Here is a 144,179-nt window from a genome sequence, read left to right as displayed (position 1 = left end):
AAGCCGGAATGGACTGGTAGCTAGGAGCACCTATCTCGTAGCGTGCGTTGACTGGAGACTTACTTGGTTGATGCGGCAGCTTAGACAGTTCACTGTCAAGGGTTGGTTCTCGCTGCTGAGTGACCCTGCCAAGAAGGACGATTTGAACTTGGGGGCTCTACTTTATAGTCCCCAGGGGCTTCGCGCCATTCGGGGCGAACCCTGTATCTGGTTCCAAGTGATTGAACTACGTTCCGATCACTTGGATCGATTTCTCCAATACTGGGGTTGTTCCCTGATCGCTGGGCGGTCCCTAAGTGTCCGTTGGCCTTCCTGTGTCTTGGCTCCTGTTGGCGCCGAGGAGTCTGGCTTGGCCTTATTCACCTTAAATGTTTTCTTTGTTCCCGGGGATCGCTCATTAGTATGCAGATGGCTGTGAGTTTCAGTGCTGTCTGGACTTTTGCAAGTTCTGATACACAGGATTTCTGCACTTGCTAGTTTTTGCCTTGTGTTGGCTGAATTTCCCTGTAGTCTTTGCGGACCTCCATTTTAAGTCGGGAAATGGCCAACCCAGGTGGCTACACCACACACAACCGTTGGGTACCATCCGGTTTTGGTACAATCACTATGGGTGAGCTCCATTGGCTGCAACCCACTTCAATTATGCCATTTTTAAGCATACTTTCAATATCTTTGTTAACCTGTGCCAATTTTAAAGGGTTATGTCTACATGGATGTTGTTTGATTGGAACAGCATTTCCCACATCTACATCATGGATACCCATTTTAGTGCTTCCCAATTTATCTCCACAAACTTGCTCATGTGATATCAATAACTCTTTCAGGTCAGTCCGTTTTTCCTCTGGAAGGTAACTCAACGAGTTATCCCAATTTTTAAGAACATCATTATTTTCCAATTTGAGGTATGTCAAATTCAAAATCATCTGGATTTGGTTTGTCACTTTGAGTTAGAATCATTAAAACCTCCCCCTTTTGCTCTCCTTCCCTTTCAAAGTACCCTGTAACCATATTCACATGACACACTCGGTGAATTTTCCTTCTATCTGGCGTTCTTACCACATAATTCACCTCACTTAATTTCCTTTCAATCTGATAAGGTCCACAAAACCTTGCTGTTAAAAGTTCACCGACCACTGGTAACAACACTAAAACTTTATCTCCACTGGCAAAACTACGAACTTTGGATTTCTTGTCCGCTACCCGTTTCACATTTTGTGCAACTTTTAAATGTTGTCCAGCCAATTCCCCTGCTCTATTTAATTATTCCATAAAATTTGACACGTAATCCAATAATGTAATTTCTGATTTCTTACTCACCAATTTTTCCTTATTCAATTTAAGTGGTCCTCTTACCTCATGACCAAAAACTAGTTCAAAAGGACTGAATTTGGTTGACTCATTAGGTGCATCCCTAATTGCAAACAGTACGACTGGAATTCATTTATCCCAATCCTCTGGATAATCGTGACAATAAGCCCTCAACATTATCTTTAATGTCTGATGCCACCTTTCTAATGCTCCCCGCGATTCTGGATTGTACGCAGTTGATTTAAATTGTTTTATTCCTAAGCTATCCATAACTTCTTTGAATAACCTTGAGGTAAAATTTGATTCTTGATCCGATTGTATTTCTGTGGGTAGTTCATATATAGTAAAGAATTTAAGTGACTCCTTCACAATCTTTTTAGCTGTAATATTACATACTGGAATGGCCTCTGGAAACCTAGTCGACACATCCATTATAGTCAAAAGATGTTGATTCCCACTTTTCGCTTTAGGAAGCGGTCCTACGCAATCAATTCGGACCCTTGTAAATGGTTCCTCAGTGCTGGAATAGGTATTAAGGATGCTGGTTTTATCACTGCTTGTGGTTTCCCTATCACTTGACATGATTGACAAAATTTAATTACATCTTTATGTAGTCCAGGCCAATAAAAATGTTTTTGTATTTTAGCTTGAGTTTTCCTTACTCCTAAATGACCTCCCACTGGTACCTCATGTGTTACTCGCAACACCTCCTTTCTATACCCTACCGGCAATACTACTTGATGAACCTCTGCCCACTTATCATCCGCCTGCATATGTAAATGTCTCCATTTTCTCATCAAGACATAATTTTTACGGTAATAACACTCCGGTATACACTCAGATTCCTCTTCCGTGTATGCTTTCTGATACATCCGCTTTATTTTTATATCTTTCTGTTGTAACTCCGCCAATGTTCCTGAACTAAAAATATCCACCTCATTCTCCGCCTGTTCTTGTTCTTTTTCAACCATCTGATCAAAAATCGTTTCTGATAATTGAACTTCCACTTCATCTTCACTCTTTGATTTCTCCTTTTGTCTTAACCAGTGACTTTGTGACCTTGTTACTACACAATCCGGAAAAATCCCAGGATATTCGTCCTTCAACACTTCAGTTGTCTGATTTTCCACTGGCCTATCAACCACAGTAAGCATCACTCCCACCTGCGATCCAGCTATATCATTACCCAAGATAAACTGTACTCCTGGACAAGATAGTTTCTCTATTACTCCTACTACTTCTTCACCACTCTTCACTGGACTTTCCAACCTTACCTTATATAATGGAATACTACTCTTCTCACCCTGAATTCCAGATATTACCACCTTTTCTGGCAACATTCTTCCCAAACTACATAACTCCTCATCTCTTACCATTAAAGATTGACTCGCTCCCGTAGCTCTTAAAATTGTGACTTCTTTACCTGCTCCCTCTGGTACACATGTGTAAACTTTACCCACACAAGTAAATTCTTTAAAGATATCTGGCACCTTCCTATCAATCACCTCGTGATCAGGCTGTTCAATCTTTTGCACCTCCTTTGCTTCACTTGGGCTTTTCTTCACCACTTTAACAAACCCCACTGTCTTATCCTGTTTTACCACATCAGCCTTCCCAGTGCTTTTCTTCAACCACCAACACTGTGACTTTACATGGCCTAGTTTATTACAGTGAAAACATTTGAAACTTTTCATTTCTTTTCCACCCTCCTGGATTTCTTTTCTAATCTGAGTTGCACCCTCCTTATTATCTCCCATTAGATCTCCTTTACGTCTACCATTTGAGTATTTCTCTTTTCCCCAGTTTCTATCCCTCACAGGCTAAAACTGATGTCGGAAACCAAGCTTTGATTTATGATTTATGAACTAATTTCTCTGAGAGCTTCATACGTTTGGTCCATTTTCAAAGCCCTTAGCCACCTATCAAAATTACTCTGTTTGATCCTTTCAAACTCCATGTATGTTTGACCAAATTCTTTCCTTAAATTTCTAAACCTTTGTCTGTAAGCTTCAGCCACTAGTTCATATGCACCTACGATTAATATTTTCATCTCCTCATACGACCCAGATTATCATAGAATTTACAGTGCAGAAGGAGGCCATTCGGCCCATTGAGTCTGCACCAGCTCTTGGAAGAGCACCCTACCCAAGGTCAACACCTCCACCCAACACTAAGGGCAATTTTGGACACTAAGGGAAATTTATCATGGCCAATCCACCTAACCTGCACATCTTTGGACTGTGGGAGGAAACCGGAGCACCCGGAGGAAACCCACGCACACACGGGGAGGATGTGCAGACTCCGCACAGACAGTGACCCAAGCCGGAATCGAACCTGGGACCCTGGAGCTGTGAAGCAATTGTGCTATCCACAATGCTACTGTGCTGCCCCTAGATACCTCCTCTGGTAGTGATGCAAACACTTCACTAGCCCTACCTACCAGCTTTGTTTGAATCAGTAATACCCATGTGTCCTGTGGCCATTTCATTTGTTTAGCCATCTTCTCAAATGAAATTAAAAAGGCTTCTACCTCCTTCGTGTCAAACCTTGGCAATGCTTGGACATATTTAAATAGATCCCCACCAAGCCTTCAACTAGGACGCTCTTTCTCACTATCCACATCACTATCATCCAACTGTTTGTTTCCCTTTATGTCCGCCAAGTTTAACTGACTGGCATGTTTCATGGGCATTTTCTGAAATTCAAATGCTCGCTCTTTACCTTTTTCCCTGATCTGTATCTCCCTTTCTCTTTCTTTTTGTTCTGCTGGAGCTATTCTTTCTTTTTCTCTCATTGTGTATTCAAGCTGCTTTAATTCTTTTTCATGTTCAAGTTGCTGAATCTGCAACTGGATCTTTGTCATTTCCAATGAGTCAGATTGTATCTCAGGCAATTATAAAGGCTCAGTTACTCAGTAAATACCTCGGGCGGGATTCTCCGACCCCCCCCGCCGGGCCGGAGAATCAGCCGGGGGCAGCGTGAATCCGCCCTCGCCGGCCGCCGAATTATCAAGCACCAGGGTTTTGGCGGAGCCGGGAATTGCGCCGCGCCGGTCAGCGGCCGCTATCAGCGGCCCCCCTGCCAATTCACTGGCCCGCGATTGGCCGGGTGGCCACCCGTTTTCGGCCGGTCCCGCCAGCGTAAATCAGAACCTGGCACGGAGAAGAACCCCCCCGCGCATGCACTGGGATGACGCCAGCACATGCCCGCTCTCCCGCGCATGCGCCAACTCATGACAGCTGGCGGAGGCCCTTCGGCGCCGGTTGGCGTGACGCCAAGTCCTCCCACACCGGCTGGCTTGGCGCTAACCCCGCCCGTGCCGGCCTAGCTCCTGAAGGTGGGGAGGATTCCGCACATTCCGGGCAGCCCAATGCTGGAGTGGTTCACGCCACTCCTTGGCGCCTGTACGGCCCGCCACACCGGGTAGGGGAGAATCCCGCCCCTCATCTTTTCACATTTTGTCAGGTAATGTTAACTGCAATGTTTTTGCCAACTCTAAAAGCCTGTTTTTAGTCTCTGTCCCTAAGGTACTTCGTGTGACAATCTCCACCCCCAAAAACTTCAGAGCCTCTGAAAGAGTCATTGTCCACAACACATCCCTACTTAAACTAGAATACCACACCTGAAAAGCAACCATAATATGCTCACCCCTCACTGTCTTTAGTTCACAAAACCAGCCCAATAGATCGACTTTTAGCGCCCTCGAGCCCCCAATTTGTTATGGGCTAGGGTTTAGAGAACCCAAAAGTGTATCATGGAGTTCACCTGACCCACAACTTTGAATAGATTGTGGTTCTGGGGAGCACACAGCCTACCTTATTGGTGTGATGTAAAGAGATTTACAGTACTTTTAAATTAAAACAATGTTTATTTATGAAACCAGTTAACACTTTGTAAGCCCACAGTAAACATCTGAACAATTATCAACACCAATAAATCTCCCAAAGAATACAGTACCCTATAAGTAACTCTTAATCTTTCCTTGCAACATCCATAAGACAAAAAAGAACCCTTTCACAGAAAGACATCAGGTTCAACTTCTCTACTGAGACATGTACCATTTTGAAATCCTCAAATGAGCTGAAGTCAATCTGTAGTTTGCAGAGAGAGATCCTTACAGCTGCTTGCTTTGTCTGCAGCCATCCAGCTCTCCAAAACGAAACTAAAACACACCCTGTAGCTGCAAGTCCAAAGCGAAAGTAAAAGCTGACAGACAGCCCAGCTCCAACCACACTCTGACATCTCTGCAGTAATAAACACCCATTTCTTAAAGGTACACCCACTACAGTTATTCTACAGAAACACCCATATCTTAAAGGTACTCTCACATGACACACCGAGTAAGACTAACCCATTACTCAGCTGCCGGCTGCCATTATTGAACAAAATTTACTTACTCCTCCGCACCAGAACTGACAGTGCAGCTCCACAACACTACAATCAGCTTCTCAATGTGAGGGGAAATGTTTAGAATTTCTAAAGTGGTGCGATGATAAAAGCTAATCCGAAGTGACATGGTGTGCTGGGTAATAGCGAGTTAGCAGCCCATTTTGATAGCGAGTTAGCAGCCCATTTTATATGCTCTCCATTTTTATTTCCATGGACGTCTTGAGAGATGTAAAATGGGTTGCTGACTCTCTATTAGCCGTTTTACACACTTGCACAAATTCTATATCTAACAGGTATTATTTCTCACTTAAGCTAGTATTCTTATGGATACAAATTATAAAGGATTTTCCATTTAAATTGAAGTGCATATAATATTTGAATGTCGGTGTTAGATTGCTGGGTTTTATTGCTGCGAGTAAATTATTGTGTTTTGCGTACTCTGGTGTACCAGAAATTAATCTTTGCCCAAACCAAAGCAATAATAAATGTATCTTAGAGGAGTAGTGAAATAGAGTAGGACTTCAAGCATATTGAGCCTGTGTATATCGAGTTCAGTTTATCCAATTAAGACAGAGTTTATAGCAATTGTGCTTTGGTGAATGCATGTTTATTTATTCTTAAACCAGGCGGCATGGTGGCACAGTAGTTAGCATTGCTGCCTCACCGCGCTGAGGACCCAGGAACGATCCCAGTCCCGGGTCACTGTGTGCAGTTTGCAAATTCTCCCCGCGTTTGCGTGGATCTCACCCCCACAACCCAAAAAGATGTGCAGGCAAGGTGGATTGGCCACGCTAAATTGCCCCTTAATTGGAAAAAATAATTGGGTACTCTAAATTTATATTAAAAATATATACTTGAAACCATGTAAATGTTAATACCCAGGCAAAGTTTTGATCCTATGACAGTTGAAATGGATTCTAAAATCCGCTCCAATGTCTGATAATATTTTCAGCCAAAGATGTGTGTTAACTTTGGGCGGGATTTTTCTGTCGCGCCCAACCCGAGACCGGGAATTCCTGAGGCCAAGTGACCTGGAAATGGCCTGTCAAATTTTCTGTCCCGCCCACGTCAATTTCCACTGTGGGAGGGACCAGAATATCCACCCCTATATTTCTGTATAATCTACCATAAAATGCACTTCATTACAAAGTGCAATTAAAAACTCTTGCATGGATCAATACATTTAAAACCAGCACACTATGTCCCTTTGGACAAGTCTTCATCACTGCACCTCTTTAGAAATTGTGAACAATTTTGACTCATATTGAGAAACTAGTTGGAGTATATTGTTGTTTTGCCCTCTCTGCTCAGTAGAAAAGATGTCAATAAAGTTAGTTCAATAATGGCTACCTGCTAGTGAGTTTGTGTTACTTTTGCTCAGTGCAATACACAACAGAAAGGTGATGACAGAGCTGGGATGGAATTTTCTGTCATATTTCATTTGTGAAATTAAGGAATACAACTCTTGTTCGTGGAGGATATTAAGTGTGGCGGGTTGCCACAAAAAAGCGAAAGAGCTATTTTTAAAAAAATTATGGGATGTGAACGTTGCTGGCTAGGTCAGCATTTATTGCCCATCCCTAACTGCCTTCGTAAAGGTGGTGATTAGCTGCCTTCTTCAATCACTGCAGTTCTTGTGGTGCAGGTATACCTGCAGTGCTATTAGAAAGGGAGTTGCAAGGTTTTGACCCAGCAACAGTGAAGGAACGGCAATATACTTACAAGCCAGGGTGGTGAATACCATGGAAGGGAACTTCCAGGTGGTGGTGTTCCATAAGTCTGCAATTGTATATGGTTTAACGGTGTACTGGACCTCAAAGAACTTGGTGGGACCCATCCCTTCTATTTGCTGGATTGATCAAGTTTAATGTACCTTTTATGCTGCATCCATCTTACTACTGTGCTGTTGAATAGCCCTGCCTCTGTTCATTGATGGTATTAATTCAAGGATGGTTACCACGCAACAATCAGCCATATTTCCTGTTTTTCCCATCACTGATCGAAGTCAAGATCAGGGGGGAAACATTTGACAGGACCTATTATTGGGATTAGGGGTCATGGTGCACAATTACCCCGTGCCTGGTCTCTCTCAGGCAGGCAGCGCATGAATATCATGCTGCATCCTCATCTAAATGATTTCAGTGTGCAGTGCTACTTGGAACATGCTGCCGATTGGCTGCAAAGGGGTATGCCAAGCAACATGTGTGACAAGCACATGTTTCAGCCAGTCTGAACATGAACACAGCCTGCCGCTCTGAAAGAGAGGCTGGACCCTTTGCACTGAAATTAAAACAATTGCAGTTGTGTTATGCTTCTTCATGTAGCATAAGCTGCTTCCTTGATGTGTACTCTGACAAAGGAAGGTCCAGACTTGGAGATAGGTTTAACACATTTATTGAACAGTTAACAATTCTCCTACTTGGGTTTGGCTCTCCTGCTAATCTTACTACAGTAACTCAATCTAACTAACAAGCTTGCTCTAATCCATGCGGTGGGTGTGATGCTTCCTGATCTGCCCCTGTGTCTCTGAGTGTCGCTTATGGAAAGAGAAAGAGCATGTGTGCCCTGTCTTTTTGTATGGGTAGCCCCCTTGTGGTAGTGTCACCTCTGGGTGTGTCGTGACAGCCCATTGGTTATGTCCTATCTTACTGGCCTATTGGTTGAATGTCTGTGTGCCATGACGTCTCTGGTGCTCCCTCTAGTGTTTATTTAGTTCTAGAGTATTTACATTAACCACTTGTGTATTTACAGTGCCCTAGTGTATCTACATTAACCCCTTGTGTTTTACAGTGATACATATCACCACATCTTTTTTTGTGTTACATATTTTCTGTACATGGTTAAAGAAAATTGAACAAAATAGGCAGATAAGTGATGACATGTACAAATCATGATGAGTGATGATTCCACAATAAGTCCAAATCATATGTATGAGTGCAAAGTTAATTAATCAATATGGTCGAGTGGCTTTCTGGCATGTCCTTGTGAATGCCATCAGTGTCCCAGTGCTTAAGGAACCAAGAAGTGGTCAAATCACTTTGTTGTCCGATTTGGACTCTTTTTTTCTTTTGATGCTTGTGGTAGCGATGTATGCAATCTGTGTCATCCTGCCATGGTATGTCATTGTACTGAGCTGAGCAGTAACAGTGTCCCGCATTTGCAGTGTTGTACCATGTCGTACCAGTTGTTGTTCCATTGTTGTGGTTTTTGTCGTGCTTGTTGTTGACGTTGTTGCCTCTGGTACGCTTCTTGTTGTTGTCTTTGTTGTTGTGCTGATAGGTTTTGTTGTCATGTTTGCTGCGCTCAACAACCGCCCTCTGTGGATAATATGAGTCCTTCACACAGTTACTCGTGTCAGCGTCCTTTTTGGCATCTGCTGTTTCCTTGAGCGTACCATCACTGAGTCCGCAGCGCTCCCCGTCTGGAGTCATGTCCGGCTTACTTGAATCAGCTTTGGCTTGTGGATGCTCCCCGTCTGGAGCCCTTTCTGGTTCACCTGTGTTAGCGGAGGTTTCTTGATGCTCCCCGTCGGGAGTCATTTCAGGTTCACTTGAATCTTCTGAGGTTTCGTGATACTCCCCATCCGGTGTCAAAACGTTCAGGAATGCATTTGCTTATGGAGAGGCTCAAGCGGATGAAGTTTGAATTAATGTGGTGTCTCCGGAGTCACCAGTAATCTCACTGTGATTGTCGAGTGCCTCTGTACACACTCGATGAGGTCTGTCACGTTGCACATCTGGTATGGGAAGTGGGATGTTGTCGTCACTTGTTGCACATACAGTGGGTAGACCTTCTGTGCCTTCTTGTCGGTTAATTGAACTGGGTAGACTGTCAGAGTCTTCTTCTGGTGGCTCAAATAGCCTGGGTGGACTGTCACAGTCGCTTTGTTGTCCATGTGAGCATGGTAGACTGTCATAGCCTTCTTGCTGTGCACTTGAGCATGGTAGACTATCATAGTCTTCTTGCTGTGCACTTGAGCATGGTAGACTGTCATAGTCTGCTTGCTGTTCACTTGAGGTTGCTAGACCTTCAAGGCCTTGTTCATGCAATGACTGCGCTCTGGAGTCTTGCGTTGCTTCCATCGTGGAGTCTGTCCACGAGCTCGCTGTGGAGGCTTGTGGCACTCTCTCTGTGGAGTCTTGCAGCATTCCCTGTGTGCAATTGTGCATTGGTGGCACTGTGGAAACTGTCATCACTTCTTGTTCATGCATTGGTCTCACTGTGGAGACTGTCGTCGCTTTCTGTGTGGAGGCTGGGACCCTTTGTGGTGCGTGGACCACTCTCTGTGTGGAGTGGGGACTCATTGTGATGCGTGGACCACTCTCTGTGTGGCAGCAGGCCGCTCTCTGTGGGCTTATACCATTCTCTGTCCCCTGGTGTCAGGCCACAGCATAATCCTGCACTCATGAGTCGGAATGTCATATATGCTGGGCTGAAGATTCCCCAATTCGAAGAACTCATCGTCGGAGTCTTCAATGTACAACACCTCTAGTTGCGGTTCGGATTTGGTACTGGGTTTGCCACGTCCAATGATGAAATCTTCATCTGTGTCACAGTCTTCAAGGACCATATCTTCACTTTTTGTGTCGGAGCAGTCATTGAGCTTGCGATGTCCACAGAAGTAATCAACGTCTGTGTCGTAGTCGTCAAGGACTAAATCATTACCTTGGGTGGTGCTAACTGCTTCTTGCAGGGTTCTGCGGAGGTTACCTTCAGCTACTGGTCGAAGTTCAGGCATTATGCTGTCGTTCCAGGTGAAGGAATGGTGTTTTACGGCTTTAAAACTTTTTTTCACTGTTTTGGGACATTTCCCCTTTAAGTGGCCGTGGTCCGGGGCCTCTGACGCCATGATGCATGTGACGTAGAGCGTAGGGATGGACTGGGCATGTGCAGATTGCTATTCCTTTACTTGGTGCCTTTTTTGCAACTGCGCATGTGCGGCTACTTTCCCAAGATGGCTGCCATTCAAAACTGCCGTTTACTGCATTTGCAGGCCTACCTTCACCTCGTGGTTAGTATTGGTGCCTCTTTACCGTTCTCTCTTGTGTGTTCCTCGCAGTATTCTTGAAACTTTTCCAGGACTGTCTGGAAGTCTCTTTTCTTGCCCTCTGGAGTACTTGAAGGTCTCGAAGATTTCTGCTGCTCTTGGACCTGCGATGGTGAGTAGCAGCTTTATTTTCTCTGCATCCTCCATGCCATCTAGGTCAGACGCTACCAGGTAGATCTCGAATCTCTGCCTGAACGCACACCAATTTGCACTGAGATTGCCGTGGTACCTAAGCTGCTGTGGAACCGGAATCTCGAACATCTTGCCTGGGTGCTGTTGCTGGTGTCACGGATTTGTTTAGTTGAACTATAGGGATTCAACAGGTCACTCACTGGTACCATGTTGTGTTATGCTTCTTTACGTAGCATAGGCTGCTTCCTTGATGTATACTCTGACAAAGGAAGGTTCAGACTTGGAGATAGGTTTAACACATTTCTTGAACAGTTAACAATTCCCCTACTTGGGTTCGACTCTCCTGCTAATCTTACTATAGTAACTCAATCTAACTAACCATGCAGTGGGTGTGATGTTCCCTGATCTGCTCCTGTGTCTCTGAGTGTCGCCTATGGAAAGAGAAAGAGCGTGTGTGCCCTGTCCCTTTATATGGGTAGCCCCCTTGTGGTAGTGTCACCTCTGGGTGTGTCTTGACTGTCCATTGGTCGTGTCCTATCTTACTGGCTTATTGGTTGAATGCCTGTGTGTCATGATGTCTCTGGTGCTCCCTCTAGTGTTTATTTAGTTCTAGTGTATTTACAGTGATGCATATCACCACAATTGCTTCAGGCTGTCGAGTTGGAGGAAAGCAGAAGCACAGAAAAGGAAGCAACAAGCAAATGAGAGGGATCTCAGATCGCCTGAGGTGGTGCTGTAAGTGGAAGTTCAGAATGTGGAAAGGAACAGCAATGCCGATGGTGGGGGGGAGGGCAACATCCTGAGAAGGAAGAAAGTTCCCTAATCGCCATTATTTCACTTTGGAACTAGTACCGGCATCAGTGGCATTCCGAAGTCCAATTTTAATGCCCGGAGGTCCAAACTCCCCTTAAATGGAAGGGAGAGAATCAATTTCTGCACTCTCAGGTGTCACAAAATTCTGGGCTCCACGCCACATTTAAGATCATGACACAAACCAATCAACGTGAGCACAATCTTTATTCCGTGTTCAACTCCAAGCTTGTTCTCTCTTTCAGTTTTCAATGTCAGGAAATATTTGGAGTGAGATATATGGTGATATAGAATGAGACAGATTGCAAGCCCATGGAAGCATGTGAAAGCTGTGTTTATCCTTCCCAGTGAGATGCACACAAGAAAGATTAATTACATCTTTAAAACAAAATGAACGAGGTGCCTGAGATTAAGCTAAACATTCTTCCATGCGTTACATTAACCCCTGAAGCAAAGTTATGATAGCTTCATGAGCTGGCCTATGGGATGTATAATGTATGTAGAAACCACAAACAATGTGTACAGGTAGAGCAGGAGTCCTGTTCCTAGTTGCATTCAATAAATCTCTATTGCGGCAGGAAGTAACTTTCATCCAATAAATGTCGGAAGCTTCAGGTTATGAACCTGAAATGCAGTTGATCTGATTGATTTGACCATTCTTTAGCAATCTGGTTAAATGGAACCTACCCAGGAAAGCCCAGATGTACATTTGCTTCAGTGCATTTCTTGCACATGGAGGTCAAACTTGTCTTCACCACCAACTTGTTTCTATATCTCAAGATGTTTTTGCTTCACTCATCCCTTGCCCATAAAAATCTAGGAAGGAAAAGGAAATCTAGGAAGGAAAAGGGTTTGCAATTTACACTGCAAGTTTTGGGCAAGTGAGAGGCGAATGCCAATAACACAATAGCATACGGTAACATTACAGTTTTATTACCAACTAGTAATTCGGAGATCCAGGCGAATGATCCAGAGAGACATGAGTTCAAATACCTCCACAGTAGCTGGGCAATTTAAATTTAGTTATTAAATAAATCTGGATTTTGAAAGAAAATGCTAGTAATTAGTAATGGTGACCACGGGTTGTAGTTAGAATCTGGTTCACTAATGTCCTTTAGAGAAGGAAACCTGATATCCTTATCGGATCTGGCCTGTAGATTACTCCAAACCTGCAGCAATATGATTAACTTTTAACTGCTGTCTGAAATGGCGCAGAACCTATGTAGTTTTCAAGGAGATGACTCACCAGCACATTCTCATGCACGCTCAGGATAGGCAATAAATGTTGGCCTAGGCTGCAACATCCACATCCCGCGAATAACAAAAAAAGGTCCAATAATCCAATTAACATCATGTTGGCTGGGGAAGTGGGGGGATGGAAGGTGGCGTTCAGACGGATAGGTCAGTGTGTTAAGCGGGTAATCAGGATCCAATGTGTACATGCACCTTGATCCAGCGGTCCTTGCCTCCCTAGCTGCCAGGGTTAAATGTAGAATGATTGTTAACTCAGAGGTGTGTAGCCTAATAATAATATTTAAATGACCAACCCACTTCCTGCGAGTGGATTGGCTGGGCAACTGCCATCGTCATCTCATTTCGGTTATGACCGGAAGTGGACAATCTGGATCTGGGTTTCGAGTTGGGTTTACGATTTTTGGCATTTTACATATCACACAACCAAAACGTACACGTTCTTGGATGTTCGACTAATGACTGTTTTGACAACAAATGAGGTCTTGGTACCTCTGCTGAAAGTTCCCCAGCCTCCTGAACCCTGCGAGAGATATCTTAGCACCAGAACTCTCACAGAGAATGATGCATTGGGCCATTTTTGTTCTTAGGTTTTTAATTATATATTGAATCACTCTAAATGTACTTTATTAAGCATTTATAGGTATCCCCACATTAGAAACATGAATAGATCAATTGGAGAATAATTGGAATGGAGGTGAATTACCAGAAGCAGAAGATCTACCCATTTGGGGCACTGATCTCAGTGATGATTTTAGCATTCCAATGTTAAGAAGGGAAAGAAACAAATCAATTTGGATTTTTATGCCTAATGCCTGCCAGAACGTGGGTCTATCTAGAATTTGTCTTGATATTTAGCATTCCCTTTCAAACTCAATCTAAATACGCCAGCACATATGGCAGACTGATATTTCTCTGCAGTACTGAATGATGTCTGTATTATTGAGGGCTGCCATTTTTTTGAATTATACATCAGTTCAAGACCCTGTCTAACTATTCAAGTGAATGTTCAGGTTCTCATGATAATATTTCTCCTCCAACCACCAGCACTGAACACAGGTTAACTGGCCATCATTCTCCTTTATTGCTTGTGGGGCCTTGCTGTGCACAGCTGGCTACTCCACTTGAATATATATAAGTGGCAGCTGACCTTCAAAAGTAATTCATTGGCTGTGAAAAGCTCTGAGACATCCCAAGGGTTACAGTACTATATAAATGCCTTGTCACAAGGCTGTGCCACTTTAGTTTGGAATAGGCGTTGTTGGAATCTAGATGATTTGAATTGGAACATGGTTTGATCCAATTTTGATCAGTTTTTTGAATGTATGTTTAAAGACAATGATGATCTGTACACACTGAAGAGAATCACCATTTTATTTATTGGGCGGGTGTTCACTTCAGCGGCAGAGGGCGGCTCGCCAATGGCCAGCAGCAGGATCTTCTGGTCCCGCCATCGTCAACAGGTTTCCTATTGAACGCACCCCTTGCCGCCGCTGGTTGGGTGCGCTGTCGGCGGGATCGTAAGAGCCCGCCAGCGTAAACGGCCAGAAAATCCCACCCCACGTACCTATCCAGTACAAAGATGTAGCTGAACCTATTTAAACTCATAGAAATTAAGCTTTTCTGTCCTGTCTTTGCCAGTATCTTAAAATTGGGCTATGAGCATTTGAATTTGGGACCTTCCAAGGTTTTTATTAAGATGTCTTAATTCCTAAGTATAATATAAAGATATAGCATTGTAAATAAAATGTCCTTAGTGCATTATGCAGTGATATTCAATGAAATACAATTCACTCAAGTCACATTTTTGATCAATATAAATGTGTGTTATATTTTAGTTCATGAACTACAGCTGAATTGACTTTTGGTAATTTCATTCTTAAGTGAAGAATCGCACCACACATTCCTTCTGTTCTGATCATGCATTGTGTTATGCTGTGCGTCCTGATGTACCAGCAACCCTCATGTGATCATTTGCCGAATGTGAGCCCAGAGTGAGTCAAGCATTTGGCCCTCAGGCTGTAATTCGGTCAGGGACACGCACACACAGCCACACGCGCACGCACACATACACACGCGCATACACACGCACAACTATCACAGATAAGGGAAACTGTAATCCAATAAAAAAAGTTAAAAGAGTATACGGTCAGGTACCTTTGACTGTCCTTGAAATGTCATTTGGACTGGCTGGTTTTATGTATGCGGTCACACATAAAAAACACATTACAATTATTATGAGATCTCAGTTTGCTTGTAGATTTCTAGTAACGTTGGCTCCTGAACTAGGGTAACACACTTGTTCCGAAAAAGAATGGAAGAGGGAGAGTGAGAGCGTGCCCAGCTCTCAGCCTGTTTTGTCTGGACGGGGATTTTGAATTGTTAAATAGTTTGTCTAATTTCAAACTGCAAAAATTTCCAGTCCGTCGAAAGTTGAAAAATGTGGGGTGGGATTCTGCATCCCGCCGCTCCGGTTTTCTGATGCAGCGCTCCCTCGCTGGCAGCATGATTCTCCCTCCCGCCAACCTGTCAATGGGGTTTCCCATTGTGGGCAGCCCCACGCCATTGGCAAATCCCCCGGTGTGGGTGCACTGCCCCTGTTAGACTGGGGGGCAGTCTAACTTCCAGGAACATAAGGCAGAATGTTCCTGGAGATCCATCTTGCGGTCTCCAAGTGCTCCCTGAGATCTACCTTAATTTTTCGTATCATCACCTTCTTTCTTCAACAGTGGGTCAGTGATGTTGAACACCTCTTCAATATGGCCCCCCGATGTGCCAGCGGACTACACGCCATCCAGGCCTGCCCCGCCACTGAATACGCATAAAATACCGGCATGGATTATGAATGATATCAATGGCGGAGGATTTGGTGCATTTCCCTGCCGACCTCCACAGCGAGAAACACTCCACATACCCTTTCCCGCCACGGTACTTAGATTCAAGATGGGAGGATTAAATCTTGGGGTAATCGGGCCTAATTTGTAACAAATGTGATGGACTTACCACTGAAATGATCTCTGTGTTCCATTAGGTCTTAACGTATCAATTTTCAAGGAAGAGTTAATAGCAGAAATGAAACAGTTAAATGCCACTTTTGAATGACACGACCAGAATATACGCAGTGCATCATCAACCACTGAGTGTATGGGTTAATATAAACTGAACAAGAGTCAGCATTTGTAGTAATCATATCAAAAAAAATAATCAAACCACTTGTTTTGTGCATAATTCCTAACAAAAGAAAAGAAAGAGCACAGAACTGAATTGTTCATCCATCACAATTCTATATAACGTTACAATCGTCTATTTTCTAACTATAAAATTTGAATTTAGAAATGGAACTGTGAGCTAAAGATTGTAAAAGTGGAATTTATATGGCGTTTGATACATAAAGTCAAACAGCAATTTTTCCTTGCCACCTGTAATTGATTGCAGTTCATATTCTGGCTCCTAATAGGAACTTGTTACAATTGATGCTTGACAGCTCTTGTGAAGATTTATAACTGCAGTCATCGCCAACCCAACTGATTAAAGGCTGGGACTTATTTGAAGAGGATGACAGAAGTAGAAAGGAAGAGACTGAGGTGAAAGAGGATAGATTATCTCCTTATAATTGTATATGACTTCATTGCTTGACCTGGAAAAAGGAAAGGACAATTAACTTAATTCCATCCGGTCGAGGAACAATATTGTTCTGTTCCACATGTGGGTGGTTGTGAGCCCACTCTCAGGTTTGCCATAGAACTGTAGAATTCCTACAGTGCAGAGCAGCTCATTTCAGATCATTGAGTCGACACCGACCCTCTGAAAGAGCACCCTATCACGGCTCACTGCCAGGTCTGTGATTGACACTCAGGAGGCTGACAAGCTTCAGCTGCATATAAACAATTCACTCCCCACGCACACCATCCCAGCCAACAAGTTGGCAGCAAGACATATGGCACCACGGTTCACGGACGCCGAATTGGAGATCCTGCTGGGTGCCATGGAGGAAAGACGGGCGATCATGTACCCGGGCCCCGGAAGTAAACTTCCAGCTGGCACCGTTCGCCATGCCTGGGCATTGGTGGCAGAGGCTGCCAGCGCCATGGGTAACACCACTCGGACCAGCCTGCAGTGCAGGAATAGACTGCACGACCTCCTCAGGGTGGCCAGGGTGAGTAGGCAGCACTATACCCCTTGCACCAACCCCCAGCCCACAAACTCGAAACCCCACCCCCCTCAACATGGAGGACGGCCAAACCCCCACCCTGCAGCACATGCCAGCACCCACACTGGGTGCCCTGGCCACTGAGGCCCCCCAGCTACCCATCTCACAGGCTGCAGGTGTCGTCGGACTGTCGAACACTGTGCGGTTCTGTTTTCCACACCCCACCACAGGAGAAGGTCGGCCATAAGTGCTGGGAGCAGAAGAAAACAGGAGGGGGAACGCCGGACCTGAGGCTCCTCACTGTGGCTGAACAGAGGGCCCTGGACGTGGTCGGCTGGCCCGAGGAGAGGGAGGTCGTCGGGTGGAGGTCGCCGGGGTGGAGGTTTGCGTTTGGTGAGGAAATGAGACACCGCTGAGTTGCGGACCCCCCCCAACACCACCTACACCATCCTCACCCCCACCCTCACTCCCCCAACACCACCCCCACTCTCACCCCCACCCTCACCCCAACCTCACCCCCAACGTCGCCATCGCCCTCACCCACATCCTCACCCTCACCCCCCCAACACCACCTACATCACCCTCACCACTACCCTCACCCTCATCCTCACCCCCACCCTCACCCCCTCCAACCTCACCCCCCACCCTCACCCCCCGACCCTCACCCCCCCAACACCACCTCTCCCCCACCCTCACCATCACCCCCACCCTCACCCCCACCCTCACCCCCCCAACACCACCCCCACCCCCACTCTCACCCCCACCATCACCCTCACCCCACCCTCACCCCCACCCTCACCCCCCATCCCTCACCCCCCAACACCACCCCCACCCTCACTCCCACCCTCACCCCCGCTCACCTCCACCCCACCCCTCCCAACACCACCTACATCACCCTCACCCCCATCCTCCGGCTGTGGCCCCAGTGCCACAGCCGGAGCCCCCCGTGAGCCAAGCAGTGACAAAGAGAGCAGCCCTCGACGCAAAACCCAGGGCACCCCGGAGCTCAGTTCCGGACATGACACAGATTTCCCATCACAGCTGTCTCCAACACCCTCCACCATCCCAGGGAAGCTCACCTCGGTTGGGCACTTTAGTGAAGAGGCTCCTGGGATATTTTCTGGTGCGCACCACACAGCTGCTCCGGTACAGCAGGTGGAGGTAGGAACTCCTGAGGGGGCGGATGGTCGGAGGGTGGGAGGACCCCAGGAACTAGCTACATCCAGGCGGAGTTCGGGCTTCTGGAACGGACAGTCCAATCGATAGCGGAGATGGCGTCGCAGACCATAGACTACATGAGGGGTTGTCAGTGAACATCCAGCACCTGCAGGTGCAGCTGGAGGAGTCGAACCATGTGCAGGAGCAGGAGGTGGTGCTGCCCATGTGTGCCACCCAGGCTAACACTGCATGGGTGGTGTCCACGGTGGAGGTATTGGGGTCGAGGGTTCTGGCTGTGGATCAGCATGCCCGAGGCCTGGGGAATTCTGTGCAGGCACTGGCCGAGGCCCAGGCTTACTCACAGGCATCCATGTGCCAGAGCCACCTGGAAATTGCAGCGGCGCTTTTGAGCGTGGCCCTGTCACAGCAGGCCATGGCTGGGAACGTCAGCGGCATTGCCCAGGCGCTGGCTGACGTGGCGCAGATACAGAGGAAGGTGACCCAGTCCCAGAGGGAACTGGTGCAGTCACTGGCTGATATGACACAAACCCAGAAGGTGGTGGCACAGTCAATGGGTGATGTGGCGCAATCCCAGATGGCGATGGCCCACTCCCTATGCTCCAGGGCAGCGAGCATGCAGACACTGGTCGAGACCAGAGCGGGCCACCAGAACTGGCAGCACCAGGTGTTGGGGGAGCCTCAGGAGTTAGCTCCCCTCACATTTTCGTCCCATGGTGTAGCCCAGGGGCACCCCATTGGAAGAGGAGGTGATGGGGCCCGTGCCGGTGATTCCCGCAGGGGAGGTGCCAGATCACCGCAGCACCTTGGACTTCCCCCCTTCCTGTCCCTGCTGCATCTGGTGGGCAGCAGGCAGAACAGGGTGGCACCACCCCCCTGGAACACCGGAGCAAAAGCAGGGCCCATCCAGGCTCAGTCGCCCCAGAAGGCAGCCGCCAAGGGGACCCAGGTCGCAGGGTGGGAATCAGAGTAGGCCGCCTCCACTCCTGCTGTACCTTCTGGGGATCCACCAAGATGTAGCGTTAGGGCCCATGAGGTCAGGAAGCTAGACACCAGTTAACTTGGCATGAGTGCAGATACACAGTTTAGTTATAGGGGCTAGGGCACAAATCTGTATACACGTATTCACATGACACTGCCTTGGTGCGCTGTCAGATGGGTGTGAGGATTGGGCTGGTCTGGGCTGGCCAGAGAGGGGGTGCGGAGGTCGGGGGGGAAGGGGGTTGGGAATGGGTGGACTTTGTGGGTGGCCTGGACTCCCCACTCTCCTGCCAACTGTCCCCCCCACCGTCACCCCAGGGATCTGATGGCACCATGTGATGGAATGGCCAACTCACATGCAGGAATGAATCAGATGGATGGTGGGAAGTGCTACCATGGGCAGGAGTCAGACATTGTCATATGATGCGACCCATCAGAGATCATCACAGAGCGGGTTGTCATCATCGTCCATCCCATGATGCACTGTTACTGCCAACCCAGGGCCCGCACTCCATAGTGCGCTGGTTCTCCAGAGTGGTCCAGGCACCTGAACCGCATACTCAGGATGCCGAAGCACCGCTCGATCACTCCCTGGTTGCTGCATGGGGATCGTTGTACCGGATCTCTGTGTTTTTCTTGTGGGATATCATGGTTGTGTTGTAATTAACCGACTGACCACGAGGCGTCTCATTAGTATCTATGCAAATGTTAGAATCAGGTGACCTCAGACTGACTATGGAGCTGGAAGGGAGAGGTTGCTTGAGCATGTTAATACTGTCACTCATTTGTTGTTTTGCACCTGGAAGGACCCATGGTATAATCGTTCAGGGCGACCATCACCTTGATGGCCCCGGGGAGCGGGTGTCCTCCTCCATTCCCCCGCAGTGCCTGGTGCGCCATGATATGCACTGTCCCCCTGCTCAGCCAGAGCCTTCAATGGCATGCCCGGTCTGGCAGGTCCTCGGTGACAGATGCTGTTGGCACACACAAAGCCTCATGCGGCTCCTCCTTGACACCTCCTCCTCCTCTGCCTGTTGGGCGATCGGCTCTCCATCCTGGGCAGCTGACTCCTGTTCCTCTGGGGCAGGCTCTGCTGCTGCAGCTTCCTCCTCCTCGAGCAGAGCCAGCTCGTATAACTGCAAAGCATCCCCCAGGACTGCAGCGACTAGGAAGAAGGCCACCATTACTGGTTGAATTCCAATATCCATTGTCTGTAGGGGTGAAAGGCAAACATGTTGGCATTGTGCATATCCCTGTGCCCAACCAGGTCCAATGGGCTACTACATGGTGCCCCCGGATGACACTGCGGACCCTGCCCACTCATGTCCCCTCCCATCAATCCCGCACCACTGGCCCCATCGGTACCTGTAACTGTGGGGATTCTGGCCCTGGCACCCATTGCTGTTGCCAGGGTTACAATCAGTTGGTGCTGCCCTTGCCAGCGGTCCCCTCAGCAGCCTCCGTCCTGCATTCCCGTAGGGGCTACAGTGGGAATTGCCCATGAGTGGACCACCTAATGCCCCGCCAGCGGGCGGCGGCCGGTTGGGTGTTGGGGATATGGTGGAGGGTGGGCTGCGGGTATGGGGAGGTGGGAGCACACATACGGCCGGTGCCACTCTGTAGAACCAGGGGCCAAGCTGGGTGGTCAGTGGGTACGCAGAAAGATGGCTGCCTTGCAGTCTGCGATAATGGCAGTCTGAGGCTTGACATACCCCAGTCCCTTGGGGGGTCACCCTGGCCCGATGGCCTATTCCCCTGACACCCCCTGGTCCTGGCAGGGACCCCCTCACCCCAGCCAGCCCTGTCTGTGTCCGGTATGGCAGGTCACGGTTGCGGCTCTCCCTGTCCTACCTCCTGTCACTCCCTCATCAGCCACGATGCTGGTTTCACGCTTTTTAAAAGCACAAGTGAACCACGCCATCAGAAATTTGGCCAATCGGAGGCGGAGAATCGCAGAGGCCCGAAGAATACCGGGTCAGGTCCACTAATGATATGCAAATGGTGTTTACTGTCCGTGCGTTCCAGAATGCATTAACGCCGCTGCGGAGGCGATGGAGCATTACGAATTGGCGTCAAATCGGCACCTGCCGCGATTTCGCCGTCGATGCTGTTTCTCCATCCAATCGCGTTTCCCGATTTTCGTGTCAGCCGACGGAAAATCCTGCCCCTCATCTTTGTTCTTATACTCGAACCTTAATATAAATCTAACGATACGGACCTCTTGAAAACATTAATTCAGTCGATATCCACACGTTTTGGGAAGTTTCTGTGGAAATATGCTGCCTGATTTGATTCCTGAAAGGCTTTCAATCCAATTTTCAGGTTCTTCCATTTTATTTCGGACTCCCTAACCAGAGGAAATAGTTTCTGCACATCTGCCCTGGCAAAGCCATTATCATTTTAAATCTCTTCATCCATTCACCTCTATACCCTTTTAAGATCCAGGAAATCTGGATTTGGTAATCTGTACTCACAGTTGAACCTTTTTAAGTCCTGGTTTCACTCTGATGGATCTGCGTAATATCCGTTTCAAAGCCAGGATAGCAATAGTGCTGGTGGAAATATGATTCTCTCCAACTGTTTAGTAAACAATTGTCTAGCAACGTTCAGCCAAACAGTCCTGGCAGTGATTCCACCTGAATGATGTTTCATCTCTTATTTTAATTGAACCAACTTTTCAAATGTAGGCAAATTCTACTGCATTAGCACGTATATTGTAAAGGACAAAGGATAAAGTTTATAGCCCCTCTTTCGAACTTCAATATGGATAGAATTAACCAACAAACAATTAAAGCCTTGGTTTAGAGAATTGACATTCTCTTTGCTACGACACTGATGGCCAGCCCTGTAAGTAAACCAAACAGCTTATAGAACATAGAGCATACAGAGCAGAAGGAGGCCATTCGGCCCATCGAGTCTGCACCGACCCATTTAAGCCCTCACTTCCACCCTATCCCCATAACGCAATAACCCCTCCAAACCTTTTTTGGACACTAAGGGCAATTTATCATGGCCAATCCACCTAACCTGCACGTCTTTGGACTGTGGGAGGGAACTGGAGCACCCGGAGGAAACCCACGCAGACATGGGGAGAACGTGCAGACTCCGCACAGACAGTGACCCAGCCGGGAATCGAACCTGGGACCCTGGCGCTGTGAAGCCGCAGTGCTATCCACTGTGCTACCGTGCTGCCCGTTGTGTCCATTCCAGAGTGTCAATACTTCCCAACACAGCCTAACTTGGGGGTCTGGATTCTCGATTTTCAGGCTATGTCTTGATGCCGGCATGGGAACGGTGGTGTTTTACGACTGAAAATTCAGCACAAAACGGCCACCGATCGTCCGTTTGGTTGGCGGTTAGTGGGAAGGCAGTGTAGAGCTTCCGGCATTACCGGGTCTGTGGACACTCATGCGCACGGCGGCGGCATGCAGCAGCCGTGCCTTGCAACGTGGCGCTGGCCGTGCGCAAACCCGGCCTACAAAATAGCGCCCCCCCTTTGGCCAGCTGGCGAGCCCTGGACCACCCCCCACCAGTGCTCCCAGCCCCTACCAAAGTCTCCCCTGCCAGCGGATCGGCTCTCCCCCGAGTGTGGCGCCGCTGGACTGAGTCGCAGCCGCCACGCCGAGTTCCCGACAAGCCCATAGAAAGCCCATAACACTTGAAAATATTTGAAATGCCCTGCAATCCTTTGAAATGCTTAACACTCATTCAATTTCACAGAACAGTACCTCTAACTAGCCTTTGATTGACAGCTAATGGTTTAAAAACAGCAGGCAGTAAGTTTGGATATTTATCTTTCCCTTCATTCATCCTCCTCCCCACCACAGGAATAATGGGTCTCCCCCCCCCCCCCCCCCCCCCAAACCCTTCTGCCCACCAGCCCACACAAGCATTAGGGTGACCCGACCCTCCTCACCCTGATCACTTCAACAATGCTATTTGTGGTGAGAAAAGTGGAAGTGAAAGCACTTAGCTTTTTTGAAGTGGCCAGCAACTGCCAATCTGAACAAGGATTTTTATAAACATTGTGCTTAGGATCAATGGGGGTACTTCAGATGCATTCATGAATCATAGAATGGCAATCTCTATGTCAACAGAGGGTCAACATTTACATTGTGGACAGAGGGGGGGCCTGTCTCTGGGCACTGGGATTGGGACACCCAATCAAAATGGTGGCCCGAGACTGGTTAGTGCAAGGAGAGCGGCGTGCTTACAGCTATGAATACTTTAGCATAGCAAATGATGCTTGCAGCACCAACAGGACACAATCCTGATTCTCTACTGGTAGGAGGACTTAGTTTTGTAAGCAAAGAATCCCATCTTAAGAGTAACTACTACCTATATACGGCATAATATTTAAATCTGGAGCTGTCCCTATGCTTGCCTCAACACACATCACTGTCCAGTACAAGACTATTCTCTAGACGAAACCTATGTTCATTTACATCACAGTGTGCACAGTACTGTACCCAGTCCCACATTAACCCTGCCTATGCCGGACTCTGATACAACACCTTCCCACAAGTCTTTATGCAACATATTTACAATACGTTCCTGTTTACGCAATGCACTTGCGTTTTGTCTACTAGCGCTTCTCCCCCGGCCCTCCCCCACTCCACCCCTCTCAAGTCTCTGGGCGCAATCCTACGGCCGGACTGCACCGGAAAAACAGCTCGCCACAGCGCAACGTGGCCTTTGAAAGCCGGGAGACCCCTCTCTCTGGATCTACCTGACTCGCAGCGCCTTGCGTGGATCCCGCCGAGCTTTTAGCAAATCTGCATATTAGAGCGAGGCCTTACTCTAATGGCACTTATCTTTGCCTCAGCGATAAGTGCCATTTGGTACTGGTCCCCGCAAAGAGGAACCAGATGGAATGGCACTCATGGGGGATCGCCAAGGGAATCGTAGGCCTCCAGCTGCATGCCCTTTGGGAAGGGTAGTGTCCGGCACTGCTGGTGCCACCTGTGTACCCTGGCAGTGCCAGCATGACACTCTGGAAGTGCCACCTAGGTGCCAACCTGGCACTGCCAAGGTGCCCAGGTAGCACTGCCAAGGTGCCCAGGTAGCACTGCCAAGGTGCCCAGGTAGCACTGGCAGGTGCACTTCCAGGTCAGCGGTGCTAAGCTGGCATCTTTTGTGCATGTGTGATTGGGCTGGAGTTTCCCGGCTTTGGTGTTGGGGGGTCGGGGATCCTCCCATATTGCGTTTGGGGGGGGGAGGTCAGGGATTCTTTCAGAGGTCTTGGAAATCAGGACGCCATTTAAAAATGGCTTCCCGATCTCTCACTACAATGGGGAGCTCCACTCGCCGGAACTCCCCAGCCTTCAATACGGGGCTATGCGCAGCCTTGGCCACGCATTCCCCATTTAGGCCCCTTATCCAACGCACGTCAATTGCCAAGAAACATGCGACTAAATGCACTCACTCGGGGACTTTGTTCCCTTTTGGGAGAATCACGCCCACAGTGTTTACAGGTTCAGGCAGTCTGAAGGCTTTACAATTTTTCCAGATCTTGGGCTGAATTCTCCGCCAGCAGGATTCTCTGTTCTGCTGGCAACGCATCCCTGCATGCGGGTTTCCCGGTGGCGTGGGATGGCCACAATGGGAAACCCCATTGGCCAGTGGCGGGAACGGAGATTCCTACTGCTGGTGATGGCATGGCAATGAGGAACATACTGCTGGGGTGGTGGAGAATTCAGCCCCTTGTCTTTACAACAGTTGGAGTAGCTGTGGACTCTGTTGTACAGGGCAAAACTTGATGAAGAGAAGATTGCTTTGGATGCGGTCATTTTAGCGTTTGGTTGATTCTCTTTTTTAATTCTTTGATGTTGAACCATTCCTTCTCGACTCAGCAGTTGGTATCACTGATGTATCCCATCCCTTTCAGGGAGAATGGCAGCTTGTCCATAGAGCTCAGTCTGATTGTCTTCCTAGGTGTGGTTCACCGTGATGCATATTGGGATGGATGATGTCACTTCCTATTATGTGTGTTGACTGGTCAATGGGCTCACCTTGCAGTTTAGAGTCAGAGAGTCATAGAATCATTTAGCACAGCGAAGGTCCTTCGGCGCATTGCCTCTGAGCCGGTCTAAAACAACCACCTAATCTTTCTAATCCCATTTTCCAGCACTTGGCCCATAGCCTTTTATGCCCTGGGATCATGCAAGTGCACATCTAAATACTTATTTAAAAAAAATAAATTTAGTGTACCCAATTCATTTTTTTTCCAATTAAGGGGCAATTTAGTGGGGCCAATCCACCTAGCCTGCACATTTTTGGGTTGTGGGGGCGAAACCCACGCAAACGCGGGGAGAATGTGCAAACTCCACACAGACAGTGACCCAGAGCCGGGATCGAACCTGGGACCTCGGCGCCGTGAGGCTGCAGGGGTAACCCACTGCACCATCGTGCTGCCCCTAAATACTTCTTAAATGTTGTGAGGGTCTCTGCTTCCACCACTCTTTCAGGCAGTGAGCAGACTCCCATGACCCTCTGGGTAAAAAGATGTTTCCTCACATCCCTTCTAAACCTCTGCCCCTTACCTTAAATTTGTGCCTCCTGGTCATTGAGCCTTCCACCAAGGGGAAAAGTTTGTTCCTGTCTACTCTATCTATGCTCCTCATAATTTTTATACATCTCAATCATGTCCCCCCTCAATCTCCTCTGCTCGAAGGAAAACCATCCAAGTGTATCCAATCATAATTAAAACTCAGGCAACACCCTGGTAAATCTCCTCTGCACCCTTTCCAGTGCTATCACATCCCTCCTATAATGTGGATTCCAGTACTGCACACAATACTCTGGCCGTGGCCTGACCTACATTTTATACAGTTAAGCTTTCTCTACAATGGTGTTCTCATTGATTTGCTTCCTCCCTTCACTGAAGTGTGCTGCAGTTGGTGATTGGCTGCTTCTCTGTTCCAGCATCATCCAGCTGATGATCACATTTTAAAAATTATTTTTTTCCAGGATGTGTGGTTCACTGGTTCGGCCAACATTTGTTGCCCATCCCTAATTGCCCTTGGCAAGATGGTGGTCAGCTGCTTTCTTGAACTGCTGCAGCCCATGTCATGTAGATACACCCACTGTGGTGATAGGGAGGGAGTTCCAGGATGATAAAGGGCAGCACGGTAGCATAGTGGTAAGCACAATTGCTTCACAGCTCCAGGGTCCCAGGTTCGATTCCCGGCTTGGGTCACTGTCTGTGCGGAGTCTGCACATCCTCCCCGTGTGTGCGTGGGTTTCCTCCGGGTGCTCTGGTTTTCTCCCACAGTCCAAAGATGTGCAGGTTAGGTGGATTGGCCATGATAAATTGCCCTTAGTGTCCAAAATTGCCCTTAGTGTTGGGTGGGGTTACTGGGTTATGGGGATAGGGTGGAGGTGTTGACATTGGATAGGGTGCTCTTTCCAAGAGCCGATGCAGACTCGATGGGCCGAATGGCCTCCTTATGCACTGTAAATTCTATGATGATGCCCCAGCGACAGTGAAGGAACGGCAATATATTTCCAAGTCGGGTGGTGAGTGACTTGGTGGTGTTGTTCCCAGGTATCTGCTGCCCTTGTCCTTTTAGATGGTAGTGGTCATGGGTTTGGAAGGTGCTGCCTAAGGAACCTTGGTGGGTCCCTGCAGTGCATCTTGTATATGGTACACATGGCTGCCACTGTTTGTCGGTGGTGGAGGGATTGAATGTTTATGGAAGAGGTAGCAATCAAGCGGATTGCTTTGTCCTGGGTGGTGTCGAGTTTCTTGAGTGTTGTTGCAGCTGCACTCAACCAGGCAAGTGGAGAGTATTCCATCACACTCCTGATTTGTACCTTGTAGGTGGTGGACAGGCTTTGCAGAATTAGGACGTGAGTTACTCGCCGCAAAATACCTAGCCTCTGATCTGCTCTTGTAGCCACAGTATTTATATGGCTAGTACAGATAAGTTTCTGATCAACAGGAACCCCCAGGATTTTGATAGTGAGGGATTCAGTGATAGTAATGCCATTGAATGTCAAGAGGTGATTGTTTGATTCTCTCTGACTGGATATGGTCATTGTCTGGCACTTGTGTGGCGCAAATGTTACTTGCCACTTGTCAGCCCAAACCTGGATGTTGTCCAGGTCTTGCTGCAGTTGCACGTGGACTGCTTCAGTATCTGAGGATTCACGAATGGGGCTCATTGTGAAATCATCAGCGAACATCCCCACATCTGACCTAATGATGGGAGGAAGGTAACTGATGAAGCAGCTGAAGATGATTGGGCCAAGGACAATATCCTGAGGAAACTGGTCATACTGGCCTGAAATTGCAGCATCGAGACCTGGTGTTTTGCGGTATCTTGTCAACCGATATGAGAGCCAGATGTTGATGCTCTTTTTGTTGCTGGTTCACCTCTTGGCTATCTTCTACTCGATGGTCATGGTAACCATCTGAGTGGATAGCTAGCTGGTCTGATGAATGAGGAGCTTCTCACACCTGCAAAGAAAATATACAAACCGCCACTGCAAAGAGTGAAAACAATTCAGAGCGGAAGCCCCAGCCGAGAGCATCATTTTTTGGGACTCCTCAATCTTGTCGTTCAATGTTATTGATGACAGAGATTGTTTTGATACCATCTGCCATTTTAAGAAGTTTCCAGGCAACTCAGGCAACTCTACTCAGAGGAAAAAAAACTGGTAACGGGTGACATATGGTTTCAAAGATTTGTTGACTGAGGCTAATTCCTTTAAGTGAGATATGAACGAACACCATCTCTTGTGAAACCCCTCTTCATTACCTGATCATCCAGCTCATTAATGAAGAAGTCAACAGGGTTCTCCTGGCTGATGGACACATTTGTTTAACTTTTTCTTTCAAGGATCTTGATATTGCTCTGATTAAAATATGTGTCAAATGATTTTTAAAAGTTGTTAATTTTTTATGAGTGTCAATTGATTCCTTCTCTAGCTATTATGTTGTTGGCTATTGGACCAACTGAATAAAATAGTATGTTAACCTGTTAAGTTTCTGTCTTCTTGTCTGGACCTGAAGGAATCTTTTCCTCCAGTATCCCCAATTTTGTGATTGTTCTCGCCCGTGAATGAGTCTAAACTGATCTGGCAAGATAAATGTTGTCCCATGGTCATGCAAAATTAAAAATGTGTGATAGCCTTAAACACAGTTTGGAAATCCAAGATGGCACTGCTATATACTTCTTTTCAACAAGCTTTCCTATTCTTGTCAGTTTTAGTGGGCTCCTGCAGTAATGGCATTGACAATATATGTGTTTTAAAACTTTCAGCATTGACTTCCCTGAATTGATCTTTTCTGAGCCTTGGGGACATGACACTGTCAATTCCCAGCTCATGCTCGTTTTTTTAACTGCTAATTAATTGTTATTTATTCTTAAATTTTTTGTTCCGATCAAGCTCGCCCATCACATAGTCAGGCGGTAACTTTGGATGTTTCGGGTGTGTTTTAAAAAGGTAAAACTGACTGCTGCTGAGAACTTATTACAAACATGTTCTGGCCAGGAGCTTGAGCTGTTTTAGCTCACCCCTGCTAGATCTTTTGGCTCTGCACTCTTTGGGTGTTTAAGCTCGACTTCCACAGGATTGAAGTCTTCTATTGTAGTGTTGAGTTTCATTTCTGCCTTCAGCTTCGAATCCTGCTTTGTAGCTATTCTCTGGCGAATTTCTTCTGCACCTTTGCTCCTGGTATTTCTAGTCAGGTCAGAATGCTTCTATTGTAATCTATCATATTTTACATTTCTTTCCAGCTTCTGAGAGGCTCTGGTTTGTTTTGATAACTGCCGCCATGTTGTAAGATGTTGTGCATAGCTTGGTATGTCTCCTGAAGAGGCTCAGAGTCTTGTAGAGTTCAGCTGAACATGTTTATTGACTACTAGTAACTATATGCATAAATACCGTACAAGGTCCAAGCTCCGAACGGTCTCCATTCTCCATTCCCGCTGCTGTCAAAGGGGTTACGAATTGCTCATACCCTCTGCCACTGGAGAACCCATACTGGGGCGGGTGGAGGGGGTGGGGGGGGGGGGGGGTGCATTCAGTGGGACCAGAAGATCCCACCGGCGGGAATGGCCAGAAGATCCCATACCTCAATCTCATTTTACTGTCCTGATGATTTGTCCCCAGGGTTGCACACAGCAGTATTCTGGAGACTGATCTGCAAACCTGGAGTCTCCAGGCCAATCCTGAAGGGGTTGGTAACCTACCCTGATGTCAGCCAACCCAACCAGCTGATGTGTGACACCAGAATCCTCAATGTGGACAACGCATAGGCAGGCAGCCTCTTCCTTGTTCACGCAAGAGAAAATACGTGTGAAAATGTAAGATGGATCCTGTACTAACTAGAATCCAATGGAAGAGACACAGGAACAACACATGGTAGGATAGAAATTAACTAAGGTTTATTTAGGTGTGCACAAAATTACTAAGCAAACAACTCCTCTCGCTGAAGAGCCACCCTTCCTGACCTGCACCCAGGTTGGGGTTTTCATATTGAGAGGCTCCCCCTTGTTAAGAGGAAACCCCACCTCCAATTACCGGGAGAGTTCATACTCTGAGGTAAATGTGGGGAATCTGATTGAGCATAGTCCGTGGCCCCCAAGGGGGTATTAACACGAACAATATGTCGACTGCAGGCACCCGTTTACAGGTAAAATACTTTCTTGGAACTTCTTCTTTTGCAAATTGTCAGGGGCGAATCTCTTTGAAAGTGTTTTGATGAGTTCCTGGATTTACCAGAGAGTGCTGCTGTATCCTCACAGTGAGGAACGCAGGGGAGTAAGTGATCTTCCCACACAAAGGTTGCAACAATGACAGTTCTCCTGTGTCTGTAACATGCCAGAGGAATGAAGCTGCAAAGGGTGCAAGATCCACGTTGTGCTCGTGGCCAAGTTGGAGCCAAGCATCTCCAAGCCCCTTGACAGTGGGGAGCTGTCTGTCAAGGTTGTTAAGGTATTTCAATGTGTATCTCCATCAGCACTCTTCTGTTCACCCGAGGTTCTCATCTGAATCCTCTGCAACAGTACATGTATGTGAACTGGGTTATGAACCATCCTTAACACTTCGCTGCAGGTCTTTCGAGGACCTTTGCTCACTTTCAAGTTACACATAGTGACAGTATCTGAGTTGGTGGCTGCGTAGTGTCATCAAATGACATGGTCGCTTCATCGGCACTGTGCTGTGCTCTCTTCCCTCCTCCTGGAGCTCCTGTGGCTGCACAGGCAGACATTCTTGGGTGTTAAAAATGGGGAATGCAAAGGGGAAGCAAAGTGAGTGCAGCGGACCTAACAGGTCCATAATCACATCAGATTGCCCATCACCTCAGACAGCTTAATGACAGTGTACTGGAAGTTATGAAGTGGCATGGGCAGGAAGATGCCATCCTCCTCAATGTTCTGAACAATACCAGAAGCTATGGACCCAGCCTGTGATGTGGGAAACCAACTCCTCCAATGATCTCAGAAGATGCAAACATGCTGTTGGCTTGTGATGATTCAACTACACCTCATTGGGCAGGTTCAGCTGCTTAGACCTAACTGGTTAACTGTCTTATTCATTTGTAAGTTATGGCAACTCTCCATCCGTGCTAGTTAGGGAAACATTGCTCCAAAAATGGCAAGACTTACAGACATTTTAAAATAAGAAAGCATTCCTGCAAAACGCCTGCAGCAAAATGGCTGGAAGCAGCAAGACAGAGATATACATATCACAAAATTCTCCCAGAGAAGAACAAAGCGGACAATGGTCCAGGGAAGGGCCAACTGAAAAATTATGCCAGGAATGTGGATGGCCCAGAGTGAGCTGAGGAAGACAATGTCTATGGAAATGAGTTTCTGCCCAAACTAGACAGAAACCTATTCCACTAATGGCAAACTAATTCAAACTCTCCCAGAATCTCCTCGGAGCCATTTTCATAAAGGTTTGGGCTGGAGGAGATTTGAAAACCAAGAAGAAGAAACTCTAAAAACCTATGCCGCGACCACCGCAAGGTAGAACTACGGGCTCAACAGGAGACGTAAGTCTCCACGAACCAGGTGCAGAGACAGACGTAACGAACTAGGACCCAAGAAGCCAGAGGGGAGCCTGAAGATTTTGTGTGTTTTTAAACAGACCCATTCAGCTAGGAAGTGGTGAGTATATTTTGTCAGCTAACAGAAACCCCCAATTAGGCTTGGCTTGTTGAGGAGTGGTGGTAAGGGATGGTATATATAACCTCCTATAAAACATTGCTAAAACTGTTTAAAGTAAGGATTTTTTGTTGTGCCGTTCGTCCTATTATATAGACATAATTGCAAATGTGTGTGTGTTGATTTCAAATTGGGTTGTGGATTTCATAAGCCAGACTTCCTTTTTCTTGAATAAATTACTTAATTTTAATTCACCTTGGCTGTGGTCTCGCCTGTTCTCTTACCGCTCGCCCTGGCCAAGCCACACTCAAATGCCAGGACATAATTCCGCAGTCGAGAATCTTTGAGGGGGTCTGGGCGCCTCGAAACTCCCACACAGGAGGAACCAGCTGGCTGGGATAAACAGGGATTTCTCCTTCTCTCGCTCTTGTGAAGCAGCCCGAGCGAGGCACTCACAGGTTGGTAGTTTTCGCCACTGACAAGGGAGAGAGTCACACAGGTGTAGGTGACGGTCAGGATAGCTGGTGTGGCATAAGGACAGGGCCACCAGTCAGGTATAAACGGTGAGCCTTGCTCACTCTCCCTTGCAAAGCACTCCCAGTGTGACGCTTCCGGGTCTTTGATTTCAAGCCTGCAGGGGAGAGACACCCACAGCTATCTGTGACACCCAATTCCAGCCTGTTTTGGGGTAACAAAAAACACCCGTGCTCCCGGCAAGTGGCAAATGATCCTTTTCACTTTCCCCTATTCAATGCTTTTCCAGTAAGGCCATCAATGAAACTGGTCGTCTCTATTTCCCCTGCTATTTGTTTTAAAGGAATAATTTCCTCTGATAAACAAATAGGGGCCTTTCGAGATAACAGGGCTGGGATGATGCTGCTGCTTGGAATAGACGGTGAGTTTATTTCACAAATAGTCGCATCTAGTTTCAATGCACAGCTCAATGTGTGCTATTTTTAAACTTACTTCTTAGTCAATTAGATTTGCTTTTTTATCTGGTGTATTGGTTGGCATTACTTCAATTGGCGAGGTGCTGATTTTAAGAAGTACTTACGTTAAGAGCTTGTTATAGTCACTTCCTGAAAGAGGATCCCTGCTAATCTTAATACTTTTATTTTAACACGAGTTGTGATTTGCTTTTCAAAGTCCTGCCGCTAATTTACCATGTCCTCGAGAAAGTTGCTGATGTTTCAGTGGAATATTGCAGCAAGATAATGAACAGAGAACCATTTTTGAGATTACTTCAGCTATTGATTCTATCTCACAGGATTCTCAATGTTTTTTTTGAAAGTGGCACCAGACTTTAATTGCCAAACAATTGCATTATAGTGACAGAAGAAATGAATGACAGCGAGAAGATAACAATTTTCTGTGGTCATTAAACAATGGGAATTCTTCAAATTGAAAAGAATAATAATAATCTGCAACTTTACACTAAAACCTTGCTGTAATGACTTTCTTACATAATCGTTCTTTCATTCCACCCTTGCCAACTCTGAGTTATCTCTGAAAGTGTCCAGATCAGACATTGACTTAAAAAAAGTGGACTAATCAATAGCTCGGTAGTGACTCATAATTCATGAGTTTAAATAGCTATCTTAATTTCAAAAGGCTGTCAATTAGACACAAACCTGATCAAGTAATATTGCATGCACGCTCTTGAATTATGCATGTAGCTTTTGTAAGCGGCAACAAAAGGAGTCCACACCGCGTTGTAGAGAAAAACAAAACTTATTTTTATTTAACACGTTTAACTATATACATAGCTCCATGTGTTCCCTACTGGGTCTTCTCTAGCCGACACAAATGCACATTGACTCAGTTAAGGCTCCCCCGCCCCCTTGTCAGGGAGCTCGTATTCTGCAAGCTCCAGGGAGTAGTGGATCATCCCTACCCCATAAGACCCGTGTGGGCTGTAAAAGTGGCTTGGTTCCTTCTTTCAGCAAACCAATTAGAAACCACAAATAATATTTGGTTAACATATTTTAATTCAGTGAGGACATGATTTTACTTTTCTTCTAACCCTTATGGTGAGGATAGAGTGAAAGAACCCAATAACAAGTTCATGTAGAAAGAAAGGATAAAAAGAAAAGGCAGGTAAGGAAAGATAAAAAGGGAAAAAGGAAAGAAAACAAAAAGAGACAAAGATAGAAAGAGCTTGGGCTGGATTCTCCCAAAATGAGATGTCCCCACGCCGGTGTAAAAATGGTGGTGTTTTACTCCCGAAATTGTGATAAATAAGTTGACCTAATTCAATGCCCTGCAGGGGGTCAGCAGGGACCCGGAGTAAATATCACAGCTTCAGCTGTAGATACTGGCCCCGCACTTCCGGTTTGGCGCCAACGCATGTGCCCGGTGGCGGCCTCCAGCGGCCGCGCCGAGCTCCATGGCATACTCGGACCACGGAGCCAGACAGAAAAATTAGACACCCCCTCCCCCCGATCGGCTGCACGCCCAAGCATCTAACTGCGTGAATCTAATCCCCAGTCACCTATAAGGGCCCCCCTGGCCTCCAATCCCCCCACCCCCGACCAGAGCGGCCGTGGACTGAGTCCGCAGCGACCACGCCAGCATCCCGACCGGGAATAGGTGGTTAATTGCACGCCGTTGGGAACTCGGCCGGTCGGGAGAGGAGGATTCCTGGGTAGGCCTCTGGCAATGGTCCCCGGCGGCACGACCTACTCCGCGGTCACGATGATTTTCGGGGCCTGGAGAATCGCTGAACCGCCGCCGGGCCCAATTACGCCGTGAAAGTGCATTCTCCGCCCCTGCGCCGGCCGCGATTTTGGCGCAGGGCTGCAGAGAAACCAGCCCCCTGCCTTTACCTGCCATCTTCCTAATGTCCTTCAATTCCAATGAAGTACTTTATAAATGTTATTATGCTATTATAAATGATGTTTATTAAAGCATCATTATTATAATGTGAAAAATTGGACAGCCAATTTATGCGTAGCACCGTTCCACAAAGAAGAGTAAAATAAACAATTAATTAAATGGGTTAAATGTTGACCAAGATACGAGAAGAACTCGCCTGCTTTTCTGCAAATAATGCCAACCATCTTATTATATCCATCGCCACAGCATCTGGAAGATAACACTTCATCATTGCATCATTGGTGGATCACTTTGTTTACGCGTTCAAGTCCTGGACTGCTTAAACGTGGTTAACAAAACTGCTTCTTTTTTGTCACATTTGTAATTGTTGGTATAAAATACAGCTATCTATTTATTTACTGGTGCCCTGAGGCAATGGCAGACTTGTGCATCCTGCAGTTACAGTTAATTGCAGGAGATGGTCAGAAGTACGATAATTGAAGATCCTGGAAAGGCAGCATTTGGTTGGGGTATTAAGGTGCAGGGTAACCCTGGTCATGAGGTCAGGAACTGGAAGAATGCATGAGTAGCAGGGAGCTCTTTATTTCATTCCTACTGAATACACTAGTTCAGTGGTTCCCAACTTTTTTTGCGTCATGGCACACCTTTGTACTACAAAATGTTTTGAGGCACACCTCCTATTTTATCCAACTGAACAGCCCTTTCGCAAAAGCCTTTCATCTCTAAAACATGCTAAAAACGTTTAACACAATTTTCATTAGTTTAAGAAGTTTACAGCGAAAGCTTTATCACAATTTGCATGTCAAATACCATATTGTGGTCTGGTTCTCCTTTTCTTAACTTTGTTTGCTTCATGTTTCTTCCCTCTGTTTTCGTCCCTTGCTGGGATCTTTGACTTTTTTTTACTGCTCCCTGTCTTCTCTCATGTTTTATTTTCAACCTTGCCCTCACTTCTCTCAGACGTTTGCTCCCTTTTTGTGTTTTTGCTTTTGCCGCAGGTGCTCGGGGCCTTTGTCTTCAACTCCGTGGTCGGCATCTCCAATTCCCAATGAACCTGGGATCTCCTGTGCATGTGTCAGCCAGGAAAGGACTGCAGATGCACAGTTCAGAATGTTTTATGTTGGAAATTCAAACTGTGCCGAGAATGGGTCATGCATTCACAGTTCTGATTTTTTTCCATTGGTTAGGCCCTTGTGCATGCACCTGACCAATGTAAAAAATCCGAACCATGTGTGTGCGGCCCATTCCCAGTCAGGCATGCGTGGAAGGACTGAAGTTCATCAGGACTTGGAGGTGCCAGCCACAGAGCTGAAAATGAAGATTAGATTTGGTTTGTTTGCATTAATATTAAATCATTTTGAATCTTGGGCGTGATTCTCTGCCGGCGTGAGTCTCCGTTATGCCGGCGCCGGGGGGTTTCCCGACGGCATGGCGCTGCCCTACAATGGGAATCCCCATTGACCGGCTGGCGTAATGGAGAATCCCGCCGGCCGGTCGGAGAAGAAATGTGACGCGGCGGGGTGGAGAATCCCGCCCCTTATTTTGCAGCACACTTGTGAAGCCTTCAAAGCACACCAGTGTGCCACTGCATACCAGTTGGGCACGTCTGCACTAGATATCAACGAGACTACAGTGAAGCCCCCTACCTTATTTTGCTCTCCTTTTCTATCATGCATTGTAGTTAGAACTGTTACACTGGGTTACTAGTATTGATATTCTCTGCCACTTCTGTTTAAATACCGTAGCCCATCATCACCCATTAATGGTAAAAGGATTCCGTTTCACAATCACTATTGTTACAACAAAAATAGAACTGGGAAGAGGATGGAGTGCTCTCTGCATTTGCCAAAATTGCTCACTTGTTCGTGTTCTCTTCATTGAAATGATAATTTTTCCTGGTGTGCTGCTGTATTGGTTCTCTGACAGTCCGGTTTCAGGCCAGTATCCCACCCACTCATTGGCGAGGGGCCAGTCACAAGTATCAACCATCGCAGCCACTGGCTGAAACTAGCCAGTCGTTTTCAGAACAGGTCACAAGAAGCTTTGTACTGCTTGGCTTCGACTGGACTGACATTGAAATAACTCATAGTGTCACTGAACAAGGCCTCAGGTTTGTTTTGTTATAGCCTTTCAATTTACCACCCCACCAATCACACATTGATGAATGGTAACAAACACTTACTGTTCTTTTTGTTGAACAGACTACACACAGGGTTACAGGAGAGCTCTACATGTACTATCTCTCAAGGGATCAGCAATTAACTGTTGTGTCTCATTACCTTGCTTCACTGTGTCGTGATGATGTGTTTTAACTATATACATATTCAGTGATATGCAAATAAGGACAATACACTGCATATGTTAAAGCAACAAGGTTCACGTCCTTTTCTGTGTAAAGTTGTTGAACTCAGCAGAGTAAATGGATGCGGGTGCTGCAATTGAAGTTGGGAGAGATTAGGAAAAATTGCTTCATCAGAGAATTGTTAGAGCATAGAGTTGCTTTGCACTAGGGATCAGTTGGACAATTGTACTTGTTAAAGGAAAATTAAATAAATCTCAATTAAAGTTACAGGGCTATGGGAGAGAGGATAGTAATTGTCGTACCAGAGCCAATGGATCAATGCACAGGGGAGGCGGTGGTGTAGCATTAATCCAGAGACCCAGGGTAATTCTCAGGGGACCCTGGTTCAGCCCCCATCATGGCAGTGATGAATTTGATTCCCATAAAAATCTGGAATTAGAAGTCTAATGATGACCAAGAAACCATTGTCCATTGTTGTAAAAACCCATCTGGTTCACTAACATTCTTTAGGGAAGGAAATCTGCCATCCTTACCTAGCCTGGCCTACACGTGACTCCAGACCCATAGCAATGTGGTTGACTTTTAACTGCCCTCTAAAATGGCAGAACAAGCCACTTCAAGGACAATTAGGGATGGGCAACCAATGCTGGCATTGCTAGCGACACCCACATCCCGTGAAAGAATAAAGAAAAAAAAATGACCTGTTTCCCTGTTGAAACTTCCTACAGTTTTATGATTTATATGGGATGTAATGTCACACTAAATGATGCAGCAGCTCACCGATATTCACAATGACTTTGAAAACTAGAACTGGGCAGGATCATTCTATTCTTTTATTATCATTCAGTGAATAGATGACTTGCGAGAATCTAATTCAGACATCAACTTAAATTAAGTCTCATCTTCAATTCTAGCCACCCAGCCACCGATCTAAAATAAAGCAACCACAGGAGACACAGGAAAGGGAAAAGTGATTAGCCGTTTTATTTTCTTCATTACACTTGTTAGATTGTAAGAACCTGTTTGACTACTGTCTCTTGGAGAACGTAACGCATGAATGTGGCCACCTAAGACAGCTGAATAGGGTCTCACGAACAGATATGTTGTTTGAAAATATAATGGTTAAGGGATTGGTGGTTTTAAAGATGTAGATAGGACTTTAGTGAAGCCAGTGAGGAGCCCCGAAAAGGTAAGTCAAAAGTAGCTTATTTCTGACTCAAGGGGCGGGATTCTCCTTTCGGGGAACTAAGTCCCCACGCCGGCGGGAAAAACGGCACAAACCACTCTGGCGTCAACAGCCCCCGAAAGTGTGGAATTCTCTGCACTTCCAGGGGCTAGGTAGATGGCGGAGGGGTGGCGCAGCGCCAGCTGGCGCCAAAGGGACTGCGTGAGTCCGTGCATGCGCCAAAGGGCCAACGTGATCCCGCACATGCGTGGAACTGCCGGTGTATTCCGGCGCGGAAGGAAGGAGTGCCCCCACAACACAGGCCCGCCCGCAGATCGGTGGGCCCCGATCGCGGCCAGACCTCCATGGGGCCCCCTCCCACAGAGTCGGATCCCTCCCGCGCCCCCCCGAGGACCGCCCCAGCTGACTTACCTGCCATGTCACGCCATGTGGGACAATGTCTAATCCACGCCGGCGAGACTGGCAGAAATGGATGGCTGCTCGGCCCATCGGGGCACGGAGAATTGCCGGGGGGGGGGGGGGGGGCACTGCCAATGGCCCCCGACCGGCGTGGTGTGAACCCCGCCCCTGCCGGAAAACTGGCGCCGGAGAATATGGCAGCCGGCGTCGGGACAGCGGGGTGGGATTCGCGCCGCCCACTGGGGATTCTCCGACCCGACGGGGCGGTCGGAGAACCCCGCTGACAGTTAGGAACTACAGCAACTAAGCAACATTCCTAGTCCCAGCCGGGACCATCCCGAGATGAAATCTCCCTCTTTGGCCGGTTTTTATCTCGGGGAATTAACAGCTCGCTGTTGGGCCTCTGCCCCTCAGCGAGGGTGCTCGTATTTAACGACCCCAAGAGGTGATCATTGGGTCATCCCCATGATTCGTAGGGGTTATAACAGACTTTATAGGGTTAATAGAGATGATTCCCTTTTCGCGGGATCTAGGATATGATCTTAAAATCCGAGCCAGGCCTTACTGGAGATAAGTCAGGAAATACTTCCTCACACAAAGGGTGGTAGAAGTGTGGAACTCCTCTGCACAAAGTCCACTCGTTGTTTGGTCGATTAATATCTTTTAATTAACTCTGAGATTAATAGAATTTAGCTAGTGAATGTTATTAAGGAATCTGGAGTCATGGTGGGTAAATGAGTCCGGGTACAGATGAGCCATGATTTAATTGAATGCGGAGCATCACTGAGGGGCTAAATGGCCTCAACCTGTTATGTCCCAATGATTGCTACAATTCTTTGTCCACGCAACATTCATCCGTGCCACCAAACTGTGGATACTGCACTTATCCCATGAAGGTTGGGATTCTTGGCCTCCCCTATGAGTATCAATGAATACAGATTCCATCAGCAATGGTGTCATGAATAATTTTCCATTTTCCTTGCCGTTTTCTTGAAGTTGAGGGACATCAAAGTGTGCAGTTGTACTGTCATTTTACTGTGCTGCAGAACTGGCAGCATCATTCTGAAGCATAGGACACAATCTGAGTGCAACCAGACAAGAGCGCCTCAGGAAAGTTGGATCAAACTGCTCAAATATAACACTGCATGGAGTATAATTCTGGTGTAGTGGTGTGCTGTTTATTTTTAAGTGTACAGATACACAATTATATATCCCATTTACTTAATAACCTTGCCCCAAGAAGGATGTTTATTGAAGCTCTGAGAAAGGGCTTTTCCCAAAATTCATCCATGGGATCCGGCAGATCCGGCATTCATTGCCTATCTTGGCTCAACAAAATACATGTAGAGAGTTGACTCATAATCACTAAAACAGTGATTGGCAACCACAGACTAAGCCCCCAGGATGGTGGAGGTGTTGAATTCTTCAGCTCCCGATGTGAGTCTGAGAGAACCGCAGAGCTGTAGCCTAAAGGATGACCCATCTGGAAATATCACAAGCGTAAACATTTCAGAGTGAAAAATACAGATTTAATTTTAAATTCAAGTTGAAGGATATTCTGTGGAGATGTACATATTTCCCTGAGTATACTTTGCAAAGTTTCTTTAATCAACAAAACATTTCTGAACTTTCAGAGAAATATTAGCCCGCCACTCTATTACTGTGACTTAACATTTGTACGAAGTCTTACAACACCACGTTAAAGTCCAACAGGTTTGTTTCAATGTCACTAGCTTTCGGAGCGCTGCTCCTTCCTCAGGTGAATGAAGAGGTATGTTCCAGAAACACATCTATAGACAGATTCAAAGATGCCCAACAATGCTTGGAATGCGACCATTAGCAGGTGATTAAATCTTTACAGATCCAGAGATGGGGTAACCCCAGGTTAAAGAGGTGTGAATTGCGTCAAGCCAGGACAGTTGGTAGGATTTTGCAGGCCAGATGGTGGGGGATGAATGTAATGCGACATGAATCCCAGGTCCCGGTTGAGGCCGCACTCATGTGTGCGGAACTTGGCTATAAGTTTCTGCTCGGCGATTCTGCGTTGTCGCGCGTCCTGAAGGCCGCCTTGGAGAACGCTTACCCGGAGATTAGAGGCTGAATGCCCTTGACTGCTGAAGTGTTCCCCGACTGGAAGGTTCCCCCACGGCGAAGAATCACTGAAACGACTACACGATGACATTAATAAGTTCCATCCAACCATCAGACTCACCATGGACTACTCTCCAAAATCAGTTGCATTCTTGGACACACTCGTCTCCATCAAGGACGGTCACCTCAGCACTTCGCTTTACCGCAAACCCACGGATAACCTCACGATGCTCCACTTCTCCAGCTTCCACCCTAAACACATTAAAGAAGCCATCCCCTATGGACAAGCGCTCCGTATACACAGGATCTGCTCAGACGAGGAGGAGCGTAACAGACATCTACAGACGTTGAAAGATGCCCTCGTACGAACGGGATATGACACTCGACTTATCGATCGACAGTTCCAACGCGCCACAGCGAAAAACCGCACCAACCTCCTCCGAAGACAAACATGGGACACAACCGACAGAATACCCTTCGTCGTCCAGTACTTCCCCGGAGCGGAGAAACTACACCATCTTCTTCACAGCCTTCAACACGTCATTGATGACGATGAACATCTTGCCAAGGTCATCCCCACACCCCCACTACTTGCCTTCAAACAACCGCGCAACCTCAATCAAACCATTGTTTGCAGCAAACTACCCAGTCTTCAGAACAGTGACCACGACACCACACAACCCTGCCATGGCAATCTCTGCAAGACGTGCCAGATCATCGACATGGATACCACTATTACACGTGAGAACACCACCCACCAGGTACGCGGTACATACTTGTGTGACTCGGCCAACATTGTCTACCTCATACGCTGCAGGAAAGGATGTCCCGAAGCGTGGTACATTGGCGAGACCATGCAGACGCTGCGACAACGAATGAATGGACATCGCGCAACAATCACCAGGCAGGAATGTTCCCTTCCAGTCGGGGAACACTCCAGCAGTCAAGGGCATTCAGCCTCTGATCTCCGGGTAAGCGTTCTCCAAGGCGGCCTTCAGGACGCGCGACAACGCAGAATCGCCGAGCAGAAACTTATAGCCAAGTTCCGCATACATGAGTGCGGCCTCAACCGGGACCTGGGATTCATGTCGCATTACATTTATCCCCCACCATCTGGCCTGCGAAATCCTACCAACTGTCCTAGCTTGACACAATTCACACCTCTTTAACCTGGGGTTACCCCATCTCTGGATCTGTAAAGATTTAATCACTTGCTAATGGTCACATTCCAAGCATTGTTTGACATCTTTGAATCTGTCTATATATGTGTTTCTGGAACATACCTCTTCATTCACCTGAGGAAGGAGCAGCGCTCCGAAAGCTAGTGACATCGAAGCAAACCTGTTGGACTTTAACCTGGTGTTGTAAGACTTCGTACTGTGCTCACCCCAGTCCAACGCCGGTATCTCCACATCACAACTTAACATTTGAGGTTGGGATGAGAATGTCACACACACTTTGTGGAGGTAAGGCACTGTCATCACAGACACAGACTCATATGAACATACCAAATAGGAGCAGAAGAAGGCCATTTGGCCCCTCAAGCCTGCTTTGCCATTCAATAAGATCATTTATGTTCTACGTTCCACAGTCTCATCTACTTGGGTAACCTTTCATTCCCTTGCCTTATTGACACAGCGAGGCTGACGGTAAACATAGGATAGATTTATTTACAATTATTTACAAAGGTCTGCAGAACGCAGCATCTCATTCCCAGTGCAATCTTAGCTGGGAGGACTTATCTCACCAGGCCCTGATCTGGGCCTGATTTAACCTTTGCTCAAAATGAGCCCCAGGTGATAAGCAACCGCCCCCTACCTGGGGAGCCAGTACTCCACGAGGCCCACGGGAAGATTAATGATGGTTTCACCGTGGTCCTCATGGGCATCTGACATTTGCTCAACAAGAATCTATCTACATCTGCATTAAAAATATTCAGTGACCCCGCTTACATCGCCTTCTGAAGAGAATTCCAAAAGCACACAAACCTCTGAGAGAAAAAATCCTCAGATCTCTGTCCTGAATGGGCGACACTTAATTTTAAAAACATGCACCCTTGTTTTGGACTCACCCTCAAGAGGGAACATCCTTTCAATGTTCACCTTGTCAATATCATTCAGGATCGTATGGGTGGGATTTACCGACCACCCCACCGTGTGATTTTCGGCGGGGGAGGTGGCTCGCAAGCAGGATCTATCGGTCCCGCCATTGTCAATGGGATTTCTCCTCCCTACAGTGCCCCTCGGGTCAGCACCGACTCTCTAAACGTTTGATTGAAGTGTTCCTGCATCCCCTTTGGATGGGCCATTTCTCTCCTTTCCACCTCCTCGACCAAGGTATCCAGGGCAGCATCAGAGAACCTTGGAGCCATCTCTCACTCCTATTACAATTTCCCACAAGAAAATCTCTTCAAGAGCTTCAGAATGACATTAAGGAGTGCAGGCTAATTTTAATGGTGCCAGCCTCACTTAAACCCACTCAACAGCACATTCGATGCTGGATGTGCTATATTGATTTGGAGGCAGCACAATGTTGCCATGATATCTGCATTAAAAGTAGCTTGTGGGTGTTAATGGCTATCGAATTGTCCATGTTAACTCTTAACTGTTCTCTGAAGTTGCCTATGGCATTTGATTGGAAAGAGCAGAAGGCAACCCATTTTTTCAACATAATTAGGGATAGGAAATGAATGATAGCTTTCCAGTGATATTTGCTTCTCGAGAAAGGGAATGCCTTGGGATGTTATGTTACACTAAAGGCACTAAAGGTATGTAGCTGTTGCAATATTGCATCCCAAATAAGCTTCATGGCATTACAGGGATTAACTTACCCTTAGCCAGTAACCTGAGCACTTTCACACACGTTACTTTACTTTATCAAAGGTAAAGATCTGCTGCGGATATTTACAGACAATTGGCGATAATTAACTGTCTGAGGAAAGACTCTCATCCGCACATTGAGGATGCTTGTAATTACCAGGAATTTCTGGCCTCTCATGATTCCAGTTCCAATTCAAAGAGATTCTGACATTCTTTAGGGCAGCACGGAAGCATTGTGGATTGCACAATTGCTTCACAGCTCCAGGGTCCCAGGTTCGATTCCGGCTTGGGTCACTGTCTGTGCGGAGTCTGCACATCCTCCCCGTGTGTGCGTTGGTTTCCTCCGGGTGCTCCGGTTTCCTTCCACAGTCCAAAGATGTGCAGGTTAGGTGGATTGGCCATGATAAATTGCCCTTCGTGTCCAAAATTGCCCTTAGTGTTGGGTGGGGCTACTGGGTTATGGGGATAGGGTGGAGGTGTTGACCTTGGGTAGGGTGCTCTTTCCCAGAGCCGGTGCAGACTCGATGGGCCGAATGGCCTCTTTCTGCACCGTAAATTCTATGATTCTATGACATTGCAAAGGTTAGCAGTCACGAGGAATCAGTTCACTAATCTGATTTGACAGCACGAAGATTGTGTTTGCCTCAGTTTCAGCAATCTACCGTACACCTGACAGTCTCAGACATAAAATCTTCTTCAGGCTGGGCATACACAATGATCCCACTCGAGAAGTGGTCAACCAGTCCAGGCGTGGCCCACTTTGTCAGAACCTTTGTCTCTTATTTTCACGCTTATTCCCCATTCAGTTACTTGCATGTCTTTTTTCTCACTTCTTTGAACATATTAGATAGTTCTCTATTCAATTTGCACCTTTTAGCCACTTTCTTGATTGTCTTGTCATACAGCAATCTTATAAGCACTGAAGAGTATGATCGCTGTTTGTAACCGCAGCGAAGTTCCATGGGTGGAATTATCTGACCCTTCCCAGTCCTGCTGAAGGTGACACCACCCCACCTCTCCCCCTCCCCCCATGCCCCGTGCACCCATCTGCGGTGAAGGGAAGCATGAAACGCAGTAGACATTAGTAGAACCGGAAGATTCCCTATGTCTGCCAACGGTGAGCCACCTCCACTGCCGGAAAACACGGGCAGGTGGTGGGGGGAGTGGAAGGTGGGGGGTGTAAAATCCCGGCCCTTGTTTCTATCCTTTTGAAAGAGTCCCCTCGTCACTTATCATCTCTTCAAAATGATAGATTCTGTGAAATCAATACAGGTCACCTGATCTGCTGCTATATATAGCGGCCACGACCGTAAAGGGTGTAAGTGGAATAGTTATTTAAAATGCAGCTTTCCTACTTCAATATAACTTTTCATACTTTTGATCAATAAATTGATTTTCCTACTCTCTTACTCACCTTGGTTTTTTTGAAGGAACTTAATGGTTGTAATAACCCAGACGAAGCCTATGGGGATAACCTGTTGATCGCCTCGTGAGACTTGTGGAATATGTGCTTCCTCGCTAGTGGGCAGAGGCCCTCCCAGCTGGGGCTCATATGAACTTAGCATGAAGGTCGGCCCAGACAGGGAACGGCATGTTGGTTGTCTCAACAGGACTGTATGATGTCAATAGTTTGCTGCCTTTTAGGCAGACATTTTGTAATCTTGATTAAACTGACATCCACCTTACCTTCCTGGGTATTAATAATGGTAAAGCCATTTTCTAGAACCGACAACATAATCATTCACTGCCACCACTGGAAAATCTGAAGAAATGAGCGCAAGTGCTAATGTTGATTTTAATGTTTCTTTGTTGATATACCTTACCGTCTCAACCTTAGTGATGGTAAGTGATGCATATATTGTGCTTTGGCACCATTCCTTTGCATTATAAATCAGCATTGCCAGGACATGTTATAACAGTAGCACCAGTTACAGAAATGGTGAAACAGTCAAATACTTGGTTTCCATCTTGGAGTGAGAGAGATTCTCCGTCGGCAGGATCCTCTACCCCGTCGGCAGCACACCCACACCCGCGGCACTCAGCATTAACCTGCTCACAGACTTTCAGTTTGGGTTCCGCCAGGTCACTTAGCTCCTGACCACGGGCGTCATTCTCCGACCCCCCAGCGGGTCGGAGAATGGCCGTTGGCCGCCGTGAATCCGGCCCCCGCCGGTTGCCGAAGTCTCCGAAGGGAGAAAAGTCGGCGGGGCGTTAATGGCGCCGCTGACGTCGGAGAATGGCACGGGTCTGCGCAAGGCAGCCGATTTTCGGCCTGCCGATATTCTCCCTTCCGGATGGGCCGAAGTCCGTCGACGTGATGACCGTTCACGTCAACGTAAATCAAACCTCCTTTTCATCGGCGTGAACCTGTGCTCCAGGTTCACGCCGACCTGCGTGGAGGTGAGTGGCGGCCTGGGGTGTTGGCCGCTGGGCAGGCGATGGCGTGGCCGCAGTCTGAATGTGTGGGGAGAGGTGTGTCTCGGGTTGTGTGTGTGTGTGTGCGGCGGGGGGGGGGGGGTTAGAGTGGGCTGGGCTCCGGGGGAGTGCCGGGAGGGGGGTCCGTGCCGGGGAGGAGGATGGGGGGTCCGTGCCAGGGAGGAGGTTGGGGTCCGTGCCGGGGAGGAGGATGGGGGGGGTCCATGCGGGGAGGGGGATGGGGGGTCCGTGCCGGGGAGGGGGATGGGGGGGTCCGTGCGGGGAGGAGGTTGGGGTCCGTGCCGGGGAGGGGGATGGGGGGTCTGTGCCGGGGAGGAGGATGGGGGCCGTGCCGGGGAGGGGGATGGGGGGTCTGTGCCGGGGAGGAGGATGGGAGGGTCCGTGCCGGGGAGGGGGATGGGGGGTCCGTGCCGAGGAGGAGGTTGGGGTCCGTGCCGGGGAGGGGGATGGGGGGTCCGTGCCGGGGAGGAGGATGGGGGGGGTCCGTGCCGGGGAGGGGGATGGGGGGTCCGTGCTGAGGAGGAGGTTGGGGTCCGTGCCGGGGAGGGGGATGGGGGGTCCGTGCCGGGGAGGAGGATGGGGGGGTCCGTGCCGGGGAGGGGGATGAGGGGTCCGTGCCAGGGAGGGGGATGGGGGGTCCGTGCCGGGGAGGAGGATGGGAGGTTGGGGTCCATGCCGGGGAGGAGGATGGGGGGGGGGGGTCCGTGCCGGGGAGGGGGATGGGGGGTCCGTGCCGGGGAGGAGGTTGGGGTCCGTGCCGGGGAGGGGGATGGGGGGGTCCATGCCGGGGAGGAGGATGGGGTGGTCCGTGCCGGGGAGGGGGATGGGGGGGTCCGTGCCGGGGAGGGGGATGGGGGGTCTGTGCCGGGGAGGAGGATGGGATGTTGTGATCCGTGCCGGGGAGGGGGATGGGGGGGGGGGTCCGTGCCGGGGAGGGGGATGGGGGGGGGTCCGTGCCGGGGAGGGGGATGGGGGGTCTGTGCCGGGGAGGAGGATGGGCGGGCAAGTGAGTTCGTCCACCTGGCCAGGTGCCAGCCTCCAACAGTTGGACCCATGCGGTCCACGCCACCTTGGCTGGGGGGATGGAGGGGATATGGGCAATGATTACATGTCGTCGTTCCCCCCCTCCCCTCCCCACCCCCACCAGGCCGTCATGTTTTCCGATCATCCAGCGATGTTGGCCGCCGTGGCGGCAACCGCTAATGTCCATGTTGCCCAGGATGAGGAGGAGGAGGAGGAGTGTGCCAGAGAGGCGGCGCAGGCTGCCGCAGAGGGGCAGGCGGCACCCGCCCAGGCTGGAGGGACACCTGACCGACAGGACGAGGAGGGGGAGGAGGACGTCGCGGTCCCACGGCAACGGAGGCACCCGAGGGCGCCCCACGTGTACCGGCCCCGGCAGTCATACCAGGACCTCACGGACCGGGAATGCAGGAGGAGACTCCGGATGAGGCGGGAAACCGTGGCACACATCTGCCACCTGCTGGCACACCTGTCACTGCATGGCACTGGCGGGGGACACCCTCTCCCCGTGTCCGTAAAGGTTACGGTTGCCCTGAACCTTTATGCAACGGGGTCATTCCAGGCACCGAGTGGGGACCTGTCCGGCATATCGCAGACATCGGTGCATCCGAGCAGTGACAGATGCCCTTTATGCCATGGCGCACCGCTACATCCGCTTCCCTGTGGATGGGGCCAGCCAAGATGCCCGGGCCGTGGGCTTCTCTGCCGTGGCCGGGTTCCCCATGGTCCAGGGTGCGATCGATGGGATGCACGTCGCCGTGCGGCCATCTGCAGATAACAGGGCCGTGTTCACCAATAGGAAGGGGACCTATTCGATGAACATACAGGTGGTCTGCGACCACCGCATGATGATCCTGCAAGTCTGCGCCCGTTACCCAGGCAGTGTACACGACTCATATGTGTTGTCGCGGTCATCCATCCCCGGCATGTACGAGGGACGCCATCCCCGGCTGAGGGGCTGGTTGCTGGGCGACAGGGGCTACCCATTGCGATCGTGGCTGATGACGCCTGTACGGAGGCCACGCAATGAGGCGGAGAACCGCTAAAATGATGCCCATGTAGCGACAAGGGGAGTGATAGAGAGGTGCTTTGGCGTGCTGAAGATGCGTATCAGGTGCCTGGACCTCTCTGGGGGCGCCCTCCAGTATCGGTCAGATAGGGTCTTCCGCATCATTGTGGTGTTCTGCGTCCTGCACCACATAGCCCAACAGAGGGGCGATGTGCCGCAGGCAGTGGAGGGCGGAGTGGAGGAGCAGCAGGAAGAGGCGCAGACCTCCCAGAAGAGGGGGATGGGGGCAATGGTCAGGGCAGACGGGCTAGACACAGGCGGGTGGCTGTCCACCGTTACCGGCTGGCCCAGCGGGCACAGGACAGACTGATAGCCGCCCGCTTCACTGACTAGATGGGCGTGGGAATCGGGTAGTATGGCCACAGAACGCACACCATGGCAACAGCCGACCACCCACACCCCACACCCATCCACCCACCCAGCACCCTCACCCCCCTCCCCAACCCCACGCACCCCACCCGCATGCACACCACCACCCCCTATTGCCGATCCACCTGCGGCACAATGGCCGGGCTCACACAGTTGCGGGTGGACGTATGTCTATTGCAGGCCATGGAGGATGATGACAACCCGCCCTGTGGTGAGCTCCTGGCTCCACATCGTTGGACTATGTCTGACCCATGGCCACAGTACCACCATCCACCCGGACCATCCCTGCATGCGGCTGTGACACTGCAGCGCACGGTCCCGGCCTCTGCCCGGGGGGATGTTGATGGCGGCCCAGGGGGAAGGGGGCAGACTCACCTGGGGCTGAGGTAAGACCACCCCTCACACACACACTTGCGCTCAACGTACATGACACCCCCGCACGCTTTGGACAGAGCACAAAGGCAGCTTCTGTAGGTGTAACATTGACTTTAATAACCAAACGAGTTTATGCACGTGCCCTAGCCCCTAAACCTCATCAGTGCCCTGCACCCATGCCAACTTACTCAGTGTCTAATTGTTTGGCCTTACGGGCCCTTTGACTACATCTACGTGGTTCCCCAGACGGTACAGCAGAACTGGAGGTGGACTCCTGTGATTCCTGCCCTCTAACACTGGATCCCTTTGGCCTAGATGGGCCAGGTTGCGGCCCGGGCGACTGGGATGGCGAGCTGCCAGCCTGTCCTGCCGTTGCCCACCCGATGCACCTGGGACAGAAGGGGGGGAGTCCGAGGTGTCGCGGTGTACCGGGACCTCCCCTACAGGGGGAGCCGGGACGGACCACGCCACCTCCTCCTCCCTCGGGGTGCCCGATGGCCTCCAGGCCTCTACATGGGTGGGGGATGCGAACGGACAGGCCGTCCGACGCCCCCCCGACATCTGGCGCTGCCAGTCCTGGAGGCCCGTGCTGGTATCGACAGGGGTCTGCAGGTTTTCAGCCATGGAGCCCAGGGGGTTGGCAAACCCTGTCTGTGACAGTGCGACGCCGGCTCGCACATGGCCACTGGCGCCGATGCCCTCAGCGATGGCCTGCAGAGACTGGGCCATGGCCTGCTGAGACTGGGCCATGGCCTGCAGAGACTGGGCTATGGACTGCTGAGACTGGGCCATGGCGTTGAGCGCCTCTGCCATCTGGCGCTGGCACTGGCTCATGGCCTCCTGTGAGAGGGCAGCCATGTCCTGGGTCACAGACGCCGCCTGCACGGAAAGCCCCAGGCCTCGCAAACCGTTCCCCATGTCTGACACCGTCGCACCCATTGCCTCCACCGCGGACGCCACCCGTGCGGTGTCGGCCTGGGTGGCACACATGACCGGCACCACTTCCAGCTCCTGGACGCGGGTGGACTCCTCCACCTGTGACTGCAGCCGCCGCAAGCCGGCCGTCACCCTCTTCGCTCGCCTCCGGGTCGGTGGTTGCATCGGATCTATGGGTGGATGTGGTAACTCCAGGAACCCGGGATCCATCTGGGCGTCAGATGTTCACTTGGGCTGGGCTGCCCTCCGACCGCCCGGCCCCTCTGCTGCTCCTACCTCCACCTGCTGTACCGGGACGGCTGTGTTGTGCGCACCAGTGAATGTACCAGACGCCTCATCACTAAAGTGCCCAACCGAGGTGAGTGTTTCTGCGATGGTGGAGGGTGTTGGTGACAGCAGTGGCATTGTGTCGTGCTCTTCGTCACACTCTGATTCCATGGCACTTTGGGGTGGGGGTTCGTCTCCACCCATCCACTCTGAGTCACTGTCCGGTATTTCGTCTTCCTGGGTAGTGCTGTCCCGGGTAGGGGTGTCCTGGGCAGTGCTGTCCCGGGTAGGGGTGTCCTGGGTAGTGGTGTCCTGGGTAGTGGTGTCCTGGGTAGTGGTGTCCTGGCTCGGATGTGACGGGGGCCTGTGGCTGCCCCCCTCGTCGCTGGGTGGCACACGCCTGCCTCGTCGCTCCCGCACGTGACGGGGGTGTCGTCTCCCTGTTGCTCCAGGTCTCTCCGTCTCCCGTGGTGTGCGAGGGGCATCCTGCGGGCATTGCATGCCGGAGGTCCGGGTCTCTCCGTCTCCCGTGGCCTCCGAGGGGCATCCTGCGGGCATCGCATGCCGGACGGTCCGGCTCTCCGTCTCCCATGGCCTCCGAGGGGCATCCTGCGGGCGTCGCATGCCGGGGTCCGGGTCTCTCCATCTCCCGTGGCCTCCGAGGGGCATCCTCCGGGCGGTCTGCATCTGCGGGGATGGGTGCCTCGACGTTTGCTCCTGCGATCCACAATGAAGCATGCATGGTTAGACACGCAGACAGTGATCAGGTGATATGGGGGAGGGGGGATATGGGGGAGGGGGGATATGGGGACGGGCTGTCGGTGACTCACTTGCTAGTACGCACCCGACCTCTGCATCAGCAACCTCCCGGACGTCAGGTCCGCCAGCCAGTTCCAGGGCCCTTTCCTCGTGTTCGGTCAGTGGCCTCTCATCAGCGGGGCCTCCTCCAGTCCTCACCTGCTCCCTATTGTTGTGTGCGCGCTTCTCCTGTGGCTTGGGGGTGGTGGCAGGGGTAAAAGGCAACAGTGTTAGGCAGGTATATGAATGCACGCCATCGGTTGCGCGTGCATTGCAGAGGTTAAGGTTAGGGCTGGATTCATTTGGGGATATGGGGGAGGGGGATATGGGGGAGGGGGGATATGGGGGAGGGGGGATATGGGGGATATGGGGGAGGGGGGATATGGGGGAGGGGGGATATGGGGGAGGGGGGATATGGGGGTTGTTATGGGGGATATGGGGGAGGGGAGATATGGGGGATATGGTGGAGGGGGATATGGGGAGGGGGATATAGGGAGGGGGCATATGGGGGAGTGGGGATATGGGGGATATGGGGGAGGGGGGCTATGGGGGAGGCGGGATATGGGTGTGGGTGGATATGGGGGAGGGGGATATGGGGAGGGGGATATGGGGAGGGGGAATATGGGGAGGGGGGATATGGGGGAGGGGGGATATGGGGGAGGGGGTTATGGGGGATATGGGGGAGGGGGGATATGGGGGAGGGGGGTTATGGGGGAGGGGGATATGGGGGGGTTATGGGGGATATGGGGAGAGGGATATGGGGGATATGGGGAGGGGGGATATGGGGATATGGGGAGGGGCGATATGGGGGAGGGGGGTTATGGGGGATGGGGGATATGGGTGAGTGGGGATATGGGGGAGGGGGGATATGGGGAGGTGGATATGGGGAGGGGGATATGGGGAGGGGGATATGGGAGGGGGGATATGGGGAGGGGGGATATGGGGGAGGGGGGATATAGGGGAGGGGGGATATGGCGGAGGGGGGATATGGGGGAGAGGGGTTATGGGGGATATGGGGAGGGGGGATACAGGGAGGGGGAGGGGGTATGGGGAGGGGGATATGGGGGAGGGGGGATATGGGGGAGGGGGATATGGGGAGGGGGGATATGGGGGGGTTATGGGGGATATGGGGGAGGGGGGATATGGGGGTGGGGGGTTATGGGGGAGGGGGGATATGGGAGATATGGGGGAGGGGGATATGGGGGAGGGGGATATGGGGGAGGGGGGATATGGGGGAGGTGGGATATGGGGAGGGCGGATATGGGGGAGGGGGGATATGGGGGAGGGGGGATATAGGGGAGGGGATATGTGGGAGGGGGGATATGGGGAGGGGGATATGGGGAGGGGGGATATGGGGAGGGGGGGATATGGGGGAGGGGGGATATGTGGGATATGGGGGAGGGGGGATATGGGGGAGGGGGGATATGGGGGAGGGGGGATATGGGGGAGGGGGGATATGGGAGGCTCACCCTGCCTGCTCTGACGAGGTCGTTCACCTTCTTGTGGCACTGGGTGCCTGTCCGTGGTGTCAGGGCCGCAGCGGTGACGACCTCTGCCACCTTCCTCCACAGATGCCGGCTGTGGCGTGGGGCAACTCTGTGGCCGTGCCCGGGATACAGGGCCTCCCTCCTCTGCTCCACTGCGTCCAGGAGCGCCTCCACATCCCGTGACTCGAACCTCGGGGCTGAGCGGCGGCCAGCCATCCAGTCGGCTGCTCCGGTCGGGTGTTCCGGTCGGGTGGGGGGGAGCAGCGCGGCCTTATGAGCCGTCACGCCGTGCGGCGTGTGTGACGCTGCACGGCGTGAACCACGTGCGCAAGCGCGGATCCCGTCACGTCGCTGCTAGCCCATTTCGGGCCGGAGACTTTCGACCCATTTTTCCGACGTGACGCAAGTCGGATTTGCGCCGTTATTTGCGCCAATTGGCGGACTTTGCGCCGATAACGGAGAATTTCGCCCCTCATTCCAACCTTGGTTGAAACATAGCCAAAAGAGCTGAATGCTAGAGATGAGGTGAGAGTGACTGCCCTTGACATCAAGGCAGCATTTAGCTGAATGTGGAACCCTAGCTGAACTGGAGTCAATGTGAATTAGGGGGAAAAGACTTCCCTGGTTGGAGTCATACCTGGCACAAAGAAAAATGGTTGTGGTGGTTGGAGGTCAATCATCTCAGCTCCAGGACATCACTGCAAGAGTCCTTCAGAGTAGTGTCCGAGGCCCAACCATCTTCAGTTGCTTCATCAATGACCTTCCGTCCATCATAAGGTCAGAAGTGGGGATGTTTGCGGATGACTGCACCCTGTTCAGCACCATTCGCAATTCCTCAGATAATGAAGCAGTCCATGTCCAAGTGCAGCAAGACCTAGACAATATCCCGGCTTGGGCTGACAAGTGGCAAGTTACATTCACGCCGCAAAGCACCACCTACAAGACACATGTCAGGAGTGTAATGGAACACTCTCCACTTATCTGCATGAGTGCAGCTCCAACAACACTCAAGAAGCCGGCACCATCCAGGACAAAGCATCCCACTTTCCACAAACATTCAAACCCTCCACCACCGATGAAAAGTGGCAGTCATGTGTACCATCGACAAAATGGACTGCAGTAACTCACCAAGGTTCCTTAGACAGCACCCTCTAAACCCACGACCACTAACATCCATAAGGACAAGAGCAGCAGGTACCTGGGACCCCACCACCTGGAGGTTCCCCTCCAAGTTACTCACCACCCTGGCTTGGAAATATATTGCCGTTCCTTCACTGTCGCTGGGCCAAAATCCTGGAACTCCCTCCCAAACAGCACAGTGGTGTACCTACACCTCAGGGCTGCAGCGGTTCAGGAAGGTATTTAGGGAAAGATACTGAGGCATTATAGGACAAAGACAGGTAGATCGAATTGAATGATGGAGCAAGCTTAAGGGGTCTATTTCTTTAGACCTTTTCTTGCACTGATTATCTTTGACCTTATCATAGTGCATGGATTTATCCAACTGAGTGGCTTTATTCCAATTCATTTAAGGGATGTTGGCGTCGCTGGCTAGGCCAGCATTATTGCCCACTCCTGGTTGCCCTTCAGAAGATAGCGGTGAACTGCCTTCCTGAACCACTGCAGTCCTGAGGTGTAGGTACATCACAGTGCTGTTAGGAAGGACTAAACCAGCCCTCATGATGTGTGAGACACATTGGGAGGACTCTACTGCCTGTCTCGGCAGTCCCGCTAATGTCTGTCATCCCAGCTGGTGGAGAATGTGCACCAGTCTCTGTGATGATGCATCCTCTGAGTGATCCCCACCCCCTTGCTAACCCTAACTCAAACCATCCTGCCCACCCCCCCGCCCCCTCCCCACCACCGCCCGATGAGTCTCCGTCCACCTCCTGCACTATCTCTTGCATATGAAGAGCCTGTGGGAGATGAAAGGCATGGTTTTGAACCATTAAGGTAGGAAGGGGTTAAGTCAAAATTATCATCATAGAATGTACAGTGCAGAAGGAGGCCATTCGGCCCATCTTGGAAAGAGCACCCTACCCAAGGTCAACACCTCCGCACCCTATCCCCATAACCCAGTAACTCCATCCAACACTAAGGGCAATTTTGGACACTAAGGGCAATTTATCATGGCCAATCCACCTAACCTGCACATCTTTGGACTGTGGGAGGAAACCGGAGCACCCGGAGGAAATCCACGCACACACGGGGAGGATGTGCAGACTCCGCACAGACAGTGACCCAAGCCAGAATCGAACCTGGGACCCTGGAGCTGTGAAGCAATTGTGCTATCCACAATGCTACCGTGCTGCCCATTAATTATGTACACAATATTTTTTCACTGGATGTTACCATCAAGTCAGTTTGAGTAAGTGATGTATACCAAATGGTAATGCGATACTTCAGTCTGTGACTGGGTAACCGGGAGACATTCAACTCTACATCTCCGATGGCCAGGCATACCAAGGCTCTGCCTATCTTCGTCGCTGCGTCCTATAACACTGTGAATCTGCAGGCTGCTGCAGGGCCACCTCCACTTCTCTGCCTATCCCTCATGTTCTGTGTTTCTTTGTCCTGTAAAGAGAGAAGGGAGAGACCTATGAATGTGAGGAATAGGATGTGATCAGATAATGAATGGGCGGCATTTGTGGAGTGTCGCATAAAAAATAGGTGTGACATTAGGTTAAGATGAGGCTAAGTGTCAGTGGTGGATGGTCAGTTGGGGTATGAAGACATGCCGAGACAGAGAGAGAGGTGGGGGCACTTTCAAGGTGAGCTGATGGGAGAACTGTTGTGTGAGGAGGATGTTTGGGAAGGTTGAATCGGGTGGGATGGCGGCAACATTAAAATAAAATAGACATTAAATTTCTCTATTATTCCTACAATCTATTGAAAGACTGAAAAACGTTTTTCAGCGCATACATAAGTATGGTCTTAAGTTAAGTCAACCCAAGTGTAGTTTTGGCGAAATTCTCCGTAATGGGCGCGATGTCCGCCGACCGGCGCCAAAAACGGCGCAAATCAGTCCGGCATCGCGCCGCCCCAAAGGTGCGGAATCCTCCGCACCTTGAGCGGCCGAGCCCTAACCTTGAGGGGCTAGGCCCGCGCTGGACTGATTCCCCCAGCTGGGGGGAAAGGCCTTTGGTGCCCCACAAGCGGGCGCGGAAATGGCAATGCCAGGCGCGCATGCGCGGGAGTGTTAGCGGTCGCTCATGGCATCCCCGCGCATGCGCAGTGGAGGGGGTCTCTTCCGCCTCCGCCATGGTGGAGACCATGGCGAAGGCGGAAGGAAAAGAGTGCCCCCACGACACAGGCCCGCCCGCGGATCGGTGGTCCCCGATCGCGGGCCAGGCCACCATGGGGGCACCCCCCGGGGCCAGATCGCCCCGCGCCCCCCCCCCCCCCCAGCCTGCATTGTTCCGCCGGTAAGAGAGGTGGTTTAATCCACGCCAGCGGGAGAGGCATTCCAGCAGCGGGACTTCGGCCCATCCAGGCCGGAGAATCTCCGGGGGGGGGGGGCCGCCAACCGGCACGGCGCGATTCCCGCTCCTGCCGAATCTCCGGTGCCGGAGAATTCGGCAACCGGCGGGGGTGGGATTCACGCCAGCCCCCGGCGATTCTCCGACCCAGCGGGGGGTCGGAGAATCCCGCCCCTGTTTTCCGAACATGGTATGCGACCTGACACTGAGAAGATTACAGCCATTCAGGGAATGAAAATTCCAGAAGATAATAAAGCAGTTCTACGCTTTCTAGGCGTTGTCAACTTCTTAGGCAAATTCATACCTAATCTATCAGCCAGAACAACAGCTCCACGTACATAGATCCCTCAAAGTTGCCACCCAGGTTGATAGGGTTGCTAAGAAGGTGTATGGTGTGTTGGCTTTCATTAACAGGGGGATTGAGTTTAAGAGCCGCAAGGTTTTCCTGCAGCTTTATAAAACCCTAGTTAGACCACACTTGGAATATTGTGTCCAGTCCCGGTTGCCAAATTATCGGAAGGATGTGGATGCTTTGGCGAAGTGCAGTGGAGATTTACCAGAATGCTGTCTGGACTGGAGGGCATGTCTCATGAAGAAAGATTGAGGGAGCTAGGGCTTTTCTCACTGAAGTGAAGAAGGAAGAGAGGTGACTTGATAGAGGTGTACAAGCTGATGACAGGCATGGATAGAGTGAACAGCCAGAGACCTTTCTCCAGGGCAAAAATGGCTGTCACGAGGGGACATAATTTTAAGGTGATTGGAGGAAGGTATAGGGGAGATGTCAGAGGTAGGTTCTTTACACAGAGAGTGGTGGGTGTGTGGAATGCAGAGGTGCTGGAGTCAGAGTCATTAGGGACATTTAAGCGACTCTTGGACAGGCACATGGACAGCAGCAAATTGAAGGGGTGTAGGTTAGGTTGATCTTAGATTAGGAGAAATGGTCGGCACAACATCGTGGGCCGAAGGGCCTGTACTGTGCTGTACTGTTCTATGTTCTATGTTCTAAACTTGATCAAGAAATCAACCTCTTTCGAGTGGACAAGTGATCATCAAAAAGAGTGGCTTGATTTAAAATCACAATTAACGACTGCACTGATATTAGCATTTTTCAATCCAAACAGGGAGAAGAAAATTCCGACTGATGCGAATCAGGATGGAATAGGAGCAGTAATGATGCAAAAAGACAACAGCTCGTCTTGGGTTCCTGTTGCATATGCATCTAAAGCGATGACACAAACAGAATGTCGATATGCTCAAATTGAAAAAAAATGTCTTGGACTGCTAACAGGCATATTGAAGTTCCATATCTATGGACTCCCCACTTTCACTGTAGAAATGGATCACAGATTGCTGGTGCATAAAATACTGAAGGATCACAACAACATGACTCCACAACTCCAGAGAATTTTGATGAAGTTCAGAAGGTATGACTTCGACCTCATCTACAACCAGAAAAGATCTGATCATAGCAGATACGCTATCACGCTCCATAACGTCTGCAAGTGAACCTTTTCAGTTCATACAAGCTGTGTGCAGAAAATCTACCTGCCTCAGATAAAAAGATCAACCTAATCCGAATTGAAACAAAGACGGTTGGAATGCTGCAACGCGTCACACACCATATCAATAATGGGTGGCTGAAAGGGCAGTGTCCTCAATTTAGAAATGTTCAGGCAGATTTGACGATTGTGGAAGGACTACTTCTTTGAATTGACCGGATAGTCATACCATTGTGTCTCAGATCAATGATACTAAAGCAAATTCATGAAGATCACCTCGGAATTGAGAAGTGCAATTGCGACGGTGACTCGATGATGGTGCCAACACCCTGGAGTGATGTGACATATAGCCTGGGAGAGTGGGAATTGGGACTGGGGGGGTGACGGACCAAACCACATCATAAGTGAATCAGGCGAGTATGAGGGCCTCCCTGGCCCTCCGGGCTTGCCGGACCCTTGCCGCTGCCGCCTGTCCTGCAGCCTCCGGCTGGTCCTCAGGTTCCTTCCCGGCTGTCATGATATTTAGGTAAACATCATAGCACAAATATACATACATACTGATGGACAGATCAACGGACCAATCAACACACACACAACACCACAGCCAATCACAGGCAAGAGCATACACAGTACAAAACAGGGAACACAACACTTCCTGAGCATTCCAGCAGGAGACAGCTCAGGGCACAGAGCTCATAGCAAGCCACTCAGACATCCACCATGTGCTGAGTGCCACTACAAGATAGTATTAGGAATAGGTCCACAGATTCTAGGGTTATGATCGAACCTCAGTAACCAGTTTACCACTGTAAATAAATGATAGTAATAAAACTGAGTTGTATCATTCGCAACCGTGTTGGTTCGTCTGTATAGCAGAGTGCCCAACACATCACCGGCGTCATCCTCCAGCCCCTGACTGTCTGGCTCCACCTCATCATCCTCGTCCACCTCCTCCTCCTCCTCCTTCTCGGAGGTGGCTACATGTTCCTCATCACCAACCTCCAGCACGTCGCCCCGCGGCTGTGTAAGGTTGTGGAGGGCACAACAGACCACCACAAAGCGGATGACATTCCGGGAGGTGCATCGGAACCGCATCTTGAGGAGTACGATGCACCCCTCAATCACAGCCCGGGTGGCTGCATGGGCCTCGTTGTGTCAGGTCTCTGCTTCGGTCTTAGGCCTCCGTATTGATGTCATCAGCCAGGTCCTCAGCGGGTACCCCTTATCCCTTAAGAGCCAGCCGCCCATCCTGGGGTGCTCCTCGAAGAGACCCGGGATGACCAATTGCCCCAGGATGTAGCTGTCGTGGACACTCCCCAGGAAGCAGGCACACAGATGCATCATCTTCATCTGGAGGTCGCACACGAGCTGTATGTTGAGGGAGTGGAACCCCTTTAGATTAACATAGAGAACTCCCAGATGGCCAGGTGAGCACAAGGTGACATGCACGCCATCTATTACTGAGGCACGATCAGTGAAACCCCGGATGTAGACTTCCTGAGGAAGGAAAAAAGACGTTCATAGGGTGTATTGTTCGTGGCAGTGCAGAGTAATGAGCGAATGGAGTGGAGTGCATCAGGGAGGACCTCCTGCCAGCGGGAGGCCGGAAGGTTTCTGGACCGTAGGGCCAGCTGGACGGCCCTCCATATCGTCCCATTCTCCCTTTCTACCTGTCCGTTTCCCCGGGGGTTATAGCTTGTCGTTCTGCTGGAGGCGATACCCCTGGTGAGCAGGAACTGACGCAGCTCATCACTCATGAATGAGGATCCCCTGTCACTGTGGATGTAGGCGGGGAAACCGAACAGAGTGAAGATTGTGTTGAGGGCTTTAATGACGGTGGCAGACGTCATGTCGGGGCATGGGATGGCAAAGGGGAATCTGGAGTATTCGTCGATCACACTGAGAAAATATGTGTGACGGTCGATGGAGGGGAGGGGCCCTTTGAAATCCACGTTGAGGCGTTCAAAGGGGCGGGAGGCCTTCACCAGGCACGCGCGGTCCAGAAGTGCGGCTTGCACTCCGCACAGACCTGGCAGTCCCTGGTGATTGTCCTTCCTTCCTCGATGGAGTAAGGCAGATTTTGTGCCTTAATGAAGTGGTACAACCGTGTGATTCCTGGGTGACAAAGGCTGTCGTGCAGGGCCCGGAGTCGGTCTACCTGTGCACTGGCACATGTACCTCGGGGGTCGGTGTCTGGGGGCTCGTTGAGTTTACCGGGGCGATACATAATCTCGTCATTATTGGTGGAGAGCTCGATTCTCCACCACAAGATTTTATCATTTTTGATCTTGCCCCGCTGTGTGTTGTTGAACATGAAGGCTACCGACCGTTGGTCAGTGAGGAGAGTGAATCTCCTGCCAGCCAGGTAATGCCTCCAATGCTGCACAGCTTCAACGATAGCTTGGGCCTCCTTTTCAACAGATATGTGCCGAATTTCTGAGGCATGAAGGGTGCGGGAAAAGAATGCCACGGACCTGCCTGCCTGACTGAGGATGGCGGCAAGGGCGACGTCTGATGCGTCGCTTTCTACTTGGAAGGGCAGTGTCTCATCTACAGCGTGCATTGTGGCCTTGGCAATATCAGCTCTGATCCGGGCGAAGGCTTGTTGGGCCTCGGCCTTCAGGGGAAACTGGGTGGACTGTATGAGTGGGCGGACCTTGTTCGCATAGTTTGGGACCCATTGAGCATAGTGCGAAAAGAACCCCAGGCAGCGTTTGAGGGCCTTGGGGCAGTGGGGGAGGGGAAGCTCCATGAGGGGGCGCATGCGGTCGGGATCGGGCCCCAGAACTCCGTTCTGGACCACATAGCCGAGGATGGCTAAGTGGTTTGTGCTGAACACGCACTTCTCCTTGTTGTAAGTTAGGTTTAGGAGAGTAGCAGTGTGGAGAAATTTAGCAAGGTTGGTGTCGTGGTCCTGCTAATCATGGCCGCAGATGGTGATGAGGTACGGAAAGGTGTCCCGCATCCCGGACCGGTCGACCATTCAGCCCATCTCCCTTTGGAAGACCGAGACCCCGTTTGTGACGCCGAAGGGAACCCTAAGGAAGTGGTATAGGCGGCCACCTGCCTCGTAGGCAGTGTATGGACGGTCCGATTTACAGATGGGGAGCTGGTGGTAGGCGGATTTAAGGTCTACCGTTGAGAAGACCCAGTACTGCGCAATCTGGTGAACCATGTCAGATATGCGTGGGAGGGGGTACGCGTCCAGCTGCGTATACTGGTTGATGGTCTGGCTGTAGTCCACGACCATTCGGTGCTTCTCCCCAGTTTTAACTACTACCACTTGAGCTCTCCAGGGGCTGTTGCTGGCCTCGATGATGCCTTCACGAAGCAGCCGCTGGACTTCGGACCTGATGAAGATCTTGTCCTGGGTGCTGAACCGTCTGCTCCTGGTGGCGACGGGTTTGCAATCTGGAGTTAGATTGGCAAAGAGGGAAGGTGGGTCGACCTTTAGGGTCACGAGGCTGCACACAGTAAGGGGTGGTAAGGGCCTGCCGAATTTCAGAGTTAGGCTCTAGAGGTTGCTCTGGAAGTCCAGGCCGAGGAATAGTGAAGCGCAAAGGCTAGGGAGGATGTAGAGGCGGAAGCCGCTGAATTCTACGCCCTGGACCATGAGCATAACCGTACAGTACCCCCGGATCGCTACGTAATGGGATCTGGAGGCCAGGAGATTTTTTTGGTTGGCGGGGTGTATCGTGAGGGAGCAGCGCCATACCATATTCGGGTGTATGAAGCTTTCCGTGCTCCCGGTGTCCAGCAGGCAGGAGGTTACATGTCCGTCGACTTTCACGTTGGTGGATGCGTTGGTCAGGTTATATGGACGAGATGGTCGATTGACATGGAGGCGAGTCTTGGTTGGCTGTCGGGTAATGCAGCGGCTGGTGAGCCTGGGTCCTGGAACGCTGGTGGTGCCCATGTGCTGAGGGGTAGACAAGATGGCGGCTCCCAAAGATCTTGAGGGTGACAAAATGGCGGCGCCCATGGAACGCATATTGCGGGGGTGGAACAAGATGGCGGCGCCCATGGAACGCACGTGTTGCGCGGAGGGGAAGATGGCGGCACCCACTGGCCGCACGTGGTCTGGGACGGGGCACGGCGGAGCCCATTGTCCTTGACCGAGGGAGGTCGGGGCGATAGCGGCTACTGAGCGGGCCTGGCACACCGCAGCAAAGTGGCCCTTCCCACAGGCTTTACAAAGGGCAGCACGGGTCGGGCAGCGTTGGCGGGGGTGCTTCTGTTGGCTGCAAAAATAGCATCAGGGGGCCCCCGGGTTTCGCTGGCTGGCGTGCAGCGCAGGCATATTGGGTGGGCAGCGCCCCCGCTGGGGCGGCTGTCTGTGGGGTCCACGAAGCGTAGGAGGGGTGGGCCGCGCGGCTGGGGGTGTAGGACTGGACGTTGCACAGGGCGACCGTCATGGAGAGTGCTAGCGTTTTAGCCTCTGCGAGGTCGCGCGTGGCCCCTTCTAGGAGTCACTGGCGTATGAGATCTGACCCAATTCCAGTCACAAAAGCGTCCCGCATAAGAGGTCTGAGTGTTCCGTGGTCGTAACGGCCTGACAGTCACAGCCCCGGACTAGTGGGATTAGGGCCTGCCAGAAGTCTTCCATGGACTCACCAGGGAGTTGAGAGCGAGTGGTGAGTGCGTGCCTGGTGAAGAGTGTGTTCGTTTTCTGTGCGTAGTTGTCCTTGAGTAGAGTCATGGCTTCGGTGTAGTTTGGCACGCCCTGGATTAACGGAAAGACTTTGGAGCTCAACCTGGAATATATAATCTGAATCTTCTGAGCCTCCGGAACAGGGGTCGGTGCCGCGTTGATATACACTTCGAAGCAGGCTAGCCAGTGCTGGAAGTCCTTTCTGGCGTCGCTTGAGTGCGGATCCAGCTGCAGGCGATCCAGTTTGATATGGAGGTCCATCCTTAGAAACTGATAGCGATAAATTGAGGCACGATCAATTGGACAAAGACAATAGTTGAATCCAACTGAGGCTTTATTGCTATCAGATGTGTGGCCTCCCACAGCAGCTGGCGAAATGGCTGCTGGCTGGAGGACACGCATATTTATACAGGCAGGGACGACCGGCGAACCTGTAGTACAGGTCCTACCGTACATCACTTAATACAGGTGCAACAGTGGTTTACCACAATTACCCCCTGGACCTGGAGCATCCCAGCAATGGCAGAAAAACCTGCTGCCCGGGCATCTTGCTGGGCTTGGTCCATGTCAAAGGTGATGTAGTTTTCTGCCCGGGCATACAGGGCATCCGTGACTTGTCAGATGCACCTGTGGGGTGTGGCCTGTGAGATACACAACAGGCCCCGCTCAAGCCCTGGAATGATCCTGTGGCACAGAAATTTAGAGCAGCAATGACCTTTACGGTGAACGGGAGAGGGTGTCCTCTTCCTCCATGTGGTGCCAAGTTCGCGAGGACAAGACACAAGTGCCGCACTGTTTCCTTGTTGAGGTGGAGCCTCCTGCAGCACGCGCTGTCCGTCATCTGCTTGAATGACCAGTGACGCCTGTACACTTTGGGCCATTGCGGAACTCTCCCTCTCGGTCCCACCCTGGCCTGATGGGCGGTCGGATTCACAGGGTAAGGGGTGGGGTCTGGCACATGGTCCGCTGTCTCGAGCATCTGCAGACGCTGCTGCTTTTTGCGCCGTCTGGCCACATCGCATCTCACCAGCAACACTCGGCCAACTTCTGCATTCGACATCCCTGCCATAGCATTCAATATCTGTAAGGCATTGGGAGAGGGTGTTAGACCAACAAACAGCAGTGGCTCCCACCCAGGAACCCTCCATTTCCCCCATTGATACCACCACTTCCCCCCACCCCACCCCCACAGCCAGAACACCCTGCCCATACACACCCAGCCACAGCAGGCCTCCTTCGCCAGACCACACACCTTGTACCCCAGACATCCGCTCACAACTCACCTGGTCCTGCCGCTGGTCCCCTCCCTGTGACACTCACCCACTTCCGGCCATGGACAAGTCCCCGGAGCTGAGTCCCACCCTTTGGATGTTCGGATGTTGGCTGCTGCGGGTGTGGTGTTGCTTCCCGCAGTGTTCAGGCACAGTATCCAGGCATCACAGTTTTATTGAGATGCTAGGCAATGACTTCCACGTGCCACATTGCCCGCCCACCCACGGGAATCCACTTGGGTTGTGTGAAGAGCTCACTTAAACACGATTGCCAATTCCCTATTCGCGATAGCCTTCAGCCGCACGGCAGTCTGTGGGGGTTATGGGTGGTGTAGTGGACCAGGCGGCTAGGGACAAGGGTTGCCCCTGGAACAGATAAACACGATTCAGGAATTGGCACAGTGGTGCCGTGAGCGGTTGCCACCCAGTTGCCCCCCCCCCCCCACCCCAGTGTCTCCACATCCCACCCCCATGGCGGCCCACCCAGCCGGGGCTGCCCCCCCCTCCCCCACCCCCCCAAGTCGAAGGTCCCCCAGCCAAGGGTTCCCCATCCCCACGCCGAGCACTGGAGTGACAAGCCCCGTGCCCCTGGGCTCTTTGCCTGTGAGCAAAGATGTCTCCTCACCTCCTCGGCTCCCCACAGAAGCCCTTCCGCGAGCTTCATGTTTTTCAAAAGGAGTACTAATCAGCGTCAGCGTGACCACTTGCTGGGGAGGCCGCTGAATGACGGGAGGCTATTGGATACGGGTTGGTCCACATTAATTGTAGGGAAATAGAGCTTAAGTGGTGATCATTGGTTTCTCGCCACGCTACAGCGAGATCTCGATTTCGCCTACGGGATCGGGCCAGTTGCATCGCAAACCGTTTGGCGCCTGGTGCGGTCCTCGTTTTTGGCCTCTCCCGCTATTCACTGGTTTGGTTTCACTTGAGCGAGAGCGCAACAAGGCCGGAGAATCACGCCCAAAGTGTCAGGTTCTGACTGAAAGCCAGTGTGTTTCTCCCCAGTGAAACAGTCAGCTTTTCTCTCCAGAGGCTGGATTCTCCATTCGCCGACGCCGAAACCGCGATTGGCCATCGCCCGGAGAATCCACGTTTGCATCGGAATCGGGGGCGGCGCTGTTTTTGCAATGCTCTGCCCCCTCAAAAACAGAGTACTCAAGTACGCCGTACGCTACATGAACGGCCTCAGGACGTCACCTGAGGCCCTCCCCCGATGCTCCGCCCCCGATGGCCAGAGTCCCCGACGGCGTAGCTTGCGAATGCTCACACCGTTCGGTGGGGCTGTTTTGCACCATGAACCTGGCAGGCAAGCCCAGCTCTGCAGACATCCTTTTTAAAGGGCTACCCAATCTCAAAGTGAAAGTAAAAGCCTGCCACCATCGCTAGCACCGGGGCTTCTGTGACCCCCCCCCCCCCACACCAATATCACTGGCATCCCCACATAATGGGGACCCTCCCCCAATCAGTTTCTCTGGAGGCCTGCCCCTGGCCCCACCTCTGGCAGTGTCAAGTTGGCACTGTCATGTTGGCACTGCCCGGCTGCTGGGAGCAGTGATTCAAAGAATCACTACAGTGCAGAAAGAGGCCATTCAGTCCATTAGGTCTGCACCACCCCACCTGTAGAGCACCCTACCTAGGTCCATGCCCCCACCCTGTCCCCTAAATATACATTTAACAATCCAAAACTGACATTTATGTGACCAGGCTGGATAAGTGTAACATTCAGCATCTCTTCTTTGAGATCAATGCTTGACCAGCAAGTTATCTCTTCAGCTTGCAGTACATGGCTAGCAAAAGGCCAATCTCAGCCTTGGGGTTTATTCCCTTTTGATTGACTTCACGCTATGCCAGGTCAGGCTACAAATCTAGTTTATTGACTGGTTCTAGCTGTCGTTAGGTACATTTATTTGGTCTTCACTTACATCTTTCAATAATATTGCTTCAGTTTAACAGGACAGTATATGGCAAAAAATGGGCTGGATTTTCACTGAGCCAGGATGACTCTGGAGCCCTTGAGCAATGGCGCGTGGGTCTGATTTTGTGTCCCATTCCAAGAGTTTCTGATTTTCTGGAATGTCTTTAAAGGGTGCGAGCTGGTTCCTGTTGCTAGCCTGCAGCCTGAACCCTCGGGGCCAGACCTACGCTTTTGCGGGGATTGGCACGTCCAAATCCGACACAACTTTCATGAAGTTAGGCCAAAGTTTCAAAGCGATTTAGTTCACGGTCCCTTAGAGGTGTCATAAACTATAGTCTGCAGGAAAGGAACATTTTTAAAGATAAATTCAAAAATCCTTCTCATGCCACCTATGCCACCCACTCATCCCCTATGGCTCCTCATCCCCCATGTCAAGGTATAATAATAATAATCACTTATTGGCACAAGTAGGCTTCAATGAAGTTACTGTGAAAAGCACCTAGGCGCCACATTCCGGCGCCTGTTCAGGGAGGCCGATACGGGAATTGAACCCGTGCTGCTGCCTTGTTCTGCATTACAAACCAGCTATTTAGCCCACTGTGCTAAACCAACCCCGCTCATTCCCTCTGGCCCCTCATGACCTCCCCCTCCCATGCCAAGCCTTGGCATTTATATTCCCTTTCAGCCACTACACACTGTATGGGAACAATGAAAACCTTATAGCGACAGCTGGGTGTGTAAAAAAAAGCTTTTTCAGCCAGTGATAACTTTCTACTTTCTGAAAGAAAACCTGCTCTTTACTACAGCCCAAACAGAAATGTCAATTATCCAGACCCTTTAAAGTATCAATAACAGAAACTGCAAGCACTTGAAATCTCTTTATCTTGTCGAAGCAAACATTGTGAATTGTCAGCATAGGTCAGGGAGACATACCTGTCAATCAAGCAATGCTTTTCCGAGGATTAGGTATTTCAAAATGTTAATGGATTTCTGGGCTCTCAACCCAACCATATTATGTATTCTTAGACTTGATGAGTTTATATCTTAGCAATATTTCAACAAATTATCGAAGCAATATTTTGACAAACATGTTAAATATCCATGTCAAGTTTCCTCTAGATATCTCTTGATCTGGATAATAGGTGTGCTATAGAATTGAATATTGGACTTTGAGTTTACAGTGGAGAAGGGAATCATTTGTCTCAACATGTTTGGATGAGCCTTCTAGTTTCTTCCTTTTTCATATGTATATAATTCTTCTTAAGTTATCTCACAGCTGTTGCTTTAATGGGCATTAGTTAAAACATTCTGAGATAAAAATTAGTTTGTTCCCCAAAATTTAAGCACTCCAAGCACAGGGGGCCATCCCTGAATGGACAGGCCTGAGGTACACCCAATGTTGAGCCTCAGAATGTAGGCACAGGATGGTGAGCCAGGACAGTTCACCAAAGAAGAGACCTAAGCTGCTGCATCGCAGAGACTTCAAAGTATCTTCTCAAAGGTGTCCAGGAGAGGGGAAGCAGCAATGGTGAATATCAGAGGTCAAGACTGGGGTGAGGTGGAGCATTCAGATCATGATCAGATTGGGGAGTTGAAGGGAATGATTGGTAGCCAGCAGAATTCCACTAATTCATTGTGGAGCCAGGATTGATCAACATTCCTGCCAGCTCCACAATCAGGAGCTTTTCTTTTATAACCAACCAATGTCTTGGCGATGGCCTGTAATAGTATGAATAGCCTTGTAGACCATCTGGTTCCCAGCACCACGAATGGGCCCCGGAGCAATTAACTAGTATTGAATGGTTGGGGCATAAAACCCTTTGCTTACTCATGGTCTTGGATACCGTTCATTGCCGAAACCACATAGCGGCCAGCAAAGCTTCCAGTTTGTAATGGGTGTGGGCTTCCTGCCCACCAATCAAGAGGCTTAGGTGTCCATTTAGTGCCTGAACACAGGTGCAGCACCGCCAAATTTTCATTTAGCCATGATTTAATAACCTAATACCCTGCACAGGACTTATGGAGTGCGAATGATTATCTTCCCCGTGGTTCTCGCGGAGTATGAGCTCCCGCATTGAGGGGGGGGGGCAACTCAATTCAGCATTGTATAAAAGGCCGTCCAGTAAGGCACCAATAAGGGAAACCTGGTAGTATACTGTTATTGTGAATAAACTCGGTGTGGACTCCTCGTGTCCTTATTAAACTGGTGATGAAGAGCAAACTGATTTGCTGTCAATGCTGCAAGCTTCTTGGCTGAGCCACCTCCCCAATTTCCTGGACCCAGGATGGAACAAATTAATTTGCCTTGCCTCTGTTGGATGATTAGATGCATTTGACACTGGTGTTGAAGACTGGAACCAGTACTTGGATAGGATGCTTCTTCTGGGCCAACAACATCATAGAGAACAAATGCCAGACGGTCATACTGTTGACAGCCTGCGGGGCCCACATATTCGGAGTGATCAGGAGTCTTACATACCCGGTGGTGCCAGATACACACTTATTCAATTAACTCATGGCGCAACACTTTAACCGAACCTCGTCAGTGATCATTCAAAGGTACCATTTTAATATGGCAAAGAAATCCCCCAGTGAGCCCGTCACCAAGGTCCTAAAACGGCTGTGGAAGATAGCCAAGTTTTATGAGTATGCAACTGCTTTCTCGGATATGCGCTGTGAACATTTGGTCTTCGGTATAAATAATATGGAAACGCAAAATATCTTTGGGCGAAACCTCTCTAACTTTCCAGCATGCGCTACAGATCTCTTTATCCCAAGAGAGTGCAGAATGCGGCATCCAAGAAATACAGGGGATGGAGGTGAACATTTTGGGGTGTTGCACCTCACATGCTATCCCCACGTCCCAGACTGACCGTCACAGCGACTCTGGCCTCTGGGCGAAAGGCCGGCAGTCACAACGTGGGATGTCTCCTGACTCGGTCGAAGGAGATTCCGGCCCGTGTGCGACGTGTGGGTGCCAGTTTAAGCGTAACCGCCAGCAGCAGGACAACCAGTGCTCCAATAAGCTAGGTACAGTGAAATCACACGCTTGAGTGATTGGCATGCACTTGGTGCACTTACATCTCTTTGATGTGGTCAATATTTACAAACATTGGGGTTTCACCACTTAGGTCACTGAAGCGTGAAGGGAAATGCATGGATCAAAGCTGTAGATAGGTTTTACTAGCTGTCAATCACAAACCACTCCAGGAAAGCCATGAATGGTTTGCAGACAGTGGATATTTGGGAACCAGACGCAGCGCAGCTGCTAGCCTTTGAGGAATGGATTTGTGGAGCTGCAAGGGATGTATTACAGCTATAATGCCCCACAGCCTCTGTCTGGACTGCTCTGGCTTTGAGACAGGGGTCCATGTTTTGCTATGGAGGCGGTCTGTGTGTGGGGGGGTCTGTGGGGGCTCTGAATGCCCCTGGGGGGATCCCCCATTACAGCGGACACTGTGGTGGTCCCCCTATTACAAGGGTCCCTGGCAGAGCGCCCCCTATACAGGGATTCCTTGGGGCGGGTTGGGTCACCAAAGTACTTGGGGGTAGGGGGGAACCCAGGCAACCCAGGGGTGGTGGGCAGCCATGTGGTGGGGGTTAGGGCCGGTTTTCAGTGCAGGGGGATCGGAGCCTATTTGTGGTGCAGGGGAGTGCCGGTTGTGGGATATCCCTATTGAGGCACCCGCTCAGGATGACGGCCTGATAGCGAGAGTCCCTAGGAATCCCTCTTATTCCATGCTACGCATATATTTACATGGTGTGGAACACTGAATTACATCCCGCTCTACGACCGCAAGGAGATCGTAAAACTAGTGCCATTCAGCACCAGCGGGAGAACATAGGGCATGAATCTCCCAAAAGGGAACAAAGTACCTTAGCAAGAATGTTTAGATGCCCTCGCAGTGGCAAGAAACACATGGCTATTCAACGCGACTCGCATTGTAGAAGGGGCCTGAACAGGGAACGTATGGATGAAGCCGCATTAGCCCCATTTTGTACAGTTCTGCTCGCCGGAATTCCCCATTGTACCGAGATATTGAGACATCATTTCTAAATGGTATCCAGATCTCTGAGGCCCTCAAAATGATCCCCAACTTCCCCCCAGCCCCAAAGCACAATGGGAGGATCCCCGGGACCTTGCTATTTAGCCCCAAGGCACCCCCGACCTGATCACACGTGCTATCTCGGCACCTCAGCAGTGCTACCCTGGTATCCTGACAGTGCCCATGTCAGCACACAGTGCCACTTGGGCACCTTGGCAGTGCCAGACTGGCACCCAGATGGCACTGCCAAAGCACCCACATGACAACAGCAGTGCCAGGGCACCATCCGGCCCAAAGAACACGCAGCTGGGGCCTCCAAACCCCTGGGAGATCCCCCCATGTGTGTCGTTCCATCTGGTCCCCGTTTGTGGGGACCAGTGCTGGGCAGCACTCACCCGAGGACTCTAAAGCAAAGGGGATAAATCCCAAAGCCTCAGGTACCTCGCTTAATATGCTGATTGGCCAAAAGGTGATCCCACCCACAATGGGCAGGATTTGCATCGCATTTAGGAGCAGAGTTAGGCCACTCGGCCCATCGAGTCTGCTCCACCATTCAATCATGGCTGATATTTTTCTCATCCCCATTCTCCTGCCTTCTCCCCGTAACCCCTGATCCCCTTATTAATCAAGAACCTATCTATCTCTGTCTTAAAGACACTCAGTGATTTGGCCTCCACAGCTTTCTGCGGCAAAGAGATCCACAGATTCACCACCTTCTGGATGAAGAAATTCCTCCTCATCTCTCTTTTAAAGGATCGTCCCTTTAAGGTTGACCAGTAAGGCAATGACCAGAGAGAGACAGTGGAGATCCACTGTGGAGATCCACTGTGGAGATCCACTGGGAAGTACATACCATTATTGTAAACAAATCAAAGTACTATATTTTACACTACGTGGACTCCCTGAGTCCTTATTAAAATTATATATGAAAATAATTCTATCCCTTCCAACCTCATTTTTTTATAGTGATAATTGTCCAATCCAAGTCTACCCTGCCTCCCAAGACTTGTTACCATAATTAATGTAACAGTAGAGGCCAGCTAAACATTTGAGGCTTAAGATTTCGATTTGCCGCAAGAATCTGCTAATAACTGAGATTATCTTGTTATTTTTTTCTCTTCTGGGGCTGGGGGCATAATTTCCCTCCCTCACTGTCACCACCATTTCTGGATGTCTGCTTGAAGACCTGATTGAAGAAATCACCAGGAAGGCAACAATGACAATGGTATTTCTGTGGAAAGAATCCTGGGTTCACAATAGGGTGAGACTGTAACGATCGCCTTAAACTAGACTTTGAATTATATTGAAATGTGTGGTTTGGCATTGAAGGCCACTGTGCTTTGTATTTACGCAGTGATTAGGGCCTGTCAGTTCTTTCAGTGAGGCGAGATTGCGGCCATCATTTCAAGGTACCAACACAAGGTCAGGTTTTATAGCTGAGCACTATTTTATCCTGCCAACTCTAGTTTTGTCTCGCCAAAGCATGCAGTCATCCCTGGAACTGAGTACGTTCCCAGACTCCAAGTTTAATGTGCAACTTATGAATGGTTAAATAGAACTGGGCGTGCAAACAGCATTTGACCTGATTGTCACGTCAGACCCCATTAAAACATTTACATCCTGTATAGATTGGCTGCTTTCACCAGTCCTTCTGTTCATCACAGAAATAGACCATTCGGCCCATCTGATATACGCCAGCGCTTACGTTCCATGAGTCTCCTCCCACCAAACTTCATGTAATCTTATCAGCATACACTTCTACTCCTTTCTCCCTCATGTTACTTATTAAAATTCCTCTTAAAGACAACGATGCAATTTTCCTCAACTATGCTTTGTGGTAGCAAAATGCACATTCTACCACTCCCTGGGTAAGAAAATGTATTCTAAATAATTTATTCGATTTATTAGTGACTGTCTTATTTTTAAGATTCCTCATTCCAGGTTTCGCCACATCTCTCCACATCAATCCCATGAAATTTGAGAGACCGCTATCAGGTCAGCCCTCAGTCTTCTCTTTCCTAGGGGAAAGAATTTGGCCTGTTTCATCTATTCCAGTAGCTCTCAGTTTGTGGCTTCGTTTCCTTCGTTCTCTTTTTCTTCATCTCTTCACAGATCAACTGACTCATTGTGTGGGCAGTGAAGATGAATAGTTTGTTCTGTGTATTTTTAAATTGAAAGGGAATAGGAAAAACCTCACTTTAATCATATTTTATTCCACACTCACTTATCTTCATCAGCTATTGTTTAGTCCCGTCACATCTGATCTGTCCAGGAATCTTTAGATGCTGTGTATTCCCTTTGGCAGAACGGTGCTACTTATTTTTAAATTTCAACTACAGGTGAATGAAGCTTAATGGTCAAAACGCATGGTTTGGACAATTTGAAAAATATATTTTTTTAAATCCAGCACTTTATACAAGAACAGAATGGCACTCCATTCTCGGAACATGCTTATCCTGCAATTAATTCACTTTGTAGTCAGGCTGGGATCACAATGTTCCCCAATCAGGTCCTTATCTGAAATGGAATGGGAGTTGGTGGGGGTGCCTCAGGGGACAAGGGAGGTAATCAGGCTAAAAATCCCACTGCCCTTGGTTGGTGGAGATACAAACCTCAAATAGTGTCCCGAGAGTCTTTGAAACGTAATGTTGGCTAACTTCAATATTTAGAAAGCACAGATGTCTCCGATCACAGCCCCCAGTCCTTTTGAACTGGCAGGATATGAGGGCCAGGGACTTTCTGGCAAAGTTGTCGTCCAGGGTTTGTAAAGCTTGGCCTTTTCAGTGCAGGAGATGTGTTTAAAATGTTGTTTTAAGAGATCAATCTTTTTTTTTTGTCTGGTAAGGGTTTCAAGAGATATGGAGCAACAGCAGGGAAATTGAGTTGGGGTGCATGTCAGCTATGATCTAATGAAAAGACTTCTCCACACTCTTCTTCTTAAGGTTTGTCATGATATGCAGACATGCAGATAATGATATCCAGACAGGCACAGACAGGCAGCTAATGAACACAGAGTACAGGACATGACCAACGAGCAGGCAGGACACTCAGGGGTGGTATCTCACTATAAAAGGCACAAGGCACTCACACTCAGTCTCTTTCCACTGATGAACATCTACAGAGTGAGTCAGGGTGTATGTACAGTATCACACCTCCAGCACGTGGCTTAAAGCTAGTCTGCTTCAGTCAGACAGAGAGACAAACCCATAGAGAACTGTGCTAACTGTGCTATTGGTTCAATAAATCAGATTGAATTAACTTCAAGGTCTGGAGTATCTATTGGTTAAAACTGCATCAAGTTGCAGCCTGTGTTATCCAAGAGTACATAACACATCAAGGTTCTTCTGGTCCCATGTTTTTATTTTTTATTCTTATTAATTTAGAGTACCCAATTCATTTTCTCCAATTAAGGGGCAATTTAGCATGGCCAATCCACCTACCCTGCACAGTTTTGAGTTGTGGGGGCGAAACCCAGGCAAAGAAGGGGAGAATGTGCAAAAACCACACAGACAGTGACCCAGAGCCGGGATCGAACCTGGGACATCGGCGCCGTGAGGCAGCAATGCTAACCACTGCACCACCGTGCTGCCCTTTTCTGGTCCCATGTTGAGCAGTTCCAGTTGAAGTCAAGCTGTGTAAATTGGCCACTGACTGGCAGAATTCTACACAGCAGCTGTAAATGCACCCTTAAAAGAAAGTGGATAGCAACAAACGTCCCACAGATGTTGCATTGTATATCTTATCAAAAGCAGTATTGTACTGACAAAAACAAATCTGTATGAACTGCTATTTGTTTTGACTTGGTGTAAACACTTGGCAGTTTTTGCTAAATTATTTCAGTCAAGCCTTGGCACATGGGAGCATTGTCTAACATTCAGCTTTTCATCCTCAGAACATAAAATTAAAAGGAAGTGATTTATAAAAAATATCACTGAGGATGCAGGGAAGCCATCTGTTATCCCTGCCATAAATCACCTTCAATCTCAACAGGGTAGGTAACTGGGCAGGCAAAATGTTGAAAGGACACTCCGCTACCCACTCCAGCCCTATATTTTGACGGTATTTTCTATTTAAATTTCAAACCGTTTTTTTCCCATATTTCCAATGTCCCTCGTATATTTCGTTTTGTGGGAGGTGGTTCGAACGTGAGGACCACAGGAAAATTGTATTCCCAATTTTCAATGGTGGGTTTCAGAAGTCAGAAGGAAATGCATCCCCTTGAACTGTTTGTAACCATGGGGAGGAAGCCTGCTTAGGAGCGAGGAACATGCCACATGCAAGGCCAGCATTTGTTGCCCATCCCAATTTCCTTGGACTGAGTGCCTTGCTCGGCCATTTCAGAGGGCAGTGAAGAGTCACATAACCTTAGTGTCATGGCGGCACAGAGGTTAGCACTGCTGCCTCACAGCGCCAGGGAATCAGGTTCAATTCTGGCCTTGGGTGACTGTGCAGAGTTTGCACATTCTCCCCATGTGTGCACAAGTTTCTTCCGGGTGATCACGTTACGTCCCACAGTCCAAAGCTGTGCAGGTTAGGTGGATTAGCCATGCTAAAATTGCCCTTTAGTGTCCAAAGATGCGCGGGTTAGATGGGGTTACTGGGAGAGGGTGTGGGGTGTGGGCCTGGGTGAGATGCTCTTTCAAAGGGTTGGTGCAGACTTGATGGGCCCAATGACCTCCTTCTGCACTGTAGGGATTCTGTGGGTTTTCTGGTAGATCTGGAGTCACAAGTAAGCCAGACCATGTAAGGATGGCAGATTATCTTCCCCAAAGGGCATTAGAGAACCAGACGGGTTCTTACGACAAAGGATGATAGTTTCATGGTCACCATTATTGAGACTAACTTTAATGTTCATATTTTAAGAATTGAATTTAAATCCCAGCAGCTGTTGATTTGAATCCGTGTTCTCGGAACATTAGCCTGAGCCTCTGGGTTACTAGCCCAGCAACATTAACTGCACAACACTGTCTCCCCAATCACTTCTCTTCTGTTGATTGTCTCAGCCAATCACACGCACTTTGCTTCTCTTAGTTCTTTATTGCTTCTTAAGAAGAAGACGGATCGCGCCTATCCCAATCCTACCTGCTGGCTACTCAATCCATGGCGTGACTCATTTCCTAGGTGGGAAGTTTCTATCTGTTCCTGTTGGAATTCTTTCAACAAGAGGGAACTTATCTATGAGAGGCACAGATGTTACTGCAGAACAGCTGTGACAGTTCCAGAAGAGGCCTGTAAAACACTTGGGAGCCGCGGGGCCTCAAAGGCACCAAAATGTTATCCACTGATGTCCTCCACTGAGCATATGATTTAAGGTTGTAAGACATCCTGGCAGCTGGAGGGACAGGAAGCTTCTATACTCTCTCTCCATGTAGATGTGTTTCCATTGCAAACCAAGGCCTACTGTTATAGTTCACCAAGTGGTAACTACAATAGTGGGGCCAGGAGAGTATGAGGAAAAATCAGGCTTGGTCTAGACGCCATTGGCCTTTACATAGAAGTGGCCAGAATAGGTGACTAATTTTTAATTTGACCAGCAGTGTAAAATGGACCATGTTGGACCTACAGCGACGATTATACATTGCTCCCGATTTTTAGTTCCAAATAAAAATCAGAAGAGATCTATAACTGATGGCTGGTCCAATATCACTTGTTTTACGCTTCCAACCAAACTCAAAATTACCCCAAGGTGGAGGTGGCATAGGGTACAAAACAGAAAAGAGGGAAATCTAAGCACTAATGTGAGACAGGGATAGGCCTCATTGACCACCTTTTCCTCCCTTTCCACCAACACCCTGCCTGGATTTGCAGAGGCTTAACTCTTCCCAAGGTGCCTTTTGTGTACCACATCCAGCCTGCTTGAAAATCTGTTTTGTGTAAGCATATTAGGTACCATCAAGGGTTGTCAATGCAGAAACATAGAAACATGAGTAAGCCTTTTAGCGCTTCTTTACCTAACAAACTGAGTTTTGAACATTTGAATCGGCTCAGCATTTACAGCTTTGTGGGGATAGAGAATTGTCGATCTTCACTATTGTTAGTGTGAAAAGTTCTTCCTGATTTCACTCCTGAATGGCCACACTCTAAAATTAAAATTGCTTCACCTGGATAGCCAACCAAAGGAGCTGGTTTCTCCCTTTATCATTTTAAATACCTCGATTACATCCGTCTGCCATCAGACAGTAAAATACAAGACAGTAAACACCATGTCAATGCAATCTGTATTGAAAATGTAGCACTTCAAGGTCTGGGGTGGATTTTCATCTCCCAATGGAAGTGCGAGTTGGGTCATGAAACACTGAATTTAGCATTTTTATGCAGGAAAATTAATTTCCCTCTGCCTTCCTGACCCCACAACATTTTTGTGAGGTTTTGTTCGCTGGTTGGCAAGGCCCTTAGTGCAAAATACATGTATATATTTTCTGACGTTAGGGCCATCAAAGTGAGGGACACAGGGGAATTATATTTCATCCCACACCTATTTTCGCATGCTGGTGTGAGTTTTGGAAGCCATGAAAAAATGCATCAGCTTAGAAAATTTGTGACCATGGGCTGAAAGCCTGTTGGGGAGCTGGGAACATTCTGAAAGGTAAGTGTTAAAAATGTTGGCATCATCAAACATTGTTATCATATGTTTTATTGTAATGTAAATGTGTTCTTAACACAATGATCAATATAGGGATCTGTCCTGCAGAAATAAGTCGACACTTTCTTTGGCCAGCATTGTGTAAGGGTTATCATGCATGATAGTGTGTTACCCATTGAAGAAAGTGCCATAACGCATAAACAATGCAAAACAAATGTCCTGTAATTCTTTGCTGTTCTGTTTTGTGCTGTGGTTTAAATCAACAGATGGTTCTGGCTGTTAAAAAACAAGCCTGATTTTGAAAATTGAATAAAAGCAATGCCATTGGTCAACAGACACTATGCTTTGAAATGGAAATTTTTCAGCATTTTGTTCTGTCAGTTTTAGATGATGTATGTGAAAGATGTTGTTAATAATAGCTGTATCCATTGTGAATGCTTGGCTGTGTTCCAAAAGCTACTGGATTCAAAAACAGCTTTTGTCCCGCTGTTACCAGACTCTTGAATGGCCTTTTTATGGACTGAACTGATCTGTCTACATATCTTCTTTACTGTTGTAGCTCTACAATCAGTATGCTTCTCCTAATGGCTATGTCTATGTATTTACATTGTGTATTTATTGTGTGTCCTATGTATTTCACATATGGAACAATCTGCCAGGACGGTACGCAGAACAGTTTCAGCTCATCAGATGATATATTGAGCTATTGAAACTTTTAAGAGGCTCCAGTAACAGGATATGTCTTTGAAACTGGTTTCTTGTTTCTTTACAAAACTAATATGTGCTGAAAGGCTTTTGCACTGAAGTAGTTTATCCCCCGATATCAATGATTGTACGTTTGAAATCAGGGATGAATTAGATTGTCAGAAGTTTTTTAAAATTGTTTTAAAATACTTTCTTTTGCTATTACCTAGCTCCTAAGACCTGTGCATGCTCCATACTGGGTGAGTGACTGTAAAGAAAACATGGAGGTGGTATGGTGTGCTACTTGGGTTGGCGAGGGTTTGAAGAGGTGTAAAGAAGTGTGGGGCTTTTACACAATGTTGGGAGCTGGGCATCTATGTTGGAGAACTGAGGCGTGCCTTAAACTGGTCCAGATCCACACTCACAATTCATTAACTCCTACACACAGTTTAGAAAATGCATTGCAAACCCATGCCTGTGGGAAGAGATGAAAGTCCTGGGCAAAGTCACACAAGGGCTGGGTGTGCATTTCGGAATGTGCAAAGGTGCGTAGGTTGGGTTTTCCTGAAACCACTGGAAAACCCAGATCCCGGAGCACATGAAATGTATTTTCTCTGAAGCCAATCTGTTTTTCTGGAACTGAATGAAAGATTCCAGGTGGGATCTGATGTCGGTGCTGTACAACTAAGCATAACTTTCTAATTCTAATCCTTTTGAGATGAAAGCCAATACTCCTTTAGAGTTTTGATCTGTTTTTGTACCTATGGGCCAGCCTTTGGTCAGTTGTATATCTAAAAATCCAAACGTCTTTGCTCCTCTGCAGTTTTCAGCATCTCTCCATGAAAGAAAATATTCTGATTTGTATTTTTCTGACCAAATGTGGACACCTCTAAGTGTTGCATTCTATCTGATCTTGTGCTGCTGACATTGAGGGTGGAATTTTCTCATTTTTGCACATGAGGAGAGAAAACCAGTGTTTAGCTTGCTGGCTGCACAGTTGGTTTTTCTGCCCACACGGTGCAGCATTCTGAGCAAAACAAAATGGAGGCATGGCCTATGCTGTCAGGCAGGGCGGGGCTAGAAAAAGCTAGCAGTGGTGGGAATCCTAAAATCAGGCTGACTTTTTAAACAGCGCTCCTATCTCCAATAAACCAAATGCAGGAACACCCCCTCTCCACACACACACAGATCCCCTGTGCACATGGGCGGCCCACCCCCCCACACTACCCCCCACTCCCCAAATGGGAAACTTCCCCCACAGGCACTAGGTAGTGCAGGGTATTGCCCGGCCATGTCCCTCTCCCCCTGGGGCTATACCTGTGCACCCCCAATGGGTTTCCTTCACCTGGTTCACATTTTTAAAAATTGTAAGCCTTGCAATTCATAATGTGGTCGGGGGGGAATGGAATGGGGGAGCAGATGGGAAAGGGGTGATGACCCAGCGGGGAAATCAACTAATTACATGCAAACATATCAAAATTAGCCTCCCGACCTTCCTGGGTGGGAACCTCATTACATCGCTGGCGGGGAGGCTAGGGAAAATCTGAAAATGTGATTTTGCCGGTGAGATTCTCGTGTTCCAGCTCTTGCGGGATTTTGCGCTCCATCGCCATTTTGTGCTTGCGACGAACAGGGCAAGAATCCCCCCCCCCCCCTTTAGCCTGTCTTTGTCCCTTTGTGACTTGCTGCTCCCATCCGCCCAACTAACCGTGATTTCTTTAAAGAAAAGAAATATGTAGCATAAGAAAGAAATCTGCCCCCCCCACAACCACCCCTCCCACCGCCCCGCCACCACCCCACACCCCCGGTTAACTGCTTATTCAAATGCATTTGAATCGTTTTTTTAATTAAAAGCATTCCACCAGTTCCTGCAAATCTGCCTCGGCACTGGATAAAAAAATGGGGCAAAATATTCAATTTTCCAATATTCTGAAGTGAGAATGAATGAAGAAGACGAGAAAGAGAAGCAGGTTAAAGAAAACAGTACATCGACTGCTGATTCTGCATTTAGTTATATAAATGTTTCATCACTCTTGAAATGAAAAATGAAAATCGCTTATTGTCACAAGTAGGCTTCAAATGAAGTTACTGTGAAAAGGCCCGAGTCGCCACATTCCGGCACCTGTTCGGGGAGGCTGGTACGGGAGGCTTGTATTGAACACTGATGGGAGCTTCTGAAAAATGCTTCACTTGCCAAATCTGTAAAAATTGACAAAAGAAAAAGCAAAAGTCAAAGTAGGTTCTAATATTGAAACTAAACTTCTCATCAACATAGCATTTCCCAGGATTTTACTTCAATGATACATATATTGGGCGCGATTCTCCGACCCCCCACCGGGTCAGAGAATCGCCGGGGTCTGGCGTGAATCCCGCTCCTGCTGTGTCCCGAATTCTCCGCCACCGGAGATTCGGCGGGGGCGGAAATCGCGGCGCGCGGTCGGCGGGCCCACCCCCGGCGATTCTCCGGCCCGCGATGGGCCGAAGTCCCGCCGCTGTCAACCCTCTCCAGCCAGCGTGGATTAATCCACCTTGTAAACGGCGGGACAAGGCGGCGCGGGCGGGCACCGGGGTCCTGGGGGGGGGGGCGCGGGGCGATCTGGCCCCGGGGGGTGCCCCCACAGTGGCCTGGCCCGCGATCAGGGCCCACCGATCGGCTGGCAGGCCTGTGCCGTGGGAGCACTCTTTTTCTTCCGCCTTCTCCATGGTCTTCACTATGGCGGAGGCGGAAGAGACCCCCTCCCCTGCGCATGCGTGGGGATGACGTCAGCAGCCGCTGACGCTCCCGCGCATGCGTCGCCCGGCGAAGTCCTTTCGGCGTCGGCTGGCGTGGCGCCAAAGGCCTTTCCCGCCAGCCAGCGGAGCGGAAACCGCTCCGGCGTGGGCCTAGCCCCTCAAGGTGAAGGCTTGGCCCCTAAAGGTGCGGTGAATTCCGCAGCTTTGGGGGGTCCGACGCCGGAGTGGTTCCCGCCACTCCATTACGCCGGAACCCCCCCGCCCCGCCGGGTAGGGGAGAATCCCGCCCATTGTATATATGCTGAACTTTCAGGCTAAAACATTCCCAAAATCAACATACTCCAAATCAGCAAAATGTGAACTGAAATAGAATATTGAATAACTGATAGGAAAACAGTCTGTACAAATCTGCAGGAAGAAAGAGAAAGGGGGTTCACAATGATGGATATAAGCAAATATAGATATGTATGATCAGAGGGGCGAGCATGGGCCTGGAAGAGACAAATCATCCAAGGCTTAAATATGAATATATCCCTTTAGACATTCAACGATAAGGGTAAAGTCAGGGGGGAGGTGAAAACCATAAAGGATGCAAAGAAGGTGAGCATACAAAATACATACTCTAACTATCTACTTCAGGGACACCCTCTAAGCAAAGGTATCCCAGTGGAAGTAACGATTTATCTGAGATGGAAGTCCGAGACGAGCTAAATGGGTTCAGGACAAATAATTCCCTGGGGTTAGATGGCATTTACTGTACAAAGCTGAGAGGCTCGGAAGATGATTTGCGAGGCAAGGCCAATCATTTTGAGGGAATCAATACGATGAGGGGGCAGTAGATTTGAACAAGGCTAATGTGGTGCTCATACACAAACAGGATGGCAAAGCAGACAACTAACGGCCCATTAATCTTATCCACATTCCATGTAAAACAAGGGGATAGGAGTAAGGAAAACAAAGTCGAATGAAATTGAAATTGTCAGGGGCAGCACTGTAGCATAGTGGTTAGCACAGTTGCTTCAGAGCTCCAGGGCCCCAGGTTTGATTCCCGGCTTGGGTCACTGTCTGTGCGGAGTCTGCACGTTCTCCCCGTGTGTGTGTGGGTTTCCTCCGGATGCTCCGGTTTCCTCCCACAGTCAAAAGATGTGCAGGTTAGGTGGATTGGCCATGCTAAATTGCCCTTAGTGGTCAAAAAGGTGGGGTTGTTGGGTTATGGGGATAGGGTGGAGGTGTGGACTTGGGTAGGGTGCTCTTTCCAAGGGCCGGTGCAGACTCGATGGGCTGAATGGCCTCGTTCCGCACTGTAAATTCTATGATTCTATGATTTATCGCCTTGCTCTTTGTGAATCCCTATTATCCTAACTGGCATGGAAATTAGCTAAGTACTGCTCATATTCACAAAAAGGGTAACAAAACAGACTCATTAGTCTTACTTTTGTTCCATCTAAAATTGTGGAATAAATAATTGTGAATAAACCTGAAGATATTCTGTACATAATTACCTCATAAACTGCAGTCAACGTGGAATTAGAAGAGAAAGATTCTGCTTGGTCCACCTCAAAGCCGGCGACTTCCAAATCACTTTTGATACATTTTCTCTAGAAAAGACAAATAATTAAACTCAAATCCGTGGGGAATCAGGATAAACTCTGAGAATAGATGAGAAACTGGTCGAAGGGAAGAATATAATCTATTCATTAGTGGGCTTATGATGCAGTAAGATGAAGTACTGGCTGGGGTACCTGCAGGCTCAGCGTTGGGAATTCTTCTCATGCATTTAAATGACCCTGAAATTCTATCCCAAAATTTCTCCTTCGGGTGATATAACCAACCCCCTCCTCCCCAGCTGACATATTCAACTGTGGGGGGCATGTAAAATAAACTGGGTGGCCAGCCCACTGCCACCCCACCCACCCCTGCCCCCATATTAAGATGGTGGGTAAGGCATCAGACAGCCCATCCACCATTAGGTCTAGAGAGGTCCTTACTGGATCAATTAACTCCCTTTTAAGTGTTTTAATCCTTCCCCACCACAAAATTTCAATATGCATGGGAAGGCAAGAGAATGGCAAGTAGCCTGGCATCTTTGAGCTGGAAGGTAGGGACTGTAGGCACTCCTTGGAGGGATGTTCTCTGTTCTCATTGTGGCATACCCCCAGGAACAATTCACGTCTTATCCCCACCCCCATTATAGCATCTAAAACCCGACCCCCTCAACCCCTCCCTTGTTCGGATCTGCCAGGTAACCCCTTTCATAATGCCTGGATTTAACTGATCTCCAGGATCCATGGCACTTCATCTTGAGGGACTGCCTATAGTTCCAGCAGTGACGACTACTAGATCCTGGCCCTGCCGGGACTACAGAGCCACCAGTCAGTCAGATTGACCAGCAGCTCTCTAAGATAGGACTTCCTGTTGCTAAGGGGCAAAAGTCCCACTCTGCCCCCAGCATATCATCACAGTGCTGCAGCTGGATTTATGGTCAGCACGGTGCCAATGGACTTTTGGGGAGTGGTGGGAAGGTAATACATTCCCCATAAAAAACACTTCCTGATATACTCAAATATTCCTATGTCACCAAAATTGCATTTTTTGAGATATGCAGCATTTTCACTTATACCCTTATGTCCCCTTTCCACTCTGAAGCATTCATTCCCATGTCTGCCAGCTTCAGCACTTACTTCCCAAATGCCTTCCTCCCAGGGCTGTACCCACCACAAACTCTAGCCAATTTGGTGTTTGCAGTCTGAGACCGTTTTCACACTCTGACCACCTTTGTTTCTAAAATTCCTCCCTGAATTTTCCACTGTGATTGAGTGAAAAAGTGAGATCTGCCATCTTTCACAGCAACAGCACCGTCCCAAAGCACATTAATCATCAAGGATGTACTTTTGAAATGTAGTTACCGTTGTAAAGTGGGCACAGGACAACCAATTTGTACACAGCAACTCCCCACAGATAGTGACCAGATAACCAGTCAGTCTCAATGAAGAAGGACAGAAAATGCTGGAAATGCTCAGCCCTCTATGCAGAGAGAGACAGAATTCAGCTTGATGACCTTTCGTCAGACATTATTTTAACAACCCATCAGAAAGACCACAGTACCAAGCACTGCACTGGATTGTCAGCTCTGACTTTGTGCTGACATGTCTGGACTCAGGCTTGAACCCACCAACCTTCTGACACACGGACCAGAATGTTTGAGCTCTGCAGTTGAACAGCGGCACGATGGCACAGTGGTTAACATTGTTGCCCCACAACTCCAGGGACCCGAGTTCAATTCCGGCCTTGGGTGATTGTGCGGAGTTTGCACTTTCTCCTCATGTCTGTGTGGGTTTCCTCCGGGTGTTCCGGTTTCCTCCCACAGTCCAAAGCTGTGCAGGTTAAGTGGATTGGCCATGTTAAATTGCCCCTTAATATCCAAAAGATTAGGTGGGTTTACTGAGTTACAGGGATAGGGTTGAGGTGTGGGCTTACGTCGGGTACTCTTACCAAGGGCCACTGTAAATTTGATGGGCCAAATGTCCTCCTTCTGCACTGTAGGGATTGTATGTATAAGATGCACTGTAAGCCTGACATAAAGCCCCAACCTGCAACTTCACCTCTTATGACCCTGCATTGTTAAGAGTTCCTTGCTTCAATTACCTCAACGTCAGTTACCAGTGTTTGAGTTCTCATGTTCAAGAAAATATCTCCCAAAATCACTTTCTCATTTTCTCTTTCCATAAATCAAAAAGCTTCCTTAAAAAAGCTTCACCTTCCAACCATGCTTTTGTTCTTAATTTCTCCTGTCCCTGTTGACATCCGCTATCTCCTTTTAAAAGCGTTCAGAAGTAGTCTTTCAGATGAGGGGTGATGTATTAATACAGTGATGGGCAACCTAGGTTAGTGGTTGGGCTGCATAAGTGGCCCTCCTTCATCTCAGTGGACCGTAAGATTGAAATCAGGCTTGTTCAATAGCTATCACCTTTGAATAAGATTGAATACATGTCGAAAATTTTATAACAAGTTACAGAAAATGCTTAACCATTCATATATTAATTGCCCCTTAATTTCCAGGGATGTGCAGGTTAGGTTATAGTGATAAGGCAGGGTGGACAGGTGAATGGACCCGAGTGAGGTGCTGTTTCAAAGGGTTGGTGCAGACTCGATGGGCCAAATGGCATTCTTTTGCACTGTAGGGATTCTATGATTCCATGTCTCATGGGCCACACTCAGAACCCTGATGGCCGCATGTGTCCTCCAGGCTGCAGATTGTCCACTGCTGTATTCATACAACTTGCAGCCCCCATCATCAATTGCACATCAAACAAAACATTCCCTCATTATCAATGCAATCTAAAACCCTGGACTTCATTCCCAGTTGGAGAATGTATGTCATTTTATTCCCCAGAAATTATGAAAACAATTTTTTGTTGCTTCTGTTAACTGAAGCAATTAGACAGAATCACAGTGTTTTAAAAAAAAGAATTAAGCATCATTGACCCTAATGAAAATAGTTTAACGTTATGAAAATTATCATGTCAAGAATAACAATGATAGCCGGGTAAGTGTTTGTTCTTTTGTAGTTTATATTCTGTCAAAAATAATTAGTCTGACTGTCCTGTTAAGTTATCAACAAATAAAATCTGAGGGATTTCCTGCAAACAGATGCAAACTGCAGATTGTTTCAGTTGCACATTAAACACAACAGGAGGTTGTGTGAAGACAGTTTTGGTGTTCACACGAGAAGAATAGGATTTGTTGACCAAAATCATCTTCTCTCTGAGCACTGAACTGTTGCTTTTAGGGTGTTTTATATAAGCGTTAAGATCTACAGATAATTAGGTGTATCATAGGGCGGCATGGTGGCACAGTGGTTAGCACTGCTGCCTCACGGCGCCGAGGACCCAGGTTCCATCCCGGCCCTGGGTCACTGTCCGTGTGGAATTTGCACATTCTCCCTGTGTCTGAGTGGGTCTCACCCCCACAACTCAAAAGATGTGCAGGGTAGGTGGATTGGCCGTGCTAAATTGACTCTTAATTGAAAAAAATTATTGGGTGCTCTAAATTTATATTTAAATAAAATGTGTATCATAGAATCCAAAGAAGAATCCATAGAGTCACCATCGTGCAGATGGAGGCCGTTCGGACCATTGAATCTTCACCGACCCTCTGAAAGAGCACCCTACCGAGACCCACTCCCTCACCCCATACCAGTAATCCCACCTAACCTTTGAACAATAAGGGGCTATTTTAGCATGCAGCTAACGTGCACATCTTTGGACTGTGGGAGGAAACCGGAGCACCCGGTGGAAACCCATGCAGACACAGGGAGAATGTGCAAACTCCACACAGACGGTCACCTAAGATCGGAATCGAACCCGGGTCCCTGGCACTGTGAGGCAGCAGTGCTAACCACTGAGCCACCATGCTGCCCATCTCTATTCCAAGCTAACATGCTGTTTTGGCGATAAAACCATACACAACCCATCTGATCCAAAGAAAAAATAGCTCCAAACTAAAATGCACCAGTAGTCCTCTCTATTTTCATTCTATGTTATTTAACATGCTCCCGTTCTTAATCTCTCACTGAAGGTTCAGGTAGGCGGAGGTGGATCATTCTTTTGGACTATTTTAAAACACACCAGGTCATGCATGGCAAAGGCTGTGGGGCTGCCACTGCAAGACTGGAAGACTCAGGCAAGGTTTTCTTTTATTGGGAAATTTAAGTGAAGGACCAAGCCCCATATTTCAGAACAACACCAATGTGAGGAGGAGCTACATAGAATTACTTAGAATTTGCAACACTGCAACATTCACCTTCAACTGATCCCTACTGGTGCTTATGGTCCACATAATTTCAGTGAAACATATTATGATCCCAACTGATGTGACTATTGGTTGGAACACGGCTTGATAGATCCTATCTTTTATTCTTTGTTTAGAAACATTGAGGGCAACTACTGAACAGAATCACAGGAGTCAGCTGATAAACATTTATGAATAAAAAAACAAAATGAATATTAAACAAGATGAATTATATTGCTTCATTCCAACTATACCTTTGCAGAGAGAGACAGATTCATAAGGATAACACAAATTCAAAATCATCTTATATTCTTACTTCCGAAGTAAGTAGAGGCAACCTGTGGTCCGACGCACCACATTCTGAAGTGAGAGATGCCACCGGAAATAACTTCGACATGTTTCTTATCAATTCCCCTCAGACGTTTGTCACACTGTGAGCTGATTTGTCTCACAGAAGCGCTTGTCTTTCACACAAGGATTTCCAATCTCCACTCTCAAAGAACCCATCATGGAATCTTCTCCCAAATGTCTCAGATGTTTCACATGTCTTCCCCAAGGATCCACCTCCAGGGTTTCAACTTCTCCTTCCGAAGTTCCTGACCCTGTATCGCCATGTTCATTCAAGCTTTGCCTTCCACCCTCTCTCAGATTCTCAGCCATACCAACAGAACACCACTGGTTTTTACGGTCAGAGTGTAGACCATCAGCTGACTCCTTGGGTCTTCTGGCTTCTGACAAGCCTCTTGTGGCTTTAAGTCTGCTTCCTTCAGCTTCTCTCTTTAAACTCAGAGACTTTCTCTGCTCCTCACTCTTTGCTTCACTTTACAGGACCTTTTCCAGATTCCTGTTCTTTGCTATGACCACAGTGTCTCCTTGGGACCTTTCTTCCTGGTTTCTGGCTATTTCTTTAGTTTGTGCCTTGGTCTCTGCTGCTTCTCCTGACAGCTCCTTTCAACTGAACTGAATCTATTTTTCTGCCTTTTCTCTGTCTATCTGGGTCCCTCTCTCTGGACTTCTCTTGCTAGTCAACAGAACATTTTTTTCTACCTTTGTTTGTTTTAACTTCCCTTCACGAGTCATAAAATCTCATGAGAATGCAGGCATCTGTTAAAGTGAAAACAAAACTCCCTTTCTTAACACACAAATACAAGAATATGAATTAAACTGAAACTGAAAATAAGGCTGGATTCTCCGTTTCTGCGACTAAGTGTTGACGCCAACGGAGAATCCATGGACTTTTCTGACAGGAAAATTGGCGCCGCACCTGCTCCAATTCCGCTACTGGTGAGGGGCTAGCACCAGTGCTGTGTGGAACAGCATAGATTCCCATGGAAAACGGTATGGGATTCGCCGGGTCCGTGACCGGCACTCGCAGGGCTGACAGGCCCAACATATACTCCCCCCACACACACACTTATTGAAGCCAAAATGATGGGACAGGTTGTGCTCGGGCGCTCATACAGCTGATGGATCGATGGGGCCAGAAGGCACACAAGGGGGTGCCTCGGGTGGGGGTGGGGGGATCAGCTAGGCCACCCAGGTTACCAGCGGCAGGCACAGCTGCATGGCTGCCTTGCCGGCTGCAGTAATGGTGTTGCATACCCGTTCACCTCGACCCCACAGCCCACCTCCTGGCTGCCCCTCACTACTCCCCCCAGCCCTGGCAGATGCCCTCTGGCTAGCGGCACAGCTGTTGATGAAATATGGCGGTGCTGGACACTTCTCTCTCAGCAGCCACCACGCCAGGTTCACGATTTCTAAGAGCACATGTGGACCCCGCCGTCAGGAACTCGCCCATCGGATGGTGGGTGGGCCCACTAATGATATGCGAATGGAGTTGGAACAACGCGCGCCGTGTGTCGCATTGACCCCGTTTTCGAGGAGACGGAGTATCGTGACGATTTCAGCATCGGGAGCTATTCTCCGCCCAATCGCAAGCCCCGATTTTGCCGTCGGCTAACAGAGAATCCCACCCAAAGTACTAGATTGTCTGGCAGCCGGTATGTAAAGCATAACAGAGTTAATCTTTCTTCCACTCAGATGCAGCAGGCCTGCTGCACATTTCCAGAACTTTCTGCGTTTATTTCAAATCGCCAGCATTCACAGCATTTTGATTTTATTTTAGCATTTAATTCCCTTCCAGGAATGCCACCGTAAAGAAGTTCTGCTCTTCCGTCTAACAGGATTTCCGTCTCCCTCATTAGACTTACTCACTTTCATTGCTTCCCATTTCCCTTCTGGCATTTGTAAGGTACCTACCAAACCTCGCTTCCACAGCCACATCTCCCTCCTCTGCGACTGTCTCTGACTCCGATATATTCCAGCTGAAGTTCCAACATTCAGGTTTTGAATCCACCCAGGAAGACTGGCATCTCCGAGACATTCAACATTCCTCGGACTGCTGTTCTCACCAGATCCTGAAATCCACACTCAGTGACATGCACTGCCACATGCATGTGCACATGGTGGCACAGTGGTTAGCATTGCTGCCACCCAGCGCCAGGGACCTGTGTCGATTCTGGCCTTGGGTGACTGTCTGTGTGGAGTTTGCACATTCTGCCCGTGTCTGCATGAGATTCCACCAAGTGCTCCAGTTTCCTCCCCAAGATGTGCAGGCTAAGTGGATTGGCCATGCTAAAATTGCCCCTTAGTATCCAAAACTGTACAGGTTAGGTGACGGGAGTATGGTGGGGGATTAGGCCTAGGTATGGTACTCTCTCAGATGGTCAGTGCAGGTTTGATGGGCTGAATGGTCTCCTTCTGTACTGTAGGAATCTATGGTTAAATGTTAATTCTCCTTCTCTCTTCACAGTTGCTGTGGTTTTGCAGCACTTTTGGTATATCCATAAACTCCCGCCAGTGTAGAAGGAGAGCATTCAGCCCATCGAGTCTGCACAACCCGCTGAAAGAGTACCATAACTAGATCCATTCCCCATCCCATCCCCCTAACCCCACCTAACCTGCACATCTTTGGACTGTTGGAAGAACGCCCGGTGGAAACCCATGCAGACACGGGGAGAACGTGCCAACTCCACACAGTCACCCAAGGCCAGAATCAAACCTGGGTCCCTGGTGCTGTGAGACAGCAGTGCTAACCATTGTGCCACCATCTTGGATGCTGTTAAGCTTCTAGAGGTTGTTAAATCTATACTTATCCAGGCAATTGGAGAGTAGTCCATTATGTAGATTATCAGGGGAACGAGGAACATTGAGGAAATTCTGCAATGTTAAATTGGTTAAAAAGATTGAGTTACAGTAAATTATGTGTTACGCTTTGGTTCCTACACAGTAGCAAGAGAGACGGGGCAGAGCCTGATAGAATTGCAGAGTCTATTGATCTTGAGTGTACAACTGCTTTAAAAAAAAGTATTTGAAAATGGGAATGCAGTAGATTGAGAAGAATCTGCATCTCTCCCTCCACCCAGTTCTCAGATCAATTGGAAAGACCAGGCATGATGTTACTAGGGCTGCCATCATGCCTCACGGAACAGGTCAAAAGCCACAATCTGCTTTGCCTACCCACATGACAAGTGGCAGCCCTGGAGGGCGAGATTCCATGGTCTGTACAGATCTCCAATAAAATACTTTTGTCCTAATTGTCCACCTTATTCTAACCGGTTATAGTTGGAAGAACACATTAGTAAAATGTAGTGGAACACGATCTTCAAAAAAATACCAAATTGTGACGCATATTTCCTTGAACTGAAAGCACAGTCACAGTCTAATTATGTGACCACAATTATCTAAGGCAATTTGTGCAGAATTAAATTGATCGCTTCAATGCAATTACACCATATTTTCAGTGTTTATAAAATAACAACTGGATTTGTCCTATTGACCACAGAAGTGTGTAAAATACCATGCCACATGTACCAATTATAGACAGCAACTGGTACTATTACTTTATACCAGAAATAAATCATCATTACACAAGGAAAACAATCGGTGCAATTTTCCAAAATTTGCAGTGTTGGATGAGGTGGGAAAAGCTGCGTGAAGGTCATCAGCTTCTCAAACTCCTTTTCTCGCCTGATTAAACAGTGCATTGTGCAATTTCAAAGTGCTGCTGAGAAAAACTTTTGTAAAGGCCCCGAAGAATCCAGCACGAGTTTTAAGGATACAAAATAATAAAGTTTATTTACTATAACAATATATACATAGTCGTAGCAGTAACTTCCCTTGCTACCTTCTCCTTCCTCCTGGTTCCTGGACTGGCCAGCTTATTTATAGTAGGAGTTTCTCCACCCCCTCATTGGGGAAGTTCATACTCCCATAGGATTCTGGGATAATCATTAGTCCCCAGCCAATCGTCAGTAGGCAGGTTATAACATCCCTCCCCCCCAAAGTCCAAGGAATCCACCGTAGGCCCTGGCGAAGGAAGGCGTCGAACTCGTTTGGCCGCAGGCCGGACGCCATTTGCACGCGGCGCTGGATCAGGCGGCGTATAACGAGACGGAGACCGGCGCTTCCGTGATGAACGGCGCGGTTGTACATCCACGGCCTGTGGACCCGAGGATTCCCCCTCTGATTCATCCTGTGTCTCCATCTCGGAGTCAGAGTCTGCTGCCTCCGTCATGTCAGCGTCTCTGTCCCCATTCGGTCCCGTCATGACCTGCGCAGGCTTTGAGTGAGGCACCAGTGGAAGATTTGGAGGACTACCTTCCCTTGTTTCTGGTCTTTGCCGCTGTTGAACTGAGCTCCGGGGGCGGGGAATCTTTTGCGGGGATGATCTTCTGGACCGGACGTGGTCTACATGTTTTCGCTGGAGACGACCCTGGGCTTGCACTTGGTACGATATAGGGCCCGTTTGGCGAAAGATTACCCCAGGAACCCATTGGGCACCACCAGCAAAATTCCGCACGAATACTGGGTCACCGGGCGCAAACTGCCGAATCGGACGATGCTGAGACAATCCCGGTCCCTGCCGGTCTTGTGTGCAGCGTACTTTTGCGCCAATGTCCGGGAAGACCATACTAAGGCGGGTGCGAAGTCTCCGGCCCATTAGGAGTTCTGCGGGAGCTACCCCAGTCACTGTATGGGGGGTGGTCCTGTACGTAAACAAAAACCGAGCCAGTCTCGTGTCCATTGATCCGGAAGACTGCTTCTTTCGGCCTCTTTTGAATGTTTGCACTGCACGCTCTGCCAACCCATTTGAAGCCGGGTGGTAAGGGGCAGTGCGGATATGGCGGATGCCGTTCATCCTAGTAAACCTAGCAAACTCCTCACTCGTGAATGGAGTGCCATTATCCGTGACCAGCACCTCGGGGAGGCCATGCGTGCTAAATGATAAACGCATTTTTTCAATTGTTGCGCAGGACGTTGTCCCCTGCATCTTATGCACCTCCAGCCATTTGGACTGGGCGTCAAATAGTAGGAGGAACATGGATCCCTGAAAAGGGCCTGCGAAATCTGCATGTAAGCGTGCCCAAGGCCGCCCTGGCCATTCCCAGTGATGTAGGGGCGCGGCCGGCGGAAGCTTCTGATGCTCCTGGCAAATGGAGCAGTTTTGGGCCACCTTCTCAATGTCGGTGTCGAGGCCTGTCCACCAGACATAACTCCGGGCCAACATTTTCATCTTGGTCACGCCCGGATGCCCATTGTGCAAGTCTGATAATATCAGCTCCTGGCCTTTTTCCGGGACAACCACACGCGTCCCCCACAAGAGGATGCCGTCTTCCACGCTGAACTCTGACAGCTTGGAGGAAAATGCCCGTAACTCGCCTGGGAGCTGTCTATGCTGCCCACCATACAGGACTATGTGCCGAACCTTTGACAGGACTGGCTCCGTCTGGGTCCACTCACGGATCTGTGATGCCGTGACAGGCAAGGTGTCCATAAAATTTAGGGTTGCGACCACCTCACCGGTCGTGGGGGTCGACATGGGGCCGGTCGATAAAGGCAATCGGCTCAGTGCGTCGGCATTTGCTATCTGCGTACCTGGTTTGTGCTCCAGAGAATACTCATATGCAGCAAGCAACAAAGCCCAGCGCTGGATCCGTGCAGAAGCAATGGGCGGTATCGGCTTATCCTCTCTGAAGAGTCCCAGCAGGGGCTTATGATCAGTCACGATAGTGAAATGGCGGCCGTACACATACTGGTGGAAGCGTTTCACCGCGAAAACCACTGCCAGGCCCTCCTTCTCGATCTGCGCGTACCTCTTCTCCGCTGCAGTCAATGTGCGGGAGGCGAAAGCTATCGGTCGCTCGGCCCCGTTCTCCATCTTGTGGGACAGGACAGCCCCAATACCATACGGGGATGCATCACATGTGACGAGCAAAGGCTTTCCCGGATCATAGTGGGTTAGTAACCCAGACGACGACAATTGTTGCTTTACCCGCCGGAAAGCGGTTTCTTGCGGCTGACCCCAAACCCAGGTGTGATTTTTCTTTAGCAGCAGGTGTAAGGGGGCCAGCGTAGTTGCCAGATTGGGGAGGAACTTCCCGTAATAGTTTACGAGACCGAGAAAAGAACGAAGATGCGAAGTGTCAGTCGGGGTGGGGGCATGTTGAATTGCACGCACCTTCTCTGCGACAGGGTGCAGACCCTCGCGGTCCACCCGATAACCTAGGTAGACTACTTCTTTTGCCTGAAATACGCACTTTGTGTGACGTAAACGGACTCCAGCCTCCGAAAGGCGTTTAAGGACAGCCTCCAGATTTTCCAAATGCTCTTGCTCCGACGTCCCTGTAATCAACACGTCATCTAGGTAGACAGCCACACGTGGTAAACCTCTCAAAATGCCCTCCATAAAACGTTGAAAAATTGCGCAGGCAGAGGATACTCCAAAGGGCAACCGTGTATATTCATACAGGCCCCGGTATGTGTTAATTGTTACATATGGTCGGGAGGCAGGGTCCAGCTCCAACTGCAGGTAGGCGTGACTCATATCTAATTTTGTGAACGAGAGTCCACCTGCAAGCTTCGCGTAGAGATCCTCTATGCGAGGCATTGGGTATCGGTCGAGTCGGGAAACTGTATTCACTGTAAGTTTATAGTCGCCACACAAGCGAACTGTGGCATCTGGCTTCATTACTGGCACAATTGGTGCTGCCCAGTCAGCAAAACGGACAGGCCTGATAATACCCAAACTCTCCAAACGAGTGAGCTCCCCTTCTACCTTCTCGAGCAAAGCGTAAGGCACTGGGCGCGCCCGGAAATAGCGCGGTGTGGCTCCTGGTTCAACTTGGATACGGGCTACGGCCCCTTTTATTTTCCCCAGACCAGGCTGGAATACCTCTGGGTATCGTCCTAGCACCTCAGTCAACCCTCCAGAAACTGTTTGGAGGATGTGCTGCCATTGCAACCGCAAATGGCGCAACCAGTCCCGACCCAACAGGCTGGGCCCATGGCCATGCACTACGATAAGTGGGAAACGCCCCTCCTGGCGTCCATAGACAACAGGGGTCATTGTAGTTCCTGCAATGTCCAGTGGTTCCCCCGTGTAGGTGGCCAACCTGGCCTGTGAGTCAGTTAGTGTAAGGGTCTGTATACCCTGCTTGATGTGGTCGAATGTCCTCTGGGCGTTCACGGAGACCGCTGCACCAGTATCCAACTCCATCTCCAGCGGGTGGCCATTGACCCGTACTGTCACCTTAATGGGGGCCACACGGGGAGCTGCCACACAATGCAGCTGCAGACAGTCGTCTTCCGTCTCCACGTCCTCAGGAGTGGTCGCCGCAGGTTCATCCACATGGAAGGTACGGCCTCTGGGCTGGTCCCAGTTACGGCCCCTGGGCTGGTCCCAGTTTCGGTCGGAACGACGGCGCCTCTGGCGTCCCCAGGACCGCCGTCCGCGACGGGGTCGGCGCCTACAAGTCTGACACGGACATGGCTCCTCATCCATTGGCTCTGGAGAAGGCTCCCTTCGGGGAGGAATGTCCGATGGCCACTGGCGTCGGTCTGGTCGTTGCCTCGCCCAAGGTACCGCAGGAGTGCGGGGGGACGTTTTTGGGCGGAAAGGGTTTCGCCCCAAGGCATGCACTTCCATTCCCTGTAGCTCCTGTACTCCTCGCTCTGCGCTCTCTCGGGACAAGACTATTTGTATTGCCTGTTGAAAAGTCAATGTTGGCTCCGCTAACAACATTCTCTGGGTGTCCGCATTGTTAATACCGCAAACCAAACGGTCGCGTAACATTTCTGACAAGGTCTCACCATAGTCACAGTATTCCGCAATCCCGCGTAGCCTGGATAAAAAATCGGCAAGGGATTCTCCAGGGGTCCTCTCAGCGGTATTAAACCGGTAACGCTGGACTATCGTGGACGGGGTTGGGTTAAAGTGTTGCCCCACTATATTCACAAGTTCGTCAAACGTTTTGGTGTCCGGCGCAGCTGGGTACGCAAGGCTCCTAATCACCCCAAACGTATGCGGCCCGCAGGCGGTGAGCAATATGACCACCTGGCGCTCGTTTTCAGTGATATTGTTTGCCCGGAAATAGTAACGCATCCGTTGCGTGTACTGGTTCCAGCTTTCCAGCGCAGCATCAAAAACATCCAAACGTCCGTACAGAGGCATGGTATAATAGAAAACAACTTCCAACCTGTATGCAACAAAAATCCAGGGAGGCGGCTTCAGCAGTGTAGACAGCTATTCACTTTTACCTTTGTCGCCAGTTTTGTAAAGGCCCCGAAGAATCCAGCACGAGTTTTAAGGATACAAAATAATAAAGTTTATTTACTATAACAATATATACATAGTCGTAGCAGTAACTTCCCTTGCTACCTTCTCCTTCCTCCTGGTTCCTGGACTGGCCAGCTTATTTATAGTAGGAGTTTCTCCGCCCCCCTCATTGGGGAAATTCATACTCCCATAGGATTGTGGGATAATCATTAGTCCCCAGCCAATCGTCAGTAGGCAGGTTATAACAAAAACCCAGCAACTGAAGGAGCGGGTTCTAAACACGCTGGCAACGCTGGGATTCTGAGATCGGGGCACCTTTTTAAAGGGTGCCCTGAACTCAAAGTTAAACGCAAGGTTCCGTCCCCCTCCCAGGGATGTCAAGACCCCCACCCAACCACTGCTTCCCATCAACACATAGACCGGGACACCCACCCACGGCATCCCCCCACCCACGCAAACATCATTGTGCCTGCCCACCAGCTCCGACACCCGGCATCGGGGCCCTCCCCCATCCCCTATTAGGGAACTCACAGGCACAGACCCCTCCCCCCCCCCACCCCAATGCAGACATCAATCGCTCCCCTTTACAGGCACCGCCCCGCCTCCCCGCATACACAAACTAAGGGGATCTCCTCCACAATTGGCATCCCCAGAGGTCACGCCTTTGGCACTGCCAGGTTGGAACTACTGGGGGCAATGACAGTGCCAGGGGACAGTACCAGGACATTGCCCAGCCACATTCCACACCGCCCAGGGACTATACTTATTTGCACCGGCGTGACGTCGCGCTGGGTGGGTGGGAACATATGAGGCGGGATTCTCCGCAGCCTCGTGCCGAAATCACGTTTGGCGTGGAGGCGGAGAATCGATGTTCACGCGGGAATCGTGTCCGGCGCTATGGCAATGATTCTTCAGGCAAAACTGAACGAGTTCCCGACGGCGTGGTTCTAAACACGCATTGCCGGTCAGGAACCTCGTGTTGCGGCAGCGGACCCAGTCTGCAGCTGCCCTGGTGGGGGGCGGGTGGATCAATCGCTGGGCGGGGGGGGGCTCATAGACGGCCGAGCAGCGATCGGGTGGCTCGGATCCGCGGGCGAGCACCATCTCGGGGGGGGCCTACATTGTCGATGTCGGCGGACCGCAGTCCGAGTCTGCCATGGCGCACGGCGCGGCCGCTGCAGGCCACCGCCGTGTGCCTGCGCATACTCCCAACCGGACGTGCAGGGGCCTGTATCTGCAGCCAGAGCTGCAAGAAGCACTCCGAGGCCCTGCAGGTAAGTGAATCGCTCTTGACATTTTCAATGCAGGCCCCATTTTTGGAGAATCCATCACGGTGAGGGCAGAATTAAGTGACGTTAAGCCCTTTAACCAGAATAAAATTATAATAATCTGCTAATCAGGATCGCGCCGTTACAGGGTGTGAAGTAGATTACATCACCGGTGGGGAGGGTGGGGGGGGGGATTTCGCTGGCCTAAATCCCGTTTTGGGTCTTTCGCAATATTTAGAGGCCGTTACAGAATTTACGCCCACGGCTAGCACTGCTGCTAAATCAGAGCCAATGCCTTATTCGAAAGACTAATTTATATATTTTTGAAACTTTCTAAACACTTTCTATGGGTAGAAGTTAAAACGGAAGTTTGGATTACAGAAATTACAAGAGTTATATTCAGTAAGAATTAATTTCTAGCTATACTACAATTTACATTTCTTTAGCATCTCGTTGTGATCCTTGGCTAGACCCCAGGACATGGGAGGGGAAGACTAGGTTAGGGAAGAGCAATGTCTTGTTTAAAGTAGATTCAAGACGCCTTGGAATAAAAGCCAAAAACAAAATTTACTGTAAAAATTCAGAAAGATAAAGTGATTTACGATATATATCTCATACCCTAACATTCAGAGTAAATATGTGATACATGTGAATGAACAGATGAACTATGTTTGAACATAATCCAATGTAGAGTAAATGACAAATGCAGACATGAATTTCTCAAATTATCCAGGCATTAGTCCCACTGTAAGTCAATCAATCTCTCTGAAAAGTTGGGCGGGTTTCTCTCAGCCCACGCCGGGTCGGAGAATCCCCGGGCCGGGTGAGATTTGCGCGACGCCGCCCCAACGGCGGTCCGCCGATTCTCCGGTTGGCGTGGCGCCGGTCAGAGGCCGCTCTACGCGCTCCCCCCCGACGATTCTCCGCCCAGGATGCGCCGAGGGGCCGCCCAAAAAAGCCCGGGTCCCGCCGGCACCGTTCACATCTGGTCTTACCCGGCATCCACCCTGCCAGGGGTGGCCTCCACCGCGGCCTGGCCCGCGGTCGGGGCCTACCGATCGGCGGGCCGGCCTCTCGTGGTGTGAGCCTCTTTTGCTCCGTGCCGGACCTTGTAGCCCTATGCCATGTTGCGTCAGGGCTGGCACGGAGAAGGGAGCTACTGCACATGCATGCATTCGTGCTGGTCGCAGCACGCGTGCACAGACCCATTTGACGCCATTATCGGCAGCTGGTGCGCCGTGGATCACTTCAGTGCCGTGCTGGCCTCCTTGATAGCGATCCGATGATGCCGTCGTTAAACCCTCCAGTTTTTACGATGGCGTCAACACTCTGCCTTGAGATGGGAGAATCCCGCGCATTATTGTTTTCACGAGGGGGTTCCAAAATCTCCATGAAATTCCCTCCAAAAGTCGTTCCCACTCAGGTTGCTTTAACAATGGCCCACCTCACAGGGTTTCAATCCCCCAATATTCCTTCTCTCTGAATTCTTTAGTCTGAACATGAGCCTCTACTTACTGGTGTGTTTTCAACTCTTTGCCAGACAGCTAGCTTTGCTGATGAGGCACTGCCTCGAGTTTATTCTAACTCTTGTCTCCAATCTGTATCCAGTGATTTAGAAATCTAAAGACTTCCTCTGAGCCCTGTTCGAGTTCAGGGGCTTCCCCTGAGCCCTCTTCATTTTCCCGACCTTCTCCTAAGCTCTTTACTGAGATCTTCAACGTTAGAATAGCACTTAGGCTGCTCCTTCGCCCTGCTCCTTACTCCCGCAAAATTGATTGCATCAAGCAGAAATAGTCACTGACACTTGAACTGATCTGGGTGTTGTAGGCGGAGGCAAAGACTCCATGAGAGGCCAGGCTGACAGGGTACAACTCACTTTATTCCACACTAGTCACAATCATCACTCCTCTACACTCCCCACAGGGTCTCCTTTCCCGAACTGCTTCCAGGTCATGGTTTATATTCTGTGGGGAACTCCGTCCCCTAGTCACCTGAGTAGCTCATACTCTGAGGCCCATGCAGGCTGTGTTTCTCTGAGCTCCTGCTGCTTCTGGCTGTAACCCTGCTTCTGGACTCGGTGTGTTATTCTGTATGCTGGCTACCTTTTTCAGACTTTGGAACATGGACTACGGCAAGGGAGAATGGTGCTACAACTGGTTGGATGGAGGGCAAGAGGAGCCTGTTGCTGCTGCTAGTTGCTTGCAGGGGAAAGAGAGAAAGGAGAGCGCTCGCTTGCCTGGGTGCTTGCTGGGAAGCCCTCCTGCTTCTGAGTATTGGGGGTTGAAGTGTGTCTCCCATTGCTAGTGAATGGGAGGGGTGTTCTCTCTCTCTCCTCAACTGCATGCTGCCTGTCCTTTTCCAGTCGTCTCTGCTGCTTGCAGGCATCTCTCCACCACTTGGGGCTATTGCTGGAGCTGGGGGAATGTGGGGGGTAGCATGCGCTGGCTTGAGTGCTGGCAGCTTTGTCTTGCACTTAATTGTTTGTTGGGTTTCTTGTGATTGCTCTGTATTTTGTTTTCTTATTTTGTAAATGATGCGCAATCAATTACTCTCAAGACGAAGTGATTCATAACTGAAGGCGTTAATCTGCTAGAACTCTTCCCCAGCAGCTTCGATACAGAAAGTGAAGGCTGCTGGGATGGCACCGGTTCTTATACTCTGCCTCTCAGGGCGGAGCTACGTACATCAGCCAATGGTAGGCTCCTGGGTCTATCCAATGGTCATCCACCTCTCAGGTACCGCAATACGTGGTATTACCACTTTCACCCCCTGTTAAAAAAGAGCCTGGCAGGGTGATGGCCAGCGTTAATAGTTGCCTTTCGCATGGTATGACCAGGTATGGAGGTACCGTGATGTCGAGGGTATTAACAAAGTGTTCATAGTGCAGCAATCAGTCGATCGGGTGGCCTGGTCGTCCTTCTGGAGCGTCTGGGCTTTGGCGGTGATTCTGATGGGGGTCCCTGCGGTTGCGACTCCGGGAGCGTGATGTCGTCCTCCCAAGCAGCTTCGGCACCCCGAGGCAGCGCTGTTGGGGCAAAAGGTGGACAGGGGGGGAAAGTGCTTGTAGGAGGCGTCGGTGTGTGTTCAGGCCTAGGCAGGAGCGGCGGGAGTACTGACCCTCCAGTTAGGTGCTGTGGGGAGGGTGGAGGTGGGGGCAATGGTTCGGGTCCGCGTGGGGTTCTGGCGGGCTCCAGGTCCCGAAAGGAGACCGTGTCTTGGCGGCCGTCAGGGAATGCTACGTAGGCATACTGGGGGTTGGCGTGCAGCAGGTGGACCCTCTCGACCAACGGGTCCGACTTGTGCGCCCTCACATGTTTCCGAAGCAGGATGGGTCCGGGTGTCGCTAGCCAGGTTGGGAGCGAGGTCCCGGAGGAGGACATCCTGGGGGAAACAAGGAGACGTTCATGAGGTGTCTGATTTGTGGTTGTACAGAGCAGTGACAGGATGGAGTGGAGGGCCACCGGGAGGACCTCCTGCCAGCGGGACATTCCTGGACCGTTGGGCCAGCAGGACGGTCCACCAGACCGTTCCGTTCTCCCTCTCTACCTGCCCGTTTCCCCGGGGGTTGTAACTTGTCATCCTGCTCGAGACGATGCCCTTGCTGAGCAGGAATTAACGCAGTTCGTAGCTCATAAAGGAGGACCCCCTATCACTGTGAATGTATGCGGGGAAACCGAACACTGTAAAGATACCCTGGAGGGCCTTGATGACGATGGTTGTGGTCATGTCTGGGCAGGGGATGGCGAATGGGAACCGGGAGTACTCATCAATCACGTTAAGGAAGTACGTGTTGCGGTCGGTGGAGGGGAGGGGGCCTTTGAAGTCCATGCAGAGGCATTCAAAGGGATGGGAAGCCCTCTCCGGCTGGTAGAAGTGCGGTTTGCACTCAGCGCAGATTTGACAGTCCCTGGTGACGGTCCTGACCTCCTCGATGGAGTAGGGCAGGTTACGGATCTTGATAAAATGAAAAAACGAGTAACACCCGGGTGGCAGAGGTCCTCGTGGAGGGATCGGAGGCGGTCCACTTGTGCGGTGGCACATGTGCCGCGGGACAGGGCATCAGGAGGCTCGTTTAGCTTCCCCGGACGGTACAAGATCTCGTAATTGTAGGTGGAGAGTTCTATCCTCCACCGAAAGATCTTATCGTTCTTAATCTTGCCCCGCTGTGCATTCTCGAACATGAAGGCAAACAACCATTGGTCCATGAGGAGAGTGAATCTCCTGCTGGCCAGGTAATGCCTCCAGTGTCGCACAGCTTCTACTATGGCCTGGGCCTCCTTTTCGACCGAAGAGTGGCGAATTTCGGAAGCATGGAGGGTACGGGAGAAGAAAGCCACAGGCCTGCCCGCTTGGTTGAGGGTGGCCGCCAGAGCTCCGCCGGACGCATCTCTCTCGACCTGGAAGGGGAGGGACTCGTCGATGGCGCACATCGTGGCTTTTGCAATGTCTGCTTTGATGCGGCTGAAGGCCTGGTGGGCCTCCGTCGACAGGGGGAAGGTTGTGGACTGGATCAGGGGTCGAGCTTTGTCTGCGTAGTTGGTGACCCACTGTGCGTAATAGCTGAAGAACCCGAGGCAGCGCTTTAGGGCCTTGGGGCAGTGAGGGAGGGGGAACTCCATGAGGGGGCGCATGCGCTCAGGGTCGGGGCCTATGACTCCACTTCGCACTACGCAGCCTAGAATGGCTAGACGTCCATGGACCCTGCCAGGGCCCGTGCCTCTGTAAGTCCCAGAGTGTCCATTTCTAGGAGCCTTGGGCGGATATCGGGGGAGGTCATACCTGCCACGAAAGCAACCCTGATCAAAAGTTCCCTGTGCTCGCTCCCCGAAACTGGTGGGCAGCCACAGTTTCGGCCCAGCACCAGCAGCGCCTGGTTGAAGTCTTCCAATGTTTCCTCGGGGTTTTGCCTACTAGTCGCCAGCAGGTGACGAGCGTAGACCTGGTTCACAAGGCGGATATAATGTCCTTCTAGCAGTTCGATCATGGCAGCATAATTCTCCGCCTCCTCGATAAGAGGGTAGATCCCAGGGCTGACCCGTGAGCGTAGGAGATGCATCTTTTGTCCTTCCGTGGGGGTGTCGGCCGCCGTGTCGAGGTAGCCCTTAAAGCACGCCTGCAAATGTTTGAAAATAGCAGCAGAGCTGTCCGCGTGGGTCTGAGCTGAAGGCACTCCGGTTTGATACGGAGATCCATCCTTTCAACTGAAGTTCTAGCAGATTAAATTGATGCGCAATCAATTAATCTCAAGACGAAGTGATTCATAACTGAAGGCTTTAATCTGCTAGAACTCTTCCCCAGCAGCTTCGATACAGAAAGTGAAGGCTGCTGGGATGGCACCGGTTCTTATACTCCGCCTCTCAGGGCGGAGCTACGTACATCAGCCAATGGTAGACTCCTGGGTCTAACCAATGGTCATCCACCTCGCGGGTACCGCAAAAACTGGTATTAACACAGTAAAGCAAGCTCTCTCTCTCTCTCTTCTGCCATGCCCATATCGGTGTGTCCTTTTCCGGTGGTCTCTGCTGCTCATTCGGGCGCTTTCCTAACGATGTGAGGCTACCGTTGGGGAGGGGTGGCGGGGGAGAGGTGGTTCCATGCTGACTTTGTAGTTGGTGGTTTGTTTAAAGCGACTGTTTTGGGTTGAACTATGCCGGAGGGGAGGGGTATTTTCTCTCTCTCTCTCACTCCACTGTGATACACAATCAATACGCTTGCGTCCACATGGAGTCATATCGATTCAGCTTTAATCAGATAGAACTGTACCCAGCAGCGATGTTACAGAAGTGGAGGCTGCTGGGACGGCATCAGTTCTTATACCCCGCCTCTCAGGGCGGGGCTATAAGACCATAAGACCATAAGACATAGGAGTGGAAGTAAGGCCATTCGGCCCATCGAGTCCACTCCGCCATTCAATCATGGCTGATTTCAACTCCATTTACCCGTTCTCTCTCCATAGCCCTTAATTCCTCGAGAAATCAAGAATTTATCAACTTCTGTCTTAAAGACACTCAATGTCCCGGCCTCCACCGCACTCTGTGGCAATGAATTCCACAGACCCACCACTCTCTGGCTGAAGAAATTTCTCCTCATCTCTGTTCTAAAGTGACTCCCTTTTATTCTAAGGCTGTGACCCCGGGTCCTAGTCTCCCCTGCTAATGGAAACAACTTCCCTATGTCCACCCTATCTAAGCCATTCATTATCTTGTAAGTTTCTATTAGATCTCCCCTCAACCTCCTAAACTCCAATGAATATAATCCCAGGATCCTCAGACGTTCATCGTATGTTCGGCCTACCATTCCTGGGATCATCCGTGTGAATCTCCGCTGGACCCGCTCCAGTGCCAGTATGTCCTTCCTGAGGTGTGGGGCCCAAAATTGCTCACAGTATTCTAAATGGGGCCTAACTAATGCTTTATAAAGCTTCAGAAGTACATCCCTGCTTTTATATTCCAAGCCTCTTGAGATGAATGACAACATTGCATTTGCTTTCTTAATTACGGACTCAACCTGCAAGTTTACCTTTAGAGAATCCTGGACCAGGACTCCCAAGTCCCTTTGCACTTCAGCATTATGAATTTTGTCACCGTTTAGAAAATAGTCCATGCCTCTATTCTTTTTTCCAAAGTGCAAGACCTCGCACTTGCCCACGTTGAATTTCATCAGCCATTTCTTGGACCACTCTCCTAAACTGTCTAAATCTTTCTGCAGCCTCCCCACCTCCTCCATACTACCTGCCCCTCCACCTATCTTTGTATCATCGGCAAACTTAGCCAGAATGCCCCATGGGCCCTTATTTTACTCAGCAGTCTCCCGTGAGGCACCTTATCAAAGGCCTTTTGGAAGTCAAGATAGATAACATCCATTGGCTCTCCTTGGTCTAACCTATTTGTTATCTCTTCAAAGAACTCTAACAGGTTTGTCAGGCACGACCTCCCCTTACTAAATCCATGCTGACTTGTCCTAATCTGACCCTGCACTTCCAAGAATTTAGAAATCTCATCCTTAACAATGGATTCTAGAATCTTGCCAACAACCGAGATTAGGCTAATTGGCCTATAATTTTCCATCTTTTTCCTTGTTCCCTTCTTGAACAGGGGGGTTACAACAGCGATTTTCCAATTCTCTGGGACTTTCCCGGACTCCAGTGACTTTTGAAAGATCATAACTAACGCCTCCACTATTTCTTCAGCTATCTCCTTTAGAACTCTAGGATGTAGTCCATCTGGGCCCGGAGGTTTATCAATTTTTAGACCTCTTAGTTTCTCTAGCACTTTCTCCTTTGTGATGGCTACCATATTCAACTCTGCCCCCTGACTCTCCGGAATTGGTGGGATATTACTCATGTCTTCTCCTGTGAAGACTGACGCAAAGTACTTATTTAGTTCCTCAGCTATTTCCTTGTCTCCCATCACAAAATTACCAGCGTCATTTTGGAGCGGCCCAATGTCAACTTTTGCCTCCCGTTTGTTTTTACTGTATTTAAAGAAACTTTTACTATCATTCCTAATGTTACTGGCGAGCCTACCTTCATATTTGATCCTCTCTTTCCTTATTTCTCTCTTTGTTATCCTCTGTTTGTTTTTGTAGCCTTCCCAATCTTCTGACTTCCCACTACTCTTTGCCACATTATAGGCTTTCTCTTTTGCTTTGATGCATTCCCTAACTTCCTTTGTCAGCCATGGCTGCCTAATCCCCCCTCTGATAACATTTCTTTTCTTTGGGATGAACCTCTGCACTGTGTCCTCAATTACTCCCAGAAACTCCTGCCATTGCTGTTGTACTGTCTTTCCCACTAGGCTCTGCTCCCAGTCGATTTTCGTCAGTTCCTCCCTCATGCCCTCAGTTTCTATGTACATTGCCCAATGGTAGACTCCGCGGTCTAGCCAATGGATATTCCTCTCTCTGGTACCGCAATACCTGGTATTACCACATTCACCCCCTGTTAAAAAAGAGCCAGCGGGGTGACGGCCAGTATTACTGTCGCCTTTTCATGGTAGGACCAGGTATTGCAGGAACATGCTATCGAGGGTTGCGGAGAAAGTTCTTGCGTTGTTAATTTTCCTCATGGTGCTGCAATCAGACGATCGGGCGGCCTGGTCGTCCTACTGGAGTTTCTAAGTTTCGGCGGCGATCCTGGTGAGGGCCCCGGCAGGAGCGACTCCGGGAACGTGGTGTCTTCCTCCCAGGCAGTTTCGTCACCCCTAGGCGGCGCTGTAAGGTCGAAAGATGGGCAGAAGGAAGGGGTGCCTGTAGGGGGCGTCGGTGCCTGCTCAGCTCTGGGTCAGGGTTCTGGCGGCAGTACTGACCCTCCGGTCAGGTACGGAGGGGGGGGGTGGCAGTGGCTCGGGCGCGCGTGGTGCTCCGGCGGCGTACTGGGGGTTGGCATGCAGCAGGTGGACCCTTTCGACCAGCGGGTCCGACTTGTGCGCCCTCGCATGTTTCCGCAGCAGGACAGTTCCGGATGTTGCGAGCCAGGTTGGGAGCGAGGTCCCCGAGGAGGACTTCCGTGTCGGGGTGGACAAAGCTCTCCGTGCTCCCGGAGTTGATGAGGCATGACGTCATGTGGCCGTTGATGCCGATCGTCGTGGTGGCCTTTGCTAGCGTTCGGGGCCGACTCTGGTCCAGGGTAACGGAGGCCAGCTGCAGCAAGGAGTGAAGATCGGGCAGCGCATCGTCAGCCGTGTTGTGGGCTTGAGGCCCCATCCAAGATGGCGCCGGCCATGGATCACACATGGAGTCCGGGGACTCCGAGGATGGTGGCGGGGAGAAAAAAAATGGCGGCAGGGAGGGACAAAATGGCGGCGCACTCTGCTCCCACGAGGCGGAGGCCAGCTGCAACAAAGGATTTTGGTCGGGCAGCGCGTAGCCAGCCGCGCTGGGGGCTTGAGGCCCCATCCAAGATGGCGCCGGCCATGGATCGCACGTGGAGTCCGGGGACTCGGAAGATGGTGGTGGGGAGGAGTAAACTGGCGGCGCATGCTGCTCCAGTGAGATGGAGGCCAGCTGCAGCAAGGGGTTTTTGTCCGGCAGCAAGTAGCCAGCCGCGCTGGGGGCTTGACGCCCATCCAAGATGGCGCCGGCCAGTGATCGCCCATGGAGTTCGGGGATGGAGACCCCGACGATTGGACCGGCGAGGGACAAAATGGCTGCGCGTACTCCTCCAGCATGGTTGCCGGGGGGAAAAATGGCTGCGGCTGCGACGCTGCCTAGTGGGGCAAAGGCTGCGTTGCGCGTTGGGCCGGCAGGGCTGGGAAAGGGGAGTGCGGCGGTGGGCCTTGGACGGTCGGGACGTGGAAGAAAGGCCGTGGTTGCGCAGCGGGCGGCTGGAGGAATGGCTGAGGGTAGTCATTGGACACTGCGTTCACCGCGCAGGCGAGGCAGACCACGGTATAGTGGCCATTCTTGCTGCACCCTTTGCAGGTGACGGTGCGGGCCAGGCAGCGCGCGCGCGGGTGATTCGCCTGGCCGCAGAAGAAGCAGCGTTGGCCGACGGCGGTAGCGGGGCGCCTTGCCGCGCAGGCCTGCGGAGTTAGCGGGTAAGTCTGGGGGTTAAGCAGGTAAGTCTGGGGGGCTGCCGCGGCGGGGTGCCACGCAGCCCAGGGGGGCGCGGTGCATGCGGGGGCGTACGCAAGGGTGTTTTTGTACGCCACGCCATGGACACTGCCAGGGCCCGGGCCTCGGTGAGGCCCAGCGTCTCCATTTCGAGCAGCCTTCGGCGAATGTCGGGGGAGATCATACCTGCCACGAAAGCGTCTCGACTTAAAAGTTCAGAGTGCTCGTCCGCCGTCACCGCTGGCCAGCCGCAGTTTTGGCCCAGCACGATCAGTGCCCTGTAGAAATCTTCTAGCGTCTCATCTGGGCTCTGCCGTCTCGTTGCCAGCAGGTGATGGGCATAGACCTGATTAAGTGGACGAATGTAGTGTCCTTCCAGCAGTTCCATGGCTTTATCATAGTTCGCCGCCCCTTCGATCGGGGGTAGATCGCCGGGCTGACCCGCGAGCGTAGGAGGTGCATTTTCTGCCTTTCCGTGGGGGTGTCGGCAGCCGTCTCGAGGTAGCTCTGGAAGCATGCCAGCCAATGGTTAAAAATCTCGGTAGAGTTTTCTGCATGCTGGCTGAGCTAAAGGCACGCCGGCTTGATGCGGAGATCCATCCTTCAAAAGTACTTATCTGATTAAATTGATACACAATCAATACGCTTGAGTCCACGTGGAGTCATATCGATTCAGCTTTAATCAGATAGAACTGTACCCAGCAGCGATGTTACAGAAGTGGAGGCTGCTGGGACGGCATCGGTTCTTATACCTCGCCTCTCAGGGCGGGGCTATGTACATTGCCCAATGGTAGACCCCGCGGTCTAGCCAATGGTTATTCCTCTCTCTGGTACCGCAATACCTGGTATTACCACACACTGTTGGACACCGTGGAGACGAGGGGGGGCCACCCTGTACCTCAGGATGGAAAGGAGGTTACGAACCGCCACCATGCACCTGGTCTTGATGCAGGTGGGAGAGGCTGTGAGCGCTGTGGCAAAATTGCCAGGACCAGCCAAGTGGTGCAGGAAAAGCTGCACAATCTCCTCAGGGTGGCCAGAGTGAGTAGGCAGCTGTGTGCCCCTAGCACTAACCCCTGACCCATACACTCATAACTGCCACCACCAAACCCCCCCCTCACCCCATGCCTTGCACCACCTGTCACAACCCATACTGGCCACCATGGCTGGGTGCTCTGGCCATGAAGGCCACCAGCTACCCACCCATGTGCTGCATACGTCCGATTGCCAACCACTGCGCATTTTCTTTCTCTTCTGGAGCAGGAACTCCCGAGGGGGACGGTCGGAGGGTGGCCCAAGCCACCAGGTTCCGCCCAGATGACTTTTGGGCTTCTGCAAAGGGCGATCCCATCTATGGATGATGAAGATGAAGTCGCAGAACCAGGGCTACACGAGGGGGTCTCAGCAGCCATCCAGCGCCTGCAGGTGCAGTTGGAGTCCAACTCCCTGCAGGAACAGGAGGTGGTGCCGACTGCGCGTGCCACTCAGGCTAACACTGCATGGGTGGCGTCCACAGTGGAGGCCTTGGGTGTGAAGGTTTCGGCCAAGATGTTCAAGGCCTGGGGGCAGTCTGTGCCGGCAGTGACCGAGGCCCAGGACAGGGCAGCCTTGTCACAGACAGCCATGTACCAGGGCCACCTGGACATTGCTGTGGTGCTCCAGAGCGTGGCCCAGTCACAACAGGCCATGGCTGATGGTGTTGGCGGCATTGCCTTGTTGGTAGCCGACGTGGCACAGACCCAGAAGGCGGTGGTGCCGTCACTAGCTAATGTGGCACAGACCCAGAAGGTGGTGGCACAGTCGCAATGTGAAGTGACCCAGCCCTAGAGGGAGGTGGTCCACTCCCTGTGCTCCATGGCCACGTGTATCGAGACTTGGTTGAGACAGGTGCGGACATCCAGGTCTGGCAGCACAAGGTGGCAGACAGCTTCAGGGGGGTTAGCTCCACTCTCAGCCCCGTCCCATGGAGTAGCCCAGGGGCCATTAGGCACGCTGAGGGAGGAGGAGCTAATGGGGCCCGTGCCGGTAACACCCGCAGGGGAGGTGTGGAACACCACAGCGGCTAGAACAGGGCGGCACTATGCCAGCTTGGCCACCTGAGCAACAACCATCCAGGCGTGGTCACCTCAGAAGACGGCCGTCAAAGGGGACCTAGGTCACAGGGCAATCACAGCAGGCCGCCTCCATGCCTGATGTACCACCTGGGGCTCCACCTAGACGGAGCTTTAGGGCCCTTAATGCCGGAAAGGTAGACACCAGTTAAGTTGGTATAGGTGCAGCTCATGATATAGCGATAGGGCTAGGGCACAAAGCTGTATATATATGTTCACTTGTTCACATTAAACACATGTTCACAACATTATGAGGAATGGGCTGGGCTGGCCACAGGGGAGGGGCGCTGGGGGCGGGGAGGGGAGTGGAGGATGGGCGGATGTTGGGGGTGGGCTTGGCAAAGGTTCCCCAATTCAGACTGCACTCACTGCTTCGGTGCCCCCCCTCCCCATTCACCCACCCCCAACCGTCCCTACCTCTGCCACCTCAACGGTTCGGTGGGACCATGTGATGGAATGGCCAGCTCGCAAGCAGGAATCACCCAGTGGACGGTGGAGTCAGACATTGTCAAATGGCGCGGTGCACCAGAGCTCATCGCAGAGCGGGTTTTCATTATCCTCCATGCCACGGAACAAACCTGATGTTACTGCCAACCCAGGGCCCCCAACCCGTAGTGAGGCAGGTAGGAATCACTGAGGGGGTTGCAGTGAGGAGGGGGGGTTGCATAGGGAGGGTGCTCATGTGAGGGTGTGGTCAGCTGGTTGGGGGGGGGAGTTTGAGATGCCGCTGGCCAGACCCATAGTCGGTGAACCTGGAGATGATTTGAGCGTCCCGTGCACACCGGCCCAGGCGCACAGGTTGTAGGGCCTCCTATGCCTGCCCGGGCCCCATGTCCTATCCATCCTCGCCCTCTCCCGCATCCTGCCTGTTGGACGAGGACTGCCGTTCATCCTTCTGCTCCAGCATGCCATCCCTCTGAAGGACACAGCAGGCCACCACGCTGTTATAAACTCTCCTAGCACTGTACAGGAGGGCCCCTCCTGAGAAGTCCAGACACCTGAACCGCATCTTCAGGATGCCGAAGCACGGCTCGATCACACCCCTACTTGCTGCCTGGGCATCATTGTAGCTGGTCTCCGCGTCAGTCTGTGACCTGGGGATTATCAGCCACGGCCGCAGGGGATAACCCCTGTGGCCCAGGAGCTAACCCCTCAGCCAGGGTCAGCGGCCGTCGAGTGTGCCAGGATGAAGGCGTCGTGCATACTGCCCGGGGATTGGGTGCAGATGTGCATGATGCGCAGTTCATGGTCACACACCAGCTGTACGCTCAGCAAGTGGAACCCCTTTAGGCTTGTGAAGACTGGCTCTTCATCAGCCGATGCTCGTAGGGCGACATGCATCACGTCAATCACCCCCTGGACCTGGGGCATCTCGGCAAGGATGGCGAACCCCGCTGCCCGGGCGCCCTGCTGGGTTTGGTCCACATTGAATTTGATATATTGTGGCGACTGGGCATATAGGGTCTCCGTGATGGCGTGGATGCAGCTGTGCACCGAGGTCTGTGACAATTCCGAACAGGTCCCCACTTGCCCACTGGGAGCGGGAGCCCTCCCCCAACCCCCCACAGTGTCAGGTGCGCCATGATCTGGCAGATATGTTGCATGTGCCCCTGCTCAGCCAGAGCCTTCGACGGCATGCCCAGTCCAGCAGGTCCTTGAATGACTCGTGCTGCCAGTACACATGAGGCCTCATACTGCGCCTCCTTTGCACCTCCTCCTACTCGGCCTGTTGGGCGGCCGGCTCTCCATCCTCACCAGCTATCTCCTGTTCCTCTGGGGCAGGCTCCACTGCTCCAGGGTCCTTCCCGAGCAGCTCCAGCAGGTATAGCCTCAGTTCATCACCCAGGGCTGCAGTGACTTGCATGTCCTACCTCCTCTCTCTCCCTCATCGGCCATGGTGCCTGTTTCCGGCATTTTACAAGTGAAACTCGCCATCGGTAATTCCCCCGGCGGAGGCAAAGCATCGCTGAGGCCCCGGAGAATACCAGGTCAGGGGCACTGATGATATGCCAACGGCGTTTACTTTACACGCAGAGTAGAACGCATTAATGCCGCTTTCGAGGCACTAGAGCATGGTATTCAGGTGGGCGCCGGGCCTATGCCACGATTCTGGGGCCATGGCCGATTTTCTGCCCAATCGTGTTCCACAATTTCAGCGTCAGTCGTCGGAGAATCCTGCCCAGGACATCTCAGAAGGGAAAATAACTTTGGAAGATGCTGTTAAGCTTCTGCGAATAAGGGATTTGAAGATGGAAAGAAGAATTTTAAATTAAATGCATTGGAAAACCAGAGCAAGTGTAAGTTCACAAGATGAAAAGCAATAGGGGAAGTACTCATCTCTCAAGCAATATAATTAAAAATAGATTAACTGTTGTATCATGTTTGCTGTAAGTGGGAATTTGCTATGTCCAAATTGGCTGCCAGGTTTGACTCTCAGGTTAACCATAAGAAGGAACTTGAGAAATATCTATCACTTGCAAAGTTCCCTGGGCTATTCTAAAGATGGGTTAAGCACTATAATGAATGCAGTGTCTTTCTTTAAAATATAATGAATAATCTCAGCTTTACAATGCAGGAACTTCTACTAATCATAATTTATTGAATTTGAGTCAACTTCTTTCTGACTGATTTTGAAAGTTGGCATACATGTCACTTGAAGAAAAACTTGACTTAATTTTACCCATTTAAACCTCAGAGATAAATGCTTGGAAATGTAAGGCTGGTCTTTGACTGGAGAATTGGATGCTCTTCTATAAATCTTCTGATCAGAATTGGAAACCCTGGGCATGATTCAAACACTGTGTTATGCCCGGTGGCAATCTGGGCACACCGCTTGCATGGTGGGAGAGGCCAAAATAGAGATTAGTGCCGGGCCGAACCACTCGATGGAGAGGTCCGGATCTCGCTCAAAAATGGCAAGAAGTTCATTGAGCCTCATTTGCATTCATTTAAATTTTATTAGTGAGATCGAAGTCAAATGCAGCGGCCTTACAGCTGACTCCCCAGCGAGAGGTCATGCGGGAGTCGTTTAGTACTCCTTTACGAGAACGGGAAACTGCTGCAATGGCTAACGAGGGGAAGGAGGGAGATGAATTGCCATTTCCATTTTCTAGCGTGCAGATCAAGGGAACCAAAACTGCTGCCCCAGTGCTCGGCAGCTGGGGGGAGGGGGACTGCATCAGGGGGGCTGGTTTGGGAGTGTCTGGCAGACTAGTGCAGTCCAGGTTAGACGTCACTGAACCCTGGGAGGCCCCTGGGTCGGGGGTGGGGGTGGGGGGTGGGGTGGGGGGTGGGGTGGGGGGGGGGGGCTTTGTATCTGTGAGGCCTTCAAGCCAGCTTTAAATATTGTGGCGGCTCATTGTGGTGATATGCATCATTGTAAATACACAAGGGGTTAATGTAAATACATTAAGATTAAGTAAACACTAGAGGGAGCACCAGAGACATCATGACATGCAGACATACAGCTAATGAACACATAGACTAGGATACAGCCAATGGGCAGTCAAGACACCCAGAGGTGACACCACCACAAGGTGGCATTACACAACCCATATAAAAGGACAGGGCACCCATGCTCTTTCTCTTTCCACAGGCGACACTTAGAGAAAGGACAGGGGCAGATCAGAAGCATCACACCCACCACGTGGCTTAGAGCAGACTGGTTAGTTAGAGTTACTATAGCAAGATTAGCAGGAGAGTCAAACTCAAGTAGGAGAATTGTTAACTGTTCAATAAATGTGTTAAACCTATCTCCAAGTCTGAACCTTCCTTTGTCAGAGCATACATCAAGGAAGCAGCTTATGCTACATGAAGAAGCACAACACAACAGCTCATAACAGGGGCAACCACAGCTGTAGCCTGTCTGTCCTATTAAGCTCTTCCAGGATAGAGCCCTGCTGTGGCTTCTATTCTGAAATTCAATTTCTCTTCCTTCACAGCCTCGAGTTTCACAGCTGAAGGCTATTTCAAAGGAGGGTTTAGCCTTGTTAGTTGTGGTAGCACTTCACGCTCCTGGACTCTCAAGTGCCTCCTCGAAGGAAACGGTGCCCTGTCTGAGAGGATGATTAGTGGACTGGATGGCTTGATGCCTGAACAATGTGCCTGAACTCCAGGAGCATCAGCACCATAGTGGCAGCTGCCAACCATCAAACAGTAAAGAGCAGGGCTCCACCACTGTGGACCCTCTTGCAGACAAAGGGTAAGTGTCTGAATGAGCGTTGGACAGTTGAGAAAGAACTCCCTGATGTTGCTGCCAGAGGTCTGGAGTGCAATATAGCAGACTGAAGTTATAGTCTGCTGAATGGTCCCATAGCGGTGTCTTTCTCAGCAGCTGCAGCGCAGAGGAACACACCACTATCCAACGGCACATTGCCCTTTTGTTTTGCTTCAGGGAGATGCTCTCCACCAAGGCCACACATAGGGGATGTCCTGCTGGCGAGCTTAAGCCAGCCATTAGGCTTCTTTAATTATTAAGGTCTGGACTTCGCCCAGTGAGGGCGAGATAAAGATCATGCAGGGTGGGGTAAGTCGGGTGCTTCGCAATCGGCCCAGTGCCTGCTGCGGTGCCCAATTTGGGGCTCGTGTGAAATTCACCCATTGTGCCCGGATCCACGCCAGGCGCAATGGGGTCGCTGAATCAAGCCCCTGAAGGTTAGTGGATCCTGGGGCAGGATTCTCCATGAACCGGCAGGGCGAGCCACTCCGGCGCCGAGGAGTGGCGTGAACCACTCCAGTGTCAGGTCGCCCCAAAGGCGCAGAATCCTTCGCACCTTCAGGGGCTCCGCCGGCGCCGGCGCGGAAGGGCTTGGCACCACGCCAACTGGTGTCGAAGGGCCTCTGCCGGCCGGCGCGAGTTGGTGCATGCGTGGGAGCGCCACAGTGTGTGCTGGTGTCATCCCAGCGCATGCGCAGGGGCTTCTCCGCACCAACCATGGCGGAGGTTGACAGCGGCTGGTGCGGAGGGAAAGGGCGCCCCCACGGCACAGGCCTGCCCGCGGATCGGTGGGCCCCGATCGTGGGCCAGGCCACCGTGGGAGCACCCCCCCGGGGCTAGATCGCCCCACGACCCCCGAGGACTCGGCAGGCCGCCCGTGGAGCCAGGTCCCACCGGTAAGGACCTGTTGTGATTTACGCCGGCGGGACCCGCCGAAAACGGTCGGCCACTCGGCCCATCGCGGGCCGGAGAATCGGCGGGGGGGGGGGGGCGCTGCCAGCAGCCGCCGACCGGCGCGCCGTGATTCCCGCCCCCGCCAAAATGCCGGCGCCAGAGAATTCGGCAGCAGGCGGGAGTGGGATTCACGCCCCCACCCCCCTGCCAATTTTCCGACCCGACAGGGGGTCGGAGAATCCCGCCCCTGATGTGGCTGGGGATGAATGTGCAGAGCAAAGTTTGCCGGCACAATTGGCTCACTGGATGGCACTCAGAGAAGGTGGGACACATAAGGGTGGGGGCGGCGTGATGGATTTGAGGGTCCTGGAATGGAAGCCCTAACTGACTGTCGGTCTCCTTCTCCAATTCCTTCCAGATACAAAAATGTTTGTTCATGTGGATCCCGCTGAGGTTGCCCGTGTTGTGCTTGTTGCAGCCAAGGCGGGCAGATGCCGAATAAGGGAATAAGACCATCGCTGGCTGGAGGCTGCACCATTTGTGCAGGGGGCCATCGCACTCCCTGAAGACCCAGCCACCCATTAGACTGAGGAGGAGGCCAGAAGCAGAGGTCAGCAACGTGCCAAGGTGTATAGGATTATTGGTCCTCCCATAAGCTGACGTACAGCATCTGCCGGAGAAGACTGCATCTGAACAGAGAGAGACAGTGCAGCACCTGTGCCACATCTTCGCTGACTTGCCAACCAGTGGAGGAGGACGAAGTTCCCTCTCTGAGAAAATCACTGCAGGCCAAAGGTTCGATGCCACCAGATCATTCCAAGATTCGAGCAGGGACCTGTGTGGCATATCCCAATCTTCAACCCATAGGTACATCCGGGAGATGACATATGCACTGTAAGCCCGGTCATCAAACTATATCACCTTCGACCTGGACCAGGTGCACCAAGATGTCAGGGCCGCAGGATTCGCAGTCATTGTCAAGATGCCCCAGGTCAAGGGGACATTGATGGCACGCATGCCGCCGTCTTGCACCGGGACATCAGGGAGTTCCCTATATTAACAGGAAGGAGTTCCATTCCCTGAATGTTCAGATGGTGCGTGACCACCGCCTGAGGATCATGCACTGTGTGTCCGCTACCCTGGAAGCATGCATGACAGTTACATCCTGGGGCACGCAGAGATCCCCAGTGTCTTCGAGGACCATCCCAGGATGACGGCTTGGTTCATGGGGGATAAAGTTTCCCCACTGATGACGCCAGTGCAGAGGCCTCAGACGGAGGTGGAGACCCGGTACTATGAGTCCCATGTTGCCACAAATGCTGTCATTGAGCGGTGCATAGGGGTGCTCAGAATGTGGTTCCGATGCCTAGTCTGCTCTGGCGGGGCCCTATCGTACCCCCAGAGGTTCACCCCTTTTTTGGTGGTCTTCTGTGCCCTCCCCAATCTGGCACAGCAGCGCAGTGACGTGCTGGAGGAGGAGGTGAAAGAGTTGGAGGCGGACCAAGAGGTGCTGGAGGACGAGCCCGAGCAGGAGCCAGAGGATGGCGGACAGTTGGTGGCAAGGGTCCGATATGTCACGAGGAACAGGGTGGCCCTCATTGTCTCCTCATTCCCCTGAGACGAGGCTGTGTTCGCTAGCTAAACACTTCCCCAATCCATTCCACCCTATCATACCACCCTTTTCCAACCCCCCTGTTCCCCCCTCCAAGGGTCTATGCAACATCATTTCAGGGTGATATGCCTTTGTTGGCACTGTCAACAGGTCCGTATACAAGGCAGCAGAGTGATGACCACTCACTGTGAAGAAAGCTCTTGGGTTTTTTAGGATCTGAGTAAGTCTGACTCCTGTCTTTCTGCTGACAGCCCATCCTCACGACTGAGTCTGCATTGGGACCTTGACCACTGTGGGGGGTTGGGGGAGTGGGGGGAACAGGGGGTGGGGGTGTCAGCAGGCACATTGTGAAATCTAAAGTGACAGAGGCTACACATCCCTCAGGTGTGGAATGTGTGATGATTTTAAAGTGACAGATTTCCATTCCCCGTAGCTACGAATAGTGACCTCACCAAATCCCACTCAGTGCCCCTCACTCTTCTTGATCCTCTGTGGTCTCGTGCTATGTCTAGGTGTGACCCCAGGATGCACATCAGAGGCGGAGGCAGCCTGCTGCTTTCCACGCCTTGATGCCCTTGATGTACATGCCCTGGAGGGTCTGGAGCCAGAGGGCCCAAGCTTACTTGCCCGGGTCACAGATGTTGCCATGCCACCCTATTCTTCCTCTGCTCTGGAGGTGCGCTGGTGTCACGAGGGGGGATTCAGAATAACAGCCTTAGTCTCCTTGGTGTCAGATCCCGGGATGGAGTCCAGCACTTCCTCCTCACTGAAAGTACCCATAGGGCCCTGGGTGGCTCAATGGGACAGAGAGGCTGCTGGAGTGAGCTCCAGCTCTGAGTCATCGTGCGCTCGCAGTCCTGGAGGCTCCCCATTGTCTGCACCACGGTGTCAACATCTTCAGGGATGGTCCTCCGTGACTGGGCCACATTCCGGAGTGCCTCAGCAATGTCCACCTGCGTCCATCCTTGACTGGGACAAGATATCAAGGCCCTCAGCCATGGTCATCATAGACTAAGCTATGTGTTGTGCACCACCACTCAAGATGTGAACGTCATGCTTCAGGACATTCGCTTGGGGTTGCCAGCCTAGCAATGTTGTCCTGGGTGCCAAGCATTGCCGGCATATTCTCCTGTGTCAGAAGGCTTTGGGACTCTTCAAATCAGTCTTGCAGTTACTGGAATGGCACTGACACCTCCAGAATGACATGGCTGTGTCCTGTCACCTGCATAAGCTCTGGGAGAACATTGTCCAGAGGCTTGACATGTGGCTGCGACCCAGCTGAGCTCTGGGGTCCAACAGACCTCCGACTGCTGATCTCTTAGATGTTCCTGCCTCCACCTGATGAGCATCAGCAATTGTGTGGTTCTCACTAGACTGTGCCCTCAAAGCTTGTCCACTGGGTGTATGTTTCTGCGCTGGTGGAAGGTACGGGTAGTAGTTGTGATGCATCGCTGGTGTTCTTCTCGGTGCTCTCCTCTGAGGTGGTCTCTTGGGTGGCAGGAGGATGACGGCTCTTGATGGCCCGGCCTCATCAGATGGTGATCCCACAAGACAATGGATATGTGGTCAGTGAAATGCAAAGTATAATTTTGTGGGACATCAGCAATTCACTTGAGCCAGGTCATCTGGTTGTAGGGACAGTGGATGTTCATTTCTTTGGCGAAGGCCAACCTCGCTGTCGGTCACTGTTCTCTCCTTGGGCAACCCCGCGATCACCAGGGCTCTTTCTTCATAGGGGCTGAGGACTCATGGGCGAAATTCTTCGTAATCGGAGCGATGTCCGCCGACTGGCGCCAAAAACGGCACAGATCAGTCCGGCATCGCGCCACCCCAAAGATGCGGAATCCTCCGCATCTTGAGCGGCCGAGCCCTAACCTTGAGGGGTTAGGCCCGCGCCGGACTGATTTCCGCCCCGCCAGCTGGCACGGGGATGCCGTGAGCGGCCGCTGATGCTCCCGCGCATGCGCAGAGGAGGGGGTCTATTCCGCCTCCTCCATGGTGGAGACCATGGCGAAGGCGGAAGGAAAAGAGTGCCCCCACGGCACAGACCCATCCGCGGATCGATGGGCCCCGATCGAGGGCCAGGCCACCGTGGGGGCACCCCCCACGGCACAGACCCACCCGCGGATCGATGGGCCCCGATCGAGGGCCAGGCCACCGTGGGGGCACCCCCCGGGGCCAGATCGCCCCGCGCCCCCTCCCCCCCCGCCCCAGGACCCCAGAGCCCGCCCGCGCTGCCTTGTCCCGCCGGTAAGAGAGGTGGTTTAATCCACGCCGGCGGGACAGGCATTCCAGCAGCGGGACTTCAGCCCATCCGGGCCGGAGAATCGCCGGGGGGGGGGCCGCCAACCGGCGCGGCGCGATTCCCACCCCCGCCGAATCTCTGGTGCCGGAGAATTGCCGGCGGGAGGGTCGGAGAATCCCGCCCCATATCTCTGGAACTCCTCCCCCATCTTCACCCTTTCCCTCTCATTGTGGGCTATCTTCTCCTGCGGGACGAAGATAGGACATTCAGAGCCTCAAGCTTGATGTGTCAGAGGGGTCTATAGCAGGTGGCATGTGTGGGTACCGCACCTGTACATGAAAAGTTTGTGGTGGATTGGGGAGGGTGGGGGGTGCGGTTAGGGAAATTGAGAGATGGCAGGTGGGACTGATGCCTTGAAAGAGGTGGTAAGTTACCTTTGGAGCTTGTTGGAACTCGTTTTTGTTCTGCCGGCATTGGACGGTGGTCCACCTGGGTCATGCTACCCGCACTCACTGCAACTGCCACTGCCTCCCAGGCGGCACTGCTGACGCTGTTGCTTGTTCTCCAACCCCCTCGGGGGAACAGGGTGCCCCGCCTCTCATCCACGGCATTTAGAATATTGCCCTGGGTGGCATCCCCAAAGTGCAAAGCAGATCTCTGCGCTGTCGACTTCATTTCTTGGCTGGGTGTGAGTGCTAAGGGAATGCTTAAGAACTGCTCTCCCTTGTTGCGGTGAGCAGCTGAGGCATGGGTCGGGTGAATCAGACGGCAAGGGAGCCAGGCACGGTGGGACTCAGACAGGGGCTCATTTTTTGCACTCAGTGTAGGTGAATACAAGCCGCAATCTTGTCATTGCAGCCAACGCGAACCACTTTGTCAAACTCGCCCAAAAGGACACGGCGAAATTTTTTTAATGAATTGCGCCCTCTATTCCTGAGCAATGTACACAGAATCCAAGAATTGGGACTTCCACCAAGTGGTCCCTTTGTGCATCTCCCAGGTATGAGCGATCGCTGGCTATCTAGAGAGTGGAAGATCTACAGTTGTTATTCCAGCCTGAAGAGTGAATGCAATTCATAGAATTACCAGCAACTGATATTACAGCTATCCTGTGAAGCTGCAACACTTTATACAGCGTAGAAAATGAACTCAAGAAATAACATTCATTATTTCCACTGCTCCGTCATCCGAAACAAGTTTTGTGTCTCCCAACATTATAGACGGGCTTCCCCTCTTGTGCACTCATGTTTGTTCCCAGTTGAAACAAGGTCACACTAAGTGTTTGATCATGTGATGCACTGATGACATCATCGGCAGTTTGGACAGGCCAACAATCAGTCTATTCTCGAGTCTGTAGAGAAAACAGCTTTCCAATAAAGTTCTTATTTGTTTTGTACCTTTGTGTTCTTGTAGCCATCTGGGATGGTCACTTCCAGCATATAAAATGGACACTCGCAGAGCGTACAGGGAGAAATGGACAATGCAAAGTAACAGCAGGCACAGAGCCTGAATGTGTATTTAGAAGACAGGCTGCAGACAGAACCGAAACTCTTGGCCGATTTGCACATTGATGGCCCATCTCCGATAAACAAAGACTAGTGCTCAGGTAGCCGATACCGTCCCAGACATTCCGGCGCCACTACCTCAGCAAGAAGACACAAACAAAGCAAGGCCAACGGCCACTTAGGACACGCCCAGCCATCAAGGCACCCGTCCCTTTATTGGCTCAGATCGATGGCGGTGATCGAGAAGCTGTCCAATTGATTGGGACCAAGTTCAAGGCCCGCCAAAAAGCGCGTGAAACCCCCCGAGTATAAGAGGGAACCCCGCTATGTGTTCTCTCTCTTGGAATCGGCTCTCAACTGGAGAAACCCCTCCACCTGCACCACCAGAAGCAAGTAAGTTCAAGTTCAATGCTCGCTACCAGATGGACGACCATAGCTACACTCCTGCTACCTCTTCGAACCCAACAGCCTCAGATCCGAACAGCGGCCACTGTTCCTCTGACTTAAGTTGGCACCCGAAGTTAAGTATAGGCGTTGGTGATAGACGTAGTTTAGCCTGTAGTGTTATCGTGCATGAGTAAATCATACTGTGTGTAAATAAAATATCATTGACTTTGAACTAACTAACTGGTGTATTGGCTCTTTGATCGGTATTCGGTTGAACCTTGAGCCGGTACCAAGAGATACCTGGCGACCCTGAAAGCATATTCATAATTAAGATTAAGAAAGGCGACCTTATTAATTGCCATATTTATAGCCATTAAAACAGAGCAACAGTCTGCAAGCTTGTACTTTGAAAATTGCTCAAAGAAACTGGCGACAAGGTGGTTCTACACTGAAAACACCCGAAAAAGAATTGCAGAAATCTAGTGGAGTAAGAAAAATCATCAATCCATGCTGCAGACTTCAAAATAAGATTCAGAAGATAAAAAAATCACTACATGAAGCATTGGCAAGGAACTATACCACCAGTAGGAACTGGATATCTACTATCGTATTCGCACAGACAGGGCCGATCTCCTATACCATTCAAATCAGGACCATGTTGTGTGGAGAAGATAGACTGACCAACATTTCACAGCCAAAGTCAAAGTCAATTGAGAGTCCACAACAAACTGCGTCAAGTGAAGACCCGTACAGACCCATTAACCTGACATTACCAGAAACAACTGTGGAAGACAGTACCTCAATTGAGGACATGTCAACCTTCATGGCCTGCAAGCCTATACTTTAAAAATACCACACTCTTTGTCCCTGGTTTCAAAAGACCACCTAAAAATTAACTCTCTCTTCAACCGCCAGAGTTTTTGCTTTTTCTCTCATTGCTCCTGTTGATAGCCACTTCCCCCTTTTGAAAAGCTATTGGAAATAGTCTTTCACACGAAGAGTGATGGAGCAATGGTACTTGTCACCCTCGCTACCGATTACAAATCTGATACAGTTCCTTGCCACCAATGGCATCTGGGATGATGAAATCAATTTACAGTTGGCCAATATATCTCATTTTTTCCACAATCGTTACACAAACAACTTTTGTTGCTTCTGTTAACTGAAGCAAGTAGACAGAATCGCATTATAAAAAAGATCATCAAAACATTATTGATCCTAATGGAAAATAGCAGTGATAAAAATGATAATGTTGTCAAGAATAATGGTAATGGTGAGGAAAGTGTTTGCTGTTTTGTAGTTGATATTTGTCAAAAATAATTAGTCTGACTGTTGTTCCAGTAACTTCCTCAACAAATAAAATCTGAGGGATTTGCTGCAAACAGATGCAAGCTGCAGATTGTTTCAGTCACACATTAAACACAACAGGAGGTTGTGTAAAGACAGACTTGGTGTTCACACAAGGGGTGAGATGAGGAAAACCATTTTCTCATTAGAGTCTTGCTTTCTCAGAGCACTAAACCATTGCTTTTACTGTATCCTATGTAAGTACAAAGATTTACAAATATTAATGCTATAGTCTGTATTAACAGTTTTATTTCAGGGACGTAAGAAATGGGAATGATTTCCATACAACTCACTTCATGAAACTGAATTGCACCAGTAGTCTTCTCTGTTTTATTTTACGTTATTTAATATCACTTGTGCTCCCCATCTTGACCTCCCGCCACACTATCACACAGATGGATGTATTTTAAAGCATTCCCTGGGGACCTCGTCATGCATGGCAAAGGCTTAGGGGCTGGCTCTGTGAGACTCAAATCCCAGGCAAGGGTTTGTTTCTTTAGCTGAGAAACTTGGGCAAAGGGCCAAGACTCATATATCAACGCAACACCATTGAAAGAGTAAAACAATTGTTAATGTGGTGAGCCCAAGCTTAGATACTTCTTTATTCATCCTTGAAATGTACTTGTCACTAGCAAGGACAGCATTTATTTCCCATTCCTAGTTTCCCTTCGAATTGGTCTTGATGGGTCTTCTTGAACCGCTACAGTCCATGTGACGAAGGTAACTCCCACAATGCTGTTCAGTGGAAAGTTACACGGTATTAGCCCAGGATGATGAAAGAACAGTGAAAATTTTTTAATTTGGGATGATGTGTGACTTAGGGAGAAAGATGAAGATGCCATGCCAATGACAATACAGCTCTTGTATGCTTATTTGAGGAAGCACATGAATGCGTTGGAGGCGGTTCAGAGGAGGTTTGCTAGGTTGATACCTTGTCTTATGAGGAAACGTTAATAGACTGAGCTTGTTTCAACTGGAGTTTAAAAGAGTGAGCTCAGGGTGACTTGCTTGAAGTCTATAAGATCCTCAATGGTCTTTGTGGTGATATGCATCACTGTAGATACACAAGGGGTTAATGTAAATACACTGGGACTAAGTAAGCACAAGAGGGAGACCAGAGACATCATGACACACAGACATTCAACCAATAGGTCAGTAAGATAGGACACGGCACTCAGAGAGACAGGGGCAGATCAGGAAGCATCACACCCACCGCATGGATTAGAGCAGACTGGTTCGTTAGACTGAGTTACGATAGCAAGATTAGCAGGAGAGTCAAACTCAAGTAGGAGAATTGTTAACTGTTCAATAAATGTGTTAAACCTATCTCCAAGTCTGAACCTTCCTTTGTCAGAGTATACATCAAGGAAGCAGCTTATGCTACATGAAGAAGCATAACACAACAGTCTTGACAAGATGCATGTGGAAAGGATGTTTCCTCTTGTAGGTGAGTCCAGAAAAGGAGGCACTGTTTTCAAAATTAGGGATCTCCTGTTTAGAACAGAGATGAGGAGAATTATTTCCTCTCGGGAGGGTTGTGCGACTTTGGAAATCTCTGCCTCAGAATGTGGCGGAAGTGGGGCCTTCTTAGGACTGTCTTAGGTTGATGTATTCTTGTTAAGCAAGGGAACCAGAGGCTATTGGGGGTAGATGGGAATGTAGAACATGAAACACAAACAGATCTGCCATGATCTTATTGAATGGCAGGGCAGGTTTGAGGGGCCAAAAGGCTAGTTCTGCTCCAATTTTGTATGTTCGTATGTAGGTAGTGAAGTTTGCAGGTTGTAAAGATGTTCTCATAGAAGCCTTGATCCATTGCTACAGTAAATCCCACAGGTAGTACGCACTGTTTGGACGAAATACCAATCAAATGTACTGTTTTGGCCTGGTTGGCGTCAAGCTTCATGATTGTTGTTGCATCTGCATTCATCCAGGCAAATAAAGCATCATTCTGCTTTGATTGCTAGGTGGAGGGAAGATTGAGGGAAATGTGGAATTTTGCATTGCTGGAAAAGGTTAATTAACAATCATGTGACAAGCTACGGTTTCAATACAATGACAAGAGAGAGAGAGGGCTAGCACAATGTGGAATTGTAAGGATCCCTTATTCATCCTGCACACACAATTGCTGCAAAGAAGTTTGTGTTTGAATATTAATCAGCGGTTGATTGAATTGAATCTGCCTCGCCCTCGCCATCCAATTCCAAGGTCAATTGGAATGATGTTAAAACCACTGGGGCTGTCATCCTGTCATGTACTGTCTGTGACACATGATCAAAGTTCAAAAAGACAGAACCCCAAAGCCACAAGCTGCTCTGCATGCCCGCATTCCTAATGACAGCACTGGAGAAGGAGATTCTAGGTGTGTTACTGTGCTCCAATTATGTGCACACTTCTGGCAACTGTCCATGTCGGAAGAACACATTAGTAAAAAAACCGTACGAGAATACAATGCACCAAATAACGCCTAATTAAAGCACATATTTCCTTGAGCAGGAATACAGCCAGAGTCTAATTATGTGACTGCAATTATCTAAAGCAATTTGTGCTGAATTAAATTGATTGCTTCATTGCAATTACACCACATATTCAGTATTTGTAAAATAGCAACCGGATTTGTCCTATTGACCACAGATTTGTGCAACACAGCATGCCATATTAATAATTAAATGTAACAATTGTAGACAGTCACTGGTACTACTGTTTTATGTCAGAGACCAATCATCATTTCACAAAGAACAATCTGAACTAGAGAAAACAGAAATAGATCTTGGAATCTTGATTCGAAAGGCTCATTTATATATTTTTTTGAATCTTTATTAACTCTTTCTTCAATTAGAACTTTAAACAGATTGAGCAGATGTCAAATTCTTAATTAAGAAGGAATTAATTCTTAAAAGGACAACTTGCATTAATATTGTGCCTTTAATGTTAGAGCTGGGAAGAGAGTTTGGGGGGGAGGGGGGTGGCACATATAAAAGCTAGGGGAAATTATTTTGAGAAGCTTGCTATGAAAGGGGGGAGAGAAATGTTGAAAAGCAGAGGGCTTCAAGGAAAGGATTCCGGTAAGAAGGACTGCTCTGATAGTGCAAATGGGACAAAGGTGAGACAGGAGCAGAAAAGAAGCCAATCAGACAAGAAAGTAATTCTGGAGGAAACCGTTGATCATCAGTTAAGAAGAGATTTGAAGATAGAGACAAAAAGATTTTATATTGAACGCATTGGAAAACAAGTACTAGTGCAGGTCTATGAGGACAAGCATGATGGGAAAGCATTCATTTCTCAAACAGCATTATTAAATACAGATTAAATGTTCAATCATTCCTTTGCTTTGAAGGAATTTGCTTTGTGCATATTGGCTGCCATATTTGTCTCTTGTGTTTAGCCACATGACTCGTGAAGGCTCTTCAGAAATAATCCATGTTCTCTGCAATATCCTCAAGATTGGATGCATTTTCTTTCCTTAATGTAGGCTGAATAATGTCAGCTTTATAATGAAGAAAAATGTATTCTGACTGATCTTACTTTATTCACAACCTTTCTAACCTTCTGTTTGGTTCTCGCAGCCTGTACAAATGTCACTTGGAGACATCATTGGCTTTATTTTACCCAGTTAGGCTCAGAAGTAAATGCTTGGAAAATGCAAGGCTGGTCACTGACGGGAACATCGGATGTGATTCTAACATTGTTGTTATTACACCTTGAAAATTGAAAGCAATGCATAGCATTACTGGAGATTGACATTGTAAGTAGCCTGTGAAAATACAGCATTCTTTCCAGCACGGAATTCAACTCAATAAGTGGCATTTTAGATTCTCCTTCCCTAAAATATCCATTTGTCCTCAGCTTCACAAAATTGAAAACCAACCTCTAGTTAATTAGCTAATTGGAATTCAACATTCTCCAGCTTCCTAACTTGTTCTGTACGAGGTGGTTGTGTTATACTCTGCAATGACTCTACACAAATTCTCCAGAGTGCTGGATAACAAAAGATTCTATGACCTTTAACAGAGGCAAACAAACCATTTGTAAGTATCAGTTGATGTGTTTTCCTAATATTTTACTCTTGCAACTAATATTACTATGGTTATTGGTAGGTCATGGCGGAGATTCTCTGTTTGGCAGACTAAGTTTTTCTGCCGGGACGGAATAGCGTACATTTCTATTGGGGACACTATCCATTCCGTGATTCAGGACATGCAAATAGGCCAGCACGAATTGGAAGCAATTCCTGACTCAGCGGGCAGTGTAACTGCTGAGGCCGGAATTAGTGTTAAAGAGCCTAACAACTGAAGCTGTTTTTAACCATTCTACTTACCACACACTCATTGCAGCCATGAAGATGGCTCAGAGAGGATCTGCCCGCCCCCCCCCCTCAATTTTGGGAGTCCAAGGTGGACCCACTGCTCAATGCCAATAAGGAGAGGAGGGACACCCACCCTCTTCTCCAGGGTGGGCCGTACGCTCAAGCCCATCCTCCTGTATAGCGCCTGGTAGGAGGTAGCAGAGGCAGTCAGAGCTGCCAGCCTCACTGAGAGGCGACAGCTTGTGATGTTGAGAGATGGAAGTTGTGGTGATCTTTGTGAGGTTGACTTCAGGATGGAAAGCGTAGTGTTCATAAAGACACTTGAACCGATGTACATCAACGAAGCTAAATTTATTTTCACTACTTAAATTAACGTTTGACACTTATTCCTATAGTAAACAAATAAATTATATTAAACAATACTCACTAACACTATCTCTATACTCTAAATTTAACTGGATTCTATCTTCTCTAGCTCTACCATGCACTTCACTACAGTCTCCTCTACTCCACTCTTCTCCCAGAAGCCTAAGAATTAGTGCCTTTTAAAGTACTGTCCCTCGATCCATCGAGTGGCTAATTGTAACATGACATTAACTCTTCATAAGCTATACATTTCCATAATGCCATATCCCCCTTTCTTTGAAATAAAATGTTTGAATCTTTTCTGACATTCTATTTCTACCAGTTTATTATGACTAAGTAATCATGTCCTCTGAAGTTAAATACGTCCAACTTTTGCCCATGGTTGCGTGGTGAGTTCACTTTCAACCAAGGTTTATTTACACATTGGCAGTTGATGCATCTGACACACCTGTACGTAGGTGTCCACATCTGTATTTATCCCTGGCCAGTGTACTGATTGTCTTGCTCTGTGTCTACACTCCTCGATTCCCTGATGTCCTTCATGTATTTGTTGTAAGATGTTCTGTCTGAGGCAGGAAGGAATCACGATGTGGTCCCCATTTAACAGAAATCCATTGATGACTGTCAGGTCATCCTTTACACTACGATAGCTGTTACACTTGCCTTTAGGCCATCCTTCACATTGGTATTGGTTTACTTTTTGAAGTGTAGCATCTTTGTCAATTTCATCTTTAATCAAATTTAACTTGCCATCTGTTACAGGGTAGCATGTCAGCAATAAAGTTTACTTGTGATTCAACATTGAGCACAACCTCAACTGCTTGTTCGTCACTGTACACCGTGGCTCTGGATAGTGCACCAGCAAGGACTAACACTTTGCCTGGCGTGTAGACTAATTCAAGATTATACCGATGTAGCTTCATCAGCACACGCTGCAGTCTCGGCGACATGCTATTTAAATCTTTCTTAATGATGTTCACCGGCGGGCGATGGTCAGTTTCTACAATAAAATGTGGTAGTCCATAAACGTAATAGTTGAATTTACTGATGCCCATTACCAGACCTCATTGTTTTTCAACTTGTGCATATCTCTGCTCAGTCTGGGTCATAGAGTAAGATGCAACTGGTTTCCATGAGTTGTTGTCTGCCCTTTGCAATAGTACTGCTCCAATGCCATTTTGGCTGGTATCAGTCAATATTTTGGTTTCTCTTATTCAGTCCAAATATGCTCGAACCGGTGTGGTCATCAAAGATGACTTCAGGGGCGAAATTCTCCCCCAACGGCGCGATGTCCGCCGACTGGCGCAGAAAACGGCGCCAATCAGACGGGCATCGCGCCGGCCCAAAGGTGCGGAATGCTCCGCATCTTTGGGGGCCGAGCCCCAACATTGAGGGGCTAGGCTGACGCCGGAGGGATTTCCGCCCTGCCAGCTGGCGGAAATGGCGTTTGTTGCCCCGCCAGCTGGCGGAAATGGCGTTTGTTGCCCCGCCAGCTGGCGCGGAAATGCGGCGCATGCGCGGGAGCGTCAGCGGCCGCCGACAGTTTCCCGCGCATGCGCAGTGGGGAGAGTCACTTCCTCCTCCGCCATGGTGGAGACTGTGGCGGAGGCGGAAGGGAAAGAGTGCCCCCACGGCACAGGCCCGCCCGCGGATCGGTGAGCCCCGATCGCGGGCCAGGCCACCGTGGGGGCTCCCCCCGGGGTCAGATCGCCCCGCGCCCCCCCCAGGATCCCGGAGTCCGCCCACGCCGCCTGGTCCCGCCGGTAAATACGAGCTTTGATTTACACCGGCGGGACAGGCAATTTCTGGGCGGGACTTCGGCCCATCCGGGCCGGAGAATTGAGCGGGGGGTCCCGCCAACCGGCGCGGCCCGATTCCCGCCCCCGCCCAATCTCCGGTACCGGAGACTTCGGCGGGGGCGGGGGCGGGATTCACGGCGGCCAACGGCCATTCTCCGACCCGGCGGGGGGTCGGAGAATGACGCCCCAGATCTTTCCATTCAGCTTCATGCTGATGTGTCCACAGAAACACCACGTTTTGCTTTATCAAATTCCTCAATACAGTTGTTCTGCTTGACAGATTTGGAATGAATTTTCCGATGAAGTTGGCAACGTCTAATATCCGTAATATTGCTTTCTTGTCCTTTGGTGTTGGAATCTGACCAACAGCTTGAATTTTGGATTGATCAGGCTGTACCCCATCTTTTGATATTACATCTCCCAGAAGGTTGAGTTTCTGGATGCCAAATTGGCATTTCTCCTTGTTCAGCTTGAGTCCATAGGAATCTATCCTATTGAGGACTTTTAGTAGTCTCGCACAGTGCTCTTCCTGTGTGTTGGACCATATTGTTACATTGTCAAAATATACACGCATGCCTGGAATTCCTTCTATAATGGTTTCCATCGCAAGGTAGAATATTTCAGAAGCTGAAATGATGCCGAGGGGCAGTCGATTAAAGCAATCTCGGCCAAAGGGAGTGTTAACAGTACACAACCTTTTGTTCTTAATATCAAGGCGTAGTTGCCAAAATCCCTTGGAAGCATCTAGCTTGGTAAGAAACTTGGCATGTGCCATTTCTGCAGTTATTCCCTCTCTCTTGGGAATGGGATAGTGTTCCCTCTTGATATTCTTGTTTAAATCTTTGGGGTCGATACAGATACGTAAATCCCTTTTGGTTTTCTCACACATACCATCGAGCTTACCCAGTAGGCTCAGTCACTTTTGAGATGATGCCACTTTGCTGCATCTTGTTTAGTTCACCCGTGAGACAGTTTCTCAGTGGCACTGGCACTCGTCGGAGTGCATGAATGACAGGTTTAGCATTATCTTTTATCTTGATGCTGTAGGTGAATGGTAATGTTCCCATCCCATTAAAAACATGCTTGAAATGACTCAAAATGACTCTGTCTTATCATTTAGTGCACCACTTAAAGAATTGGCTGTGTGAATTCTCTGAACTAACTTTAACTGGATGCAGGCATCCACCCCAATAAGTGAAGACTTGGTGACATCCACAATCTCAAAGTCAAGTGGAATCCTTATGTCACCGTTCTGCACCAGCAGGCAGCAGGAATCTTTTGTCGCTGTTTCGTTGCCATTGTAGTCAGTTAATCTACAATTAGCTTTACATTTTGGAAGGCTGTCTACTTTTTGCAAATCAGATTCCGTTATCAGATTAGCATGTGCGACTGTGTCAAATTTAAACTGCACATCTGAACCATTGACATTTACTGTTTCAATTCAATCCTTCTCCAAATCGGAGAGTTGCATAATTTGTTTATCAGCAGTTGTCATAGCATTAACTTTTGTTATCGCCTCAATTATAATGGTGTCCTGTGGAGGAAGCTTAGAGGAATCAATCTGGGACTTCAAAATGTTTTCTTCATCCTCATTATCTTGTATGCTGTAAACTTTTTTATTTGGTTGGACCAATTTTTTAAAGTTGTTTTGCTGTACTGCTATATTAAATCGGCATTATGCAGCAAAATTATTCAGTTTGTTACATCTTGAGTGCTTCTTTCCGAATGTCAGACAATTATTTCTACTCTGGGCATGGCCACACCGTGTGCACGTCATGGCGCTGCTGCTGTCACATTCAAAATGGCCACCATTTGTGGCATGCTATTTTTGTAACTGCACCACAGAGGCAATGCCGCCGACCACTTGCCAGACTTTGCGCCTTTTTCTGTCGATCGGAACTCAGCGTACTCATTAGTGGCTTGTTCACCTTCTTAACACATATTTATTGCTTCCTCTCACGTTAAATTTGGTTGTCTTAATAATCATTCTCGTTGTTTTTGCTCATCAAAAATGCCAAACACAATCTGGTCTCGCAACACTGAATCTGTAACAGGAAAAATTGCAGGATTGTGCACGGAGCATTAAACCAGTGACAAATGAGTCAAATGATTCTCCTTTGAGCTGCAATCTCTTTGTAAACATATATCTCTCACATGTCTCATTGACCTGTTTTTTACAATGAGGATCACATTTTTCCAAAACCCGTTCATACTTCTTTTTATCTTCACTGTTCATGAATTCAAAAGAATTGAACAGTTCAAATGCTTGGAGACCTGTGGGATTAAGGAGATCAATTTTTCTGCGATCAGGAGCTGATTTAAGCGCAGAGGCTGATAGAAAAACTTCAAACCGTTGCTTGAAATCTTTCCAGTTCAAGCTAAGTTTACCGGACATCTCGAAATAATCTGGTTTCTTAAGACCTTCCGTGTTGGTCTCGTTATTTTCTTGCTGATGCTGAGATTCGTGTAGCGGTGCGAAGATTTCCTTTCTTCTTGTTTCGGATTTTTTCTCTATTCTTACTGCTTACTATCTAGGAATACACTACCTGGTACCATGTGGTGATCTTTGTGAGATTGTGGGATGGAAAGCATAGTGTTCACAAAGACACTTGAAACAATGTTCATCAACAAAGCAAAATTTATTCACACTACTTAAATTAACTTTTGACATTTATTCCTAAAGTAAATAAATAGATTATATTAAACTACACTCACTAGCATTATCTCTATACTCTAACTGTAACTATACTTTCCCAATTCGTGCCGGTGAGACTTCTTCCTGAAAGAGGCAGAGCATCATGGAAGGGTGGAACATACCATGTCAACCCGCTAATGATATTTAAATCCATGCGAATGAAGGTTTTTGCATGGCCCCTCTGGCGCGGGGCACAAACCTCGATAACGCCGCTGGCAAGGGATTGGAGCAAATTGTAATTTTTATACTGCACGCTATTCTCCACCCAATGGCAATTTTAGCTGCCGGCATCGAGAGCAGAGAATCCAGCCCTATATGCTTCTGAGCTGTCAGGTACTTTGTCTAAGGTAGCATTCTTTATACGTGAACTAGATCAAGAGTTTTGGAAGGCAATTCAATCATGGACAATATAAAGCAATGAGATGATCCTGTTCACACATGGCATCCACACTTACCTCCAGTAAGAGGCCTTTATAGCAAACTGGATTGAGATCTCCGCTGTTTTATCTGTTCCTAATCTTTCGGATGAGGCCCTTAACCAAGGACCTTCTCCTCTATGAACTGGATGTAAAAGATCCTAAGACAGTGTTGGAAGCAGTGCAGGAGGTTCTCACCTGTGTCCTGGCCAACAGTTATCCCTCAGTTGACCCCATTCAACATAGGTTACCTGGTTATTATCACATTATTGTTTGTTGGGACCTTGCTGTGTGCAAAATGGCAGCAATGTTTCCTACATTGACTACACTTCAAAAGTACTTTATTGGCACTTTGACACATCCTGTGACATTGATAGGTTTGTTATAAATGCCAACTCTTACTTTTGTTTCCAAACTTTCTCCCTTCCAGTCTGCCTTCTTTGCCTGCTATCCACCATCTCACACACCTTTTGCATCTAATGTGCAGCCTGTTGTTCATCTGGTGCTGCAAACACTTGCATGATTGGTTTACCAAACCAGTGACTGTCAGAACTCTTCCAGAGCTCAGCAGGGAGCTGGTTTTCACCCAACGTGTCCAAGCGAGAAATAACTGGGATGGGTTCAGCCATCTGTTTGACACCCCATCACATTTAACTTTGGCTTCAATCAAGAGTAAAATCAGTGAGGCTGTGAAACAGGCAGATTAGACAATCCTCTCTGTTAGCCTATCAGCTAGGTTAGTTTCAAATTACTGCCAAGTATCAAATTAGCAGCTGTTTAGAATTCATGCCACATATAAACTCGCAGAATAAAAAGCTCAAAGCTTTTTTTTGTAAGGTCTCAGTCAATAGCACAGGGCCAAGTCTGTGTCATACGATTCTATATGATGCCAGTAACTGTAGTTAACAAATTAATATACTTTAGAATTCATTTCAGCTGTTTTAATTTAGTGAAGTTGAACATGACAAAAGATAAGCTACGGCTCACATTTCTGGCAAACAATCAATTAAGCTGAGTTCAAGAAGAAAAATTAATGTTTTTGTCATCTCGTGCGTTTACAGCAGGACAATTCATTTGGACACTTTGGTAAAATGGTGCCAAGGTTACATGTTCCGTTAATGGAAAGAAGTTAGATTCTGAAGACAGCAAAACAGTGAATGACCAGCTTCTCAACATAGCCGGCGGGATTTTCAGATGCCGCCAAAGTCAATGGAATTTTGAATGCCTGGCCACGTGTTTCAGCCCAACTCCCTCCGTGATGGGACCATAAAATTCGGCCCCATCTTGCAAGAGCTCAGTTCTAAATGCTGCAAATAGCAGCTGATTACCATGCTTGCAGTTCCAAAGTTGTTTCAGCACAGTTCATTGCAGAAAGAATTAAGCACTTTGATTCCTCCATTCTGCATTTGAATAGGACTCTTAGGAAACCAGGGGCAGATTCTCTGACCCCGTGCTGGGTCGGAGAATCACCGGCGGGCCGCGCGAATCGCGTCACGCCGCCACGCGCCAGCATGTGATTCTCCGCAGAACGGAGAATCAACGCTATTGGCGCTGGCCGGCCCGCCGATTCTCCAGCCCGTATGGGCCGAGCGGCTGTAAGAAAAAAAACTAGTCCCACCGGCGCCGTTCTAACCTCCTCTGAGCCAGCGGGACCTCGGCGTTGAAGAATCGGGTGGGGCCTGTTGGGGGTAGGGGGGGTCCGACCCCGGAGGGGGCCTTCGATGTGGCCTGGCCCACGATCGGGGCCCACCGATCGGCGGGCCGGCCTCTCTGGCTGGGGGCCTCCTTTACTACGCGCCGGCCCCTGTGGTCTGGCGCCATGTTGCATCGGGGCCGACGCATTGAAGGAGGCCACTGCACATGCGCGCGTTGGCGCCGGCGCCACTGCACAATTCCGCGTTGCCGCCAGTGCAACTGCGCATGCACGGATCCCGCAGCGCACAGTTCGCACCAAAATCGTCAGCTGGAGCAACGCAAACCGCTCCAGCGCCATGCTGGCCCACTGGAGGGGCCAGAATTACTCCTGGCAGCGGCCTGTTCACGCTGTCGTGGGATGGGAGAATCCCGCCCCATATTCACAATTGGAGAATGGTATGAGCCAATTTGCACAATGAAACTTCCCTTGAGAAGAACGTGTGGTGCTTGTCCCTTTCAGGGCAACACAACTGAATAAGGGTCACGTGGTCTGGGTGACCACTCAGGACGTAACGCAGGGGAACCTCTCCGGCGGCGGAGTTCTCCTCGTGCAGAAGTAATTTGGATTAGTGGTGAGCACGCAACTCCTATAACTGACATGTAAATACACCCCTGGGTTTTTTTGTGCTAATGAAGTCTCCAAAAGTGCATCATGACAGACTTTAGCAAGAAAGTTGGTCCGACTTCAGTCATGTTGCAGTTTCAGCAACATGAGCAGAAGGATTTTCACACCCACCTATTTCCCCCCATTTTCACTTTGATTTTTGTCCCCTTAATCCTTCCTGCTTGTCCAGTTCGATGGAAGGGGCTGTGGTCCTTCTGGCCTCAAAGAACCAGGGGCGTCATTCTCCGACCCCCCAGAGGGCGGTCTCTGAAGGGAGAAAAGTCGGCGGGGCGTTAATGGCGCCGCTGCCGCGGAGAATGGCACGGGTCTGCGCAAGGCAGCCGATTTTCGGCCTGCCAATATTCTCCCTTCCGGATGGGCCGAAGTCCCGTCGACGTGATGACCGTTCACGTCGACGTGAATCAAACCTCCTTTTCATTGGCGTGACCCGGTGCTCCAGGGTCACGCCGACCAGCGTGGAGGTGAGTGACGGCCTGGGGGGTTGACTCTGGGCAGGCGATGGCGTGGCCGCAGTCTGAATGCGTGAGGAGAGGTGTGTGTCGGGTTGTGTGTGTGTGTGTGCGGCGGAGGGGGTGTGGTTAGAATAGGCTGGGCTCCGGGGGAGTGCCGGGAGGGGGTCCGTGCCGGAGAGGGGATGGGGGGGGGGTCCGTGCCGGGGTGGAGGTTGGGGGAGGGGGTCCATGCCGGGGGTGGAGGTTGGGGGGGGTCCGTGCCGGGGAGGGGGATGGGGGGTCCGTGCCGGGGTGGAGGTTGGGTGGGGGGTCCGTGCCGGGGTGGAGGTTGGGGGGGGGTCCGTGCCGGGGAGGGGGATGGGGGGGGTCCGTGCCGGGGTGGAGGTTGGGGGGGGTCCGTGCCGGGGAGGGGGATGGGGGGTCCGTGCCGGGGTGGAGGTTGGGGGGGGTCCGTGCCGGGGTGGAGGTTGGGGAGGGGTCCGTGCCGGGGAGGGGGATGGGGGGCCCGTGCCGGGGTGGAGGTTGGGGGGGGGTCCGTGCCGGGGAGGGGGATGGGGGGTCCGTGCCGGGGAGGGGGATGGGGGGGGGGCTCCGTGCCGGGGTGGAGGTTGGGGGGGTGTCCGTGCCGGGGTTGGGTTGGGGGGGGGTCCGTGCCGGGGTGGGGGTTGGGGGGGTCCGTGCCGGGGACGGGGATGGGGGGTCCGTGCCGGGGAGGGGGTGGGGGGTCCATGCCGGGGTGGAGGTTGGGGGGGGGGTCCCTGCCAGGGAGGGGGATGGGGGGTCCGTGCCGGGGTGGGGGATGGGGGGTCCGTGCTGGGGTGGAGGTTGGGGGGGGGTCCGTGCCGGGGAGGGGGATGGGGGGTCCCTGCCGGGGAGGGGGATGGGGGGGGGGTCCGTGCCAGGGTGGAGGTTGGGGGGGGTCCGTGCCGGGGTGGAGGTTGGGGGGGGGGGTCTGTGCCGGGGAGGGATATGGGAGGTCCGTGCCGGGGAGGGGGATGGGGGGTCCATGCCGGGGTAGAGGTTGTGGGGGGGTCCCTATCGGGGAGGGTGGTGGGGGGTCCGTGCCGGGGAGGGGGATGGGTGGGGTCCGTGCCGGGGTGGAGGTTGGGGGGGTCCGTGCCGGGGAGGGGGATGGGGGGTCCGTGCCGGGGAGGGGGGGTGGGGGGTCCGTGCCGGGGAGGGGGATGCGAGGGCAAGTGAGTTGGTCCACCTGGCCAGGTGCCAGCCTCCAACAGTTGGACCCATGCGGTCCATGCCACCTGGCTGGGGGGAGGAGGGGATATGGGCAATGATGACATGTCGTCGTTCCCCTCCCCCCCACCAGGCCGTCATGTTTTCTGATCATCCAACGATGTTGGCCGCCGTGGCGGCAGCCGCTCATGTCTATGTTGCCCTGGATGAGGAGGAGGAGGAGGAGGAGGAGCGTGCCAGAGAGGCGGCGCAGGCTGCCGCAGAGGGACAGGCGGCAGCCGCCCAGGCTAGAGGGACACCTGACCGACAGGACAAGGAGGGGGAGGAGGATGTCGCGGCCCCACGGCAACGGAGGCACCCAAGGGCGCCCCGTGTGTACCGGCCCCGGCAGTCATACCAGGACCTCACGGACCGGGAATGCAGGAGGAGACTCCGGATGAGGCGGGAAACCGTGGCACACATCTGCCACCTGCTGGCACACCTGTCACCGCGTGGCACTGGCGGGGGACACCCTCTCCCCGTGTCCGTCAAGGTTACGGTGGCCCTGAACTTGTATGCAACGGGGTCATTCCAGGCACCGGGTGGGGACCTGTCTGGCATATCGCAGACATCGGTGCATTGGTGCATCCGGGCAGTGACAGATGCCCTATATGCCATGGCGCACCGCTACATCCGCTTCCCCGTGGACCGGGCCAGCCAAGATGCCCGGGCCGTGGGCTTCTCTGCCGTGGCCGGATTCCCCATGGTCCAGGGCGCGATCGATGGGATGCACGTCGCCGTGCGGCCACCTGCAGATAACAGGGCCGTGTTCACCAATAGGAAGGGGACCTATTCGATGAACATACAGGTGGTCTGCGACCACCGCATGATGATCCTGCACGTCTGCGCCCGTTACCCAGGCAGTGTACACGACTCATACGTGTTGTCGCGGTTATCCATCCCCGGCATGTACGAGGGACGCCATCCCCGGCTGAGGGGCTGGTTGCTGGGCGACAGGGGCTACCCATTGCGATCGTGGCTGATGACGCCTATACGGAGGCCACACAATGAGGTGGAGAACCGCTACAATGATGCCCATGTAGCGACAAGGGGAGTGATAGAGAGGTGCTTTGGCGTGCTGAAGATGCGTTTCAGGTGCCTGGACCTCTCTGGGGGCGCCCTCCAGTATCGGTCAGATAGGGTCGGCCGCATCATTGTGGTGTGCTGCGTCCTGCACAACATAGCCCAGCAGAGGGGCGATGTGCCGCAGGCAGAGGAGGGCGGAGTGGAGGAGCAGCAGGAAGAGGCGCAGTCCTCCCCAGATGAGGGGGATGGGGGTAATGGTCAGGGCAGACGGGGTAGACACAGGCGGGTGGCTGTCCACCATTACCGGCTGGCCCAGCGGGCACGGGACAGACTGATAGACGCCCGCTTCACTGACTAGATGGGCATGGGAATCGGGTAGTATGGCCACAGACCGCACACCATGGCAACAGCCGACCACCCACACCCCCCACCCATCCACCCACCCAGCACCCTCACCCACCTCCCCAACCCCACCCACCCCACCCGCATGCACACCACCCCCCCATTGCCGATCCACCTGCGGCACAACGGGCCGGGCTCACCCAGTTGCGGGTGGACGCGTGTCTATTGCAGGCCATGGAGGATGATGACAACCCGCCCTGCGGTGAGCTCCTGGCTCTACATCGTTGGACTATGTCTGACCCATGGCCACAGTACCACCATCCACCCGGACCATCCCTGCATGTGGCTGTGACACTGCAGCGCACGGTCCCGTCCTCTGCCCGGGGGATGTTGATGGCGGCCCAGGGGGAAGGGGGCAGACTCACCTGGGGCTGAGGTAAGACCACCCCTCACACACACACTTGCGCTCAACGTACATGACACCCCTGCACGCTTTGGACAGAGCACAAAGGCAGCTTCTGTCGGTGTAACATTGACTTTAATAACCAAAGGAGTTCATGCACGTGCCCTAGCCCCTAAAACTCATCTGTGCCCTGCACCCGTGCCAACTTACTCAGTGTCTAATTGTTTGGCCTTACGGGCCCTTTGACTATGTCTACGTGGTTCCCCAGACGGTACAGCAGAACTGGAGGTGGACTCCTGTGATTCCTGCCCTCTGACACTGGATCCCTTTGGCGGCCGTTTCCTGGGGCGTCCTGGCCTAGATGGGCCAGGCTGCGGCCCGGGCGACTGGGATGGCGAGCTGCCAGCCTGTCCTGCCCGTTGCCCACCCGATGCACCTGGGACGGAAGGGGGGGAGTCCGAGGTGTCGCGGTGTACCGGGACCTCCCCTACAGGGGGAGCCGGGACGGACCACACCACCTCCTCCTCCCTCGGGGTGCCCGATGGCCTCCAGGCCTCTACATGGGTGGGGGATGTGAACGGACTGGCCATCCGACGCCCCCCCGACATCTGGCGCTGCCAGTCCTGGAGGCCCGTGCTGGTATCGACAGGGGTCTGCAGGTTTGCAGCCATGGAGCCCAGGGGGTTGGCAAACCCTGTCTGTGACAGTGCGACGATGGCTTGCACATGGCCACTGGCGCCGATGCCCTCAGCGATGGCCTGCAGAGACTGGGCCATGGCCTGCTGAGACTGAGCCATGGCCTGCAGAGACTGGGCTATGGCGTTGAGCGCCTCTGCCATCTGGCGCTGGCACTGGCTCATGGCCTCCTGCCACTCCCAGCTCCTGGACGCCGGTGGACTCCTCCACCTGCGACTGCAGCCGCCGCAAGCTGCCCGTCACCCTCTTCGCTCGTCTCCGGGTCGGTGGTTGCATCGGATCTATGTGTGGGTGTGGTAACTCCAGGAACCCGGGATCCATCTGGGCGGCAGATGTTCGCTTGGGCTGGGCTGCCCTCCGACCGCCCCGCCCCTCTGCTGCTCCTACCTCCACCTGCTGTACCGGGACGGCTGTGTTGTGCGCACCAGTGAGTGTACTAGATGCCTCATCACTAAAGTGCCCAACCGAGGTGAGTGTTTCTGCGATCGTGGAGGGTGTTGGTGACAGCAGTGGCGTTGTGTCGTGCTCTTCGTCCCACTCTGAGTCTATGGCACTTTGGGGTGGGGGTTCGTCTCCACCCATCCACTCTGAGTCACTGTCCGGTATTTCGTCTTCCTGGGCAGTGCTATCCCGGGTAGTGGTGTCCCGGGTAGTGGTGTCCCGGGTAGTGGTGTCCCGGGTAGTGGTGTCCCGGGTAGTGGTGTCCCGGGTAGTGGTGTCCTGGGTAGTGGTGTCCTGGGTAGTGATGTCCTGGGTAGTGGTGTCCTGGCTCAGATGTGACGGGGGCCTGTGGCTGCCCCCCTCGTCGCTGGGTGGTCGCTCCCGCACGTGACGGGGTGTGTCGTCTCCCTGTTGCTCCAGGTCTCTCTGTCTCCCGTGGCCTCCGAGGGGCATCCTGCGGGTGTCGCATGCTGGGGGGTGCGGGTCTCTCCGTCTCCCGTGGTGTGCGAGGGGCATCCTGCGGGTGTCGCATGCTGGAGGGTGCGGGTCTCTCCGTCTCCCGTGGCCTCCGAGGGGCATCCTGCGGGCGTCGCATGCTGTAGGGTCCGGGTATCTCCGTCTCCCGTGGTGTGCGAGGGGCATCCTGCGGGCGTCGCATGCTGGAAGAGCGGGTCTCTCCGTCTCCCGTGGCCTCCGAGGGGCATCCTGTGGGCGTCGCATGCTGGAGGGTCCGGGTCTCTCCGTCTCCCGTGGCCTCCGAGGGGCATCCTGTGGGCGTCGCATGCTGGAGGGTCCGGGTCTCTCCGTCTCCCGTGGCCTCCGAGGGGCATCCTGCGGGCGGTCTGCATCTGCGGGGATGGGTGCCTGGACGTTTGGTCCTGCGATACACAATGAAGCATGCATGGTTAGACATCAGGCAGTGATCAGGTAATATGGGGGAGGGGGATATAGGGGAGGGGGGATATGGGGACGGGCTGTCGGTGGCTCACTTGCTACTACGCCCCCGACCTCTGCATCAGCAACCTCCCGGTCGTCAGGTCCGCCAGCCAGTTCCAGGGCCCTTTCCTCGTGTTCGGTCAGTAGCCTCTCATCAGCGGGGCCTCCTCCAGTCCTCACATGCTCCCTATTGTTGTGTGCGCGCTTATCCTGTGGGGGGGGGGGGGTTGGCAGGGGTAAAAGGCAACACTGTTAGGCAGGTATATGAATGCACGCCATCGGTTCCGCGTGCATTGCAGAGGTTAAGGTTAGGGCTGGATTTACTTAGGGATATGGGGGAGGGGGGGATATGGGGAGGTGGGGATATGGGGGATATGGGGGAGGGGGGATATGGGGGATATGGGGGAGGGGGGATATGGGGGAGGGGGGATATGGGGGAGGGGGGATATGGGGGGGTATGGGGAGGGGGGGATATGGGGGCTATGAGGGAGGGGGGATATGGGGGATATGGGGGAGGGGAGATATGGGGGAAGGGGGATATGGGGAAGGGGGAGATATGGGGAGGGGGGATATGGGGATATGGGGGAGGGGGGATATGGGGGAGGGGGGATATGGGGAAGGGAGATATGGGGAGGGGGGATATGGGGAGGGGGGATATGGGGAGGGGGATATGGGGGATATGGGGGAGGGGGGATATGGGGAGGTGGGGATATGGGGGAGGGGGATATGGGGGAGGGGGGATATGGGGGAGGGGGGGATATGGGGATATGAGGGAGGGGGGATATGGGGGATATGGGGAGGGGAGATATGGGGGAAGGGGGATATGGGGGAGGGGGGATATGGGGGAGGGGGGGATATGGGGATATGAGGGAGGGGGATATGGGGGATATGGGGAGGGGAGATATGGGGGAAGGGGGATATGGTGAAGGGGAGATATGGGGGAGGGTGGATATGGGGAATATGGGGGAGGGGGGATATGGGGGAGGGGGGATATGGGGAGGTGGGGATATGGGGGAGGGGGATATGGGGGAGGGGGGATATGGGGGAGGGGGGATATGGGGATATGAGGGAGGGGGGATATGTGGGATATGGGGAGGGGAGATATGGGGGAAGGGGGATATGGGGAAGGGGAGATATGGGGGAGGGGGGATATGGGGGAGGGGGGATATGGGGGATATGGGGGAGGGGGGATATGGGGGAGGGGGATATGGGGAAGGGAGATATGGGGAGGGGGGATATGGGGAGGGGGATATGGGGGAGGGGGGATATGGGGGAGGGGGGATAGGGGGGATATGGGGGAGGGGGGATATGGGGGAGGGGGGATATGGGGAGGGGGGATATGGGGAGGGGGATATGGGGGAGGGGGGATATGGGGGATATGGGGGAGGGGGGATATGGGGGATATGGGGGAGGGGGGTATGGGGAGGTGGGGATATGGGGGAGGGGGGATATGGGGGAGGGGGATATGGGGGAGGGGGGATATGGGGGAGGGGGGATATGGGGGAGGGGGCATATGGGGGATATGAGGGAGGGGGGATATGGGGGATATGGGGGAGGGGAGATATGGGGGAAGGGGGATAAGGGGGAGATATGGGGGAGGGGGGATATGGGGGATATGGGGATATGGGGGAGGGGGATATGGGGGAGGGGGGATATGGGGGAGGGGGGATATGGGGAAGGGAGATATGGGGAGGGGGGATATGGGGGAGGGGGATATGGGGGAGGGGGGGATATGGGGGATATGGGGGAGGGGGGATAGGGGGATATGGGGGAGGGGGGGATATGGGGGAGGGGGGATATGGGGAGTATGGGAGGAATATGGGGAGATGGGGGAGGGGGGATATGGGAGGAGGGGGGATATGGGGGAGGGGGGATATGGGGGAGGGGGGATATGGGGGATATGGGGGAGGGGGGGGATATGGGGGAGGGGGGGATATGGGGGAGGGGAGATATGGGGGAGGGGGGATATGGGGATATGGGGGAGGGTGGGATATGGGGAGGGGTGGATATGGGGGAGGGGGGATATGGGGAGGCTCACCCTGCCTGCTCTGACGAGGTCGTTCACCTTCTTTGGCACTGGGTGCCTGTCCGTGGTATCAGGGCCGCAGCGGTGACGGCCTCTGCCACTTCCCTCACAGACGCCGGCTGTGGTGTGGGGCAACTCTGCGGCCATGCCCGGGGTACAGGGCGGTCCCTCCTCTGCTCCACCGCGTCCAGGAGCGCCTCCACATCCCGTGACTCGAACCTCGGGGCTGAGCGGCAGCCAGCCATTCAGTCGGGTGTTGCGGTCGGGTGTTCGGGTCGGTTGGGGGGGGGAGCAGCGCGGCCTTATGCGCCCGTCACGCTGTGCGGCGCGTATGACGCTGCACGGCGTGAACCACTGCGCAAGCGCGGATCCCGTTACGTCGCTGCTAGCCCATTTCGGGCCGGAGACTTTTCGACCCATTTTTCTGACGTGACGCAAGTCGGATTTGCGCCGTTTTTTGCGCCGATCGGCGGACTTTCCGCCGATAACGGAGAATTTCGCCCCAGCTGTTTTCCTTGCTTTGGGGCTGGACTCTTCTCCCCTGTGAAGATCTCCCTAACCACTTACCTCTGTGCGGCTATATAGTTGGGAGTCAGCTGGGGTCAGGAGGCCCCTAGATGTGGCTTTCAGTTGGAAGCTGGTGAGTCCTACCAGGACTGGGCTTTACAACTGAGGCTCTGGATTTGAAATGTCCAGGGCGTCATGTTCCAGAGGAGCGGGTAATTTATCCTCCGCCGTGGTCTGCCCCTATCTCCCAACCCCTATCAGCATGACTTCTAGCCTGAAGTTAAAATCAGGCCCTTAGGAATATTTGCTACAGGACCTCACAAATGTATTTTTTAACTCAACAATCCATAATTTTCCTCCTTTTATAATAAGTGTCATTTCTCACTCTATATCCTGTCCCACTTAGTAGACTAGTGCCAGCATCAAAGCTCCCTCTGCTGTATTGATTGAAACTGTTCCATCCTGCACCTTAGTGGATGTAGTCCAAGTGTAATATGATGAATTCTGTCAGCTTTCATTGCAGTGAAAGTTGAAACTTCCTTGTGACTGAATGGCAAAACAGTTCACTGGCTGTGCAAAAGTTGTGACGAACACAACCCATCAAGGCCTGAGAGTGGGATGGAGGCAGATTGCAACTGTGGCTTTCCAATGGGAGTTGGATAAGTTGTCTGACGAGAGAAAATTACACGGGTACGGTAAAAAGGCTGGGAAGTTGGGGCCAGGTGAGGTGTTCTTTCAAAGAGCTGGCACAGACATGACAGGCAGGATGGCCTCTTGTGCGCTGTGCGACTCTAAATCGGTTGGAGTCCTTTACTCACTGCCTGAACTATTAGGCCAGCCTCTGACTGGGGCTGCCGGAAACCCATGGGACGCATTGCACTTTTCAATTTAGTTCCTGATGGTCTCACTTGACACTGTAAAAAACAAATGAGGCTGGTTAATTCTGAATTTCTACTGCTGACCTGAAGTGACAGTTGAGAATGGTCCTTTTTGTGACTTGGCAGAATCTCAACAGGCCAGCATGTAACACTGTAATTATAGTAACTGTTGTATTACTACGGCTGGGACAAAGCTTCTCACTGTTTTCTATCAGAATGTGCTCCATACAATGTCCGAGTGTACAGAATATAAGGTGCCTTTTTTGTAACTGTTTTACTCCTCAGGGTAGAGAGTGTTAATGTGATCGAATGGACAACCTGCGGAGCCTGGTATCATCAAATCTTCTTTCCCCTGCTGGAAGAGAATGGAGGATGTTTGACTTTGTGTCTAACTGTGCGATACCTAAGTTGTTTTTTAAAAGTATGTTTATTAATATTTTACATTTTAACAAACAATGTAACAAAATCACAAGAATGATACAGCACAGCAAGCAAAATAAAGGCGCAGCATATATGAATATAAAGGGAGACAGAAGTGTGTCGCTTATTTCGGGATGGTTGGCGTAGTGTTCACAAAGATCACAGAATAGCTTTTAACTTAAACAAAGCTGTGGGGCTGGATTCTCCGCACCCCGACAGTGAAATCGTGGCTGGCGCCGGGGCGGAGAATCCATTTTCCCGCACGGAATCGGGACTGGCGCCTGTTCCCCGATTCTGCGGGCCCCAAAAAGCGGCGTACTCGGCAAGTAGCCGAAGTCCCGACGGCGTGGATCTAATGTGGTCCTCCCGGTTGGGATACTCGCGTGACGGCTGCGGACTCAGTACGCGGCCTCCCTAGTCGGGGGCGGGCTAAATGGAGGGCAGGGGGTGCCTTATACGCAGCCGAGCAATGTTTGGGCGGGCAGGCGGTCAGGACCGGGCGCATGGCCAATCAGGGGGTCTATTTTCAGTGTCCAGCTCCGCGGTCCGAGTCCGCCATGGAACCCGGTGCGGCCACTAGAGGCCACCGCCGTGCGCATGAGTGGCCTCCGACCCAGAAGTGCAGGGGCCCGTAACTGCAGCAAAAGCTGCTAGATTTATGCCAGGTCCCTGCTAGCCCCCTGCAGGGCTGGGGGTGCGTGGAGTGAAATTCCACAGTTTTGGTGCCGGCGTGGGGACATAGTCCCAATCACAGAGAATCCAGCCCATGATTTTATTTACACTACTAAACTAGGATTCAACACTTAGTCCTTAAGAATACACAACTGATCAATAACATCTAACTGCACTGATCTGCTGCTAATCGCACTACTGGATAAACTATAATCTAACCTTACTCATGCTAATTGCTCTTATGATCTTCATTAGCTATCTCCTGCATACACTTCTCCCCTAAGGTCTTGCTTCACTGCTTTGTATAGTTGTATCTGCAGCTCCCTCTAGTGGCTACTCTCGACACTACATTAACCCTTGTAATGCTGATAATACCACAAGGAGAACAGCAGTATAACCAGCTCAATACAATCATTAGACATGACCTGATGCCTCTAAAAGCCCAACCACAGAACAAGGAAGAAACAGGATAAGGCTGAAAAAACATGGTAAAATGGTGCACACCTTCCCATGCAGTGGCTGCTCGCAATTGCTTTGAGAGTTCAGGGTAAACCTTTCACGCCATGTTCGGACATGCACCAATATATATCTCCCTCCACTCCAGCAGTGCCAGAGGCATGAATGACACACCGTAAACCCCTGTCATCGGATACCAGACCCATCTGCACCCATGCAGGAACCAATCATGAATTCTTCATACCCATCCTTTAAAAAAAAACGTACAGCAAAAATACGTGAGAACTCCAGTTCTAAAAAGGTGATCCATTTATATCACACAATAGAATACTACCAAGGTCTCAGGCACAATGCAGAACCAACACCATTCCATACATTATTACAGAGACCACAAGCAGCAACATATTTAGTTTATGATCATTGCCGTCAACACCCCCCCAATAGAAATAAAAAAAGGAGAACTAGAATGACTAGGAGTGGATCACAGCATACCAAAGGATCAGGATCCCACCATGGGCTGCATTCCCCTGGGGCATGTTCATTATCTATTAATGAAGCTAACAAGCAGCTCCTTCAAACAAGAAAGCGTCCCGGCGATTAGGGGGGCAACAGTATAGCAATTAAAGTACCAGGACTTGGCTCAACACTAGGCCCCATGAACAGAAGAAGCAAAACGCAGCCTCTGAGGATATTCCTAATAAGTGCCTTCAAGAAGGGACATCCCAACTTCCCGGGGGCAACAGGTTACCAACCATAGCACCAAAACTGGCCTCGCCCAGCATATTCTGACACACAAAAATCAGTACCCCCAAGACCTCCAGCATAACCCACCGCCCCTTTTATAGGCGACAAACGAGTCCTAACCAAATTGGTCAAAAGGAAACTTGGTTTATTGCAACACAATTATATTTATAATATGCATCAGATCCCAACCCGGTCTGCTCTGTCAGTTCCGTACCTGGCTGATTTTATGTAGATCTCAATCATGTCCTCGGGCTCACCGCCCCTTAACAAGGGAGCTGATAATCGGTGAGACTCATGGGCAGATTGATTGCTCCCATTCTGTAGGTCTCGTGCGGATTATAACAGCCCCACATTGCACACCATCACAAGAAGGACATTAAGAGAAATGACATTGCTGCCTCAACAGAGGAACCTAGTCCTCCCCAGGATATATAATCTACTTGGCCTTCGAAGGAGACAAGCACAGATTCTGAAATTCAAAAACACAAAAACATAATAAAGACCCAATGCAGTTAGTTCAAACTGAGGGGCCATGCTCAATCTCAGTGAGGACTTAACTAACCTTTCCACCCAACTCCACACCAGGCATCCACCCGTCACCCGACCATGACTTTACTCATCTTCATTCTAAACGAGATAAGGAGTGTCCAAAGGGCACTCTCTTCCCATAGCCACAAAGATTATCGCGCATAATCAAAGAAAGGAGTAAAATTGTGCACAGACCTCATTTCATATAATTGGCTAAATGTGGCTTTTGCTAAAACTGGATAACAGGCGACTCTCGCCCTCGTGCTCACACCTCGTTTGGCCATGCTGGAAAAAAGACAACAATAAATAATCAACAACATAATCACAAGGGAGTAACATCCAGCATTCTTGAAGAATGACAGGATAATAATTTCATCTCTGTTGCTCGAATAGGCCAAGCCATGACAGGATCATCAAACACTCCTCAGAATCTCTTGAGGATACCAACGAACGAAGCACCTTCACTTCCACCACGTCGCCACCCCAACGCCCAAGCGATCCACAGCCGAGGCCACAGCATGATTGGCCAGCTTCAGCTCCTCACATCGAGCATCAAGAACATGAGACTATATGGTCAGTGGTTCAGGGGTTCAACCAACCCCAGGCCTCGAAGACCCTATGCTTTGTCGAGCCTGACACACCCAGCCTCCAGAGCAAGATTACTAAAGCATGGAAACCAATTTTCAAACTTAACCGGGAACTCGCCTTCCACTTCTCAGCAGGGACCGGACTCATGGACACTCCTTGTCCACCCCCTAACTCCCAAACCTGTCAGGATAGATGACGCCATGCAGCAGGATCCCACTGAATGGAAAATAGGCCCTTATCAGGGCAAGTGCTCTGTTGAATATAAGGATTCTCTCCTGTTCCTCCACCATCCTTACAAGGATACCTTGTAGTTCCTCAAAGTGAGCTTCAAAAACTGCTCCACAGAGCCGAGATCCTCATCTAGAACAACGTTCTCAATGGCAGCCATCACCCCGATGAACACAGCATCCCCGAGGCGAAGGTCTGTTCACCAGCAACAACCCCACTGCAAGCTGGGCGCCACCCCAGCCCATTCCGACAGCCATGGTCTAACCAGGATCTCTACGACTTAACTCTGCTCCTAATTGCAAAACTCCAATCAGGGTCAACCAGGCACATAGCCCAAGACACATATCCCAAAATATATGACAATTATGAGATGTGCACCAGGATAAAATAGATTAAAAGACTTCAGAGCCAGAGATTACAACATGTGACCCCCTCCCCCGCCCCCCCACTCTAGCTAAATTTGATGGAGCCTTCTTCATTCAGTCCCTACAGTGCTCTTCTATCCCATCCTCTAATCCACATTTTCTCCTTACTGCACACCAGTATTCAGTGACATCGCTAAACAGGACAGCCCATTATAGTAATGCATGTTTAACCTGTTGACTTCTGTATTTTGATGTGCACCACAAGCTGTTTCTTATATTGACCGAATGACCACACAACTAATGTATTAGTTCAAAGACAGTTTATTAATAACACAAAACGTATTACTATATGCAATAATACATGCGACTACGCACTAAACTAGAACTAATAACTAACATGATCTTTACTTAACTTCGGGGTGACCGGCACTGTGCGGGAGATAAGGCCTTTATCTGTGTCCACGTGGGTCGGTTGGAAGTCTTCAGGTTCGTCTCGGCTGGGCTCGCCCTTCAGGTAGCGATCGCGGGTCCTTGAACTTGGCTCATTGATATACTACAGTTGGTTGCACACAAGCCGGTCCAAAAGAGGCCAATCTCTCGGTTTGCAGTTCTTCTTATTCCCCTGAGCTTTCGCGCCCTTTGCAGCAGTCCTAACTTCAGATCTAATAGATCGATAGGGTTTCGATCACCCTCCCGTAATTTTTCCTGGCCAATTAGGGGACAGATACCTCGGTGGCTGGACGGGTCCTAGCTATCATTGTCATAGGCACGCAGGCCTTTCCAAATAAGGGGAAGTGGCACCGGTTAGTCTGCTACTGCTGTGGCTCCTTGATTCAAAATCTATTGTCCTGGGGGAAATGGTGATTGGCTCTTAATGGATACAAGTTTCAGTCATGTCTGGCTTCTTTGCACAATACTCAGAGGTTGTGTACCTGTCCGTGTCCAAGCTGACCGCAATTCCCATGGTCCTTTGCAGGTGGCCATTTTAGATGGCGACAAAACAATCCTCTAAAACTACAATGGAATTGATGGAAACTGTTCAAACTCGTACTTAATAGCGTCATTCCAGCTCGCAGACAGACAAGACATCCATCACATCATTTGAGGAGGATCTCAACTTCAGGTTCTAAAGTTGAAAGTCTGGTGTTGAGTCCACTGGACCAGCCAATCCAGTCATGCATC

The sequence above is a fragment of the Scyliorhinus torazame genome, chromosome 13 (genome assembly GCF_047496885.1).
Source record: "Scyliorhinus torazame isolate Kashiwa2021f chromosome 13, sScyTor2.1, whole genome shotgun sequence".
Classification (NCBI taxonomy): domain Eukaryota; kingdom Metazoa; phylum Chordata; class Chondrichthyes; order Carcharhiniformes; family Scyliorhinidae; genus Scyliorhinus; species Scyliorhinus torazame.
Note: the sequence above shows the minus strand (reverse complement) of the source record.